Source organism: Pogona vitticeps, chromosome 4 (genome assembly GCF_051106095.1).
Source record: "Pogona vitticeps strain Pit_001003342236 chromosome 4, PviZW2.1, whole genome shotgun sequence".
NCBI classification, from domain to species: domain Eukaryota; kingdom Metazoa; phylum Chordata; class Lepidosauria; order Squamata; family Agamidae; genus Pogona; species Pogona vitticeps.
Genome location: NC_135786.1, coordinates 55,286,775 through 55,430,953, shown reverse-complemented (window position 1 = coordinate 55,430,953; position 144,179 = coordinate 55,286,775). Strand labels below are relative to the sequence as shown.

Below are 144,179 nucleotides of genomic sequence, written 5' to 3'. Positions count from 1 at the left end.
TTGAGTCATAGTATAGATGCATATTGTATTTGCTAATTCTTTAACATATTATGCTCCCTCAATAGGGATCTCCTCTTACACAGATCTACAATATTCTCAATAACAGACAGCAATATTCCTGTGAGACCAATTTCTAATGATTCAAGCATATGAAAATATACCAACTACTAACAGGATGAGTAAAACGGGGGTTGCCTTTGTAGTTAAGAAGATGGGAATGCTCATAAAAAGCCTTTATTACACAGTTTCTTATTTTAGAGTACCCGTCTCCCGCAGGCTGGAATTTAAGAAAGAAACAGGCAGGTTCACACTGAATGCTGACCCCTGTGGTATTCAATTAGAGTGTACGGTCTCAAATTGTCCTGAATAAAGTCTGGAAGGAAATAAAAAACCCTGACCTAGCTGGACAGCAATAGCCACGTGAAGGGCCCCATTTTGGGCACAGCTTAGTACTACTGGGTTATGAGGGAGGCCACTAGTTCTCTCCAGGAATGCAACCCCATGAGGCAACTTTCTTACAGGGAGCGGCCCGTGGGCTTCCCTACCTATAGTCGGCACGTTCTCTACCTCTTGGTCAAGTCTACACAGGGGTAAGTCCCAGAGGCTTCCCTGGCGGCCTAAGGGTCACCGTGCCGAGCAAGGAACGGCCCTAACTAACCCTACTCGGGACTGCTCCATGACGGGGACCTTCCCGACTACCCCCGGCCGCATTAGCCACCCATCCCCGCCTCGACATAGGATCCGGAGCTCCAACGGGCCCCAGCCACTCGCTGCCCCAGCGCTCGCCCAGCCCTAGCCCGCGCGCGGCCTTCTGACTGGCCACTCGGCCCCGCCAATCCCGGCTCTTGGGCCGGCGCTCGGGGGCTCCATATTGGCTGCTCGCACTCACCGTGGCTTGCTCCCCCGGTTCGGGTCCCGCTCTGATTGGCTCCGCCACCGGTCCCCGAAACCCAATCAGCGCCTCCACTCTGCCGCCGCGCAAAATGGCGCCCAACCCCCGAAGCCCAACAAAGAGAAGACGAGAGTGCCCCTGCGCAGGCGCCGCCGGAGAGCTCCTCCCTCCGAAGCTTGCGCCTGTTTAACAGTCTGTGCGCATGCGCCAGCGCCGTTAGTTCCGTCGTCTGATCGAGTCAGTGTTTTTATTCTTTTTCAGTCCTTGTACTTCAGAAATTTGGTGTACGCATGTGCACAACAGGGGTGTTTTTTTGGTACTTTTTTTCGATAGTAATTTGTGCCCCCCCTTTATACCGTGAATGCCTGTGGCGATGCCATAGAGCTTTCTGCCTAGAAAGGCCTACAGTTGGTAGCAGCCATTTTGTGTTTTTCTTTTGGGGGGAATTAAACACGATTTTCAAAACAGGCTTAGAAGGCAGTTAGCAGAAGGAAGGTCTCGCTCTTGGCGTTGTGGGCAGTGTTGTTACTTCCCTGGTTTTCTCACAGACGGCTCTTGCGAGGGAGGGGGTGGCTGGGAGCCGATGTTGTGTTGTGAAGATGTCTGAAAGAGTTGCTTTTGGAAGCAGAGTTAGGTGGCGCCCTTTTAATAATGTATTGTTTAACTTTATCCCCGGACGTTATAGGCACATGCATTGTGCTCAAACCCTTGGGTGCCGGCATGCAATATCGTGAAGAAGAATAGACCCGCCTGGGGTCATTTTAAGGAGAAAGGCAGGGTAAAAATATTTTCAATAAATAGATCCCTAAATTAAAAGACTTAAGTTTCACCCGTTTCTCAAAACGCGCACGGTATTGCCAGCCGCTCCCCGATATTTACTGAGTTTTCAGTTTTCCCCTCCCCTTTTGTTTTTCCGTTTTTATTCAGATTTGAACGATTTTTCCAATATGGAAATGTCCCATTCTTTTCTAGTCCTTGCATCTGAAGAAATCCCGAAAAGGCCTCCCAGGCTATCATGGCCAGCACCCAGACTGCAAAAGAAGAAAGGGTGCGTAGTGGACTTCGTTACAACTAAATTGTCCTGGAGTTGGGGACTGGTGTCGCTGCAAAAGCCAGGATATTTTTTTCTAGCGATCGTGCAGTTATGACGCACGGAGATATATAATTTAGGATATTTGTTTTCTGTGAGAGAGATTATGAGTTTTATTCTTAAGAGTATGTGAATAAAAGCCTGCTGGGTCTTTATGTGAATTCTTTGGGTTTGGTACACCATACAGTACAGTATGTATAGTAATGAGCGGGGTGGGGATAGGGTTCTTTTATCTTTTCAGTCAGGTCCCAGAGTACCTCAGCTTGGGTGGCCACTGGCCATTACTGGCTGAGGGATATTCAGAGTTGTAGTAGCGCAAAACAAGTTTTACTGGTTATCAATGCTCAACTTCTTTTGTTTTTGTTTCTTGTTATGTGCTGTCAAGTCGCTTAGGACCTATGGCGACCCTATGAATGAGTGATATCCTGCCCTCAACTGCCCTCCTCAGCTCTTGTAAACTCAAGCTTATGACTTTCGCTAGGGAGTCAGTTCATCTTGAATTTGGTCTTCCTCTTCTTCTGCTGTCTTCTGCCTTTTCCAGCATTATTGTCTTTTCCAGAGAATCCTGCCTTTTGTTTTTGTAAAAGTATGTAAACTGGCTCTGTTTGTTAAAAGCTTAATGTAGCTTTGCTGAAAAACAGTAGAAGCTGTCTTCTCAGTTCTCAAGTTCAGCTTCTTTCCCTTACTCTGGTACAGTTAAAAGAGCCATGAAGCCCTGGCTTCTAAAGCTGCTAATGGAGTTCTATAAATGACACCTTGTTGTATACTTTAAAAATTGTTCATTTATCAATTGGCAGTTTCCCTGAATTGCTGAGAAAATCTAGCATAACTAATATTCTGCCATAATGTGTACAAACCCCCTGAAAGTCAATCCTATATTGGCCTTCAGAAGGTTTTTCTTTATTGAATAATGTACAGTGGTGCCTCGCATAACGTTTTTAATTGGTTCCAAAAAAAAAACCTTATGCGAAAAAACTTTATGCGAAACACCATTTCCCATAGAGATGCATTGGAAACCGGTTAATCCGTTCCAATAAGCACGGATTGCCGTCCTTAAGCGAAAAAACCCATAGGAAACATCGTTAAACGATACAATGTATCCTCCATTGGAATGTATTGTAGCTGACTCAATACGTTTCAATGGCTTTGTGAAGTCAATTTTTGCAAAATTAAGTGTGTCATAAAAGGGTCAAAAATGGTTTTAAATGCTTGGATTAGCTTCTGCACCCTCTAAAACGGATGCAAAAGTTAATTTGGCTTTGATCTGACTTTTCGTTAATTAATGGTGAATTTTTTTCCCCCAACTTTTGACAGCTGTCAAAATCTGACAGCTCCATTAATTCCTATGGGGGAAGAAAAAATTCACAAAAAATTAATGAAGACTCAGCAACTGTTCTAAATTCTTGGGTTCGTTAGAGGACCCCCTAAGTTGTATGCAAACCTGATTTGGCTTTGATCTGAACTTTCGTTAATTTTTTGTAAATTGTTTTCTCCCCCATAGGAAAGCATGGAGCTGTCAGATTTTGACAGGTCCATTGGTTCCTATGGGCCAAAAAACAAAAATTCACAAAAAATTAACGAAACGTCAGATCAAAGCCAAATCAGGTTTGCACATGACTTAAGGGGTCCTCTAACGAATCCAAGCATTTAGAACCGTTTTGGACCCTTCTAAGACACTTTTTAAATTGAAAACAAAAAAACGTTAAGCGAAGCAGGGGACCTAAAACCAAAAACGTTAAGCGAAGCATGGTCCCAAAAACGCTATGCAAAAATCGCCCATAGGGAAAAACGTTATACGAAGCACAATCTGCCTCTGAAAAAATAAACGTTAAGCGAAAAAAACGTTAAACGAAGCAAACGTTAAGCGAGGCACCACTGTATTTCCTTGAAGGCAATATGCACATACTGGACTAAAAAGTGTTAACTATAGCAATCTCCTTATTCTAAAAATGTTAACAAAGTAATTGTGGAAGGACACAGATAATTTAGGATTGGATACATAGCCACACAATTCCCTCTTATTCTGCCTAATTGAGATCTTCTAGGAAGGCTCTCCAGTTGTTTTCACATAATCTGAGAGCTCTTTGTTTTCTCTATGAGAAGGACATTTAGTGAATTAATTCCCCTCCTGTGGAATTGTCTTTCAAATGAGGTCAGGCACTTGTATATACTTCTCTATTTTATTTTATTTTTTTGGTGTGACTTTGATACCTGTATTTTCAAATTGTACCCAATATAGTCGATAGTGAACTAGAACTCAGTAGCCCTGGGCTTGAATCCTCCTTCAGCCATGGAGTGGTGGTTGGAACAAGTAAACCCTCACCTAAATATCTCACCTTGAAAGCCCTGTTAGGGTTGTTATAAGTTCCAACTTATGGACAAAATGGCAAGGTGGGCAAGATGTCTAGACCTAAGGCACATAGATTCAGTGACCAAATCCTGTTGCTTAGCTTAGTAAATTGCAAAGGAGTAACCCCATGGAATCAATAGGGATTTAGTGAGTAAACCCCCTATGTAAGTTCCATTTATCTAAATGGGCCTACTCTAATTTTAATTCACTGTATGATGTTGGCCATCCCTGTTGTCCTAGTCTATCCATTGGGTCTTGTTTCTGAATGAATGTGTTCATTTTATTCAGAATCCCCTTTTAATTGAAGCTGTTGGTGTTTTAAAGCGTGTTGTAACTCAACTGCTTTTTGCCTCATTCCTTACCTTTTTTGTTTTTAAATCAGATTAAGTACATGCAGGGAGATCTTTTTACTTGTCCTGGAACAGATTCCTTGGCTCACTGTATCAGTGAGGACTGTCACATGAGTGCTGGCATAGCTGCAGTTTTTAAGAAGAAGTTTGGTGGTGTTCAGGAGCTCTTAAACCAACGTAAGTGGCACTGGCAAGCTAGAGCAATTTATAAAGTAAAAAGTAACATTCAAATTTATGTATCATTGTCAAATTACCTAACGGTATTGGATTACATTGCTTTTGAATTGTGCTGGAGGAGGCTCTTGAGAGTCCCCTGGACTGCAAGGAGAACAAACCTATCCGTTCTGAAGGAAATCAACCCTAAGTGGTCATCGGAAGGACAGATCCTGAAGCTGAAGCTCCAATACTTTGGCCATCTCATGAGAAGACTCCCTGGAAAAGACCCTGCTGTTGGGAAAGTGTGAAGGCAAGAGGAGAAAGGGCCAACAGAAGACAAAATGGTTGGACAGTGTCGTTGAAGTTTCCAACAAAAATTTGACCCAATTCCAGGAGGTAGTGGAAGACAGGAGGGCCTGGTATGCTCTGGTCCGTGGGGTCATGAAGAGCCAGAAACAAGTTAACAACTAAACAACAACAAAAATTGGATTAAATATAGTGAAATATGTGTTTACTAAAATCAAATTATTTCCGTAATCTTGGTGTCAGAATTGTCTCCCATTGAGGATTGTGTCATCCTTAAGGAGTATAAAATACTATTCGCAACCCTCATATTGAACTTTTGAAATCAGAAATATTACTGATTATTCTGGCAATAAAGGCCAAGTTTCAGATCTTATAGGCAAATGTATTTATGTGTATATGAGGATTTCTATTGACTTTTATACTGTATGCATATTGGTGGATAGTTTCAAATTTACTTACGCTTAATCAGTGAATTATGTCAGTGGAAGACTACTCCAGGTTCCAGTATTTGTTGGCCTTCAAATGATTTGGAGTGCTAGTGAGCTTGTGACCCAGCTGACATCATGTGAGTGTATGAGCTGTTGTCTTTATAAGATAGGCATATAGTTGTTGTCCTCTGCCCAATAGCAGCCCCTGCTTCTTTTTGAGCAACTAAAGTTGCATACACAGAACATGCTACATATACATCTGCATATTGAAATATTTGCCTTCTTTCTGCCTTTACATGTTCCTTATCTGGATTACAAATCACTAAAACAGCCTGAACATGAGGGTCAAAAACAGTTGCAGGGCTTCAGTCATCCAGAAATGGTATATTTAGCAAGAGGTGCAGGAACCACACAATACTAACCTTCCTCTGTCCTTAACTTCAAAGGACTGTACTGACAGCGCATAAATCCATCAGTATGCCACGAGTTTCAGGTTTGATATTTGAATGTGTGTGTTTTGTGAAATACATGTTGTGTATTTTTGTATATTTTGAGTTGGTATATTAGCATTTTGGTATATTTTCTTGATGTCAACTCATTCAGTAATAATCTGGTCTACAGTATATGCTAACGTAGAGAACACTGCCTTATTCAAATTTGGATTATGATCCAGTTTTTAGAATGAATCGTATGAGCATTGGTGTGGTTGGCATTTCTAGCTTTGAAGCTACTGATTTGTATATCGCTGCACGAATCTAAACCATGCACACAAACATTTCATGTTTTCCCCAACTACATCATTTTTAGATTTTCTGCAAGCTGGTTGGGTAGATTATTACTTGTCTATGCATACTTGTATAGAGTTGCACCTGATTGCCTGAAAAGAACAGTTTTTTGCTGCAACAGTTTTATAAAATAATTTGGAAGGTTCTGGAAAATGTTCATTTCTACAGTGTTTTAGAGCATCAGCAATGCATGAGTTTAACAATTATTTTCCTACTATCTTAGAAAAGAAGACTGGAGATGTGGCTATTTTGAAGAGGGATGATCGATATGTGTACTATCTGGTAAGGGGATACAGTATGTGGTACAAGTTAAGAAATATAGACTGTTTCTAGCAGGGAATGCATGCAAAATTACATTTTTGCATTTTCATGTGTATTTTGTGAATCAGACTTGCCTCATCTTCATAAACTAATCTTACTGCAATAACAGTTCCTACTTACGTAGATCTTTCGTGTAACAACATTGGTGCTATATTTGCTTTTATGTGCTGTCAGATTGTAACCAACTTGTAGCAACCCTAATAGGGATTTCAAGGTAAGATATTTAAGGAGTGGTTTTACCAGTTTCACTCCTCCAATGAGTTTCCGTGGGGGAGCAGGGATTCAAACCCAGGCCAACAAAGTCCTAGCCTATTGCTCTATCCACTACATGGATATTGTTCTGTACTAGCTAGCAAATCTCAAGTACTGTGTACAATCAAGTATTATTATTACAACTAGTGGATGTGCTTTAAGTCTTACTAGAAAATATTCAGTGCCTCAAGGATGTGGTAATCTGAGATTTGCATTTCAAATTCAAGCTAATCACCATGAAGAAAAACTTAATGAAAGTTAATGGAATTCTTCTAAATAAAAATATGTTTATGATTTGAATGTACATTTTCTTGACATGCCTTTCTTAAGATGAATGATGAATTGTAGAAGACTGATGAAGAATAAAATGTCATGTTTCTTACTGCATTTTATTGTCATTATACATAGAGGTACACCCCATTTTGGTATTCCATATATATTCCATATGTACAGGACAGGAAGTCCCATTGGCACACATCTAGCAGAATCATATCTGAGTTTTTGAGTCATAATTTCCTAAACACTTATGCGGTAGAACATTTGCTTCCTTCTCTGAGTTGTATTTGTAATCTGAAATACAGTTGTCTTAGTCTGTGTGATGAGTTCTTCCAGAACAGATATAAAGTGCATCTTGATAGAAATAGTTATGCCTACGGTTTTAGAACTAAAAACACTTTGTATCTTTATATATTCTCAAAAATGATGATGATTCACAGATCCAAATAATTAGTTTGAAATGGTATTTTGTCAAGTTGTAAATACTATGTTTAACGTTTTTATGGTATTTATTATACTGCTGTTTGTGCTGTGAACATTGGTCTGATTTGCAACTCTGCTGTTCTAGATTTCAACTTGAATTTTTTAATCATAGCAAATACTGCCATATATTTGTTTGGAAAACTGTATAGCTCAGCAGATTAAAGTGCTTGGTTGCAAATCTAGGGGTTGGGAGTTTGAACCTTCAATGTGTCTTCTGACAGAGGGGCCAGTTGAATTCATCCAGTGTGTGTTATGTGCCCCACCACTCTAGCTTTGGCAAGCTGCATAGTCCCAAAGCACCACCAGGGGGACAGACTGCTAAACCACTTCCAAGTACATACTGTACAGTACTTCATATTTAGAAGATCCTTGGGGAGTCACCAAAAGTTGGAATCAACTTGATAGCATATTAATGATTCCGGATAACTAAATTATAAAATAGTGTGTTTGTATGAACTGCCTTTAAGTAGAATAAAGTACTGGCTAAGTGAAACATACTGAATCTAGTATAGAGATTCTTTACATGATCATGTTTACTCAGATGTTCTGTGGGACCTGCTCTAACTGCAGTCCTTAACATTTTTACTAGGGTAAATTCAGTTTGACTTTTTAGATGTTTACTATGAACTGTAAAGGTGTTTAATAAAGTATGGCTAATCTGCATTTAACTTTTACTCGCTTTCAGATTACAAAGAGCAAATACTTTTATAAACCTACATATGACAATTTACGGAAGAGTTTAGAAGCTATGAAAATTCATTCTTTGAAGAATGCTGTAACTCGCATTTCTATGCCTAAGTAAGCAAAAGTTATGTTGGAAAATGGATGTAAAATTTTTCATGCAGACATATGCAGTGGTATGTTATTAACTAGAGATCTTCAAACACACTTTTACTTAATGTATTTGCGAAGACTTTCACGGCCGGGATCTAATGGTTGTTGTGGGTTTTTCGGGCTCAGAGGACAGTGCTGTCCTCTGAAGATGCCGGCCACAGAGATTGGCGAAACGTTAGGAAGAACAACCTTCAGAACACGGCCAAAGAGCCTGAAAAACCCACAATAACTATTTTACTTAATTTTTTTCTGGGGATCTGAAATTTCTACTTAAAAGAACAAAGTTCCACAGTTGCTGGGTATATTTGCATGTCATGGTGAGTAGTTGTTTACATTAACTGTATTGTGTTGATGCTTAAGGCACAACATGCAAGCAGGGTGCAAACAAACTATGCCTTTCTTCCTTATTTCTGATTTGTTTCAGTTCACCTGCTTCTCTGTTCCTGTTTCAGAATCAGCAGTGGGGGAACAAGTCAGGAACAAACTGTTGTGAAATCAGAGGTCACAGCAAGCTATAGCTTAAAGAAGCTGGAGTTCGTAAATTTTCAACAAATAATTGGTTCTAATTGTTATTTGCCATGGTCAACAAACCATGGCTTGTTAGCAGAAACAGATTTGCATATGACAACAAGCCAGCTTTCAATATGGCATGTTGTGGCTTGTCATAACATGGTTCAAAGGCAAGAGACCGAGTCCAGCTTTGTCTTTTTATTTCTGGAGGATAACTTAGTTCTGTGTAAGAGGCAGCTGATTGAAACATCTAAATTCCATAACCAATTATAGCAAATGAATACATGTTTTGTAGTATTATTTCTTGTTTTTTGTATTACATGTAAATTAATGATAGGCCATTCAGACATAATATCAACCAAATCATGAATAAGCCATCACTGAATGGTCTTAGTGCTCTCACTTCCCTTTGTGAACCAGTTCTTTCCTCCACTTCCTAATCTGTAGCAACTACCATATAGGATGGCATTTAAACCAGAAGAACTGTTGTTGCTCCAAACCATGTAATTCATCTTTATGATTTAGAGGCAGGCTAGTTCTTTCCAGTAATAATAATTTGCTGTATTTGGCTATTTTGACAAAGTAAAGTTGCTGTGAACTAGGAAACAAGGGAGGAAATCGAACCCTGTGAGAAGAGAAAGGAATTAGTGCAAAATTTCATTCATGATGCTCAGATCATGCAGAGACCTCAGACATGCATCTTAGAAATGATGGGCACTGGTTAATTGCAGACAGACCTACTATATTCCTTTCATGGTGATGTACCTTTGGTTTCCTGTCAAAAACTTTAGTAATCTTAATTGTGTATACTTGGAAGCAAGTCCCATCAGTAGAATAAACTTCAAAGTAATAAAAATGGTATACAAAGTCCTAGGGTATTCTTTTAGTGTGAATTAATAATTGTGGGTGAGGAGCTTGTTGTCATTTTATATTTTTGTCAAATACATAAGTCTACACTGTTACAGTTTATATTTATAGTTTACATTTACCCGTACTTTGGTATTGCCTTTGTACATTCTATAAATTGAACTGGAAAATTCTCAAAATACTTGCATTCTTTATTTTCCAGGATTGGGTGTGGGCTTGACCGCCTGGATTGGAATAAAGTTTCAACAATGCTTGAAGAAGTATTTGAAGATACAGATGTTTACATTACAGTTTATACACTTTAATTCTTAGGTTTTATTTTCCTGTTCATTACATTGTATACCTGTAATTGTTTTGACAGTGGAATACACAATTGAATTTTCCTTTCATCTTCCAGACAGTTCTCACTGTGTGCAGTCATAGACTATTTGCAGAAAATTATGGCTTACATCTTTAGGACTATTCTGTCGAGCTAACATGTCTGTCCTTCATTTGATTGAATCAGTTAGATTGATAAACAAATATTTGCATTGCTGTTGGTTATAGCTGGATGTTCTGTATGATCTTGTTTTTCCAATTAAATGTCAAAATTATGGTGTTCCGTTGCTCAACTAGTGAAGATATATATGTGGACAGTTAAAAGAAATGGCATTTTCCTTTTTATTTTTATGTAAATAAAATGCATTTTCTAAACATGTGACTTGCATATTTATTTTAAATAGTACAGTGATTGTTGCATACATGTAGAGGTTTAAATCCTGATGTTTAGCATAAGAAAATGTTCAACTTTTAGTTTGTTCCTAATCAGCAAATAAAAAGTCCCCACTGTGATCTTTGGGTGGGTGGGGGAGTATACATGCATGTATCACTCCAGTATGCACACTAGTCCCCAAAATTTGCTGCAGGGACTGAAGGTTTCAAATTTTCTTACACTAAGTAAGCAACAAGAGTTCAGCCAAAGTCCTATATATTCACCTTATTTCATTGATCAAATCACTATATAGAATGTGAATTCTGACTTTTGGTTTTTCAGAATGATTAATATGAGTAGTGGGCAATTTGTATGCATCTACTATGACATAAGTAAGTAAACTGCAAAATTTCAGGACAGGTACAGTTGTTAAGAGACTTAAAATAAATGAAGTTTAGTTTGATACACTGACTATGTTTAATTGTGTTTGCATATGCATGTGAAGACAATTTGTAGCAATCACACACAAAATACTACAGTTGCTAGAGACTGCAGTTTCACAGAACAAAACAAACACTGAAAATCAGAATCAATTTTGTATCATTAGGCCCAAATGAATGTTGGGGGAAGGGGTGTAGTAGGGGATGAGGCAGGGGTCACTGCTTATTTATGATGACTTAATGTTCTGAATAGATTTAACAGGAAGACCAAAAGTGCTAAGAAACTGATAATATGCATAAGGATTTTAAGAAAGGGCTGAATGGAAGTGGGAGAAAGTTATTCATTTTTCAGTTTATCCTCAGTAATAAACTAATAAAGAAGCTTAATAAAACAAAAAAAAACTTCAACATACTGTATTCTGAAAAGTTTCAGCTTCTTACTTAGGGATCCCTTGGTGATGTATTGTTTTCATAGAGAGTAAGTGAATCCACCCTTAAAATATACAGCTAGAACTTGTGTAAGTTTTGTGTAACTTGCTGTGGCCAGCTACTGCCAATTAATGAGGTGCCAGAGTGAGTCTTGAATGCATACTTGGTCACATGCCCAGCTGAGTAACTGAGATGTGTCTCAGCATTTAAGTAGTTAATTGTGGCAAGATACATAACACCACTATAAAAGCTTGCATCTCTCCCCTGTATTTTACATACCTCATCCTCTTGGGTTAATATGCCTGCCAATTTTGTCCAGTTACATTTTAAGAAAACACACATTTTTAATTGCTGCTTTTTAATTTCACAATAGTGGGGTAAAGCATGCACAAATCATTGGATTTTTGAAGTGAAGTACTGGTTCAGAATCAGGTTTATCCATGCAGCCCCAGAAAACAATCCAAGTGAATCAGGCTACTTTCTGAATCTCGGACCCAGAGTGGAAGCTGAATCCTGTGTTGCCTGTACATCACTAGTTAGCTGGACCTATGTTTTTGGAACACTTTGGTCAGTTCATGACAGACATTATAAAGACTTGTTGGTCAAAAACATTTTCAACTTAGTGGGAAGAGAATACTGCAGAAAGAAAATATTACGTGAAGAGAATATTGTTTTTAAATTTTAATTAGCTTAACTGACAAATCTAGGTTCTACTTTTTGGAGAAAAGCATTCAGTCAAGCTTAATTCAACAAATTTTATTTTCTCATTTGCTCTTATACAGTAGAAACACTTGTAGAACTTACTGAGCTCTACTTGATGCAGTTGCTACAGAGCAATTAACCTGCATATTAAGCTGTAGGGTTTAGTTATGTCACCAAAAATAAAGACAACGCATTATTATACTTACTTCTGTTGTCTTAGAGAGTATTTTTTTTATAATGCCAACATCTGCTAGGCCTCTAAATTAAGAACACGGTCAAACAGCCCGGAAAACCCACAACAACCTCTAAATTGTGCTATTGTTTTGCAAGTTTTTGCTGTGATTTGACTTGTTTCTCTGAAGTTTCAGTGATGACAAAGCTTTGCACTGGACACCTTCCCCTTTGTTGCATCTTTTAATCCCCCCCCCCTTTCTGTATGAGCTGCAGAGGTACAGTTTTATCTGTTTCCAACAACCAAATGGCTACATGCATCATAGTATATGTATTTTTAGTTTATCAGTGGCAGGAGCAGCACGTCAGCCAGAGATGAGTGGTGTTTTTCTCTTTCACAGTGGCTCTGGAGCACTGAAGGGGTAATCCCAGATGTCAAAGCATATCATGTTGGTCTCTCCACAGTGCTGGTATATTTCTCCTAGAGAGAGAAAGGGAGACTTTAGTTGTGCAACTTCAGTACTGCAAAGGTGCAGGACTTTCTGTTCAAAATCAGCCGTGCCTTTCCATTTTGTGTGCCTCTTGCAAAATAAACAACAAATGTGTTTTCACAGATTAGGCTAGGGTAGATGGACTTTTTTTTCTTCATTCCAAATTTCTAACATATGACAGGTTTTATTTAATTAGACAAAATTTCCTTTGCTCTTGTTTTAGAACATTTCTTGACTTCCTATGGGCAGTCTGTGTAGAGACCAGTGTTTGACTTTAGTTTTACAGTGCTGACATGCTGTTGAAGTTTATGTTGATGCCATGGGCCACCTGCTGCACTAGATCAAAAACACTGAGAAATAAATGCTGTGTCTCCCCTTTCCACTGTGTAACTTTAAACAGATGGGATTTGCAACCCTGAATTTGTACTGCAGACAAAGGAAAACCATTTCAAACATAATTTAGAACATATGACTTATAAATAGCACTGCATGACAAACTAAGTTCATCTTCATGGAGAAGTATCTGCTTGGCATGGAAGAATGTCCCATTTTCAACTCCTGAGACTCCTCCATAGATACTGCTAAAAAGACCCTTATCTAATACCACAGAGTATTACTGCTAGTATAGACTGCAGTGTGTAACACAGAGCCTGTTAGATGTTCAGGCAACATGTCAACCCCAACATGACCTTTAGTAAAAGGTAATGGGTTCTGTTAGCCAAAACATCTTTGCCATTATCCTCCACACTGCAAGTAGAGTGTAATACTTTTTCCACAGACATCTTGTAGTCTTCAGCTTGCTTTTGGACAAACCAAATATAACTCCTGTTATTTTTGATGGGGCTTGCCCTTATGCAAGGAGATATTAGCTATCTCTGCGCAAGCTCCAGGAAAGCAATCTTGGGCAATGCGAAATTGCACATTTGGAGTGAGGTGACAAGATAGTGATCTTGAACACTATCTCTGACAAAGACAGTAGTGAGCTAGATAGAGCAGTGATATACTGTAGCTTGGTATAAGGCAGCTTCCTAAGTACAGACGTTATGCATATTGAGGGTTTCTGGGAAAGGTCCTGAGTGAGATACTGATTCCATGTGGTGGGACAATGGAACATTCACATGTTAAGAGAAAGTATGTGGAATCACTATGAAAGAATTTTCAGAGGCATCTCTACTGTTCCTACTACTCATGAGCCTAACCCCAGGGTGACTCTCCTGAAACTGGAGGAGGGTGCATATCCCTCTTTGCTCTCGACATCTTTGCTATTTCTTTCTAAGTCTGGACAAAGCAAAATGCAAAGCCACCTTTACCACATAATACTATCACGTGGGAGCTGTGGGACAGGAGGAGGAAGCCATTGTCATCTATTTCAATAATTAAAGACTTCCTCTTCCCATTTGTTAGCTTCCACAATTTCTACACAATCGAAGGGAAGCTGCGGCACAGCAGAACAAGTGTTTTATTTCTAAAAACCAGTGCCTGCTGGTGACATAAGCCTTCCAGGAGAGTAGTTGTGTTAACAGGGTTTCAGCCATTTTTTTCTTTTTAAATTATTGTGTTGTATCCTTTTGGGAGACAATTTTTATTTATTTTATTTATTATTAGGTTTTTATCCCGCACCTTCTAGACAAAGTCTACTCAGGGCGGCTTACATAAAATCATTCATAAGACAATATACATATGCAGTTAAAACAACAATTTAAATTAACAAGATTAACATTGGTCAAGATGGGAGGAAATAAAGAAAACTAAATAAAAAGAAAAATCAAGTATTGATAGGAGGGAAGGCCTGCTTAAAGAGCCAGGTCTTTAATTGGCTCTTAAAAACACCCAGCGAGGGTGCCAGGTGAATCTCTGATGGCAAACTGTTCCAAAGTTGAGGGGCCACTGCCGAGAAGGCTTGATTTCTTGTTCTTTCTTTTCGGACCTGTCTCGGCATTAGGCCCCTCAACCGTCTTTCCTGGTTATAACGAGTGACTCGAGTATATCTAGGTGGGAGAAGGCGTTCTGCTAAGTATCGAGGTCCTAAACCATTTAGGGCTTTATAAGTCATCATTAACACTGTGAAATCAATGCGGAAATGAATGGGCAGCCAATGCAAGGCAGCCAGAGTGGGAGAGATATGCTGGTGTTTTCTTGTTCCAGTAAGTAGTCTGGCTGTTGCATTCTGCACCATTTGAAGCTTCTGCATCAATCTCAAAGGTAGCCCCACGTAGAGTGCATTGCAGTGGTCTAATCTTGAGATTACGAGAGCATAGACCAGAGTGGTGAGGGCTCCACCATCAAGATAGGGACGCAGCTGGGCAATCCGCCACAGATGGTAATTGGCGGAGCGGACCACTGATGCCACCTGAGTTTCCATGGTGAGTGCCGGGTCCAGATGTACCCCCAAGCTGCAAACCTCACTTTTCACAGTGAGAGTCATCCCCCCAATCCACCTCAGATGCCAAAAAATCCTTAGCCAGCCTTAGGGTACTATGCACCTTGTCTTGAAGCACTATCTGTTATTGTGCTGCAGCAAAATGTTTTTGAGTGGCCTTACCAAAATGAATCATATTAGTTAAAGTTCACTGGCCTAAAAAATGGGAGTTTTCCAAGGTCATATACTTACCCCAAGCTCAATGCAAGACCTCTGCAAGTTTTTCGTCATAATACTGGAAGTTTTCTTGAATATCCTCCCAGGGAGCGAAGGCCTTTGGTTCCTCCCCTTCCTCCTGCTCTACAAAATTCTTCCAGACGTACTCAAAGTCTTGAGGTTTCATGATCCTCATTTTGCAGCCAGCTGCTTTCATTTTCCTCAGAGCAGCTTGGATGTCGGGTTCCTCCCACATGAAGAGACGCCCCACTGCGATGGAGAGTCGTAACTTCTTGTTCTTCTGTAGGACCTTAGTTATCCGATCAGCACAGGCCACACAGGGGCTTGAAGAGACATACCAGGTGACATTGTAGTGCAAGCCTGGCTCACAGGTAGGCAGGATGGTATTGAAGAAAGCATCTTCTGCATGGGCTGCAGCATGTTCATCCTCCAGATAGCCCTTAATGGTTTTTGGCTCCTTGCCTTGAATCTCTATAATATAGCACAGAAAGGTCTTGTTCCTGCCAGAACTGTATTCTACATTCTTGAACTGGAATTTGAAAAAGAAGGCAGGAAGGCGTTCCCTGTATGGAAGAGTGAAAATCTCAGGACTTAATATTTTAGAATATATAACAGCCTTCATACAATAAATTTATGTCATTAGTTTTGTCCAGATAGCTAACCAGCTTGGTTACTGGTTATGGGAGTTCTAGTCTAGTGCAGCTAGGGTCATCAGATTTGCAGAGGATGCTGTAGAGCAGTGGTTCTTAACCTTTGTTACTCGGATGCTTTTGAACTGCAGCTCCCAGAAACCCCAGTCAGGACAGCTGGTGGTGAAGGCTTCTGGGAGTTGCAGTCCAAAACTCCCGAGTAACCCAAGGTTAAAAACCAGTGCTGTAGAGCAATGGTTCCCAACCTTGGGTCCCCAGATGTTTTTGGACCAAAAGTCCCAGAAGCTTTCACCAGTAAATGTACTGGCCAGGATTCCTGGGAGAACATCTGAGGACCAAAGGTTGGGAACTACTGCTGTAGAGGATAAGATGTGTTTGTACCCACCTATTTTTCAAATGATTTCTTACTGCTGTATCCAATGAAGCGTTGCAAGTCATACTGCATCCCATTTTGTATAGTATCGATGTTTGTGTTTCACACCTTCAGTTTTTTTGGGGAGGGTTTTTTTTTGGAAAGTAAAAGACACCTCATTAAGTTATCTCATGTCCTTAATATTTGCTAAAATCTGCCTTGGCATTGTCCTGCCTCTTATTTTCTATGAGAACCCTCCTTGCCACAACTAAATCTGCACTACTGCATATGTTAAGTCCTTCACTCCACCCATGTAGCATTATGTGATGAATCTTGGTGCACACATAGCGTTGGTTACAGTATAGATAAACAACTGATTTATCTACAAACATCATGAACATATATGTTTGGTGCTTGAAGCCAACAAGTGACATGTTCAGGCTTCACGTGTATTCAATCATTTTCTTTATTAAATAAGAAATAAAAAGTACATCTTAAGTACCAATACTGTACACTAGTTGTGCAAAGATGGTACTACACTTACCTCCAGGAAGTAAATCTCCCTGTGCAATCTTAAGGATCTGAAACTAGATCTGTATAAATACATACTGATACATATTCACCATCCTGCCTCCATTTTTACATTTACTAAAGAGGTAGCCCTGAAACCCTGTTGCAGCGAACAAACAAACAAACAAACCACCTAAACCCCTCAGGCCAATCTGTCTCTTTCCTTAATGTCGCCCTTGTGCAGCGGAGAACCTTCGAAGAAGATTTGGGAGGAATACAGACTACTGAGATACAGCTCATTAACAAGTTCTAGTATATTAACAGAGATTTGTAATCTGTCTTAATTTCAGATAGGATTTTAACCACACTGTCTGTGTTACCTGGCTTAGGTGACAATTTTGTTGGTCATTTGCCCTACAAATTTGCATCAAATTTGACATGAATAAAATCAATGTGAAAAACCAGTGACTACACAACATCAGTAAAGCTTGTTCCCCCCCCCCACTGGAGAATGGTCTCTTATTGTTCAGCCAGCAGAAGGCAATTTTTTTCTGCTCCATTTTGGCCAGCATTGCTTTCTTCTGCTTTCTGGCATGTGTGATCACCTGACATGATGGAAAGGGCTGGTCATGGAGACATCAATAGGCACACTATTACATCAGCTCCCTTCAAATTTTTCTATTTTAAAATGATGCTTGCCAAATGCAGCACTGTATTAGAAAGGCACAATTTCATTTTAGAAAAATAAAACAAGAAAAGAAAAAAGATGACAAAGGAAGGGGTCCTGTTAGAAATCTTGGTAAAGCTGGCTTTTTTTCATTTATTTATTTAAAATATTTTCCACCCCACCTTTCTCCTTAAAAAGACCCAAGGCATAGCTTTCTGCCTCTGCTCTTCTGGACTCCTACAATATGATAATTGATTGTACTGGTGTGGATGGCTACAGCAATTTCACCCATAGAAACCAGCAGGGACCTGGTTGGAAAAATTTGAAGCAAACCAGATTTTTCCTCCTGTATAATTGCACCCTTAGTTACTGCCAGGGTATTTTTGTGTTATCCACAACACTTTTATGAACAACATTAATGTCTGCATGCAATTTCTCATGGCTTTACTATCTGCAGTCTGCTATAATAACAATTCTGTGCTATCTGGTCAATTTTGATTTATAGCTACCCTTTTGGGGGTTTTCTGAGTACTCAGAAGTAGTTTACCATTTCCTTCTTCAAGGGGGGATCCTGGGACTGTGCAGCTTGTCCAAGGCCACACAGGCTGGCTCTTCTGGGAGATAAAGTGGGAAATGGAGCTCCAACCTCTGGTTCTGCAGCCAGAAACCTAACTGGCGGAGCTATCCAGCTAAACCCAGTTTATAGTATATATTAAATTCCGGGTAACTGTTCATGCATCTGGTGTGGTGCCCTACATATCATAAAACTAATAATATGATGTGTTTGTTAGTGTTTAAAGTGCTGCAAGACTCTTTTCTATATGTATGCATGTTAGCTTACTGGATATTAAGGTGTTTATATTCTGTCCTTACTTTCCCATCTCTGTTCTAACCAAGAGACTTCATCTTGGGCCGTGCAGTTCTTGGCTAAATGACATACAAGTAGGCACTTAATCCTAATGCATATTTTCCTTCCTTTCTGTGAGTCATCCAAGACTGAGAATCCCCTCTGACCTTTCTGCAGCATGTCTGACTCATAAATGAGTCAAAGTTTGGAAGCCTGTGTAATGGCTGGAATCCTCTTTGCCTTGCAAAAGCTACTCATTCTGCAGGCACAATTTATTAAGATTGTATTCCCTCTTGAGAATGTAAAAGAAGGTTAATTCTAAAATTATCTTTAATTTTCCCTAGAACTGCCCTGCCTTGCTGTATACATTGTCTTACAGATCGTGAGGATATATTTAATCAGCTAAGCTTAACTACTAAGGCCCTTTGTTTGCTATTGTGAAGCCCTTCCCTACCCCAGCCTGCCTGCCAATAATTCCATTGGCTCCAGGTTGCTGGCAAGATTGCTCTTCATTGGAGCAGATGCTTTCTACAGTGGTTCCCTGTTAGTGCCCTCATGTTCCCTGGGGAGCTGAGTTGTCCACCCTAGACCTCTCGACATAGTCAATTCTGTAACGGCCTCAGTTCCTGTTTCTGAGACCAGTGATGTCTCTGCAAGAAACAAGCCCAGTCTGGGAGTGGGCTTGGTGCCTTTCAATGAGGGTCAACAGAGGTGGCTGAAAGGTGCTGGTGGTCGTCCTGCTCTTTAAAAAGTCTCCTCTTCTTGTGCTGACCCCAAACATTCACCTCTGCCTTTCCGACAGCATCTGAACTTCCTTCCTTCCAGTCTTCCTTTTTGGCCAAAGATGTCGCTGGCTGGCAACAATAATATTCAAATAAAATATATTTAATAAAAGGAGGAGGTGGCTAATTGGCTGGATAAAATATGAGGCTATGGAATTTGAAGGCTGGTCATGCCCAGCTCTTTCCTATTGTACTCTGTTGCCACACATGGGGCTTGAGAACTCCACCATGCTTTTTAACTTCAACCAATACTGTTATCTGATCCAATCAGGATGCATGTCTTTGTTTTTATAAAGTTCCCACCTTGTAAAACTGGGCTCTCTGTCCCTCTTGCCAGGTGAATTTCTTTGATGTCAAGCATCACTTACATTCAACTCCTGCCCTTCAGGAGATCCGATGACACCCATCTGTTACTCTTTATCATGTTATATCATGGTTAGTTGTTCTTGCTGCAACAAATATGGCAAATATTCTGAAAGCATTAAAATTCCCTGGCTTTAAAGTATGAATAAAATTTACCAGTAAAATGAGGAGCAGATATTCAGGCAGGTTTAGTGTATCCTTAAACAAAAACAAGCAAATCCAGGATTTTAAATGGCTGGTTTGACTAATTAAAGCTTTTTGTTCACTGAAGATACTAATTAGAGATCTGCCAGTTTGTAGCTTTGGGACTCCTGGGAGATGTAGTCAGAACATACAGATCTGTATACCTCTAACACCAGTGCAGCCAAGGCCGTGTGGTGCAGATAGTATAACTGTTTGTTACATTTTTTTTCTTTTCCTTTTCCAGTGCTCTGCTTAATTGCAAACAAGAACAGTCCAGAGTGTACACATTCCAGTCAGTGTGCGTGTCTTCGTCAGACCTTAAACAGAACTTGCTCCAGGGCTTTGATGTCCCTGTCCTCAGCAATCTCAGATCATCCCAGATGGCCTGTGCACCCTGCGGCTCTGAAGTGCTTAGTTAGTTATCACTGAAAGGGCAAGGAGGAAAAGAAGAGGCACATACCATAAATCAGGACATATGCTCACATGCCGGACCCAGTTAACTATTCTATATGCTTTTCAATATGCTCCTAACAAAAGGTGTTTATTTGCAAACCGACAGTGATTCAAAATTCTCAAAAAAAATTTCCAATAAATTAAAATGTGTAGTTCATGGCATTTTGAGACTGATAAGACAGGCTAGTTGGTCAGTTTTGTTACTCCCAGTTTCCTGGATGATGGTATTTTAAAAAAAACCAAAACTTCTATATGTACATTTCTGTATAGAAGGAGAAGGACTGAATGCATAGGTCCAGAAATACAAGTATCCCTGTTTTATCAGTAGGAAAGAATCAATTGTTGGTAACTTTCTCATATTAGTGCTTGAAGATAGACACCACCAGATCTGATTATTAAAAGTTCTGTCCTAAACCCACTTAGGACCTCTCTTCATTATATATTTTCCTGCATGGGAGTATTTCGGAGTTTTCCCTTTAGAAATAGTTATGGAAATGCCAACTGCATTTCTGATTTAAAGTTAGTGAATCTAGTGTACCCTGGTACACATTTCTTGAAAAGAAAAAATATAGTGTGATTTCGTAATTTTTCCCCATTTGTAACGTTAAGAGGAAATCAGTCCAGATGGACTGCCATGGGTGATGCTGAAGCACAGAAGACAACTGCTCTTTATTTGTTTGTCCCATTAATCTTACTTTATTTTAATTTCAAATTGAACCCCATTGTGAAGGAGTTGGGGCAGCTAAAAAGGTGTAATATAAAAGCCAGAGTAGCGTGAGAGCATCAGATAAAGTCTGAGGAGCCTAGATTCAAAACCACAGCCATTAAACACTGTTCTCAACCTAATCTGCGGGATAAATTCAGGCAAGTGTGAGCAGGAATGGTGTACACTGTCTAGACCTCCTTGGTAGAAAGATATTATATAAGCATTTCATGAAAAAAAGCAAATACGTTCACTTGTGTGCACACAACATTTAGCTTTTAAGCAAAAATGGCTTCTCAACTAAACTTTGAAGGTATGGATTTTCATCCCTGTGTTGCCTTAGTAGGGCTGCATTTAGTTTAATGGATGTTGTAAAGACACTCTTTTGTATGGTGGCTCACAGTAAAGAATAACATAAATACCCAAGCGTCTCTTCACTGTGTAATGTGAATGCTGGGGTGGGGGACCTTTACAGGGAAATATTGGGTGAGGAAGGAGATCCTTGAGCCCCAGCTGTTTTCTTCAGTTGCTGCTCTCCCATTTTTCTACATGGTCTCTAAGACTGGAAATAGGCCCGGCTGACAGGGAGTGAATGTATGGGGGAAGAGATATATGGCAGCCCATTCTCCTGCCCATTAACAATCTTCTGCAATCAATAATTGCCCCTTCATATTAGTCGGCCAACATCACTGTGAGGGACAGCTCACATGTCAATCCTGTCCGTCAGGTTAGAGCTCTGGTGTGGGAGCCTATGACAGGACAGGAGGGGCGGAACCAATGGAATGAGGCAGTTTGGGACAGGAGAGTTAGACAGAAGAAGAGACAGAGATATATAGAGGGATTGAAAAAGGTAAGATAGACAGGTTAGGATTAGGACAAGGACTTGGAAAGTTGGTGTATTTGAGAACTGAAGTAGTTAAAAGTAATAAGAAATAAAATAAATTGTTTGAATATTGTAACATAGTGATTAAAGTGAATCTATATAAGTAAACATATCTAAAGTCCAAAACAAGTGCAAGTTTAATGAATGAATAATATAAAGGCTATCCATGATTTTCCTTATGTGATTTACCTATTAACCTATAAATAAACATTGTTAGATTTGACAGCATTGATCCATTATTCATATTTGGTATAGGGAGGAGAATATCCTCTGGTGGCAGCATAAAAAGAAAGAAAATAAAAAGTCGTACCCCAAGGCGAACCTGGGTGTTAGGGAAAACAAACAGGGGAGCTCAGGGTGTGCGGCAATCACAAAATAATAAATTCTGAAAGTATGCCATTTACCCTGATTTCTCTTGCCCCTTCTAATCTATAAACCTCATGGCATTGATTAAGAATATGCTATATTGCTTTGCTGTGATGCCCACTGAGAATTCTTCACCCCTCTTTCTGTGTCAAAATAAGCAGCTACTAAAGAAAGCAAAGTATTTCTCACAGTGTGTATATACATAGATTTTAGATGCAGGCATGCCTGGCTTGAAATGATCATATACTGGAAATGAAGCTGTCAACACTGCCTTGACAATCACCTGTTCTCCCCATGTTACGCAGCCGGCATTGCTGTTCAGCTTTATATTACACCCGGGACATGCAGTGATTACAAGAGAGCCATCCATGTTCTCATTGCCCCTGTACAATGCTTTCCTTTCTGTTTGCCCAACGCTTGGATCTTTTAGGAGATGGCTATTATTTTACTGATCAGACTGTTTTGTTTTTAAATACTCTATGTGTGCCTTTTTTAAAATATATATATTTTAAATATATATATATAACATTTTACCTTAAGTTAAAGTAGCTTATCCTTGTTTTGTTTTTTCCTCTTGGCTTAGACTAACAACAAGGGTTTTCAAGACAGAACATTTAGAATAGTTCAGTATTCAAATACTTGCCCACTAACTTAACTGAAGCTGAGGCTCCAATACTTTGGCCATCTCATGAGAAGACTCCTTGGAAAAGACCTTGATGCTGGGAAAGTGTGAAGGCAAGAGGAGAAGGGGACGACAGAGGATGAGATGGTTGGACAGTGTCATCGAAGCAACCAACATGAATTTGACCCAACTCCGGGAGGCAGTGGAAGATAGGAGGGCCTGGCGTGCTCTGGCCCATGGGGTCACGAAGAGTCAGACATGACTAAACGACTAAACAACGAAAAACGAACTTAACTGACCTTAGGATTTATATCTGCCATTATGGAATGAATTACGTGGTTAATTGCTATGTGTAGCTGGTATCAAGACCACCTCACAGGGTTAAGTTTATATAGAAAGCTGCACCTCTAGTTTTTGCAGTATGTTTTGAGACCTCTTTAGAATAGTGTGAAATGAAAGACTTTCAAACCAAGGAGGTTTCATTCTTTCTTCAGTCATGTTCTTGGTACAGGTAATATATGATGAAATTACAGTAGTTTATGCTATCAATGCTAGTTCCTACTTAAAGCAAAACTATCTGTTCAACTACTGATTATGGTAATTAGACAGAGTTCTTTAGTGTTACTACTTTTGCAGAATTGGTTTAAGTCTATGAATAATCTGGTGAATAAAATGGAAATATACTGGAATGGAGAGGGGTTTGGACTTGCACACTTCTCATGAGCAAAACACTGAAGCCAATTCAGCCATATAGTAAAAAGAATAATAGATTAAGTGTCCTTCAGTCTCGAGAAACTATGGTAATGTGCTCTAAATAGAGGACTTGGAACAGCGTCTAGTGTGGCTGAGAAGGCCAATTCGGCAGTGACAATCCCTTCCACACTGAAGGCCAATACAATCTGTCCCCTGTCCAGCTCCCCGATTTTGCCGGTTTTGGGACTGCCTCTTTGCCTCGGCCTGCTGGACAAGGGTCACTTCAAATTGGGAGAAGCCGTGATGCACCGCCTGCCTCCAGGCTGAACACTGATATCAAGGTTTCCCATCTGTTGAAGTCCATTCCTAAGGCCTTCAGATCCCACTTGCAGATATCCTTGTATCGCAGCTGTGGTCTCCCTCTGGGGTGATTTCCCTGCACTAATTCTCCATCTTTTGGAAGAATAATAATACTGCACATAATACTCTTCAAAATACTTTGTGTGCTTGAAATACATTTCAACTGAATGACACAACACAACAGCCCTTTTCAAAGATGACTGGTATTGGGACCCTGCTGCTTAGCTATTGCATTCATGATATAGGACCCTTTCAGAGAAAAAACTTGTTCCATCCTCTGTTCTACTGCTTGGCAGAGGAGGATGGAGTTCAGTGGATTTCATGTCCAAACCATTGTTCTAGAAGTTCATTCTGTTCTCTTTAAGAAAGCCACATCTCTGCTGGAGCTTTTCTTTGTCTGCCTGGAGTGCTGATTGAAAGCATCTGACTGGGAGGCTTTCACACCATCAACTTCAAATGGGAACAGCCAAAATATTAAACTGTCTCTACCCCAATGCAAAGCAATAGTAAAATTAAACCCTTTTTTCAGGGTTCAATATTCATACTAGGATGAATGACCTTGCAATCTTTTGTGTGGCTTTTTTCCCATGGAAAAATAGTTGCGTGGTTTGCTTTTTGACATTTTAATTAAGCAGCTGTTGTTTATGAACAAAGCTTGAATGTTGCCCCCACCTTCATTTGTTGTTGTCCTCTGTTCAGATAATAATGTTCCAACTTGTCATAGGGGATATAAGGAATTACAATGGTATCTTAGCTCCAAAGGAAAACAAAAGCCCAATGCTTTAGTTTTCTTGTTGTTGTTGGTATTCCTGTTCAGCCACAGAATTTCTGTACCTAAATACAGTACAAGTCTAAAGTATAGACTGACAATGGTGGCTCTTAAATATCCTTTTACTATGGTATATTTACATAGGTACTATAGCAGCACTTGAAAAGAGCTCTGAAAAAAAATTATCAATAGAACATTTAATAAAAGATAATAGAACAGAATATGAAATATTGAAAAGAAACGTGTTATAAAATATTCATTGTTTTAAAATTATGCATTATTACAACTAATATCTATAAAACTGTGTATCAGGTTTTTTTTTTTTGTAAGCTAATATCCTTACAACACAAGGTCTCAAGCTTTCTGTGCCTTCATTCCAAGACAATTGGATCTTGGGCAAGTGCTGAAATCCCTTGCTGCTCTGATGGGGGGGGGGGCAGGCATAGAACAAAATTATCCGGGCACCAGCAAACATCACAGGGAACCCATTATTAAACCTGAAAGTGCATTAGTGTTGGAGAGATTTGATTCAGGCAGGGTTTTGTGTTTGAGGATCTTCAGCAGAATTCTGTGCTCAGATCTTGAAGAATAACAAAACAAAGGAAGCGAATTTGCAAATTATACGAGGTGAAAAAAGCTCCTGCGGTGGATTCAAAGCTTTGAGCAGTTAAAGTGTCCACATTTCTGATCTGTACCATCTCTTTCTGTCTTCAAACATGTGTTTTAACAACACCAGAGTCTACAAATCCTCAAGCTTCAGTACTTTGCCATTTTGTGCTTACAATTACACCTTAGAGATTGCATCCTTTTTATGCTTTGAAAAACATTTTTCCTTCGTATTCTGGATCTTCACTTCTAAAATTACACATACATTTTCTCCGCATTTTAAAGGAAAGCCGAATAAGGTTCAGTTAATGCCTCTTATCACTGTTAACAAGCTCTCTTTTTCTCGGTATAAATAATGTCATGTGTCTTCCAGTAATTAGGATATAATGCTTGTCCCAGATGCTGCTGGGTTGTGGGATCCTGTGGTTAGACCCAGATGCAGTTTTACCATGGTGCCAGCCTGACAATCTTTAACCATTTTAGAATCTTGTGGCTGGACAGTGGGATTCTGTTCATTGCTGAGCTGTCTGTTGTGTGACGGTGTAATGGTGCTACTCTACAATGCTTGGGAGATTAACCAGCCACTATCAAGACGTAATCAAGACACCACTGAGTAGATCTTTACAGACCTTTGAAGAGATGGTGTCAGAGGACAGCAGAGCCACTACCAAGAAGGAACATGGATTCACACTTTGTTTTTCTCCATTCTTTGGGATGTAGTGCCAGGCTAATAGCTTAATAATTTCCATGGTGGAAGAATGTAGTGTAAATTAATGGATCCATTGGAGTCTCAAGAAATTTATATAGCAGCTGTAGAAGTTGTAATGACCTGAAAAGGGGCTGGGGGTATTCTTAATTGCAAGGACTGGTCAAACTGCCAACCCAGTTTCCACAGTTGCACCTGTTAGTGGTAGTATCAAGAAACCTGGCAAGACAACATGAAACTTCCCTAATCCAATGCTGGGAACTGAAATGCTTGAAATGTCCTGGGATAATTAGGAAGAAATGATAGCATGTTTAATGTTTTTAATCCCTGGATAACTAGCTTCATCAGACTGATGCTTCTAAATACTTAGCAAATTTGAACTGGGATTCTTCCCAGTTATGTTGTCTTGGGGCAATACAAATGTTTATGCATTATCTGATCTTAGGGCAATAGTGGCAAAAAGTATTTGACAAGCAAATGTTCAGGGTTACAACCCTCTAGTTTATTTTTCTGCAGATGCTCAAGGACATATATCACTTGAGTTGATCAGTGAAGTGATCTAGTACATTGCCATTATATTAAGAAGGAAATTAATCTTATCATTTACAAGCAATTTGATACAGTGAGAGGTTATTTGAAATTAGGTCTGCATTCAAATTTCAGCTCACCAGGAACTCCTTGCATGGCGTTTGCAAATAATAATTTCTTAGCTTCTGTTCCTCTTTGGAGAGAGAGATTTCTGTTATTATGAATGGTGCAAGAAGTATGAAGAATTTTGCATGCTAGAAATCCAGTTCACATGGTTAAGCTACAACTCTAATGTAAGTTTCCTCTAGCCAAACTCCATTTTGTTTCAAAATATTGCTGGAAGAGATTATTTAGAGTGATTTTTTAAAAATTGCTTAATATGGTCTTGCTAAACCTCCAAAATCAGCAAAGAGAAAGTATCTGGGAAAAATGTTCCTGGATCAGTAGCTAAGTCTACAAGTGATCAATCTTTGAGCATGCCAAATGTAAACAGCATAATAGTGTGAGTGGTACTGAATGATGTAAACTGTAAATTGAGAAAGCTTGTGCCAGAATAAACTTGTTCATCATTAAAGTGCCATTACTCTTTGGACAATAATCCTGTTGACTTGTTTTCCACTGACACAACAATCTGCTGTGTTAGGGGTTCATCAGTTACAGATCTTGTGTAAGGAGGAGGTATCCAGTATCCCCTTATGCTAAGCAAAAGCACTGTTAGTGTAAGAGGATGGTTTGCTTGATCTCTGCTGGCCCCACAGAAATTGGATGGGAACGCCATGGATGAAGTGTTTCATTCCACTGGAGCTGAAAAATATTCTGAGCTTCATTGGGTTTGCTACAACAAATTAACACATTCACCTCTCTGGAAATTCATAGAAAAATGTGGATCCTTCCAACAATGGCTGATGACTCAAAGCCTGCAAGGGTAGTGAATGATCTCTGGGTTTTAGTCTAAACTTTACAGAAGATATCCAAGGTGCTCAATCCTTTTGGGGGACACAAGTAAGGTTCAGACAAACATTTGTAATTGAGTGACTTCTCCTGTGAACTCAGAGTTTCCAACTGCTCCTGGATGCTACACAGAAAAAATCCACTAAAAGAAGTGATCAAGCATGAGAATTTTCAAAACAAAGTTACAGGGTGATGCTGGTGAATATTTGCCTTAAAGCTTATTGGCTTTTTTCAGCTATATCAGTATCCATACATTCAAAATTCCCTGTAGTTGTGTGCTAAAGAAAACATGGCCTGTATCCTGATTGTATCTTTTTGTACAAGTGATCCTCTAAACTGTAAAGAAAATAAAGCACATCTCAAGGAACTTATGTTAAGTAGCAGGTGGCTTCAATAGTCACAAGGCTATAGGAAGCCACCTCATTTCAAGTCAGATCATTTGTTTGCACTTCAATTCTGGTACTGCCAGCTTGAATTTGTTAGCTTTTGATCACCTGCCCCATCCTTTGGACAAGAGATTCCTGGGATTCAGTCTAGCTTTCTGCACACTCTACTGAGCTTTGGATTGTACTGCTTGAGAGGATCCTGGTGCTAGACCCTCTTCTGCTGTTTAAAATAGCATTCTTCTGCTTGGGATTGGCACAACTTCTGAGCACCTTAAGATCCAACAGGACATAATCAGTATGGTATGCAACATTTCGATGCGACATATAGTTCATAGCATTCAGATTTACTGGGAGGCTTCAAGGAAGTTATTGACTCTTATTCTACACTTTAGCATACACAATTGTTGTGAGGATCAAAGATAATAACCGTGTTCATCATTTGGAAGGTAATGGCATAGGAGAGAAGAGGTGTGGTAACTTGTATGAAAACAGTATGTGAAGTATAGAATCTGACAGTGAGAAAATATCTTATGTGGTAGTCATCTCACTCCTCAGAATGCAGGCTGGAATCCTTAATTATGATCTTAGACAATGAATAGTTTTTATGACAATACCATGTGAGCTGAAACACTTCAGTCTCAGTTATGAAACTGAGGTAACAACTACAGTGGGGTCTTGACTTAAGAACGACTTGAGTTAAGAACATTTTGACTTAAGAACCGGTCTCATAGGAAAATATTGACTTGACTTAAGTACTTAGATTTGAGTTAAGAACTGAAAAAAACCACGAGGGAGGCAGGGAAAGTGCAAAATTTGAACTTTCAGTTAACTGTTCGCCAGTGAAAAGGGTGCCTGTCTGCTTCCTCACTCCTCCCAGCGTTTAGAGAGTGGATTGGGAGGCAGTCTTTAGACTGCCTGGTACTGTACTGCCTGGACTGTATTTTCCCTGCCTTCCCTGAACCTTTCTTGACCTAAGAAAAAAAAGAAACAAAATATCCCCCCTCTAGTGGTCGAAGGCAAAATAGCAGCTTTCCATTAGTTTCTATGGACGGAAAAGAGCAGATACGGATCAAATGGTTTTCAATGCATTCCTATGGGAAATGCAGATTTGACCTGAGAACTTTTTGACTTGAGAACCGCCTTCCAATACGGATTAAGTTCTCAAGTCAAGACCCCACTGTATAGGTGAAATAGAATAATCCAGCGAATTTGCCTGTTCTAGTCCTAGTCTCTCTCTCTTTTTAAATCCAGCTCAACACTACAGATTTCTTTTAATCATTCAGCGTTCATGGATAGCCAGTGTAGTATAGTGGTGAACTAAAATGGTCAGAATATAACTGGGGAGACCTAGGTTAAGATCCTGACTGAATGAGCTTGGGCTGTACCTAACCTTCCTCATAGGACTGTTGCAATAATAAAACCAAAGCTCTTTAGGGAAAGATGAAATTGTCATGCATAAACAAATAAAAGCAATCCCATTTCCTCAGAGGTACATTACCCAGGTGTTTTTCTAGCAGTGTAAACGAAGTGGTGAGAGGTGAAATAAGCCTCCACAAACTCATCACATGACGACCCACTTCCATGATCCTGTTTGATTCATGATCCAACTGTAATTGCCAGCAGCACATATGAAACATGTATGATAACAGGACATGCATGCAACAGTGTGGTTAATTGCATAATCCTATTTATGTTTTCTCAGATGTTCCAGTAAGTTCAGGGGAATTGCTGCCAGCTAAGTGTGCATAGAATTGCAACATACAGCACCCAGTTCTGAATAACTGTGAATTTTGTACTGTTAACATTGGTATTTACAATTTGGCCCCAATTTCTTTGCTGTTATTTTTCTTGCCAAGTCCAATGAATCATCATGATCATCATCAGTTGCAGATTTCAGAAATACGTAACATAATCAGAGCTACAAAAAATGGCAAGATTAGGAACACCACATATAGGTTTTTTATTAAAACTTGTATCTGTTATAGAATACCAGTCAACGTTTTTATAATTTTGATCGACTGTGTTTTTGAATGATAATAGTGTAATCCTTAAAGGTTATTCTGCCCTGTGGGGGCTTGACTCCACAGAACAGAGCAAAGGAACACCCAACAAAAGGAGAGAAGCTAGTAGATTTTGTAAACCAGAGCTTGCTGATACTCGAGATGTAGTGGCAAGGTTGATAGTAAAGAGTACAGTGGTGCCTCGCATAGCGAGGTTAATCCGTTCCGGATTAACCTTCGCTATGCGAAAACATCGCTAAACGGAAATAAAAAAGCCATAGAAACGCATTGAACTTTGTTCAATGCGTTCCTATGGCTTTAAAACTCACCGTTAAGCGATGTTCCTTCATAGCGCCGCCATTTTCGTGCCCTCGGTAAGCGAGGGCAGGGCGCGAAAATGCGGCGCGGACCTTCCGGCGGCCATTTTGGAACCGCCGATCAGCTGTTCTCCCCTGCTTCGTTGTGCGAAAATCGCTAAGCGAATTGCTTAGCGATCATCGCACAGCGAAAAAACGCTATAGGGGCCATCGCTGAGCGAACGCTCCAGCGATGGCCCGGACCCCCTCGCTATGCGAATTCATCGCATAGCGAAGCGATCGCTAAGCGAGGCACCACTGTATATAGCGTTGCAAGGCGACTGATCCAAAATTCCAACTAAGATATAAGTACTGTATTCAGATCTTTGATGAAAGTTTATGACCAGTTCTTGTTCATCTCATAAATGAACTAAGTGCAAAATAAGCATGTGTAGTCAATTGACTAGATGGGCGGGGTATAAATGCAATAAATAAATAAATAAATAAATGTGCAATATGTAGGCAGATATAAACTAAAAAGCAGAGCTATTATTCTTACTTTGGGAACTGGATTAGATCTTAGTTCCCTCCAGCCCTATTCAATTTCCCATCCAAAAGTCTCTTCCCCTTCTATCTTTAACAGAGTCGCTTATTGGCAAAAAGTTAAATAAATGATTGAGTTGCTTGCAGACTTGCAGGAGGTTGCATGACAAGGCATAACCTTGCATGGCTATGATTAAATTCCATAGATGATATTTTTTCTTCATTAAGAAGAAGAACAACAGTCACAGGGCCATCTTTGATGGTCACGAAATAAATGATGTATTTGGAGCTCATCCTGCTGGGGTGGAATTTCAGGCTGTTCACACTTTTAGGATTAGAAACAACCTTTCACCTTTACTCAGCCATCTTCCTGCCCCCCCATCAAAATCTTAAACCTGAACCAGACACCTCTTGCACTGATACAAACATTATGTGTCCTGCTGGCCAACACCAACAGATCCTTGAGCACAAAAGCTTTTAACTCTTTTGTGCTTTGCTACCGTAAGAAGATGAGGTGAGATGAGATGAGGTCTCTTACCCGGTTACAATTTCAAAGGGTGGCAGATCTTCCAGCTTGACCTTTTCAACCTCTTCTGCATTTTCTGCATTTTCTGCTTCTGCATTTTCTGCCTTTTCACCATTCTGGGCAGCTTCAGGCTGCTCCTGCTTCTCAGCCATCCTGCTGCAATGGGGGACCAGAGAGCACAGCAGTAGCTAAGAGCCTTGCTCAGCCTTCAGAAGCAGATATGCGACCAGCGGCTGGGGGGGGGGGGAGTTGGACTTTCCAGTTGTCAGGAGCTATATATGGATTTGGAGCAACAGCCAGGATAGGAGCAGGCTAGGATGACCCTAGCACTCTCGGGTGTCGCCTCTCCTTCACTTTCACTCTGGCTCTAGTCTCTCTCCCTCTCTCCCACCCCCTTTTATTTCAAAAATGAAGTGAGTCCAGAGGCAGCAGATTAGGTAATGGATGGAAAATCCAGAATCCAGAAGCAATCTATTTATCCACAGCCATGACAGAAACCTGGCTCTGGGCAGGAGAACTGGCCACTGTGTTACATTCCTAGATTTGCCAATGTGCCCTCCTCCTGCCCTTGAGGGATCACCCTTCCAAAGCAGACAAGGAGAGGCAGATGCAATGCCCCTACCTTTTGGAAAAAATAACTTCAGTTATCGTGAGGTGGAGCTGAGCCCGAAGTTGAGGGGAGGCATCTGCTAAAACATCCTTTGTGTTGTTGAGCTGACAACTACATCTTTAAAAGGCTTCTTTCTGAACTGAATGAATAGACTGAAAAGTCAAGAGCCAACATTTTTGTAGCATCAGCAACACACTGACTATTTTTTTAGGTGTGATGCTTCACTAGCATCTGAAACTCCATAGATGTAAACCATTTCTCTGTTTTTTTGTGTACATAGTAATAAACCCGTTGGGCAGGATCTATCTCTTGCTGAAGATTTCAGCAGTGCCCCAAATGTGTTTACTTACCTTAAAATTCTTACTTGTTACATTTTCCTCTAAGGAGCTCGGATTGGTATACATTATGTGGCTGCCCTCCTTGGTAATTTAGTCTCACAGCTCTGTGAGATGGTCATTGCTGAGAGTAAGAGCGGCTGACCCTAGGTCTCCCAGTTAGTTTCATGTCTCACTGGCGACTTGAACCTGCATGTTCAAAGAAGACTCTAATCTTATACTTTACAGCCTCTCATTGTAATTGCAATGTGATATTAGTTGATATGAAATATGTCATCAGCAAAGCTTTTCTCTTTTGCGGGCAGATCTGCTCTTCCTGGTTCTTTAGAGTCCCTCTGGCTGTAAACATTTTGCCTCATTGGGCATTACCGTCAAGAGATCTGGATTGCTGACTCCTATGGCGAAACTGGAAATACTAAGAATAAATAAACTGAATGGGCAGATTTGCTTCGGAAGATAGAAATCATGCTCCTTACTAACCAGAGCAGAAGTCTGCTTTAGAGAGGACTGGGTGTGCAGTGGGATGTGCAGCAGATTTGGAACAAGTAAAAAACTTGATGACTTCTTGAAGTACTCCAGTGAGAAGGGAAAGGAAGGTCTGAGGACTACTGATCTTGCCTATTGGAATTTAGTACAGTATGACCGCATTCTGAGCAGAACGGAGAGAGCACAAAGATAGGCTCCATATTTTTACAAGCACATGTGGGGCGTGTACATTGCATGACACTGAGTTATCCAAAACTTCCTGAGAGTGGTGAGTGGAATGGCATTCATACAGGATTTAGACTATAACGTTTTTTTTAATCCACCAGTCATGACCATAACTATATTAATAACAGAAGGCAATACATGAGGTATGTACACCTGGACTTTTATGCTTTTTGTTCCCTTGATTATCATCTTTCTCTTTACCTTCCCTGTTCTTCTTTCCTCTTGTATTTGCTCTTAGAACCTGTGATTCCAAAATCTTTCTGCACTCTCCAATATTTTATAAATGCAGAAGTGCTATTTAACAGAATGTGCAGAGAAACGGTGCAGCGGCCATTCATAATTCTGGACATGATGTCATATTTCATGTAAGAAGAAGTCCAGTGGCACTTCTGGAGCAGAAGGATAAGCCAAGAGTGGCTGGCATTGCCCAGGGGATACCCAAATGTGCTCACCTTCTTCAGAGAGGTTCTTTCTGGACACATAATACATGTTTGCACTTTGCAGTTTGTACTTCACATTTTTTGGGTGCACTAATTAAAAATACAGTGTGAAAAGTGCTCCAAGCAAGTGAGTTTACACAACAGGGAAAAAAAGGTTGTTTCTTCTCATGCCAGATGGGGCACCCTGTTTTTAGCTGAACCCCTGACATTGCAGGCCCCTGCCCCAAAGTTCTGCTAAGGTTTCAAGAACCTTCCTGAAGAGTGCGGTATATGGTGCAGAGAATGACACACACGTCTTATGGGAACAAAAAGTGGTTCCTGCTAAAGCAAACCTGAAGTGTTAAGTTATGATGTTTGAAAAGGCTGTCCCATTGGCTTTTAGAGCTGCTATAGAGACACTGTCAGTTCCTTTCCCTATCTAAATAAGATACCTTTACCTTCACTTAATTTATTTTCCTTGTTCAAAATAAAATCCTTTACATACAAGCTCCAAGGTCCTTCAATAAGGTGTTGCACGTGCATTAGTGCAAGTGTGGCATTAATACTCACTGCTGTGGCCTAATGAGTGTATGTTATGCATTGATAAGTTGCAGCAGCTGCTGCTACTGCTGGGGTGGGTTTTATTGTACAAATCAGACCGTGACAACAATTACTATAGAGTGTCCTATCTATCACGTCTCATCTTAGGCAGAGAGGGATTCTTCCAATGGTATGGAATATTTTCCTTAGAAAGTATATTGTTTCCCCCCCCTCCCAGTGGTAACTATGTTTGTGTGCCAGAACCCCAGACCAATAACTAACTCCTTTGACATTTTAGGGAACAATTGTGAGGCTGGGAATCCTGAGCTGATGAGTGATCGCTCTTCTCTACCCCCTTCTCATGTCCCTCTGACCCATTTTATTTTTGGAGGCTCTTGACTGCTGGATTAATCAGGGTCCCATCATTCTTGCTGTTTTAGCTTTCACTGGAGCCAGCTGAGCCGTGCAGATCAATGCTGAGCTTTAATCTAATCTCTGGAATGCAATGCCGGGATTGTGCGTCTCTCTCTCTCTCTCTCTCTCTTTCCCAGCAGCTGATGAACTCCTTCTAGGGCTGTGCCATGCCTGTTGTACAGACAAACCACTGCAGGCTAAGTGTAGTAGACCTGCAAGAGAGATTGTGCAGAGAATATATAGTAATGCTATACTATAGAAGCTAGTGTAGCACAGAAAGGCTAATATGTGTGTGAAAGGGGGGAAAAATAAAATAATTGATAGGAAAATCTGGTGTGTGTGTTTTTTTTGCACTTATTAAAAAAACTCAAGGGTTTTTTTCCCTGTTTTGAATATGAAGAATTTTGTAAATGCTTTAGAAACAACCTGAGCAAAATTCTCCTCCACTTGAATTGGCTGCACTAAGTAGGTACAGTAGTTCTTAACAAGGAAAAGATGACTTGATTTCTGCCATACGCATGTGAAAGATGAAACCCTGATACACTAATAAGGCTGAATATAGAGGGGTTCAAATCCATACTTTCAAGAGTGATGCACTCAAACCCTGGACCTAGATGGACAGAACTGCATCTCCATATCTCTCACATTCAGTTTTTATAACCTCAACCTTTTTCCAACTCAAACATAAAGAAAGGTGCAAATTTCTTCAAAAAGTGATTGAAACAATTTTTTGCCTATCCTTAGTATCTGTACATAGAGATACACATGCTTCAATAACAAAATGAAATTATTGTGAAACACAAGGTGCCTATCCAGAATCTTGATCTTTCAGTATAAAAACAGCCCATCTGATGGGTTTGAAATATGTAAGATTTGTCCCAGTTTCAACAGAAGGCTTGCCTGTTGACATATTTCAAATCACATTGTTCTCCAAGAAGAATCAGTTTTGTAAATGTGAGGACAAGTTACAAGAAGCATCCTAAGGAGAAAGTCAATCATTCTCTTATAGACCAGAATATATCTATAGAAGGGTTGCAGGTCAACAGTAGCGTTCATGCTTTGCATGCAGAAGATGTCAAGTTCAATCATTTCCAGAAGGGGCTGCAAAGACTCCTACCTGAAATGCTGACCTTGCACAGTTAGTACAGAGCTATGGTTCCAACCACGGGTCTCTAGATGTTGTATTCGCGAAGGCTTTCACAGCCGGGATCTAATGGTTGTTGTGGGTTTTCCGGGCTCTTTGGCCGTGTTCTGAAGGTTGTTCTTCCTAACGTTTCGCCAGTCTCTGTGGCAGGCATCTTCAGAGGACAGAGTGCTGACCACAGCCAAAGAGCCCGAAAAACCCACAACAACCATCTCTAGATGTTCTTGGACTACAATTCCCAGAAATCCTGGCAGTATATGTGAAGGTTTCTAGGAGTTTTAGTCCAAAAACATCTGAGGACCCAAGGTTGGGAACCACTGGTATGAGGCATCCTTTGCCAGAAGGATCAATAGTTTGTCTCCATTAAGACAATGTCCTAGGAATTTCTAGGAATTCATTGGAAATTGCTTTCAGGAGTAAATGAAATAAATGGGCCCAGAGGAAGACAGGAGTGTAGGGCAAATTTCACTACATATGTATGTTTATTTAGTACACAGTGGAAATCAGACCGGGGAGAGCGGAGGGTTAACGAGGCTGGAGTCTCCGACTCCAAAAGGGGGGGAGGGATTAGTTTAGCAGAAGGATTTTTTTCCCTTTGGGTTTTTCCTTTTTTCCCTGTTCTTTTCTTCTTTCTTGCTCTGTTTTTGTTTTTTGTATGTTGATACTTTAGTTGAATTTAAATAAATAAATAAATAAATAGTAAATGAAATGAAAACAATAGCTTACTCTTACACCTAAATTTTTCCCACATATACAAAGATTTCGATGATGAACTTCAGATCATCAGTCTCCTGTATATGCAGTAATAGAATTGTAACTTAGAATGTACTTTGAAATGTGTGGGAGGACCAATGTTCTATTAGAGGGAGAAATCTTACACACTATAAGTATTCTTCCTTATAATTTCTTGAGAGAGATTGCTGTATTTAAAATTAATAATTGTCTTGGTTTTCTGTAATATTTATGTGGCCCTCTAGTCCTTTCATTTTGTCATTTTGAAGAATGTTTACAAAATAATTGATATAATTTTATAACACCCATTGTCTTATACTTTATGCATATATCTATTATCAACTAGTAATTCCTTAATAACTACAAATAATCACACTGTAATAAGTCAGATAAATCAAATGATGGCCAGACAGCTTTGCTCTAAAGCTTACTCATTAAAAAACCCCAAAAACAGTTGAGCAGGCTAATTTAATGTTTCTTTAGTCGTAATTTGCAATCAGCCACACTGCAAATAAGCCTACTTTATAAATAGCAGTCTTATTAGTATTATTAGCAGACAAAACCTATCCTGGCTCCACGCGCTGGCAAGATTTCTTAAAATTGTAAGTACATATTTAATACCTCTTGGTGCTTTGTTTTTAAGGGCTACCTTTTTTACACTTTGCATGTTTGCGTCTCCTGTTCTGCTGGGTGGGACCATTGCAGGATATTTTCTACCTATAATTTTCATTAGTTATGCAATTTGGTTTGATTTTTTTTTAAATTCAAGAAGGCTTCAAGGGACAGTCTTGGAATCAAAGCCTTCAGGAAGCAGTTGGCCAGAAGCAAAGGTGAAATAAGACACTGTATCTGGCAGGAGGGAATCTGCTTTTCAGAATAAAAAGGGCAGATGATTAGGAAAACAAAACATCTCCCCTGGATACTGTGGGTTGGCAGCCCATCCTCTCTTTCCCTCTGTTGTAACAACTGCAAGGCAAACAAACAATAAATAAACATAATTACTCGCAACCCAGAGGGCATGTCTTTCTTTCCTGTATGCATCAGCAACTTGTTGCTCCATCCCAGTCACTGTGAGTTTTTTCCGTTGCTTTCATGGCTAGATTGACAAGCTTTCACCTCCAACTTTGCTCTCTATACTTGAACCTTCTATAGCGCTAGATGTGTCTAGAAGCTACAAGGAGAGGAAGGCTTGTCACAGATTTTCTTGGACTGTTTTAATCGGCTAGCATTAGTTTGTGTGTTTGTTGCATGTTAAAGCTGCCACTGATTGGCATCCTTGTCAAGCTTCTCAGGAGGCAACCAAATGTATTAATCTGCAGTAATCTGTTGCTATGTATCCACTTGAACCACCTTCCCTTCCGGAGAGAAAGAACATGTGGGCAATTTGCACCTTCTCTTGAAGCTTTGAAGGGCTACTACCTGGGTAGAAACATGACCAATAAAACAGGAAATGTCAGTCCCCATGACTCTGCTATTCATCCTGCTCGATCCTAGATCTTTAGATTATGGAGTCTACAAAAGAGTAAGTCCCACTGAATGTGGTGAGGCTTTTTTGTTGCCAGTTAAGAAGGGAAAGGACTGCAGCCCTGGCTAGTTTTATGTGTGTTGGGAATAGATTGGAAGCAAGACTATTGTGTGGTGGTCCATACATATGAAATATTTGTATATTGGGGTTTTTTCTAAAATTATATTTGTTATCACATAACTGCTGGATAGCTCCATGGGTTAGGTCTCTAGCTGCGGAGCCAGAGGTTGGGAGTTCGATTCCCCCACTGTGCCTCCCTGATGGGGGCTGGACTAGATGATCCATAGGGTCCCTTCCAACTCTGCAGTTCTAAGATTACAGTATTATTATTACTATTACATGGAAAAGTGGATCAAGCACGCACAATAAATCTGATTTGCGCTGTGTGTGTGTATAACATGCATACATGCATACATACATGAATCAGGGGTTTGTGATTAGTTATGGTGATGAGACAGGCATTTGCTGCTTTAGGCCCAGGAGTCAGATTCTCACCTAGTTCTATATAGAATCCCTGTGCTTTTGTCAGGTGGGAAAACAGTGTCTCTTAGTGGAAAACTTCAGGCTTGCTATGCAGAAGATCCCTCTTCAGTCCCCAATATCTCAAGACAGGGTCTGGAAAAAAAATGGATTACACTCCTAGAATGTTTCGGCCAGCATGGCCACTGGTTAGGAGAGTCTGAGAGCTGTCGTTAAGCAAACACAAGAATGATGACAAAACGTCTCCAAGCTCTGGGAGAAATGTTTGCCTGTAACCCTAGAGAGCTGCTGTCAATCAGTGTAAGATGGCACTGAACTAGATGGGCTGATCCATATAAGGCAGCTGTCTCCACTCCAAAGCCCAGTCTGCACTTGCAGCATAAGCGGAGAGCCCTCCTTAATTTAGGAACAGAGCCAATGAAATTGCTCAGTCTTAAAGGTCTGGATGGCTTAAGACTTCACAGAATTCTTAAAATTCCAGCAAGGCCCTTTGTATAAAGGCAAGATCCTGCTTTACAAATACCAGAGGCATCACGGAATTGATCATGAGAGGAAGCTGGTACCCAGGCTTAAAGAGTGTACCTGCATAAAAATACTTGTCATATAGCAAACTTAGAAGTAGATTTTTGACTGTGACTTTTAAAAAATATTTTCTCTCTGCAGAAAGATTTGTGTTGAGGGGTTTGGGATGTTACTGCTGAATGTAGTGTGATGATTTCAGGTATACTCCAACATGAAATGCTCCAGCTAGTTTTGGAGCTCCATGTAAACTCTGAATACAAAATTTGAAAGCCCTCATCATCTTAGAACTGCAGAGAGCTGGAAGGGGTCCTATGGATTATCACATCCAGCCCCTGTCAAGGGGGCACAGCAGGGACTCAAACTCCCAGCCTCTGGCTCCACAGCCAGAGAGCTAAAGCACTGAGCTATTGTGTTATGTCTTTATTTTATTTATTAAATAACTTGCTGGTCCCCCCCTCTTTTTTTTTTTCTTTTGTTATTACGGGAACTTAAAGTAGCTAACAAAGTAGAAATAGAAAGTAACTAAGATGATATTAAAAACAACATAATACGGTCCTACAATAATTGAACCATTGTGTATTTTTTACCAGGCATCTAAAGCCATACAGTCGCAGGCTATGTAGTGAGAGTACACCAGGGGTGGGCAATTGATTTCTATAAGTGGGCCACATGAAAAATCCGAACTGTGTTTGGGGGCCAAACCAACTTTACTTAAAAATAAAATGAAACAATGATGTTCTGATTGTTTTTATTTTAAACTTGTTAATCTTCACAAATACTAAAGAGGTTTTTTGTGGTACAGTGGTGCCTCGCAGAACAGGCGCTTCGTAGAGCGATGAATTCGCTCTACGAGGCCGTTTTTGCGATCGCAAATGCGATTGCAAAACGGTGCCCGTATAGGCGGGAAATCGCAGAGCGACCCGACAATCAGCTGTTCCGCGGCTTCAAAATGGCCGCCGGAAAACCCAAAGGGGCCGGGGCGCAGCGTTTTCACGCCCTTGGTAAGCAAGGGGAGGGCACGAAAACGCAGCATTTTCACGCCCTCCCCTTGCTTACCAAGGGCGCGAAAACGCTGCGCCCCGGCCCCTTTCGGCTGTTCCGGCGGCCATTTTGGACCCGCCGGACAGCTGATTGCAGCCATTTTCGCGCCCTCGTTCTGCAAGGGGAGGGCGCGAAAATGGCTGCCGGCATCGCTGTACAGTAAGTAAACGTGCCGATTGGAACACTATGTTTAATGTGTTTCAATGGCTTTTTTACTTCCATACAGCGATGTTTCACACAGCGAGAGTTAATCCGGAACGGATTAACCTCGCTGTGCGAGGCACCACTGTATGTTAAAGATAAGCAACTGATCAACTTTAGACAAAAAGCTATAAATGGTTTTGATGTTCAGCTTGTTCAGTGAGATAAATCCAGTCTGTCTTGGGCTTGAACACGTGCCTGAACATTGGACTGGAGCGATGACTGGTGGGCCGGATAGGAGCAGCTTGCGGGCCGTATGTGGCCCTCAGGCCGCACTTTGCCCAGGTCTGGAGTACACTGTATAGTCAGCTCTGAGATGGTTACTTAGTACCAAAACCAAAACATTGCTGTTGCTTCTAGTCAGTGCCAAATGTGCAGAGAGTCAAAGCCAAAGCTCAGATACTGAAGGGGGAATGTATGGGTAACACATACTTGGAATATATCCAGTAAATCAATAAATCAGTTGTGTGCTTATTGTCACCCTTTGCAGGGTTTTCTTGGTCCAGAGCACTCACAAGTGGTTTACCCTTCCCTTTAAGCTCCAAGCAATTCAGAGCTTGAAATGTGAGAACTAGTAAGTGCAACTGAGCCAGAAATGAACAGGGAACCAGATACATATGTTCTGCCCATCTGGTCTTAGACAATAATTTGGTGATAGCCTTTTCAATCTATTCAAGCTTCCAGATAGATTTTCAAGGGTGGTCCTGTAGCGAGTAGCCTACTTTTGAAATTATAGAGCACGAATTACTATGTTCCTCTCTTGTCTTCTGCAAAACAAGGCACAGCTGCCACAGAAGTCAAAGCCGGTAAAAGGCATTTCTAGTTATCAGATGTGGTCAGAGCATCTAAAAATGGTGCAGGATCAAGAAGCGGACACAAGCTGCAGTGGGAAGGAGAGTGTGGACCTGTTCAGTGTGGGTTATACACTCAATTCCTGTTTAACACCTCTTCTGTCGATTTCTTCTTTTTTGGTCAGTCCCTTACTGCAGTCAAACTGTGTTGCCCATGTAAGATCTTTGAAAATCTGACACCAACATACAGACAAGGGCTGAAATCCAATTGCCCTAAGTTATGTCATCATCAGCCACAGCATTTTATTTTTAGAAATTAAAGACTTCTGTTTTCTCTCTCAAAAGTCACAAAGCCCTCTTGGTACACATTTCATCACTGTAAAGTTGAGAGACCTGTGGACAGGAAGAGGAATTACCAAATATAGTCCCACTAGGCTGACTTTATTAGCAATTGTGATTTTTGGTAATTAAAGAACAACACCCCCCTCCTGTAGCTCACAGTAATTTTCCAACAATGAAAGAAATTCCATGGGACATTCAGGGAGAAATTGGAAATGTTTAATCTCAATGGTTGATGATATCATTTTATGCAGTATAACTTAATGCAACAGGATATCAACCAATATATCTTGATATCTATATATTCCTGATACAGGTCCAGAATTCCAGGGTTAGTGAGTTAACAGTTGCTTCTAATTGGTAGATAGAACACCACTGGAAATTAGTCAAATGCTGGTAGTATAACATGTTTGTTTTACATACTGAGAATACGTTCTTCACAGACCTAGATCAAAATGATTCATGTTCTCAATCTGCATGGAATTTAAAATGCTGACCAAAATGAACAGCTAAAAACAACACTTTTAATCTTCAAAGTGCTACAATATTTTGATCCTCACATTGCCTTTCTATCCCCTTACTGTTTGGAAACTGTTTCATGCACGTTTCATGTTAAAACTGTCACCAAACAGAAATGGAAACTGAAATGGCATTTCTCTGGGGGGGGGGTGTTACAGATTTATGTTTTTGGATGAGAACTCCCAGCAATGCTGCCTGGGAATTCCAAAAAGACAAGAAGCTGCATAATTTGTAGGCTTCTCATGTGTAAGAAAGTGCAATACTTTGGTTGGTCTAGCTGTCACTAGATGGTGCTGTAGCTCTCTAAATATACAGTATACTGTATATAAAAAGAAGACTGAATGATATCAAGAATATGGAATCAGACTGGACACATAGCAAAGTCATGTCTTTATTTTATGCCAACCAAAAAGGCTTTAAAAAGTGCGCAAAGGCATGCAACATCCCTCCACCTGTGCAAGCTTTTGAAAGAACACCCTTTTCATTGTGTGAGCTGTAAACAGTAAGCAGGATGGCAGAAATGGAAGAGAAAAAGGTAGAGAGAGGGTAAGGCTGGACCTTAAATCCTTGTTATCGCTGTGTTGTTAGAGGAAATAACATAGGACAGGTGCTGCAGACAAAGACCCCTCTGGACTCCCATAGGTCTCATCTAGGGATCTCTGCAAATGGGCAGTCTGGTGCCACGTGGCCCCAGATTGCCTATCTGCAGCCCCACCATTTGGCCTCCCTTCCCACTGCCCCCATTGCCTCCCTACCTGGTCCTGTCACCACTTCCTCTTCCATCACTGCAAATAGGTGATCTGGCGCCATGTGGCCCTGATCCAGTGCCATGCAGGACTGGATCGCTCATTTGCAGCCCTACAGCTGCCCCTGCCACCTCCACCTCCATCACTGCAAATGGGCAATCTGGCACCACACAGTACTTGATCACTCATTTACAGCCCCACAGCCCGCCCTCTGCCCCTGCCGCCTCCCTACCTGGTCCTGTTGCCTCCTCCTCTTCCTCCTCCTCTGCCACTGCCATCTTGAGAGGCAGGGCCTGCTGTCTCTGTGCATGCACCTGCCTCTCAGCTGATAAGCGGGGGCAGGCACAGAGGCTGCAGGCCCACTTCCTGGAAGGGAAGCCAGGCCTGCTGTGTCTCAAGATGGTGAAAGATGAAGAGGAGGCGGCAACAGGATCAGATAGGGAGGTGATGGGAAACGGGGAAAGGGGGTAGAGGGCAGGCTGTGGGGGTGCGAACAAACTGGGAAGTTGGTTAAATCATGAAAAAAAGTTTATGGTTTGGGTCGTTCATCAGTTTTGACGACTCCAAACCAATGATTTTTAACAAACTTCTTGGTTCGTTTTGTAGTTCATGCCCATCTCTACTCAGAATTTAGTGGTTAAATCCAATGCTTAGTCACAACTAGTATCGATCCATTATGTCAGCGAGACTTGTAAAATCAACACAGCTAAGCTGAATCGATATCAGGTGGTCTAACTCTAGTTGGAATTACCAATTGTATTTAGATCTAGGTGTCTTTTTGCTCTTTGTCAATAAATTCATTTTAAGATATAAGACTTGTTATCTTGAGTTTCTCAAAATGTAAGCTCTTGACTCCTTTTCCATGAAAAGGTAGTTGCTTTTCTCAGATAGGTCATTCCAAACATTTCCAGCCATTTCCTCCTTATCCCCCCTTTGGCCAGCCTGCTGTCAGCTTACAGTATCTGCCCACTACATTCTAGTAATGGCAAGCCGGGATTACAAATTCCAAACATAAGCTTAATTCTACAGAAAAGTTAGCCATACTTTGTCACATGGAACATGGACATCTTCATTGTCCCTGCTTTCCCTTTAAAGTCAGTTAACGAACCATGGGACGTGGTGGCACTGTGAGGGACGTGGTGGCGCTGCGGGCTAAACCACAGAAGTCTGTGCTGCAGGGTCAGAAGACCAGCAGTCGTAAGACCGAATCCACACGACGGAGTGAGCGCCCGTCACTTGTCCCAGCTCCCGCCAACCTACCGGTTCGAAAGCATGCAAATGCAAGTAGATAAATAGGTACCACTTCGCTGGGATGGTAACAGCATTCCATGTCTAAGTCGCACTGGCCATGTGACCACGGAAGATTGTCTTCGGACAAAACGCTGGCTCTATGGCTTGGAAACGGGGATGAGCACTGCCCCCTAGAGTCGAACACGACTGGACAAAAATTGTCAAGGGGAATCTTTACCTTTACCTTTACCTAACGAACCGTGAGTTCTAGTAAAACTTTTCACCATGCCATTTGTTCTGATGGGTGAGTTAAAGCATCAAGTAACAAAGCATCAGTCTTTTAGTTGTAATTCAACCACAGGCTTAGCATTAAATTGCATGAGATAAATCCACCTATATTTTTATCCTATCTTTTGAGCTGATTGGACATCCTGCCGCAACTCTCACAATCTGGACTAATAACAATTTTGTGGGGTTGATTTATTTTGCAAAATGTTACAAAGGAATGGGTTAGCACAGAGGCCCTGCTGCTCCATTAAAAATGTAGAGATCCTACTGCTGTTTTAAGTTTTAAAAAGAAAAAGAAACGAAGCAGGAGCATCAGAAATTTTTCAGATCTTGTATAGTCTAGACTTTAAGTTCTAGTAAAACGATGACAGTGTATCTCCTATTTGCAAATCCAAAGAGCTCAAAATTACTGTATTATGACAGTTTTCCAGGGAACTAGACAAAAGAAGGAAAATTATCTTTTTCTTAAAAGAACTTTTAAAATATTTTATAACAGCCAAAATCCTGTTGCTAAGTATAGTAAATTTCACTTAAGTAGGCACATTTGAATCAGTGGACCTTAAAAGACTTGATTTACCAAATCCCCACAGGGCCTACTCTATTGAAATTTACCATGCTAAACAACAGGAGTGTGGCCAATTTCTTTCAAAATTGGGCCATAGTGCATTCCAAGTGAAGTTACAGAATAATATTCAGAATGATTATATGTATTTTTATAAGGTCCACTTATTTCTAGAGAGATGGTTTGAAATTTCTGTATTGGCAGGCCAGAATCTACAACTCAAACCAGAATCTACAACTCAAACTAGATATTAAGGGGAATAGATAAACCATGTGATTCACCCCTTTCCCCCCCTCTCATCGCTAAGTGCTTGGTAGTCAGATTTGCAAAATCAGCTCACGCTAATGTTCCAGTGACCAGTCTCAAAACTAATCTTGCTGGAATACTAGCTACAGAGGTAAGAAAAACCTATGATAGAAAAGAAGACTTCCTCCATTTAAGACCATTGCTTCTAAACATGCACTACGTGTATGCTCTAGCTTGGGCCCCCAAACTAAATTTTGTTTACCATGAGTCTACATGCCTATCTGTATCAAATCTGAGGCCCTATGCCTTGCCTTTGCCTTAAGAATCTAGGAGCCAAAGAGAGAGTTAAACCTAACATGAGCCAGTCATTTTCAGCCTTTTAAAAAGTTGTGGGTTTTTATTATTATTAGAATTTCCCAGCTGCTGGCGAATTTCTGGGAATTGTAGTCTAAAGAGCTAACCTGCTAAACTTTGGACATTTTACTAAAGAGGGGGAAATTGGCTATCTGGGCCGGCCGGTCTTTAAGAGATGCAGGCCACCAAATGCAGTCTGCAAAATAATGTCAGCTTCTTGCAGTTGTTGTCCTCTTAGGATCTACACTATGCAGGGTGCACGTGCTTGCACTGAATAGCTTTAAACTACAGAAACATACAAACATTGTGTACAAATGTCATTACCTTGAACTACCTGGCAAGGCAAGTGCCATTAGGAGAAGCATTTCTTCTGCACTTGCTTCCTTCATGAACTCTCATAATCAGAGGTAACTCCACCGACCCATTAGAAAAATATCCAAAATATCCAAAAATATCCAGTAAGGTCATATTTTTATTAGTACAAAGCAAAAATTGCAAAGTCCTGAGCAAGCTTTCAAGTTCTCCAAAAATATTATTTTATGCAGGATGTTAAACAAAATAAAAGGGAATGGGAAGAAGAAAAAACAAACAAATAGGGAATGATATGGAAGAGCTGAAATCTGCAGTTTTTTAAGTCTTAAGATGGAATGCAGGAAGACCTGTGCAGACTTAGGGTGCACTCTTATGCACATTTCCTAAGTCTCACTGAACTCACTGGAAGTTACTTTTGTATACCCCTATACAGAATTAGGCTGTTAACTAAGTAAGTCTCTAATGGATGCCAACAAGTTGTCAGGTCGCTTTGGCAGCTACTGGTCTGACAAAGAAACAACAATGCTTGTTTCCCCTCTTTTTGTTTGTTGTTAAAATCTAGACGTCACTCAACATTGTCTCCAGCATTAAACCAGATTCCTTTAATTTAAACAAAGCCAATTTTTGTTTTCAAAACTTCTCTGTGTTATGGATTTGCCACTATCAACCCATGTATCAATCACCTGGTAAATACCAAGACCTCACAACTACATTTGGGGAAAATAACAGTCGTTCCATTCCAAACAACAGAGCCTTTCCCATCATTTCATCCCGATAGCAAACCCAACTGCATTTTTGAGTGTCCACATAAAATAGAACTGAGAATAGTTCCAACTCCTTCCAAAATGTGTCTATTTGGAAAATCTATGTTCTGTTGCATTCATATATGACAGTTGAGTGACTGCTTATTTATGTGGTGTCAATGTATACAGTCTTCACCCCAAATACAAAAAACAGTTTGGATTCCAAGGAGCTTACATCTAAATTTTGACAAGGGCACAACAGAACAAAGAGAAGATAAGAATGAGAGAGGAGAAAGGTGATCGTGCATATATCTAATAAAAAAGAACTTGTGAAGTAGTCTGTACATTATTAGCAAAACATCTGCATTTTTTAAAATAAAAATCACATATAAATTGATTCTGCTCTAGTGCATCTCCAGGAAAATTCCCAGGATTTTTCTTCAGTTCTTCCGTAAGTATAAAATTCATAGGCCACAGCTAAGTTAATTCCAAGCTTCACTGAGGGCATAACCATACATCTGCAACCCCACACCAACTCATTAAGATATTAAGGCTGTGATCCCTTACCTTGGAGCAAGCCCGTGGAATCACAAGACTTCTTCTAAGCAGGGACATAAAGGACTGCACTTTGGGCTAAGACGGGAGTTGAAACTGTCATGCTCAAACTATATGGGAGCCTTAAAAATATGTACTTTTGCATTTTGTAAAAGAGCTCACTCTCAGGATCAAGAGGGAAATGCTCTTACACCTGTCAAACTAACTTCCTTCCCTAATACCGGTAGTCAGGATCAAAGGCTTTCATCAAATTACTTCAATGTTACTATTTTCTTTCTTATTCTTCTTTTTCTCTCTCTTTTGGATTGTCTTTCCAGATACAGTAGGTGAGAGAAGTAGCCAAGGTCAGCCAGGCTAGGTAAGGCAGCATCAACAGGGTTGCAGTCTTGTTAATAGGGTACCAGGAATACATGGTGGCCAATACTAGCCCATACAAACCCACAATGTCCATCAGGGCCTGGAATAGAGAAATGGATACATTTAGATGGTTTATACACTCCCCAAAGTCCATGCAACATGATGTCTGTTACTACAACAGGGCTCAACAGAGCTGGACAACATGTGGTCCCCAAACATCCCTGAGGTCTCCCAGCCTTCTCTCTTTCACACACACAATTCTTTTGAAACAGACATTTTACCATCAAAAAGCCCAATTGTGTCCTCTAAATGAAAATCTACCATTGCTCATAACCACTGCATTAAACAGTAAAAAAAAAAAAAAAAGAGAGAGAGAGAGAGAGAGAGAGAGATTTGAAGTAGCCTCTTCGGCCATGCTCCTTTTATCCCCAAGTACAACACTTGGGATGCTGGCAAATCTGAAATGTGGTCCACAGCCCTGCTGAAATCAACCAGCCCTGTAGTACAAGACTGGATGTTGTGTCCTGTGGTGGTGCTGGTGGGGGACACAAATGTGTCTGAGACATTAGTGCTCTCCAACCATTCCCTGCAAGTTACATTTTAGCCATCTGAACGCTCCAGAACCACCTGCTTTTACATATGAACTACAAAGCTGGAAGGGACCCTATGGATCATCAAGTCCAGCCCATCAAGGAAGCATAGTGGGGAACAAAACTCACAGCCTGTGGTTCTGCAGCCAGATGCTGAAGCCCCTGAGCTATCCAGCAACCTGGAAGCCTCCATTAAAATAGGCTGCAAGACCCCCCTGCAGTATTCAAGACCACAAGTATTCATTCTTCATAACTCAAAGTGGACTTCAGGTCACTTTCACTCTCAGTGCCCCCAACCCCCACACATACATTTTTTTTTCACAATTAGGCCTACTTTATAACCCAGAGCAAGTGCAAAACTTGGTCCCCACACTTGCAAAAGTTGCTAACCCTTGCTTTAAATGCACTGCTGTGACAAGCACTTTTCTACAGATCCTTCTATCTATGCTTTAGCATTTTTCCATTTAGTTATCTGCACAGGAATAATAAACTGGTGCTGGCGCTCTGGGCATTTGTTCACTGATTAGGCCAAGGGGAGGTGCTTGGAGCTGTTTATCTCAGAGACACCGTTGTTAACCACAAAAACAACACAAAACAAAAAAGGGAACACCCAGATCATGAGGCTTCTAACTTCACACCCTACTCAATACAGGGAGTGCTCAATTATGAATCCAGATAAATATAACTGCAAGTGACTGATATCACTGGCGGGAACCAGCTGCAAAGTGGATGTAGGTAAGGCCAAACTTTTGTTAGTATAAAAACCTCTTTGCTTTTGCTCTGAAAAGTCTAATAGAAGCATTCTAGAATACCTATCCTTTCAAAATAGTATATTCGATGACCAGAAAACATGAACACCATACAGTATCTGAAATCTAATCAGCAAATGTCGATTTACATGTGCTTGGCCAATGGTTTTGTCATCTTTTCTCATTCAAACCCATGGATGAAAAATCATCGACAGGTTACATAAAGCAGAGAGAAAAAAAGTTACAAATGGAACATTTCCACTCCATAAGAGCTGAAACCCTCATTCTTGATTGCCCTGCTTTTAAAAATGTTTAGCAGAAATTGCAACCTTTAGCACATTCTGAGGATCAGAACTGATTAAATAAACAAAAATGAGCAGCAGACTTTTAAATTTAATCACAGCCAGGCTACAGAGAGGTCAGAAATAATAATAATAATAAAAAAACTGAACTACAGGCAATGTAAATGTGCTTCAAATGAAAGGGAATAATTACCAGCTTTAGTTTATGAGCTCCAAAGAATATAGGTGTCCATGCCCAGTTCAAGGCAAGCTGAGCTCCATACAGGCCCAGTGGAACTGCTGCTTTGCTACTGAAGCCATCCAGGTCCTTCCACACCAAATATGAAGCATAGCTGAAGAAAAAGGAGATCCATTTAGTGCACTGTTGTCAAATGTCACATTTTCCGGCTTGCATTCTTTGAGCAGATCTTGCAGGAAAAGCTTTATGCTAGCTCAGTGGTTCCCAACCTTTGGTAACGCAGGTGTCCTTGGACCACAACTCCCAGAAATCCAAGCCAGCACAGCTAAGGGTGAGGAACTCTGGGAGTTTTAGTCCAATAACATCTGGGGACCCAAGGTTGGGAACACTTTTCCTGCTAAATAAAGGCAATAGTCAGATTTCACTTTCCAGCAAATGCTTATTTCCTCTTCTTACAACCTTTTCTTTTCAGGCACACTAGCTAGAATTCAGGCATGCAAATGAAACTGTGCTTATATTTTTATGACCTGTTACAATGCAAAATAAGTTGATTGGTTTACTTGTTCATGTTAGAATAAGCACGTCATCACTCCTTCCTAAGTATCATCCAAATACTGTACTAGTTTAGGATTATATCAGATTTTGCTACTGGATGATTCAGCATTTGTTCTGAGCATCCCAGGGAACCTGAGTTAAAGGACTAGTATTGGAAGTTCTGAGATTTGGAATAGCTACCTCTGTCCATTTGCACAGAGACAGATGGCTAGCGAATCCTCATTCAATGCAGCATCTGGTGGCTACTCGTACAAGAGGCTTTACAGTGTAAAGGACTGCAACATGAAGCACAGAAAGGCACGAAGAGATAAGGAGCAACTGCATCAACAGTGTTACATAAGGTATACGAAAACTGTCAAGGAGTAACTACAGAAACTGCTATGGGAGCAACAGGGGCAAATGCCATTAATCTGGTTGTGGGTATGCTTTCTTGAACGTTAAGTTCCCCCCTTGGTTCAACTGGGCTAGCTTCCCAGAAAATGCATTCAGAATTGCAGGCTTAGATGAAAGGGAGCGAGGCAGCCAGAAAGTCTTACCCCATGCTCGTATAAAGAGTAGTCCAAGCAATCGGGAACATTTTATTGGAGGGACGCCAAGTCGGTTTCTTTAGACTTTCAAACCATGTGGGCACTTCCTTCCGGGTGAAGAACCAGCCAAGAAATCCACCGAGATGGGGCAAGGCTGTGAAGCCCAAAGCATGGACCCACATCCTGAACCAGACAATTCAAGGGAATGCTGATCACTCTCGTGCCTTTGAAACCAAAAATAATTTTAAAAACGATGTTAGTTGTTTTCGCATGAACAGGTACTCAAGAGTGCCTTCTCTGTGTTGAAGCAAATATTCTAATCAATCAAGTATTCTCTGATTTGCCAGAGACTGCGTATCTCCAAGACAAGTGATTTTTTTTTGCTTTCCCCTCTATTAGTTACAGTGAAGAAATGCAGGTTTATTTTTTGCTGTAGGTTTTTTTTTTTTAAATTAGAGATTGCCTTTGACAGATTTTTTAAAATTACCATTCCTGTTAATACCAGGGCAATTTTATTTCCCTCTCTTTTGCAGGCTCCTTTCTTTGGCTAACACAAGGTCATTCTGTTATGACAACAAATGTTTTGGAGCAGGAATCTTTGACTATGGGATGGTGGAGACAAAGGCATGGCAATACATTTATTAAGCTGCCATCTGAAACAGGATACAGGACTAAACAGACCTTGGGGTGAGACACAAAGGCCATTCTTATGCCCAGCTTTCCCTTTTGGCAAAATGTCAACTACATAATTACACTCTCCAAAGAAGCATAATACATCGGGCCAGAGCCTGGAAGTTATTTTTATGGATTCTACCCGTTGGCCATGATGGCTGGGGAATTCTGGGGAGTATAGTCTTTTTAAAAATTACTTTTCTGAGCTGTAGTTCTTCAGACACCCTGCACCAATGTTCCTCTAGTAGTGGACAGATGGTAATCATTATTAGACAACTGAGATCCAGCAGCTTGAACATACCTTCTCAGAAGTATGTCCTTTGACTTCAAACATGCTTAGAATTATAACAAAAGAAATGATAAAGGATGAAAGAGGTTTTCTTTCATGTCCCTGAAGCCAAAACATTTTTAAAATCATGACAACAGACATTCTTTGTCAGTCAAAACTTTATGGTTTATAGCCATAAGCCTTTACAATATGTAAGGTGTGATATAAAAAGAAAATCCAGGTTTTAAAAACACACATTTTAGAACTACATGTTTTAAAACATGCCCTTCTTTGAGCATCTGCAACTAAACTATGGACCATTAAATTAAACGGTCTTGAGAAAACCAGACCTCAGCTTCGTGGCTGCCAACACAAATAGTGCAACAGCATATCTAATGAATGGTTGATTGACAATAAGCAGTTTTAATGCTAATTCCTTGGGTGTGCAGTTAGGGAATGACTGGATAATACAGTAAGTAACAAAAATCTTTCGGGGGGGGGATATCAGGACATCTGAGCACTTCAATTGTTTTCTGAACAAGCTGTAGTCAGAAGAGTGCATTTATTATATCCTGATATACTTCACAATTTTTTTTGCTTTTAAATATTCTGAGGCTGACTGAGAGCATAGTAATGCTCCTGAAGTTTATCTGTTCTCAATATCTGCCTTATATTTGCATCTATCTGAAGATACCATCTGAGCCATTTCTCTCCTAGTACATAGTTCAGCATTCTGCAATCAGTTAAGGTCCCAGGTTGTGTTTGTTGAAGTCTTATAGACACTCTAAAGCAGTGGTTCTTAACCTTTGTTACTCGGATGCTTTTGAACTGCAACTCCCAGAAACCCCAGTCAGGACAGCTGATGGTGAAGGCTTCTGGGAGTTGCAGTCCAAAACTCCTGAGTAACCCAAGGTTAAGAACCAGTGCTCTAAGGGGTAGATGGTCACTGTCTGGTCTATCATTAATTGTCAATGGCTGCACATGATGGTACACTGCAGGTGACCCCAAGATGCAGTCAACTTCTCTGGCTCCACCTGTCAGTTAGGTATGTATAGTACTAGGTGTGAGCCATTTAAACATACAAGCTGAAATCTGTAGGTCAGGTGAAAAAAGAAAATGTCCAGAGTTTAAATTGGACAGCAAAGGGAAGGAAGCCTCCCCCCCCCATTTGTAACATTTCCAAATAACATCCTAATTAACCAACCCTGAGATCTCACAAACATATTGTATTCAAAACTCAGAGCAACCAAATGAGAGTGAATCCATGGACAAGGATTCCCATACTCGGTAACAATCCATCTAATAACTACAGAATGTACCAAACATCTGAAGGGAAGAACCATCTACCCAGACCAACTGGAACTATCTCTGAATCCACCCCTGATGGATTCCCACACTTGGGCTACAGGTATGCCCCCCCCCACAGCCCACTCCCAGAATTGACTATTGTCAGGAAAGAAACAAAAGCCAATCAGCGAATCTACTGTCTTGGAATACTGTAGGATGAAAAAACCAATTGGCTGATCTGAAGTTTAACCAATACATTCAAACTTTTGATATAATCTGCCTTCAAGAGACTTGGCTTGTCGCTAAGCCTTCAGGGTTACAGGATATGGGAACAGCCTGCAGAAAGAATCTCTTGTACAGGTCGTGGCACTGGCGGTCTTGCTGTATTGGTCTCCTCCACTTTGGAGGTGAAGAGATCAGAGATGAATAGTTTAAACTCCGAGTATCCGAGGTTGTAACCCTGGATCATTGATCTGTGTTAATATTTGTCTTCCAACAAGACTTATTTGATGTCTTACTCAATGAGTATTCAAACCATTATCTGTTAATCTGTGAGGACTAATGCCAGAATGGGAAACAATTACAACATGATGGGAAAAGTCCTGGGTCTCAAGCTTGAGGAAGACATTAACAAACAAACAAAAAAACCCAGGGGAATGAACTATATATTTTTGGTCACTCCATTTAATTCCAGGGGGATTTCTTCCGAAGACTTTTTTATGCAAGCTTAAATACTTCCTCTCTATGGCTTATGAAGAATTTTCCCATCTATTGCACAGCTCATCTAGAATCCCTGTCTCTTCTTTTGCTCTCCATGCCTTAAAATATTGCATTTTCATCTACTGATTTTGAATGGAGATGGTGTACGTCCAATTGCCATCTGTTTCTTGCAGCCCTCAAGTAATGGCAACTCCACCCTCCAGTGATGGATCCTTGCCTGTTCTTATCTGGCCATTATACAGGACTCCATAAGTGCTTTATACATTATGCATGAGCAGAAGAGGGACAACATTACTATCTAGGAACATTAAATGTTGTCTTGGATCGGGTCAGGCTATTTGCTACTCTAGCCCAATATAATCTCATCTCTTGAGTAGAAGTAGACCATATAAATGGGAGGCATGCCAGCTATTAACCCCTGGATAGAAAGTACTGTATGTGCTGTAGCACTGAGAAATGGATACTTCTTATGCAAGCAAAGCCTAGAAAAGTTACTTTTCCTGACCACAACTCCCAGAATATGGGTGTCTGAGATTTTAGGAGTTTGCATCCAAAAACACAAATACACCCTCCCAGACCCAAACTTTTCTCAATATATGAATAAGAAAAAAAGTAACCCAAGGCTGTTTTTTTCTGCTTCCTGCATCTCCAGTTTAGGAAACATTTGACAGTTTCTGCCAAGTTATCATGTGGACTTGCCCTGGGCTCTTGGTAGAATTTCCACTGCTCAGACAAACAGCCACTGGTGTGTGTTATGTGTGCGCGCATGTGTGCGTCTATATACCACACTTTTTAGGAAGAAAGATGTAATGAATATTATGGACAGTTTTCAATATTCCTTTTGCACTTGGACCCAAAACAAAAGAGGCTGTTTCCTGATTGGGCACAGATGGGCAAAAGGCAGGCTTGTGAGCTACATGTGGTCTGAAGCTGATTTCTACAGGCTCCAGGCCTTCCAGAAATATTGAAAATAAAAACACTGCTGCTGAAGGCTGAATAGGGCTTCAGCATTTTAACAGCTGCAGGCAAGGAACAATTTAACTGGTGAAATTTATTCTTTCATGTGGAGAAGAGCTGGCTCCTGTTAATTCTCCTTGCATCACTCAGCTCTTATTTAAAAAGACTTTTAAAAAATTATTTAAAAACTATCACTCAGCTCTGAAGTTACAAGAGCTCCAACCAGAACAAGAACCGATGGGCCAGCCATGCCAAGCTGATGTTCCTGAGAGCTTTCTTGCCAAGTCTGCCATTTTGATACATGTCCTGGATGTCCTCAGGAATGTTTCTGGGGGTGGGCACAAACCTGTATGTAGTGGGTTCTGATATTTCAGCATCTGCCTGTTTACGTCGAAATAATAACTAAATCTAAGATTTAGGACGAAGACTCCAAATCACCACCCCGGGGGCACCCATGATGAGTAGTGACCATCTATCTATACAAGAAACATTTAGAAAAAGACGTGGTAGAGAAATTCAAATAAACCCTGGGCAACCAGATACTTCTCGATGCCGAGCACTGAGGCACAGAGCTGTAACTGGCCCTTCTGGCACCCATGGCGCAGACGAGGCCTGCCCTGAAGTAGATTGTGGGAACCTCTCCCTCATGTAGAAGGAGAAGGAAAATATGGCGTCCCCAAAAGGAAGGGGGGGAAATGATGTTTTCATGGAAAGGTTCAGTGAGCAGGGCCAGCTTTCGGTGCCCTATAGCTTCTGAGGTGCCGAGGGAAAGGTCCCCTCGCTCCACCTCAGCCACAGCCCCACAGAGGCAACCTGCACGCACCCCTTCACCGGCACAGGTGCGCGCAGGGAGTGGACAGTAGGAAGGAAGGCCACTTTCCAGCAGTAGTTTCAGAACTTCCGGACGTGCAGCCGCGTTCCTGTTCGGCACCAAGCCCAAGCAACGGCGTCCCCTCGAGGGCCTGAAAGGCGCCTTCTCGGGGGTCTCACCTTTCATACCCTGGCCAGGGTGGCGGTGTGTGTGTGGGGTCCTCAAGGACCGCAGGTAACCATTCGTCCTCACGCGTCTAGACAAGGGGGTTGTGGCGCGGGCTTTGAGGAAGGGCGGAGGCTGCCCGCTGCCCTTCCCACCTTTCGCTTCCTCGGAGTCAAGTCGTCGGTCCGAGGAGGCGCCTTCTTGCTTTGGGAGGAACGGACCGCCCTGGCCAGGCCCCCTCGGCGGTGTCGGAAGGGCAGCCCCAGCACCTTAGCTCCCTTACCTTCTTGGAGCGGATTTCTCCCCCCTCCTTTTCCACGGGCGAACGGAACCGACACGGAGCCCGGGGACCCTCTGCGCTCCCCCAGGCGCGCTTGGGGCCGCGCGTTCTTCTGCGCAACGGAGAGCGAACGGTCAGGTGGGGTGGAGGTTTGTGCCCGTGCGTGTGCTTTTTTTTTTTTTTTTAGGAGGGGTGGCACGAGTTACTCAACAGAGAGCCCGGCGGCAGCAGCGTGTGAGCCTGATAAGGGCACGCCCAGGCGCACCGTTTGTGTAACAGCCTGCAGAGGGCGGCTCGGCTCGGCTCGGGCCTTGCAAAACTCGTAGGCAGCCAAATGGAGCTTCGCGGCCGGGCTCCTGCCATGGAAAGCAAAGGCATCCCCGCATCTGTGCTGTGTGATAAGAGACTGCGTACTCCGCCTCTGCGTGTGCCCTTTGGGTCTTGCTTCTCTCGTAAGGTGACCTTAGAAGAAGGACGGTTGTTCCACTCACAAACCTTTCCCTCACCTCCAGTTGTGGGAAGTAACAGTATTTGTGCCACCTTGCAGGGTCGTTATAAAGCCCTGACCAGGAACGAGGTTAACAGACCAGGAGGGCGTTGGAAGGAAGGGGAATCAGGAGGCACACAGAACTCCGTTTCTGTATAACTGGTCGGATCTGATATTTCTCCTGATCTTTTAGCTTACAACTCCCATCAGCCACAGCCAGCTGTGTTGAATTTCTGGTAAAATCTCTTTTGCTATGCTGAAACATTTGTAGAAGAAAGAATTTTAAAAATTCTTTATCTATAGTTACTTGGAAGTACACACCTGTGTTTGCTGCTTTCTTTACTTCACACATACAGTACTTGGCAACTAACCAAACAAAGCAACAGCGAACAAACAGCACTACCAATGTGCAAAAGAGGAGGAAAAGGAACATTCAGCAGAGAAGCGGGGCTTTCTTTGAATTCAAAGTCTGGAAGGACTGGTTAGGGCTGGATTGACAATCACCCCATCCCAGAAAAGTTCCTCCAAGCCACACAAACTACAGACAGCATGCAAGGTTTGAAAACAAAACTCCCAACACCTACATGGCACAAGGTTCTTGTGCTCGATCAAGAGTATCTAAGAAGCCAAAGGTTCCTCACCTTTGGTGTACACCAAAGTAAACTATCTGCAACAAGCAGCACCATAGCAATTTCTCATGTACTCATTGTCACCCCTCATCTGTGTTTTGGGAACTGGGACGAGGGAGGGAACTACTGCTAGGTACACAAGAGAACAGATTTGGCTCCAAGGTTTCCAGCTGCTAAAGCATTCAGTGTGTTTTTTTGGGGGGGGGACCCTTAGGAAGGGCGAAAGCACAAGATGTTGGAGATGCATGTGGCAAACATGCCGGGTTGTAACTCATGTTGGATGAGATAATGTGTGTGAAATCTCTTTGAATCCTCTGAGCTTGCTCAGATACACAGTCTCCATAGCACCCTTAGCATGCATTTGATACAGGCCCTGGATGTACCAAACCTTGGATGCAGAAGCATCTGAGCTGTTACATTTGCAACTTAATTACTGATGCCCTTGTTATACAACCTCCATTAACCACATGCACTTGGGAACCCCTCTCCACTAATGTTAGAATAAGCCACTTGAATAAATAATAACAATATTATCAATGCATGTTAAATGCAAGTAAAAGTTAGCTATCCAGTTCCATTAGGGGTTTGCCTGCAATGCATGGATCATTAAAAGCTCATTTGCCTAGGCTATGGATAGTTATCTAATTTTTTATGGCCCAAAACATGGCTGATGTTTCCAGATGGAATTTACAACTGTTGCTATTGTGCAGAATTAGTGCCATGTTTTATTGCATTTCAACAGCACTAAAGAAAATTGTTTGGTGGAAGGCATTTGTTTTCAGGAACAGATGCCCAGCTGGTGTGATTCCACAGAGCTCCCTCCCTATAAGTGCTGTTAACTTTTTAGACACAGCTGTCTCTGGCAAGAGGCAAGTGAAATGTATGTAGAAGTCCAAGAACAGGTATCCAGATGCCACTTCTCATTGCCACCACTGGGACTATAGTTTCTAAAAATCTTAAGGTAGTCAAGGAGAAGTAGCCCAGTATAATGTTGATAAAGTCATGGGCAACACTCTCAATGACAAAAAATAAGAAAGAGCAGACATGGAGAACTGATCAGCACATTGTAGCGGAATCACATCATGCAGGGTAGAGTTACTGGGATTTTTGAATGAGCAGGGAAGCTGACATCTAGTACTACTTCCCCTCCCCCAGACATTCCTGCTCCTTCTTAGCTGCAATTCTCACCAGAGCTGATAATTGTTATGAGCTATTGTTCTTGTTGTGATACCGAGTGTGGTGTAGTGCAGTGGTCCCCAACCTTGGGCCTCCAGATGTTCTTGGACTACAACTCCCAGAAGCCTTAACCACCACCTCTGCTGGCCAGAATTTCTGGTAGTTGAAGTGCAAGAACATCTGGAAGCCCAAGACTGGGGACCACTGGTGTAGTGGACAGAGTGATAGATTAGGAGTCAGGAGGCCTGGGTTTGAATCCCTGCTCAGCCATGGAAGCTCACTGAGAAGGTGGGATTGGTAAGACCACCCCTCAAATGTCTCACTTACTTTGTTGCACTTATTAGGTTTGCTATAGGTCACTTCTGACTTAATGGCACATAACGACAAATATCTTACTATGTAAGATTATTTAGAGGGTGATTTTGAATGGACAATTAAGATCTGTTAACTTTACTAAAAACCTGTTCCTGGTGAACAATAACTTGTTTCTTGGCATGGGACAATATAATTGTCTTTTTGTAAAAATATGCCTTGGGAGCATGGCGATGGGGCTTTTGTGTTATTTCTAAATTCCCCAAAGTAGGGGAAAGAATATTTTGTGTAAAACAAAAAAAGGTTATCTCCCAAAGCAGAGGAATTCAGACTTCTCCTTCCTTGATCAGAAATGGACACTTCTTGTACCTTGTGGAATTCATCAATCAAGGCTAATTTGATTGTTTAAGCCTGTTAATGAATTGTGTGAGTTGGAGAAGTCTGAGATTTAGAAGAACAGTTAACTGCAGAAGATCCTAAAGGGAAGGATATGTTCTTGCAAACCAGGGAGAAGTTCATCCACTCTATAGTATTCCTGATTGCTACATATTGATGTGAAGGGTGGACAAGGAAGAAAGATCACAGGGGGGAAAATCGATTCATTCAAAACCAACGAATCGGAGGAGAGATGTGTGGTTTAAAAAACAACAACAAGGCATGGATACCATGGACTGCAAGAAAGACAAATAAATGGGTTCTAGATCATATTAAATCAGAACTCTCACTAGAAATTAAAATGACTAAAATGGGGTTGTGGTACTTTGCACATCATATGAAGACAAGACTTGCTGCAAAAGAAAGGAAAAGTGAACAATGGCAGGAAAATATGAAATGTCGTAACTCAGTAAATGAAACCAAAGCCTTGAGTTTGCAAGAACTGGGCAGGGTGGTTAAATCACTGAATGCTTTGGGAGCCTTTAACTCATACGGTCTTCATAAATCACAAATGAGTTGATGGCACACAATATTAACATCATTAAACTGAATGGATGCTTTATAATATGTTGCACTTGTTTTCTCTGACATGTTTCCTGTAAAAATAACACATCAGCATCCACATTATGGATAGTCTGCATAATTCTGTATCATTTAGCTAAACCATTTGTGCTAAAAGAAATTATATTTAAGTTGTCTTACATATCACTATGTTTATAGTGCTTTTAATCTTATTCCAATAAAAGTTATTAAGGAATGTTAAATGATTGCACTGCAACCATATGGGAAAGGATTGATCTCCAAAGCGTTGCCTGTTTCCCTCTTCCCCATCTTCCCCTCCCCAACTGGTGGCTAAATATGAGATATTCATATTCGTATCTCTGGGTATAAGAATCCCAGCACCACAGTTGCCTGGGAAAACCGGACCCCCTCCCCAACTGGCAGGTCCACTTACTGCTCACCATATGGCGCTCATAGCTGGCGTAGTTCTGGTCATGCCAATGCAGAAAGCAGTCCGGCTGGCACTTCCCCACCTCCGCACACAGCTGACCACTCCAGCAAAGAAGCAGGATGACGAGCCTCCCCACTCAACTGTGGAGTGGCTGGCTGTGCAAGAAGGTGGGGAAGCCCCAGCCGGGCCCCTTTCCAGATTGGCATGATGAGGACGATGCTGGCTGTGTACACTGTGTAGTGAGCAGTAAGTGGACCTTCCAGTTTCATGAGAGGGAGGTTCCAGTTTTTCTAGGCTCCTGTGGTGCCAATATTCTTATTCGTATTCCCAGGGATACGAATGCAAATATCTCATGTCTTCTGATGGCATTGAGGCCACTCAGCCTCCAGCTCCCAGGTGGGTTACAGTTTGTGGGACCAAGACTTTCTGCTCCTGTGGCAAATATCTCCAATCTCCTAGCCTGCATTTCAACATGTAGATACATAGGTAAATAGGATTTATAAAAAAAACAAACAAAAAACTCTTTTTGACTATTTCATAATTATATAGCCTATTATTTAACTATATAAATGTAAGTTTTTAGGCTCTTCATTAGTCTTCTCCCTTCTTACAAGTTAGTCCAGCAAAGTAGCATGATATTATAGCTTGGTTATCTCTGGTAAGAGATAATAAGTAACCAAGCTATAATATCATGCTTCTCAAGATGACCTTGAGAAACCCAGGGGAGTATTCAAACAGATTCTTTCCATCTTAACATTTTTTCCTCCTTCTAGTCTCTTCCAGCACAGTTCCATTCTATCTACTTAAGAATTCTGATCTTTTAAGCTTTTGTTTTTTCAGTCTCTGGCATCTGAATCTTCATCTCTTTGAGAAAATCCTGTAGTTGTTCAGTTGCAGTAATAAACCTGCTTTATGTCCAAGCCATACAATCAATTTGAAGGGAAATGCCCAGACATATTTTATTCCTTGGTTTTAGAGTGCCTCGGTAAATAGTTTGCACTGTCTACATCTCTTGATCATTTTAACAGTCAAGTCTTGGAAGATATTAATCTCATCTCCTTCATATAACAACTCTTGTATCTTGGTCAAGGCCCAGTATGTTGCTAATTTTACTGTGTAATGGGATAAACTTACAACAATATCTCTTTGACAGGCTTCTTGCTTAGGATCCATCTTGTGAACACTTTCTAAGAATTCCAAAATAATCTTTAAGTCTGGGTAAAGGTTTTGAATCTATCTTAAAACTATATCTCTCAGGTTTTCTTCCTTTCTCTTTAAAATTCCTCTCTTGGTGATTGTGATTTTCCTGATCTTCTACTTTATTTTTTAATAGTTTTAATTCCTTTTCCATAGCATCAGTTCTAGTCTGTTGATACTGAGCCAGTTCAAAAGCATCATTAGCGGTTTTCTCCATGTGCTTAATGTTAATCTGAATTTTTGCTGGAGCTTCTTTCACTGGCACTAATTCTGCTTTCATATCTGTTTGCAGGTCTTTCCTTAATTGTTTTAAAAGTTGTTTGAGATTCTCACTGAGCTCAGTAGTTAAATTATTTCTCATTCCTCTCCTCCCTTTCATCCTAATGGTCACAATTTCACTATCAGTGCCTGATCACATGAACCAAGAAAACTCTAGTTATGCCTCTTTGGCTGTTTTTTAAATAATTTCATAAATTACCAAGCACACAACACACGGCCATGAGCAATGCATTTTTCTGGCCAGCAGTTTATTTCTGGTTTATTTCCTTCTTGGAGAGTTATTTTATTTTGTATCGATGATGAATCACTTCATGCTTTACTGTTTCAGCCTGTGTAAATGTTGCTGTTGATTTGTTTCCTTTGCTAAGAGATCATAGCCACAGTGTTTATATTCCTCCCTTTTCAAAAATTATTTTAAGGGTATATTGACAATTTTGCTCGTAATGACATTTAATTCCTTAAAAGGACGAGGGGGTCCTGATTGCCACAAGAAAATAGCAGAGAAAGTGAATTGATCCAAAAGTAAGACCAGTGTAGCCTGCTATAATGATTCAAATAGGAAGAAATGAATCAGTAACCTTAAAACAAATGGAAACGGTCCTGGCGGTATACATACCACATTACCACAAAAATAAATATATCAGTACAGTGGAGGTATGGAAATAATCAATAGAACTGGGGTGAGGCTGAAAATGCTGAAGCAACCCTTCCCATTTCTGGTAGTAAAAATACAACCACGACAATTGACATAATTAATAGTTTGCTGCTCTTGCATGATTCCTGCACTTTAAAGCCTCCACTGGGTGGAATCAGCGACCCAATTCTGCAGTTTCTCTGTTAGCACAAATATGGCACATTTGCTAGCTATTTGAAAATATCATAGTGGGTTGTTTGCATCAAAGTAAACCACAAAGTAAAACAAAACACTTAACCTTTGGGTTAAGACCGATCATATCTTAAAACTGTTAACAATAATGTCAGTTTTACAGTACAGTATATGCTCATTATGACACATTTCTGAGGGAAATTCAAACTCAGGCCTGCTAGCTAGTCAAAACCTGCAGAGTATAATCTTCTATGGAGGATATTTTTCAATTGAAAGTAGGTATCATATACAGTACTTAGCCAAATGCTTTTAAGTGACAGATTAGCAGCAAAACCAGGCCTGCTAAATTCATGGAAACCATCAGTGAGGGTGGAGCATAAAAAACAAAAGACTGAAAAGGACAGAAGAGCAAATCCCTGCCACCCGATTGGAAGAGGGAATGAAGTCAGCAGGGCGGTGCTCTCTAGCTAATGTCTGGAACGCCAGTGAGATGCATTTTTGGGTGTGTGTTCCAGAATCCCCCATGAGCTCTTCAAGCAGCTGCAGACTCTGTGAGGACCAAAAAGCACCAGTTGGAATGACTGGCACACAAGCAGGCATCCAGACTTCGCATCATGGGGTTGAAACCTAGGAGACTTTCAGTTTTTAGACAGTTACTTGATATCCTCTGTCATTTTTATTGTAGTTTGTGTAATTTTACCTAGATCACCAGCCACCTTGGATATTTTATAGAATGGTTATAAATCAGGAGGAGAAATAAATATAGAATGCGTGTGCCATCTGTTACAGTTTGGGCATACCAGTACCCAGCATGCTTGAATTTTTCTCCTCTACAGAAACAGTGCGGGGTACATTTGTCTGATAAGACAGCGGAACTCCTTCCTATTCTGGATGGTACGTGCACAAAAATAACTGCACAAGACAAAGCAGACTCACAACAATGTTCACTCAAGTCTTCAATTGTCTCAGAACTGTGTAAGAAACACTAATAATGAAGTGTATCAATTGATCAAGCAGGCCTCTTTTCCAGTTAAAAAAAATCCTTCAACAATAAATAGTGAAGTCCTATGCAAAAGTAGAGGTGTTTAGAGTTGTATCCTAACAGTGCTCTTGTGTCTGCTCAGTAAGCCAGGTTAGTGTAAGAACATGAGACAAACAGGAAGCTGGATCAGGCCAAGATCCCACCTAGCCCAGCATTTTGTCCACACAGTATCAGCTAGATAAAGACTGATAACCTACATTGTTTTAATGGTTGCTGATGATACCGGTAATTGGCCTTTTAACATTTTTTGATTGCTTCCTGCTTCTTGTATCCTTTGACTGTCTTCTTTTATCAGAAGGGCAGTATAGGAGGGGAGATACAATCTTTACTTGCAGAACAGGAAAAATAGAAAGAGAAATGCTCATAAGCAGATGCTGCTATCCCTCTTTCTAGTTTGATTTTTTAGTGGTCTGATAAAGATAGCACCTGCTCTTGCATTTGTATTGTGTAAAGACCATATGGACTTTTCTATTTTTTTTTCTGAACTATAGATGAAGTGGGCACTCTGCTGTGTGAACTGGATATTTTAGGTTAACAGTTGGTTTAAGACACACCTCCCGTCCCCATGTTCTACACCACTCTGTCCCCATCTTCTAATGATGTTTGGCAAAACATTCCTTGTTTTGTTTAGGTATGTATTTCATACTGAACTTGGAAATGTTGGTGCTGACATATCAGTGGTTAACTGAAAAGGCATTAACGTCTTTGTGAAAACGGTAGAATTATGTTTATTTTAACGGGGAAACAAAAATTAAATACTAAAAATGAATAAATTTCCCCCTATTGCACAGAAAACTAATGAGCTAAAATACTTGTGACATGTTAAGTGTTACCCAAGGCATTGACATAATTTTTAACCATTAAAATAAAAAACATACTTATTTTTATTAGAGAATAAGGAGGAATGAATTAATTTTGAATTAATGATTTCTAGGCTTTTTTTTGTTTGAGTGAGCAAACTCTATTTTGTTACTGGATCTTAATGGATGTTGAGCAAATAACCCTTGAAGGAAGCAACATAAAAACATTTGTGAATGGGATATAATGTGCAGTGTGATGATGATGCTGAAGCTGCCTGCATCCCAATGGGTGAATAATGTGGAGAAATAATGTAGGATGGTTGGGGAAGTGTGTGTATGTGGGGTTGCAGCCAGGTAACCTGAAGATTCAGCAAATACATGCATGCTGTATGTGGCAGTTTTATGTTGGAATAATGGAGCCACATTTCTTTTCAGGAGATAATCATTGTGATCAATTAAATATGACAAGACTAAATGGAATCACTGACAGAAGTGGAGAATTGGAAACACGGCCCAACAGACTTGGGCAGCTTTGGAGCTATAAGAAGCAAAATACAAAATATTCTGCCTTGTGGTTTGAATTTTGCAACCACATTATACAGGCCGGAGAGGGTGTGTGGGCACAGAGAATGGCCTGGAGAGAGGACTTGCCTTACAGTTCTCGTCTGCATCTTCTGACCAAAGAAACAGCGAGCTGATAACTATTCCTTGTATGAGTACGTGATAGGTGAAATTTTTTAAAAATGTACAATATGTGAGCTTTCATGGGTAAATCCCACTTCTTTAAGACAAAGTACCAAAAGTCCAAATGTTCATGGCAAGATGGATTTTGCCAGTCTTTCTTAGATGTAGTCAGAAAAGAGGCAGGAAGCAATAAGGTTGTTGTTTTAAAGTAAGTTGAGTCAGGTGTGGATTGGATTGCACACCCCAGTTCTTCAACAGAGGGGCACAGGGCATGTGCCTGCACACACCTCTCTCCATTTGGCCCTTCTTTGAAACCAACTTGCTTCTGATTGGGACGGGGGGGGGGGAGGGAGAAAGTTGATGCAGAAAACCTGCGTCCTTCATCTGGGAATTAGAGCATAATTTAGTAAACTCATTGGGTCTAGTCAACTGGGGTCAGATTGAAAAAAAAAAAGAACATGACCTAGTGGTTGCAGTCCTGCTTTGCTTATGTTGAGAGTCCATGTGCCTTCTTGTTGGTACGTGGGGTGGGCAGCTCTTTCTTGGTATCCTCATAATTCCATTGAAATACAGAGAAGAGAAAGATGTGCAAGTAAGGTGATGGACAGCTAAGCTTACCTTTGATGGAGTGAGTGCTCACAGATAATGTGAGCATGAAAGCTACTGACAATGCCCTGGCTTAGTTACTGGAAGCAATATTTTAAGAACACAAATTGTAAGTCTTATGGTTCTTATGAGTCTAAGCAAGTGTATTTGATAGTCTAGGTCTGTGATAGGGACATGTTATTGCCATAATCTATTGCCACAGATAATATCACCCATCAGTCCTATAGCAGAGAGATCTCACTCTGTAAAAAAGAATTCATCTAACAGGAGAAAGAGCATTTTTGACATTTGGGCTTGGCAATACAGTACTGTACCAAGGTGCAGAGCTAGTCAGGATGCATAATAGTCTCTGGGTATGTTGGAGTTTGCATGAAACTGAGTGCAAAGTAATGACCCTAGTAAATCTTGTTTCAGTCGACAGATGCTAAAAAAGAGAAGGCCTGCTATTTCTAGTTACCCATAAAAGGGTGGGAGAATATGTGGGTCTTACTGAGTACAAATACAGCCTCCCCAATTTGCTCCACAGCTATAAACAAAAAGGTTGCAAGTTGGAAGTTATATCTAGAACAATGTCAGGGGAAAAAAATCATTATCCTGCATTTAGACTGGGTGTAACAACAAAACTCTCAGTGTTATTCATTGAAAATCCCCTACAACTCAAAACGGTTCTGATTACTGGGGAGTCCCAATGTGGAAGAGGATTATCACTACACATCAGACAGTTCCTTGTTGATTTTAGAACCCTCAGAAGTGTGAACTTCAACAGTTCTATGGAGGCACTATACAGTAATGGAATTTGGGTTTAATTTAAGGCTAAAGTCAAGTACTGACGTAATCATGTATGCTCATTCCCAGCACTCTAGTTATTGAACAAGGTAGAGGTCTATAGCTAGCTTCTATAAAGTGTAAAGGTTCCCCTTGACATTTAGTCCAGTCGTGTCCGGCTCTAGGGCACGGTGTTCATCCCCTTCTCCAAGCCGTAGAGCCAGTGTTTGTCCATAGACAGTTTCCATGGTCACGTGGCCAGCGCAACTAGACACGGAACACCATTACCTTCCCACCGTGGTGGTACCTATTTATCTACTCGCATTTTTACATGCTTTCAAACTGCTAGGTTGGCAGGAGCTGGGACAAGCAACAGGAGCTCACTCTGTCATGCGGATTCGATCTTATGACTGCTGGTCTTCCGACCTCGCAGCACAGAGGCTTCTGTGGTTTAACCTGCAGTGCCATCACGTCCCTTTTCTATAAACTGTACAGCTTTATTATATATTAGTAGAAAGACAGGGCTTTGGAAGAATTACTCTGTTTTTCCAAAGAGTGATTGATCTTTTAAATAATCAAGATGACACCATGTCCTTTTCCCTCCTTCCACAGAACAAAAGAAAACCTGTAGGCAATGCCTTATATTTGACATTTATATCCATTTACACACCATAAAATCAAAACCACCTGGATTTGCAGAAAACATTTATTTGGAAATATATATTACAGTTACTCAACATTTTAACAGTTAGCTATTTAACATTTTAGTGCCAACAGTGTGCTAGGCACTTCACAATTTAAGGATGAAAAAAAAGCACATAAAAGAAGCAGCTTTCCAGTAAACAGTTAGCTCCCCGTGAACATGCCACATACTGATTCACATCCACACCAATTCTTTTGAGGTGTGTGAGGAAAGAGGCATATTCTCTGGATCCTCAGGGGCACGAGCAACACCATGTCCCTTGTGGAGGTGTCACTTTTCTTCTCCAAAGGAGATAGAACTGAACATCGTTTTTGATACGTACAGCATCTCATTACTTTTAAATCCATATTCAATCCATATTCAAACAGCCCACACTCACTGCTTCCCTGGAGACATGAAATAAGAATTAAAATCACAGCTAGATGAGGGTCTGACATTATACACTGTAGGTAGGTATCATTCCAAATCCCAAAGCAGAGCAGATAGAATTTGTGATTCTGACCTCCCCAGCAAAACCACCATTCAGGAACCGAGTTCAGAGTTGCTAGTTCTCCAAAGCCCTATCCACACACACTTAAAAGCTATTAAGCTGAATGAAGTGATGTTGAAGATCGCACTCCTTTTCTTGCACCTCTAAGAATAAGGTAAACAGGTGATAAAGATCCTGCCTAATCTGCAGATATTCTGGGTGCATCTAGACCACAGATGGGGAACCCATAACACATTAGCTGTTGTTGGACTATAACTCGTATCAGCTCTAGCCAATAGGGAAGCATCATGAGAGTTCAAATGAATATCTGAAAAGCGACATGTTCCCCAACTCTGTTCCAGGGGTACCGGGCATATCACTGGCTTCATTCCCTTTGAATCCCTGAGGACAAGGGGTTGCTTAAAACCGTGTTGTGGTCTATGAAAGATAAATATAATACAAAGCAAAGAGAGACCATTTATAGCTACATTATGGCTTCAAGTATGTATGCAAAAACAAAATTGTCATTTCAGAAGGTATTCTTTCTCCCTCCGCCGGCAATATTCCATGATTCATTCAGGTGGTTTGGAGGGCTGAGCTGTCACCATTTGGAAGACTTCCAGCCTCACCTTTCCTAGATACAAGATTCACATCAGCTGTAAGTATTGCCTGGAGGTTTTTAAAATGCTCTACTATAGGGACAATAGCTAATATGGCTCAGATGGAGGTCTGAAAGCAAGTGTGTGTGTGTGTGTGTGTGGGGGGGGGGTCTCCTTTGAAGTCAATTTCAGGGAGGCTGCACTCCAGTGCAGGAGGCAAAAGGTTAAGATCAAAAATATCCACATCTTTTGGTTATCTTATCATCATTATCCATAGGAGAGGCAGCTCAACCTTGCAGAATGAGGATGACACTGCACAAAGCTGGAAAATCACACCCACACAATATCATAAGAGAGAAGCTGTAGCCATCTAGGAAACCATAGTGAGCGGATCAGGACCTCAGGAGGACATGATGTGGCCCCAAGGTCTGAGGTTCCTCCCTCCTCACTTAAAAGGTGCTTGCACATTTTTAGGGAGGTGTAAAGCAGAATGTCCATGTCTTTAAAAAAATGGAGTGAATTGGTCATTCATGGCTAGCCTGGAGAAGCCAAACATTAGTGCAAAGCTCCCACAAGCGGTTTCTTTCTTTTTGTGTTCTTCATATGCCAAAGCATTTCTCAAGTCAACATGTTGACAAGGATGAAGCTCCGTCTCTACGCCTAAAAGGTGCGGCACCCTTGAAAGTAAAACACCCACAAGTGTCCAGAGCTGCAGATGTAGATTCAGCAGCAGGGCCTATGGCTAGAAGCACTGGGGTCTTTCTTAATAAGCAGCATATATTTTCCCCTTCCCTATGGCAGCATAACCAGAAATGGGGAAAAAAGATGCAGAATACAGGCTGCTGAAAACTTGCCCTTAGGAAATGAGGCTCATGTCTGCTTCTGAGAGTTTAGCAGACATTTTCTTGGCATTTGCAAGCATGCCTTTTAAACTTTAGCACAGCCTTTCAAAACCTGGCACCTTTACAATGGGTTGGACAACATTCCCATCATCCGTAGCCAGTATTCCACTGCAGGCTGAAGTATGGGAGTTGTAGTCCAACACACCTGGAGGACACAAGTTTTAAATAGTCAGCCCAAACATCCTGCTGCCTGCCCAAGCTATTTTGACACACTTTCCCCGTACTGAGCAAATAAAATTAATCAATTACATTTTCATGACACCCAAAATCAATTGTCTCAGGCGGCGGCTTCAGTATGACAAATGGTAAGGATGACCCTCTCAGCTTTGCTCTCCTGACTGTAGTCCATGCGTAATCGTCACTCTGGCAATAGTGACCACAGTGGGGTAGGGAAATTCTCCTCAGCCTGAAGGAGACAGCCCTGGTACCAACATCCCAGCCCTGTATGTGACACTTACACTACCACAAATGAAAATGAGCAAGCCTGGTTTTTCGTACCAGAGTCTCCTCAGAATACAGCATGGCACAAGGGCTCAACAGTACGTGGAACAATTGACAGTAATCCTGTTATAGCACCACCACCATTTTATGGCTGATTTGTGGTTTTTCAGCCTGAGCAAGAGGAGCCTTTCGGAACCTGAGACTTTTGAGGTAGAACGGAGACTGTGGCAAAAGTGACAGTTGGGAAAAATTGGGGAAAACAGAATTTGCCTTTCACCTTAACGATCAGAAGGGTTGAAGGAATACACAGGAAGTTGCCTGCCTCATAATCAGTCAGGCCGCAGGTCTATCTGGTCCAGTATTATTGATGCTAATTGGCAATGGATCCCCAAGATTTCTGCAGCCCCACCAAGGCCTTTCTGCAAGCAGAACAAATGGAGCTTGGCCCCCAAATCCCTACTGCATATCCAGAAAGAAAGGAGGTGCAAGAGAGGCTCCAAGCCCCTTATTGCTAGCAACAGAAGTTTGGGCTCCATCAGAAACCCAGCACCATTTTTTCCTCCAAGTTCTTGTTACAGACTGAATAACATTAAAGGACTTGGGCAAAACAAAGCACTGGCAGACCCTTTTTGCCCATGATTAGTGTGTTACCACACAGATGTAACTATAAGGATAAATAAGGGTAAACCACAAGTGAAGAAATGGCCAAGCTCCAGACCATTAGTATTTACTAGACAGTCTACCATTTTGGTCAGGATCATATGACTATCATCATCCTAGTAATCTCAGGCACATTTCCCAAGATGGATACAGAAGGCCCCTTTTCTGTACACTGTGAGCATAAGGTATCACTTCAAAGACTGAAGGTTATGGAGGAAAAATCACAAAATACATGATAATTCCAAGAGCTTCAGGAACAATTTATTTCCCACAGGTTCTGGAAAATATCAACTTCTAGAAACAAACAAATAAAATGTCTTGAAGGTTTAAGGCACTGCAAGCATGTTTCTTAGGGAATAAAAAAGGACCTACTTCTAGGTTTGAGTATTATTAGTTAAATATTATCAGATAGTCGAATAAAAATGGATACTGCTGCAAAGTGCATTCAGAAAGTCTAGATGGTGTGACTTTTTAAAAGAACTTTTAGAAATGTACACAACATATATGCATGTTCAAGTCTTCTACTTCAGACTTTCAATAACAAAAAGAAAGATATGGGAAAATGCTATTGGGCAAGTCTAGTGCTATGGCTTTGTAAGGCAAGAAAAAAGTACCTATAGTTCTGTGTTCAAAATCTAAGCTTCACTGAAGTCTATCATATCCCAGACATCAACAAAATGAATTCTAGCATCATGAGAAGGCTATGAGGAAGTGTCTGGGAAGAATATGGCAAGCAGGGAACTTCAAAAAATTTACTGCTCAGAATAAGAAGTCCTGGCTGTACATGCTTATCAGTTTCTGCTGCTTAGGATACTGTATTCCCAACTAAAATCTTTGGTGAAACAGCCATGAAGAATTCTAAGAATTCTAAATCCCACTGGTTTCAGTGGGAGAGTTAAGAACCTATTCATGTTTCCTGCTGAAAACAGAAGGATGCACAATTTTATCACTCCATATTTACTCAGAGGCAACTCTTAACATTTTCAGTAAGGCTATCTCCTGTCTGTATGCAAAACCAGAGCCTCCACAGTGCACAAATATGGCTATATAACATCCCTGTTTCTCAGGGCAGATTGGAAGTTCAGAATCATGTGTTAGTTAGGAGTAAAGAGCTCTTTGCCCTTCATTCAGACAAGACAAACTTAAGTTTTGGCTAGTGATTGTCAAAAGCATATATGATAATGATGGAAACTGAAACAAAATGTTTCATCTTTCTTGCATCAGTTCTAATAAAGAACTTATTCTTCTCTCACCTGCTCCTTTCCCCTCCCCGACATGTCTCTTTTAAGGGGAAACCAGTAGCACCATATGCAGAAAGGAAAATGGTTTCCTTTGAATGTAAATAGAAGAGAGGCCAGTTCCTATTCAGGCCCTTTAGCAAGGTTTGGCTCTCTCTACTGGAAAAGAAGGATCACTGCAGAATAGCAGAAAATAAGGTGTATGGGGGGAATCCACTGACTTCTATATTTGGTGTAGGAAATAATTAAGTTGATGAAAGGGAAGTCCATTTCTAGCAAAATATTGTAAGCATCTCCTCCCCACCCCCAAATATATGTATTCTCTATACGGGGTTGTGCAAAGTGTAATTTGTAGTTCACAGGTGGCTTCCAGCCATACCCAAGCCCTGGGAAAAAAAGGTCCCTCCAAAACCGCAGATTGTGCCCTGGAAGCAAGAGGTCATGCTTTGTAATTCTGGAGTGATGGGTGCTGGGAGGTCAGAGGGGCACCTCCCTTGGCATCCAAGGTCCAGGACTGGAGACCCGCAAACACTGCCCACCTCTGCCCTAAATACAAAGATCCTAGAAGCAGGGCAGAGAACTACTTTTGGTTGACCAGCCAAATATATCTCCAACAGCTGCATGCCAGATGTGACCACTGGATGAAGTCAAAACACTGGGTGCAGTCCTTCCACCCAGAAACCCTGCTTTGCTTCCTCGCATCTTTCCTGTACATGAAAGTAGTGGGAAATTCTGATCTCTCAGCAGGACCTGCAAGCACCATGTCAGTCCCAGCTGAGGCTCAGACCGTGCTTGCAAGCCTGTTTGAGAGCAGCCAAGTTTGTTTTCCTTGCCCCTATTCTTTGTTGGGACAGGGGTGCGGGCAAAGTATGCTTGGCCAGCATTTCCAGTAGCTCTTGCTGGATGAGAGGTGTTTGCTGTTGTTCTCACCCAGCATGAGGAAGGCAGAAGAAGAAGTGAGGCTGAGCCTTCTGAGAACCAACTGAGTCCCTAATGGAAGTCAATGGGTTCCTGGAAGCACTAGATGAGAGCGGGAAGTGATCAAATGATCAAAGGTAACAGTACTGATTTGCATGTCTCCCACCATAACTTGGTAGTAGTGGGTAACATGGGGAATGCACCAGATTGTAATCTAAACTTTTGCAGGCCAATTAGATCCATGGGCCAGAAGTTTTCCCCTTCTCAGCCAATGCCGATTATACAACTGATCCTTAGATAAATTCATAGACAAATCTATGTGACTCCCCCCACCCCCCGCCCACAAAGCAACCACATGGCTACCACAGCACTAGCAAAACTCCTGGGTGGGGAAGAATTGATCGAAATATATATACAGGGAGAGAGGAAAAATGCCACACATGGTCTGTATGTACATCTGCTTTCCACAAGGGTGAAACTGCAAAAGGGTAAAGATAAACTGGCCCTGAGAATGTTCTGGAGAAGGATTTGTCCGTCTTAAGAGACTATGTGGAGGAAAACACTTCCCTTTTCTCTCTGACAACACTGTGAATACTACTAGTCCTCAAGGTCTCTTGAAGTAATAAATCCTGTCCTATGCTCAGTTCCAGCCTTTCTTTTAACATCATACTATGGATTTCTTGCTCTGAACTCTCCACAGTTAATAAACTGGTGGCATATAGCAATGGAAGCTGGTAAAGCACATCAGGTTTCCTTTGGTAGTTTTTCAAATCCTCCCCTCTTCAAAAACATCACTGTAGAGCAGTGCGTTGACAATTGGCATGTCACGGTACCAGCTGAACGTCCTTTCCCTGTCATTGGTGGAAGAAACGTCGTATCACAAATTGGCCAAGCAAGACCACAGCTGCCACTGCCAGCATGTATTTCAAGTAAACGTTGCTTACGTCCAGTGCTGCCACCTAAGGAAGGGGAAATGAAATATACAACAATTATGCCAGTTGCAACAGTAGTATCGAAGTGCTGTAGTGGAAACACATTTTGGGTCTAGCCTATTTCACAGGTTATTATGCAGCAACCTGCACCCACAATGGCCACCCTGACCTTAACAGATCCCATACAAATCCAAATAACATTCAAGCACCAGGTAGCCTGCCACTGACAGTGTTCCTAAGGCTCATTTTGAATGGCGTATAACAGGCTACAGGACACCTGGCACAACAACATAACTCCAATGCAAAGGTGGGCAAAGTGCACTCATGGACCACCAGTGGCCACTCTAACTCTGCAGGGTGCCCCTGCCCCCCCATGGAAAACAACAGCAACAGACACCTGCAACCTGCACCCACAGTGTTTCTTAAGAGGAATAACTATTTATGTTTCATACACAAGCGTTTTTAAAGAGTACTGGTATGGGATGAGTCAGGTTTACCTACCCATCCTCCTTGCTGGGCAATCCACCGTGCAATGCGGTTGCGAAGCATAAACTCAGCCATGTAGTGTGCAATCCTTGTCAGGAAGCCAGACAGACCATGCTGATATACATGGATTGCCATCCTGTAGCCAAAACTCATCAGCGCTATCACACGACCCCAGTTTATGCCGCTGTCAAACAAACTGTGGAAAAGGAGATGTTTTGAAAAAACAAGGTCTACCTTCCTGGCTAGCTCTTTATATTACCCAGCCACAATCTTCTGGCAGCAGTAACTTGACTCTGAGATATCAAAGAGTATGTGGCTATGAGCAGATCCAAGGCCCTTAAAGCAACCACAAGGGATACTCTTAGCAGACCCCAAAGGAGAGAAGAGTCACAGATCCACCTGTGCCACAACTACTAAGATCTTGTTGAAGTTCTTCCTCTCACAGGTGTAGTCCGCAAATCTATACACCTCTGGATCAGAACCTTCAAAAGGCTACACATGTGCCTTGTTGGATGGGGGAGCAGTGGCCCCACCCTGCACATGTCCAGAATTGCCAGTCATTATGGACAGGGGATTCTAATTGTTGCAGTCCAGTTCTTCCAATCACCAAACAGGATGTTACAATGACATCTCATATACTCCATCTCTAAATCTGTGACCTAGGCATGGTCTGGAAGAAGCACAAGGAGGAGGAAGAGAATCCTATGGTGATAGAATAGATTGTATCTCGGACTACAGAAGATCATGAAACTTCTTAATGCACTCCTCCTTTAAAAAACGGTGTACAAGTCAAAAAGGTTAGCACAGCAGGCAGACAATGGGATACAGCCCATCACCCTAGTGTGCATGTATCTGTTTATCTACATACCGTTTGTAAACAGATTCTTTTTCAATGCACTCACTACCTGCAACCTGAATTGGTACAGCACATTCGACATTCCCATTCTGCTGCTCACGTATTAGATCACATTTGTTTGTCTCCAAAACCTCATGTCAAAAAAAGGTTATGGTTCATGCAGCAATTTCATTTGAATTGGGGGGGGGGAACAACCACCACCAACTGTTGCACATACACAAGACCACCATTATGTTCTCATACACCTTCAAGTAGGAGCACCATTCTGTGCAAAAACAGGTGTAAAAACTGATGGAATGCAACCCACAGTATCCTTTCCACCTGAGGCACCCCTAGCAAAGACTGTAACCCTGTGGTTTTAGCCTAAGTGTCAGGAACACACCTGGAAGAAAACAACAGATTCAAGAAGCAAAGCTATGACAGTGACTTATTTAAGCCACTGACAACAACTGGCTGAATGTTTCCTCAGTTTTTCATTGAAAGCTGGGTGTGGGGGTGTGGACTTGTGACATCCACACAAATATAAAAGGGACTTCGCCTGCATTAGGCCTGCCCAAGATCTGAAATTTTCAGGATAGACTCTGTTTGGACACCACTGGCAACCTATGGTCTATGCAGTAGGGGCATATACCATGCTGCTGGGAGGCGAGTCCCTTCCAAGTTCAAGCTGCTGGTAATGAGGATGCATTCTTCAAAATAAGAGAAGAGCTTTTTTGTGATGGCACTATCCATGGAACTCAACCAGCTCATTCATGCAGCAACATGGCCAAAAGGGTTTATGCAGTCAAATTCACTAACAATTCACAAATAACACTACACTGACTGTTTATTTTTGCCTGTGATGTTAAACGTTCTGCTGAATTATACATATTCCTTCTACCTTACTGGTTAGCTGCCTGGAGAGCCTCTGTGGCTGATTCCCCCACACCTTGTTTAAATTATACTAAGTTTTTAAAGCCAGCATTAAGAAAGGAGATTAAAATTATGTAACTCAATGCGTTACATAACCTTGGAGTGTTCTTGCACAAAGTTTAGCAGGTACAGCATGGAATGGAAAGAGCTCACACATATTACCACACTGAAAAGGAGGGAAAAGGAAAGCATAAAGCATTGTAGGATAATTTACCTGGTAGCAGTACATTCACCACCTGAAGGTGGTAAAGTGGTGAGAACAATACCGCTTGGCTTCCCAAGGAGGTGGGAGCAGGAAGAAAGGACAGAAGAGACAATTAAACAACATTTAAACAAAACAAGGAGTGGGTCTGGGGGCACTTTGATAGGTCTGTGTGTGCTACGGGTCTTCTACAGAAAGTTACATTTGAGGGAGGGGTACACCTCACCCAAATCCTTCTTTTGGATTTAATATGAAAGGCAAGCTCAGGGCACATGTTTAGTGTATCTCTTTAATATGCTCAGTGTAATGTCTATTTTTGTACAGCTGGCAGAAACTGAGTATTGTACTGCTCTGTGATAGGCTGTTTTGGTAAACAGAAGGACTATGCCGGACCAGCATGAGGACAATCTGGTCCAGCACCTGTTTTTCAGCAATGGCTGCTCAGTCAGAGACCAACAGGAAGCCCACAAGCAGGAGATGAAGGCAAGAGCACCCTCCTGTTCGCCAACAACTGGTATTCAAAAGCAAGCTGCCTTTCATCTTCAAGGAAGCATATAGCCATGTCCAGTAACCACTCATAGTAATTAGTAAGTAAAAATACCAATTTAAGTGCAATATTGCAGCAAATGAGAATATCAATAAGCCGGACTGGATTTGACCCAGCAGGACGATTCTTATTCTCCATAGATATCTGGAGGAAGGGGTGTCTATGTGTGTGTTCTGAATGAAGAAACAGTTGAATTTCTACTCAGGCTGATCATAGTCAAATAAATGAGACCTGCTGATAGACTACTCTTGTGCCATGAAACCACTCAAACCTACTCCTATGTACTGTAAAAAAACCATAATGTCCTCTGAAAACTTTAAAGGTTCATATAACATTTTGGAAGGATTTGAACAGTGACGTGTATATCTACAAGAGAAGCTCTGTTCTGGAAACAAAATGATTGAAGCACTGGACACATCGGCAAAATTAAAAAAGAGTGTCTATCCATCAGCCAATGACTGCCAATGATGGGTGTTGCAATCCAGCAACTTCTGGAGGATGATTGCTAGGTATTCAAGAAAGCTACACTTACAAATTCATTCTGCAAGAAGAATATCAAATCTCCTGCTTTCATTTTTCAGAGGCACCTGGGAAATTGCCTGGTTGAATTACCTGCTAGCAATTCTGGTGAAGTACTCATAGGCATTGTCCTTTGTTAGCTGCAGTGTCTTCAACATATCACAGAAATCCTTGTCATAGCGTGCATTGATGTCATCACCTATTATGGCCAGCCGTCTGCCCACCTGGCTGTTGGTGCTGCCCAAGAGAGAAACAAAATGGTTAGATATGCATGTAGATGAAGACAGGCACCTCACCATGATGTGCTTTTGGAGCAGGCACAGGGTTTCAAATGGATGGACGGATGGACAGACAGATGGGGCATTCTACCTGTCTGGCCGTTGCTGGATTGCAGCTATTTCTGGGTCATCCAGCACATCCACCTCTTGCTGCTCCCGTTCTAGTTGATACCGGTAGGAAACATAGCTTTGGAACACTTCCTCAGTTTGCTGAGCTACTTGGTCCTCTGCAGAAAGAATGCAACAGGGAGAAGTGTCAGGAAACAGGCAACCACATCTAGAGAATGCAGTTGAGCTCTCAAGAAATTACAAAATCCATTCCGTTTTAGAATATATCCACAACTTTCACCATGGCATGTTCTTGAGCATTATGACATGCTCAAATGCTGGGAAGTATATATTTTATTTATCCCAGCCTTCCTTTCCCATCTACCTATAGTATCTCTACAGTGAAGCTGATTAAATTGAGTGGTGTTTTACTGATCTGAAATACTTTGATGCTGCTTTTCTAGTTAAAAGCTGCTTAGAGTAGGTTATAGAGACTGATCAAAGCAACATTGACAACAATGGGTGGTTCATGGTGGTTCAATGTTACATGAACCTAATTATTCCTGACCACATATTGACTCCCTAAAATATTCCAAGGTTTCTGGACCATTTAACTCCCCCTGGAAGAAAAAAATGGTCTCAATTTTGGGATCTTGTGCTCACAACATCTTCAAATCAAAACACAGAAAGAACTTCTGAACGAAGAGTTTTAGTGGACCAGTTGCCTAGCGAGGTTATGACAACTGTTCAGTTTTGCAGCTATAGACTACTCCTGCCATTTCGCAGCTTATGGCAAATAAGAGAGGCAAATGCTGCTTAACAGGGCTGCCAAAATCTGTGTTCCAAATTGTGCAATTTCTTCCCCAAATAGACCACACTGGCACTTCGTACATGCTAGCCCTGTTGTTTTTTACTACTATTTTTATTATTTTGATCATGTTATTTGTGTATCATTTGTAAGACATCTTATTAAAAGCTAGGAAATAAATTCTATAAATGTAAAAGCATTTAGCACTCATAGCACATCCAATGGAACATGAACTGGAGATAAAATTCAGGGAAATATCAGGTTTGGAAGCTAACCAGATAGGAGGAGAACATGAGTACTGTACGTAGTTTTTAGAACAACTGTTATGCAACTCAATATAATGAACACAAGAGGGCAGTGCAAACAAACAATATCACCATCATTATCTAACAAGAAAAAGAGGAAACAAAAACTAGAATGTTGAAAGGGAATAATATATTCTGTGAAAGACCAAACATGATTTTAGCAGGGTTAATAGGAATTGCCCCAGAAATGCTGCTTTGAAAAGTGCAAGACTTGTGTCCAGTGTTCTTTTCTAGGAAGCATTTTTTCTAGCATCAACAGATCCATGGAATGGATGTGTACTGAATTCTTGTCTTTTAAAATCTCTCAGACATTACTATAAGAATACTTTAGTCACGATAGATCATTTTAACCAGGTCTATCCCACCATGGATGAGAAGGAAAACAAACACAGTTCCAAAAGCAGTCTGATGGAATATTTTTTGTGTATGAACTGCTAGCAGGAATCCATTCAGCCCCCCCTTCCCCCCGGTTCAGGAGCCACTGCTAAAAGGTTTTCTCAAAGTGGTAGTCAAGTTAGTCCATTTATTTTATTTTATTTGTTTAAACAAGTACCCTGCCCATTTAGTGGACAAGCCACTAATCTGGGCAGCTTCCAAAAATACAGAACAATTTTTAAAAACGCATATAAAAACAAAAACCCATTTGATGGATGAACCATGGCCCAGCATAAACTAAGTACAAATTAATATTACAAAGGATATATTACACAAATAAAAACGACAGTTGCAGCACTTTAAAGACTAATAAATATATTTCACTGTAAGCTTTTATGTATTAAAAGGCACTTCTTCGTGAACATGGAGGATAACAATTAAGGCATAGTTTATATACACAGAGTACATGGCAGCCAGGTAACACCCAAGTGAGATGGGCAAAAGATAGTGACAACTTGATAATATGACAAGGGCTTCAAAATGAAAATGGCATCGTTAATACCAGTAACTGATCAGCTGAAGTTCTCATTACATAAACATCCTATTTATATAAAACAATCAGAAGGTTTTTAGGAAGTGCGGTGAGGCCGGTCATGTCAAGAAAAATAATTTTTTGTTTACAGCGATACCCAACTAGAGATGAATCCAGTGTATTAATATATACACCATGATAAGAATACATGGCCCTTTTTTTTTAGACTACAGTTCCCAGAATACCTCAGCCATTCTGGTTGGGGTATTCTTGGAGATGTATTACTCCCAGAAGTAACTTTTTCCAAATCTAGTTTTTTTGGTACTCTACTTGAGGAGCTGTGCTGCATATCCTTTCTGTGGGCTTCTTAAGGGCATATGTTTGGCTGTTGTGTGAACCAGCATCCTGGACTAAATAGGCCCTCTGGTGTGGTCAAGTTTTGACTCCTAGAAGCCCCTGGTCAGCACAATTACTGGCCATATGTGTTGTTAAGGGGGGGATTTGAAGGACTCATATGTGAAAAAAGTCATTCCTTTGTGTTCCTGGAATGTGTTCCTACATCCTCAAAAACAAGCAGCTAAACATTCTTTATTCTCTAGTGGGACAAAGTTAAGCCCAGCTCTATTGTTTCCTGATTTTTTTTATACTGCTATCTGTAGTCAAATTCAATGTGACATAAACTAAACAAATGTAAGCAGCAGCTACAGGGAGGGAGGGGTCCTGGCAGATACACTGGGAAAATAAGGAGGGGGAATTCAATCCATCCCATCACAGTCACGTGGACCCCCCCCCCTCCAACTGTTTCTGAATACTGCAGGTATGTTGAGGTAGCAATAGAAGAAAGCTCTTTTAAAGGTGTTTTTGGTCAGAATGGTGAGGAACAGATCCTGCAGACGATCTTGTCTTCTGCGTACTGTTAACTCTTGCCAACATCAGCATCTACTTACAATTTTTCAGGTTGTTTTTTTTTAAAAGAAGTGTGTTCTTGATATCCATCAAGCAGCAAGCAAGATGTGACTACATACAACTTATAATAATAATAACTGTGCGCTGTCAAAGTCAATTCTGGCTTATGGCTGCCCTTTTCAGGGTTTTCTACTTAGAGAGTACTCAGAAGTGCTTTACTATTGCCTTTTTTCCGAGGCCACCTTGGGACTGTGCAACATGCTTAAGGCCACACAGGCTGGCACGTCTGGGAAGCACAGTGGGGAACTGAACTCCCAACCTGTTAACTCACTGAGCTATCCAGTCAGAACATAGAAGTTAGCTGCTGTTAAATAACATGGTGATTTTTACAAAAGGAAGATAACGCTCATAAAGAATGTAATGCATTTTACCTTAAAAACAACACTTTTTAATAAGAAATACGTTTTCTTTGACCCAATCATTCCCTTAGTGTTTTTACTTATTTGCTAAGACTGCATTTTTGATACACAACTGGCATTAAGCCTAGTTAAACTAAGCAGAACCTATATAAGTGCATAGACTGTCAAATACAGAAAGCCAGATTCAAGGTTCCAATTCTGTTTTGTTGTTGTTGTTTAGTCGTGTCCGACTCTTCATGACCCCATGGACCAGAGCACACCAGGCCCTCCTGTCTTCCACTGCCTCCCGGAGTTGGGTCAAATTCATGTTGGTCGCTTGTATGACATTGTACAACCATCTCATCCTCTGTCATCCCCTTCTCCTCTTGCCTTCACACTTTCCTAACATCAGGATCTTTTCCAAGGAAAAGATTGCCTGTTTAAGGGCAAATAATAAACTAGAGGCAAGTTGAGAGTTTTATACCGGGCAAGGTGGACCATAAAGCTAGGAAGAGGAACAATTTTTAGGTTCCCCACTCCTTAATTTCTACTACACAGAGTGTTCAGGTCACAACGAAGCAGATCATTGGGGTAAAGGCAAAAATTGTCTCCTTCTACAATACTGAGATCACCAAGGACAAGATATAAACATTCAGTACTCTTCCCTGCATCATGACAAGCAACTACATCTCTGATTCATACCATGTACACTGGGGAAAACAAGCTGTAGCAAGTCAAGATGATCTGCGACAGCTGTACCAAGTGCAGGGTCAGAGGTGGGCAGGATGGGTGACTGCAGCTCCTTTCCATTCTGCAAAGCAGAGGACATACTTGAAGTTTTTCAAATTTGTAAACAGGCTCTAATGATACCTTAGCGGAATTCATTTCTAGACAGCCTGAGTTTTTCCACAATTATGGCCACTCATCATTTTCTCTCCTTTGGAACCATTACCAAATCCTGACCTTTCCAAATCTCTTTCTGTACCAGGTTCTTTTATTGTTGTACAGTGTCAAGGAAATCTGTTTACATTCTAATGTTGTTGCCTTGGGCCTAGGAAAAGGAAAAAAAGGGGTTGACTCTACCTGTTTATTATTATTATTATTATTATTATTATTATTATTATTATTATTATTATTATTATTATTATTATTATTATTATTATTATTATTATTGATAATGATGATGATGATGATGAAAACAGGAATGGACAGGTACAGATTTCAAGCAAAACTTTGAGGATGCACATCTGTCATATCTGCTTTGACTTGGATTCCTGCACCGAGCAGAGGGTTGGACTCGATGGCCTTATAGGCCCCTTCCAGCTCAGTCATTCTGTGATTCTAAATAGTACCATTTCTGCTTCGTACTTCTGCTTACATCTGTAGCAGCGACAGACAGTGTGTACAAAGGGCAGGGACTTAATCCATGTGAGTTTATGACTGGAAATTCCTCTTTCATGGGGAATAATTGTAATCTCTTAACCCCTCCGCGGATGGGGTTCAGGGGGTTACCCACACCTATTGGCTGCTTGAATCTGTTTCGGTTGAATCTACTGTCATGCCTCAGATGAAACTTGGTTCCTTCCCCTCACACGAACATAGCTGAAAAGTAAACAGTTGATTCACTAGCTGAGACTGATGAGTAAGCAGAGCACTGAACAACAACAAATGTTATGCATGCACAAAAAACAGTGTAAGATCATATAACACATGACTTCAAAGAAAAGAGAACAACCTTGGAGTGACCTGTAATAAACTTTTGAAATTTGCAAGGTCATTACCAGTGTTCATAATAATGCAATTGTCACCTTCATTATCCTTTTTCAACCCTCCCACACTCACGTACATTGTGGATATAAACCTGCGGCCTAAAGATTGTGCTCTATATGCCTGAAGAAATACATAAAAACTCACACAAGAATTCTGTTGTCTTAAAGGTTCCAGACTTTTTGATTGGACATACTTTGGCTATACAGTGGTGCCTCGCTTAACGGGCGCCCCGTTTAACGACGAATCCGCATACCAATGAAGATTTTGCGATCTCATTGCGATGTTCTCTATGGGAAAAAATCGTGTTGCGATTTTTCCCCATACCTTCCCCCAGCTGACCAGCGGAGGCAGGTGTTCCTGGCCCTCCTCCCGGCAGCGGCGGCGGAGATGGGGGTGAGGGGTGTGTCTCCACAGGGGTGGGTGGGAGGTATGTCTTTGCACCCGGTGGCAGCGGCGACGGGGGGTGGGGGAGAGCTGTGAGGAAGAGCAAGCCCCGGCTGCTCTCCTCCCGGCATCTGCAGCGGCGATGGGGTGGGAGTGGGAGCCAGGGGTAAGAGCAAGCCCCGGCTCCTCTCCTCCCGGCATCTGCAGTGGCGACAGGGGTAGGGGTTCTCTCCTCCCAAGCCCTCGCTCACCCGCTGCCTAAGGACGCCTGGTGTCTCCCGGGCTGGTTGGCTGGCTGGCGGGTGAGTGAGCGCGCGCGCGGGCGGATGGCCAGCCCCTTCCCGGCCCGGGCGGCTGCCTCCGAGCCCTCGCTCGCCTGCCACCTAAGGATGCCCGGTGTCTCCCGGGCTGGTTGGCAGTGCTTTGCCATGATCGGTTCCCCAAGCAATGCTTTTTTAAACATCTGATCGGCGGTTCCAAAATGGCCGCCCGCTGTTTTCTGGACGGATTTCTTGCTTACCGAGGCGGTGAAAATGGCCGTCCCTATGGAGGATCTTCGCTGAACGGTGAGTTTTTGCCCCATAAGAACGCATTAAACTGGGTTTAATGCGTTCCTATGGGATTTTTTGTTCCGTTTAGCAATGTTTTCCAGATAGCGACATTAATCCTGGAACGGATTAACGTCGCTATGAGGGGCACCACTGTAGTTGATGGTTAGATACATGGCTCATATAAGGAGGCAGGATCATCTTAGTGGCTTTTTAAACAGGGCTGGTTTAAACAGGAAATATATTAGCCAAGTTATTACGGACACCTAGCAAAATCTTAAAAATGGAATATATTTGACTCTTTACATTGTAAATATATTTACTGTTTTGCATCTTTTTTGGGGCCTGTCTTTTAAAAAATATGAGTGAAATTGAAAGGCAGAATACTTGATCAAGGCTTCCTGTGTGTCCCTTACTAAAAATCAATAAACATTTATTAATTCAGGGGCTTGATAAAAAATAATAATACTGATTAGGACTGTGATGATGCTGAATGTCAATCTTTATGTAGCTATGAACATATCATCCATGTACCAAAGGGATGTACTAGCCAACTCAGGGCAATCCTAAGCTTTCTAAAAGTACTACAAAAATGGTGGTGGAAAGAAAAAACAGCTATGGCGGGGAGAACCTAAATAAACCAATGAAAACAACAACAAAAATTGTGGCCCCCAGGAGGCTGGAAATGGAAGAGAAAAATGGTGGTGGAGCGTGAGAAGAAAATGGAACTGGAAACTGCTGGCTGTCACTGATGATGAAGCAGGTGCAGCTTCAAGATTACAATTTATGAGCTGTCACGTGGCAGAAACTGAAAGCAAAGGGAATGAAAGCGCTAAGAGTGGAAGATGGGTAAATCTTATGTTTGTTCCTCTACTGCCCTTTGCCCCATTTCTCTCCTTCTATTTTCTCCTGTGAGAGTAAGGAACAAAAGAGGAGCTTGGTGGAAGAGACAGAAAGAAAGGCACCTTAATGTTTGCCAAGGTCACTTCCTGATTCTCACCCAGAAGCTATTTTTAGATGTCCCTTTTAAAAAAGGACAGAAATCCATGGAGAAGTTCTAATACAGCTGGGGCTATGCATCTGTTGTATCCCCAAACCGCAGAAGCTGCAGCAGAGAAGAGTTCCTGCTCAACCTCAATATATATATATAAATAGCTTGGCTATTTAAAATGCAAATCAAATACTGTTTATTATCCCCACATAGGTTGAAAGAGAGAAACTGGCTTATGACAGCCCAGAGTGTGGCTCACAGTGAACGTAGCAGTTAAATCTTTCTGTGGTCACAACATCGCTGCACTGTCCAGAGATATCAGCCCCGCTTGGGAGCTGGGCTCACAAAACAGAGAACAGTAATAAACAACCTAGCAGTAAGTTGTTCACTGTTACAGCCCCATTAAATGTTGGAAAGTTAGGGTGAATGAAGGTAGCATCCTGCACATGCTTATTATGTAGACTTCTGTTAACAGATCAGAAATGAGGCTGAGTATGATTTGGATCCCCTATACCCGCCAGGTTTCAGGAAAGGTCAATCCACTCTTAGGTTTGAGGGCCAAAACCTACGGCCAGGGATGGGCTTTGTGATGCCAGAGATAGATCCTGGTCATGTCACAAGGCTAGGCAAGAAAGTGGTGGGGGTAACCCAAAACTACTTCTGTCCAATTGCTTAGGGAAATGGGCACAAAGGGAACATGGGTAAAGAGACCCAGAATCTGGGTGAGACCCAATTAATTACATAATATGGCAATCTAGAGGAAGGAATAAAATCCAGACTATTTTTGGCAGCTGAACAGATGTGGGCAAAACACAAGCAGCAGTATCTGCAGTTGCCACTATTGCCACATAGCCTTCGAGATGGCACAAATGGCAACCAATTGAGACCCGAAGCTGTGACGTGAGCTTACGGAAGGTTTGTGATTATCAGCCCAGAGGGTCTTCCAAGGCTCTGTGCCACAAACGCGGCATGGAAACACCTATGCACTGAGCCAGTCACCCTGCAGCAACCTAGGAAGGATGGAGATGGGTATCCAAGTTTCTAAACCACCTTAACACCAAAAATCAGAGTTTTGCTACTTACAGAACCATTCCATTTGTTCCACACCAGGAAACCAAGAGAAACATAGCTATTCTTGAGATTTGAGTTGGCACCTTGAGATGTGTCAAACTTACAAGGCATACATGTTGGCTATTTTGTGGTGAACTACTTGTGTAAATACTGCCAGGCTGATGATTTACTATCTATATATACAGTGGTGCCTCACTAGATAATGATAATCCGTTCCACTGAAATCGCTATTTAGCGAAATCATTGTCTAGCGAAAAGCATTTCCCCATTGGGATGCATTGAAACTTGTTTAATGCGTTCCAATGGGGAAGAATCGTTGTTGTCTAGCGAAGAACGGCCATAGGAAAGCTGCTTTGTGAACCGCCGATCAGCTGTTTAAATCGCTGTCTTGCGAAGCTTAGGTCCCGAAAACACCCGTTTGCGAGCGCGGAGGGAGCTGTCAAAATCGTTGTCTAGTGAAAATCGGTTTGCGAAGCAGGGACCAAACATTGTCCAGTGAAATTCCCCCATAAGAACCACTGTTTTGAGAATCACTATAGCGATCGCAAAAAGCCAATGTCTAGCGAAAAAACTGTCATGCGGGGTAACTGTCTAGTGAGGAACCACTGTAGTCTAGAAGGCCCTTAGTCACAAACATTAAGAACGATAGGCAAAAGCTGCAGCTGAGATCAACACACAGTACAATACTTGTTGTTTCTGGAAGGGGCGCTGCGCCTGAAGGCCATTCTGAGAGAGTTTAGTTTGCACAGTATAAAAAAATGGCAAGTTTCTCGTTCTCATGCACTAGAATAAAACATGACAAGTTGCATACCTAGTGCAATCCTATACTCATGTTAGTTACTATGAGAGAAAGACTGCTGTGCAGCAGAGCAAACACCACAATCCATAGTGAGAAAGAGCAGAGATCTAGTGAAAAAAAACAATGGCTTGAATCCAGATTAATCCCAAATACAACAGCCCCGTTAAATCAATAGAGTTTACATACATATTGTCTCTCCATTCCGAATCTGATTCAGTGGCCCCACTCTAGGTGGGATCTTCAACTGGATTTACGCCACTGGAACCTAGGGTCACAAGAAACATTGCCTCTGTCCACCTACCACACATTATACCAAAGACAATACACAGAGACAGACAAACAAGAAATTCAACAAAATGTGTATTTAGTGCCCTGTTCCAGGCAAGATGAGACCTCATGGCACGGTCTATCCAGTTCCAAGGGGCTACCCCAAAATAAAAGAAAGCACTTTACAGACATGGCCAACAAACATTAGAGGTACAGTGGTGCCTCGACTTACAGACATCCCTACTTATGACCATTTCAAGTTACGACCAGCTCCGGCTGCAAAATGTTGCTTCAACTTGCAACCAGAGCGCTGAGTTCTGACCGGAAAACAAGGCAGGGAAAAATGCGGGGAATTCAAAGTGCTAACCGTTGGTGGCGAAGAGGCTGCTTCTTTGTAGCTCTTTCGCTCCAATGGTTAGAGAGTGCGCGTTTGCAGGGAGGCTTCGGACTGCCTGGTTTCTTGTACATACAGGGTTTTTGCACGTGGGTTTGGGCTGGGGGAGGTTATTTTTCTGTGCTGTGATTTTTGTTTTGTTTTTTGTTTTATTCCCCCCCCCCCAGCCCCAGTGCGTTCTGATGGGGCTTGTAGTGGTTGTTTTGGCTTTTTGGTGATTTTTAAACCCAGCTGGAATGGATTAACGGATCTCAATGCATTCCTATGGGAAATGGTGCTTCGATGTACGAGCAATTCGAGTTACATTCCATCTTCTGGAACGGATTAAGTTCATAAATTGAGGCACCACTGCATTATCAATTAGCAAGTCAGTTTCAACTAGGGAATTCCATAGCCAAGGTCAACACTCCAGGTCAGCAAGTCAGGAGAGACAAACAAGAATCTAACAAAGAGCAGCACTACAAGAAATAAGGAGGATATATCAGGGATCTCCTACCAACTCTCCTCAGACTGAAAAAGCTACTTGAATGAGTAGTGAAACGTTTCAACCTAACAAGAAAGAAGTCCAGTTGCCATGACTCATCTTCGCTATAATCACACCTGGATGACTGAGAATCTTCCAAGATACAGGGAATAAGACATACAACAGGGTCACTCATAGTGAAGCAAAATTACAAGCAGAATCAGACGGTGGTTCCTCCAACCTGTAATTGACATTTTTGTACTGGAGATGTCTTGAGCTACACCCAAATATGTGGGCACTTCAGCACAAGATCTTTTACAAGGGGAGTTCAACCTCAAGGAGGCACTCTTCTCCTCGGGAGGCCCCCTCTACAGATGGGCACTTCATCTCCAGCATTGATCATGATGTCATTCAGCATGATTCTTTTGGTCTAGGAAGTGGCCGTGCTGCCTCTGACTTCAAACCTGAGCACCTTGTCTCTTCAGGAGAAGATCCTGTAACCCCACAGTCCAGTGTTTTCAAATGCAGTCTGAAGAAAATTCCTCTAGCAGATACATGACATCCAGCACACCTCGGTGTACAAGATTTGAACCAGCAACTTCCTACCATCTTCCACAGCATGTATATATTCAGAAAGGTAAAAAGTAAAGGTTCTCCTTGACAATTTGTCCAGTCGTGTCCGACACTAGGGGGCGGTGCTCATCTCCGTTTCCAACCCATAGAGCTAGCGTTTTGTCCAAAGATAATCTTCTGTGGTCACGTGGCCAGCGAGACTAGACACGGAACACCGTTACCTTCCCACTGTAGTGGTATCTATTTATCTACTTGCATTTTGTATGCTTTCGAACCGCTAGGTTGGCAGGAGCTGGGACAAGCGACGGGGGCTCACTCCGTCGCGTGGATTCGATCTTATGACTGCAGGTCTTCTGACCTTGCAGCACAGAGGCTTCTGCGGTTTAACCCCCAGTGCCATCACGTCCCCTATAAGTTCAGAAAACTGCACTCTAAACGCAGCTTGCAAGTTAGTACACATAATGAATTGTAAAAGTTATGGTCTGCACATGGGATTGACACAACTGTTTACCAGACATGATCTTGGGCACAAAAGCACCCTGAAATGCCGTATAGCTTGACTTTCTTCTTTGCTGAAATTCCTGTTCCCAGTTCTATGGGTTGTGGGGGTATTAAACCCCCCCACCACGCCAGGCAACTCCCATACCTTTATCCTCAGTGCCTAATATTGTTTAGTTTGGAATCTGTTCATGCCATGAGATGTCCAAGGGTACATTCTCTCTTGGCAGTGTCCCTCCGGTATGATGGTTTGTGTGGAGTTTTATGATGCAAATCTTTTTATGCCACTTCCCTGCCCAAGGATCTCTCGGGCAACTCTTCCTTGTCTTCCACAACCTTTCCCAATATCCCTTTTCCTCCCTTGCTACCTCTCCACTCCTCTTCCCTCCTTCCCCCTGCAAAGACTGCCTCTCCCTGCTGTTGTTCACTTCCTGCGCTTTTTCATTCTTTCTCCTGATGACTTAACCCTTTTCTTCCTTCTGCTACTTGGGGTTCAGGTTGGATTATTTCAGCCTTTCTTGGGGACGGTGCACTGACAAGGAGGCATGTCTCCTTGTCCCCTAGCTTACAGGCACTTAAAACTAAAATTTATTTCAGTATGAAATAAAATCTACTTCTTTAGATGTAAAATCTAAAACAAAGCAAAACTGAGATACCAGCTCCCTGAATTGTAATTCCTTCTCTCTTTTGTATACAGTGGTGCCTCGCTAGACAATGATAATCTGTTCCACTGAAATCGCTGTTTAGCAAAATCATTGTCTAGCAAAAAGCATTTCCCCATTGAAATGCATTGAAACCTGTTTAATGCGTTCCAATGGGGAAGAATCGTCATTGTCTAGCGAAGATTGGCCATAGGACAGCCGCTTTGTGAACCGCCGATCAGCTGTTTAAATCGCTGTCTTGCGAAGCTTAGGTCCCGAAAACACCTATTTTGCAAGCTCAGAGGAAGATGTCGAAATCGTCGTCTAGCGAAAATCAGTTTGCAAAGCAGGGACCAAACATTGTCCAGCAAAAATTCCCCCATAGGAACCACTGTTTTGCGAATCACTATAGCGATAGCAAAAAGTCAATGTCTAGCAAAAAAAACCTGTCATGCGGGGTAACTATCTAGCAAGGCACCACTGTATACTAAAGCAGTGGTTCCGGAACAGGGGTAAATTACCCCAAATGAAAGTCCTGGGGGTAATGAGGACGTAACCCTAACCCCCTTCCCTCCTCATCCTCCTCTTTTTTCCTCCTCTTCTGCCTGGAGGGGGAGATCCCCGGCTGCCCCTTCCCACCCCTTTCTCTGGCCTGGCTGCAACCGAGCCCCGGCGGATGGCAGTCGGCGACGGGCCCCAGCCGGCGGCATAGGGCAGCCAAGGCAGTGGTGGCGGGGCCAGCCATGGCGGAGGGCAAGGCCACGGTGAGCAGCTGAAGCGTTCCGGCCAGGAGGAACCGCTCCTTCCACTGCCTGGAGAGGTGGATCATGGCGGAGGGGGGAGGGCGCGGCCACGACGGTGGCCTGGGCCAGGCTCAGCCTCCCAGCCCCAGGATGCTGTTGCCCCACACGCTGTCCCCATTCCCGGAGGAGCCCATCAGGCGGCAGTGGTGCTCACCTGGCCACTTGGCTTCCTTCAGCGCCGGCTGGCCGGGCCTGGCAGAGCCTCTCACCCTCCATGCGCCAGCTGACGCAGTGCTTCGATGACGAGGCCTGACGCGGCTGCCGATGCTGGTGCCGGAGCGGGAGACGTGGTGGGCGCCCCCGGCAGGCAAGCCACCTGCTGCTCTTTGACGGCCGCCCGGGAGCCATGCGCCGGAGGAAGAGGCCCGGGCGCAGGCGGTGAGGCTTCAGCGGCGGCGCTCGGCTGGCCGCGTGTGACCGAGATCCTTTCTTTCAAATCAAGGGGGTAATGTTGGTGTATATAAATATTTTTTTGGGGGGGCTAAAATGTAAAAAAGTTCCCTGACCCCTGCACTATATGCATGTATTGCCTCTACTGGCTTTCTGTGTGGGGAAGCCTGCCTACCTGCCTACTTACCTACTTACCTACTTACCTACCTACCTACCATCCATCCATCCATTTTAGCAGTTGCCCACATTGTGCTTCAGTAACTAATGTGCACATTCTAGTCATAAGATCTTAAGCATCTTTGCAGGCAGCCTGGTCATATAAGGGATCCAACAAATGGTCTCTTCAACGTGCTGGTACCAGAAACAAAAATACGGAACAAATGAATACCAACAAATTAAAGTATCTGGCATCTGTGCTGCTCTTCAACAACCCTACATTTTGTTCTTTCTGTCTACAAGAAACAGATGACAATGGTGTTACTATAATCCATGTCCATATTGTAGGCTTCTTCATTTTCCCATTTGTTATACCTGATTTCACAAACATTAATAATTTTCCCATAGTGACAGATGTTAGTACAGTACTACTATTGGGACTAACATATTGTTGCTCTCTGGGTTACTATCTGAACATCTGTGATTATATGAAAACTCTTCCACACACTACAACATCCACAAAGTATTGTTAATCACTAATTTGCAATTTTACAGTACAAACACTTCCAATAACTGTTCAGATCCAACCATTTCCCTGTCTACTAGCTCCTGATGAGCACCCAATGCCTCCTTTATTAGCCAGTCAGCTGTAACTACTATTTGTTTTATTATTGAGCAGTCCATCATCTTGACCAGCCTTGTACAAAAATGGCATATAAATGTAGTATAATATGAATATGCACATGAACATTACTAATATTTTTCTTTAAAAGGTCATCTATGTACTGCCAAAACTACACCAAGAATAAATAAGCCCCACTGATTTGTGACCAGTGAATTTGTGACCAGTGAAATGCTTGTACATACAAACACAACATTTATAACTACTATGCTATTGTACTGTTTAAATACTTTCCATAGGGGCTTAATACCAACTCAGAGAAGAACTGTTTGGGCTCAGAACTTCCAGTCAACATTTGCTAAAGAGGTCAACAATAGCCTCCCCACTTTATTAAGTTGTCTTTTTTGGCTGTTGTATGTTTAATTACATACAATTCTGAATACAAATGCATATAAAAGCAAACAAAAAATCAAACTGTGTTAGAATTGTTTTTTAAAGGGCATATGTATAGGGTTCGAATAAGTAAAAGGCAATGAACACTTATATAGCGGTACCTCGCTAGATGATGACTCCGCTGTATGACAAATCTGCAGGACGGTGACTTTTTTGCGATCACTATAGCGATCGCAAAACAATGTTTCCTGCGGGGAATTTTCACTTGACAACGATTAGGTCCGTACTTCGAGAACCGTTTGTTCACAAGACAACAATGTTTTCCGTCTCCGCAAATTGGCTGCCCTGTGTTTTCCGGACCCATGCTTCGCAGGGCAGCTATTTTAACAGCTGATCGGCGCTCGGAAAATGGCTTCCCTTATGGGCGATCTTCGCTGGACGACAAGGTAATTTCCCCATTGGAATGCATTAAATGGGTTTCAATGCATTCCAATGGGGAAACTGTTTTAGCTGGACAATGTTTTCGCTTAACAGCGATTTCAGGGGAACAGATGATCGTCGTGGTGTGGGGCACCACTGTAGTACAACTAATCAGAAGTAGCTTCTATTGTGTTCAGTGCAGAAAGGGTGCACAGTGTGACAAACCCAGACCTACTGGGATATGTCACACAGTTACACTAAGCTGCCACCAACCATTCCCTGTAAGAAGTCACACAGACCAGGGATGGATTTTAAACAATAAAAAGAATAAGGTTTATTTTAAATACACACAGGGAAAAATAAACAATCAGGTGAATAGCATAAAGTAACGTGGCTTATTCTCACTCATACAAGCATACAGTTTGGTTCACACAGAACCCTTAACTTGAAGCACAGACCCTGAACCCATCAGTTCTGGCTAACCAACAGACACCTGAACCTATCAGGTTGGTACTCTGACACACAGAAGTACCCTGTCTGACACACAGACTCCCACACCAGCTTCTTCTTCCCAGCTGCTGCTTTGTCTTCACATCCCAGTGTCTCTCAGCATCTCATAAACTCTCCACACACGCTTCACATATTTATACAGTACAGCCCCTCCTCCTGATGTCCCGCCTTCCACTCCCCATAGGATGGAACTTTCCCTCCAAACCCATGACAGACAGGTAACATCAGTGCTGTATGTAACACCTCCCCTCTTTATAAGTTGTTTTGTAGGGGGAAAGCTAACGTGCTTTTCACCAAAAAACAACCTGAATAAAATACACAAAACAGTTATACATACCATATTATACTTACTTATACTTACATTCTAAGTTAAACCATAGCAAATAGGCATTTAAACATTTACCATATACAATACATCCATTTACCTTTATTCATACAAACCAATTCAAAAACAGGTACATTTTACTTTTTGTCATCATTATATACACATAGTCCATGTTTCTTTCGCCGTCTTCATTCTTCAGGTCTTCTTGATAAGGCGTCAGCAACACAGTTCACTGACCCTCTGACCACCTTCACTTCGAAGTCATAGTCCTGTAGGTTTAAAGCCCACCTCATAAGTTTACTATTGTGGGTTTTCATTGTCTTTAACCATTGCAATGGTGAATGGTCAGTACACAGAATAAAATGTCTTCCCCAGATGTAAGGCTTGGCCTTCTGGATCGCGTAGACTATGGCCAAACACTCCTTCTCCACGGTTGCCAAATGTCTCTCACCTTTTTGAAGTTTCCTACTCAGGTAGGACACTGGATGCTGGTCACCATTCTCATCCTCCTGGCACAGAACTGCTCCTACCCCGCTGTTAGACGCATCGGTGTAGATGATGAACTCCCGGTCGAAGTCTGGAGCACGCAGGACAGGATAGTTGATTAACGCCTCCTTCAACCTCTGGAACGCCGCCTCACAGTCGCTGGTCCACGGGATGCGGTCATCAGCCTTCTTCCTCGTCAGATCGGTCAGCGGAGCCGCAATCTCGCTAAACCTCGGGATGAACTTTCTGTAGTAGCCCACCAACCCAAGAAATGATTTGACTTTTTTCTTGGTGTTGGGTCTAGGCCAATCCCGAACTGCTTCTATTTTGGCCTCCAGGGGTTTTATCACTCCTCCCCCTACCATGTGACCCAAGTATTTTATTTCTGGGCTACCCAGCTGACACTTGCTGGCCTTTACTGTTAGCCCTGCTGCACTTAACCTCTGCAGCACTAACTCCAGGTGCATCAGGTGATCTTCCCAGGTATTACTGAAGATCCCTATGTCGTCAATGTAGGCCACTGTAAAGTCACTGAGCCCTGCTAAGGTCTGGTCCATCAGCCTTTGGAATGTGGCTGGTGCATTTCTGAGACCAAAGCTCAGGACTTGAAACTCATAGAGACCAAAAGGGCTGCAAAAGGCAGTTTTTTCTTGATCCCTGGGATCAATTCTTAATTGCCAATATCCCTTTACCAGGTCCAATGATGAGATGAACCGACAACCCCCTATGGTTTCAATCAGGTTGTCTAGCCTGGGCATTGGGTAGGCATCAGGAGTGGTTACACGGTTTAATTTCCTGTAATCGACACAAAACCTAATGCTCCCATCAGGCTTGTCCACAAGGACTATCGGAGAGGACCAAGGACTAGAAGAGGGGACGATTATGTTCTCCCTCAGCATTTCGTCCAGCTCCTTCCGCACCTTGTCCCTATAGGGTCCCGTTACTCGGTATGGGGATACTGCCTGCGGGGGTGCATCCCCTGTGTGGATCCGATGCATCACTCCCTTCACTATCCCCGGCTTGTTGGAAAACACCTGTTGATATTTGCTAAGCAGCATTTTTAGTTCTTGCTGCTGGTCTTGGGTGAGTGCAGGACTGATCTTTACCTCCTCTGGGTTGTATTTTACTTCCCCTCTACCCTCCCAGAAGGGTAATTCAGCTTCCTCACTCTCAGCTGCTTTTATCGCGAATAAAACCCTCTGTTCCCCTCGGTAGTAGGGTTTTAGGGCATTCACATGAACCACCCTCCTTGCTTGGTTCTCCTCCTGCTCTATTAGGTAGTTCAGGTCTGACATCTTGGAAATGACCCTATATGGTCCTGCCCATTTGAGCTGCAGTTTGTTCTCTCTGCAGGGCCTAAGCCAAAGCACTTCCTCCCCTGGGTCAAAGTGCCTCTCTCTAGCTTTGTGATCATACCATGTTTTCTGTCTGACCTTCTGAGCTTGCAGGTTTTCTGCTGCCAGCTCTAGATTTCTCCTTAGGTCATTCATCAAGGTGTCTATGTATGTCACAACGTCTTGTGGGTCATCCTGGGTGATCTGCTCCCAATTTTGTTTGATCAAATCAAGGGGCCCTTTCACCCTTCTCCCAAATAAAAGTTCAAATGGACTGAACCCGGTACTGGCTTGTGGCACTGATCGATAAGCAAACAAAAGGGATTGCAGCTTCTGGTCCCAATTGTTTGGATTCTCTGCCAAGTAAGCCCTAATCATGCGCATTAGAGTCCCATTGAACTTCTCAGTTAACCCATTACTTTCAGGATGATAAGCAGTGGTTTCCTTGTGCTTAATTCCACAGATCTGCCATAAGCGTTTCATGAGCTTTGATGTGAACGATGCGCCCAAATCTGTGATTATCTCTGAGGCAAATCCCATCCTGGACATATACCCCACCAAAGCATCGGCCACTGTGTTAGTTTCAATATTAGTCAAGGGTATGGCTTCAGGATACCTTGTGGCATGGTCCACAATTGTTAGAATGAACCTGTTCCCCCTCTTTGTGGCCTTGGGCAAAGGTCCCACAATATCCACCCCTATGCATTTGAACGGAGTGTCAATCACAGGCAAAGGGCACAACTTTGCTTTGGTCCTGTCGCGGTTATTCCCCTGCCTTTGACACACATCACATTGTTTACAGAACTCCCTGATCTGCTTCCCTATGTGAGGCCAGTAGAAATTCTGTGTGATTCTCTGCTGTGTTTTGTTCACCCCTAAGTGTGCAGCAAACATGTCAGAGTGACCCCTTTGTAAGATCATGGGGCGATACTTTTCAGGTACCACCAGCTGACTTCTGATCCCATCTCCCCCTTTTGAGATATTCCTCAGGGTTTCTCTATATAAAATCCCCTTTTTCTCCAGAAATCTCACTGGGGTTTCAGGTGTTAGCTGGGCGTCAGTCACCTGTTCAAAACACTTTTGGAGAGTGGCGTCTGCCTTTTGCTCCTGTCCAAATCTGCTGTCTGTGGTTAAGGTTTCCACCACAGCTTCTGAACTCCCCTCTGCTTCCGTCTCTGGCTCATCATTACCCCCCTGAACTGTCCCCGTGGTGGCTTGTGAGCGTGTAATCACTAGCACCCGTTTCACATGTTCAGCCAGGTCATTTCCCACGAGCACGGCTGCTGGCAGAGTCGATGAAATCGCTAGCCTCCAAACTCCCCTCCAGCCTTGAAAGTTGACAGGTATCTCTGCTACTGGCAGAGAGATTACCTGCCCCTCAATCCCTGCCACCTTCATGCTCTCATTTGGGATTATAAACTCCCCAGGAATAATATCTGGATGGCACAGGGTTACCTGGGAACAAGTGTCCCGCAGCCCCCTATACTGACGGTCAAGTATTCCTACGTCCACCCCTGCTGTCTCAAACAACTGAGAATCTGTTTTTATCAGCAAGCAGCGCTTTACCTCCACAAGAGGACCATTTTCCTCAGCCTGATCAGCAGAGGTAGCTGTTCCAGACTGAGTAGCCATGGCAACAGGCTCCCTCAGGGACACTGAGCTTTGCTCCTTCTGGACACAGAACACAGCTTTTGGCTTGGTCCCACTAGAATTCTGAGGCACCATTCCTTTTAGCTGCTTCAATTTCTCACACTCTGAGATTAGATGACCCTTTCCCTGACAGAAATAACATTTTCTGGTGTATTTTGATTCTCTCTCATCTTGTTTTGGTTTTCCCTCCAAAATCTGAGGTCTTGGTTTCATGTCTGAGGGCTTCCCTTCACCATGGGCCCCTCCCCCTTGCTGGCTTTTCCCTGGTCCCTGAGAGTACTTGCTGTAGGTTTCTTTGGGTTTACCTACAGATTTCCCCTCACCCAAGGGCTTTCTTATTTGGGAAATAAAATCTGCGATCTCTGCGGCTGCTGCCACAGACCTCGGTTTCCTTTCCCTCACCTGGAATTTCAATTCCCCATGCAGGACTGAATAGAACTGTTCCAGTGCTATCAAGTCTTTAAGCTGCTCATAGGTCTCTGTCCCTTCCTGCGATAGCCATTTCTCAAGCAGCCTCACCAATTGGGCCCCCACTTGGGTAAAAGTCTGCTCTGGCTTTTTGGTGAGGGACCTGAATCTTTGTCTCAGCTGCTCCGCATTTATCCCATGTCTTGCAAACACCAGTTTTTTAAACTCTGCAAAATCTTTCATCAGTTCCTCAGGCATCTCGGCATAAACCTCAGCCAGGCTACCACTGATTAAAGACCGCATGATGGTCATCTTCTCAGTTTCCCTCACTGAGAAGTCCACAAACGCTCTTTCCACTAAGGAAAAGAACACCTCAGGACAATCTCCCTTGTGGTACACAGGGAATTTCTTCAGGTCAGCCTTAGACAGTTGGCCTCCCTCAGAATCCCTATTATTATTATTGTTCTGATTCATCAGCTCCAGTTTTCTTAATTCAAACGCCATCCTTTCTTTTTCCAGAGCAATTTTCTCTCTCTCTCTCTCTAGTTCAAATTGCCGTTGTTTCTCCCTTTCCCTTTCTTCTCTTTCCCTTTCCTCCATCTCAAATTGCCTCATCCTCAGTTCATGCTGTTGGGCTATGAGCAATTTTCTAAGTTCTGGGTTCTGCTCTCCTGTGCTGTCACCTTGCACTGAGCCAAATTCATCCTCAGAACCTTGGTCAATCTGGGGGTCTTTCACTTCACTCATTTCGGCCATCTGGCTTCGAGTCAAGGGCATAATCCCCCCCTCAGAACAGGCTGCTTTAAAAGTCAAGCCTCAAAATAAAACGACCACTTTTTTCCTTCTTGCCTCAGAACCAGCTCTCCCTAGAGATTGCTGCTGTTCTTCAGCACTAACTTGCAACAGTATCGAGTCAGAGCCTGCCCCCCTCTGCTGGGCCTCTCAGCTGGCAAGCTAGCTCACTGTTACTACGCAGTTTTGCCTCAGCTTTTTCCCGCCAAAACTAGGCTGCCTCAGAGCACCTTAATCTAAGTCTCCCCAGTTGGCACGTTCTTCCACTAGCGCACCTCCCCGTGAGGTACACCTAGAAGATTACCTACGCGCCTCAGACTGTCCCTGACTAGACCCCCCTTGCTCTGGGCACACTTGCCAAGGCTTTGCTGGACCGCTGGACAACTGGACCAGTCGTATCCCACACGCTGGACACCAATCAATGTGACAAACCCAGACCTACTGGGATATGTCACACAGTTACACTAAGCTGCCACCAACCATTCCCTGTAAGAAGTCACACAGACCAGGGATGGATTTTAAACAATAAAAAGAATAAGGTTTATTTTAAATACACACAGGGAAAAATAAACAATCAGGTGAATAACATAAAGTAACGTGGCTTATTCTCACTCATACAAGCATACAGTTTGGTTCACACAGAACCCTTAACTTGAAGCACAGACCCTGAACCCATCAGTTCTGGCTAACCAACAGACACCTGAACCTATCAGGTTGGTACTCTGACACACAGAAGTACCCTGTCTGACACACAGACTCCCACACCAGCTTCTTCTTCCCAGCTGCTGCTTTGTCTTCACATCCCAGTGTCTCTCAGCATCTCATAAACTCTCCACACACGCTTCACATATTTATACAGTACAGCCCCTCCTCCTGATGTCCCGCCTTCCACTCCCCATAGGATGGAACTTTCCCTCCAAACCCATGACAGACAGGTAACATCAGTGCTGTATGTAACACACAGCATCACAGCTTAACGTCTAATTGTTAGCCCCAATTAGAGTAGATCCATCATATTTGTTCCTAAATTATAAGTAAACATTTACATGCATCCCAGTGATTCAGTAAGTGTACTCTGTTTGGCATCAGCAGATGGATTTAGACCTAAAAGTATTTTGGCAAATTCCAGAATCTAAATTAGCATAACTCCTAGGCCAACCAAAATGTTATAAAACATGTGCATATTTTCAGGATTTCCAGATCTCTCCCATTAAACAAGATCATACACAGTAGCCAAAAGAGAGGGAGACAGATGTGGTGGAATTTACAAGGTCTCAATCTGCAAATGTGTAAATGAGGCTGTCACAGATAGTGTGATTGCTGATTCCCAATTTAAAAATGGAAAATTCAGCTGAAAACTCAGGATTATCTCCATCCTGGGTAAAGCAAACTGACTCATTTATGAACAGAGAACATTTAGAGACAAAAGGAGTTTCAAAAATGTAGAGGTTTTAGATACTGGACTAGCTTTAAGGCTAGATGACTGAAGAAGTGGACTTATCCATGAAAGCTCACATTAAAATATAGCACTTATTCTTTAAGGTGCCACAACGTTATTGTCTTAATTTTTTTCATTATTCATTTATTTTTGCCTGACATATGGAGATACAGTCTTTCACACAACTAGAACCAAGTTATGTAGGGCTTAACTGTAAACTGGGCCTGGAAAAAGAACTAATTCCAGAGTCATGCTGTTGTAAAACAGACAGGCAATAGAAGGGCTGTTATACGGATTCTTCAGCTAGGAAAAGGCAGCCAATGAACTATTATTTTTTATGTAGTACCTGACATAACCACGTTTTTTTTCAGGTTGGGTATAGATACTACTGAGATACAGAGATATAAATCCATCTTAACTTTTACATGTGTGAGTCACACAGATTGCCAAAATATTATGAGCAAAGATATGGTGACTCATTTACAAATTCAACAGGTGAAAAAATTACATGTGTGTAATGTTTCACAGCAGAGACAGGTGTTGGCGATTGAACTGGATTCTTCCTTTATTCCTTCACATTCTTGCAACAGTTTCAGAATGTGTGGATAGTAAACTTCTTTACTGTGTTTTACTAATTAATGTAGAAGCTTATGAGTTTGATTTTATCACATAAGGCTGATTAGAAGCAATATGCTTATATAACGTCATTTTGTTGCATAGGATTGCAGAGCAAAACTGCAACCTTAGCCATCTTGGCTGGGGAATTTTGCGCTCGTAGTTCAAAAAATAGTTTTAAAAAGTTTCCATAACCTAGATTCCTATTTGAAATTATGTAGGCTATTTTCTATTTTAAGATGTGGTTTATGGAAGTTGAGAAGAATGTAGTTACACTTTGGTAAAAATCCTGTTCCTCAGAGTAGTAAGCCACAACTAGAAGACGCCTCTTGAATCAATGGAGCTAATGGAAAAGTTGACTCATCAAATTCCCACTGATTAAATAAGTTTACTCTAGTTGCGATTCATTATGCTAAGCAACAGGATTTCTGCCTTTATTTATCTAGCTTTTTTTGTTTTTCGAACACCAGTTGACAAAAACTTTGGTCAAAACAATTTCAACATTTTTCATGAAGTTTGATTTTGGCTGCTTACACTAAATTGATTCTTTATATTGGGCAAACTTGGTTTTTGTTTTGTTTTGTTTTTGGGTGGTGGCAAGGTTAGATTGGGTTGAGTAACCTCGAGAAATCCAAGAGCTGTACAAGCTCATCCTTGGAAGGGCAGCACCTACTCCCAAGTTCCTTGTGCCGATGCTCTTCTCATCCGAACAGAGTGGTTCAATGGAAAATCTGCCTTGTATACTCTAGTTGCTAAAAGCTTTTCCAAAGAACTAATAATTTGGGGGCATGTGGGGAGAAGGGTATCTCAAAACATGGCAAAATCTATCCCATATTACTTAGAAAACCCAAGGGGAATTTAGAAGCCAAGAGACTACATTTGGGCTCCTGCAAGTTACCCACTCTAGGATTGTATGAGGGCTATAGCAGTCACAGTACAGTATATAAACTCTGCATGAACCATAGTCATTCATTGAGAGTATAATCTTATATTGACGTTTCCATAATCATAATGCTTAGATAAATGCTTAGATAAGTACAAATTGTCATAAATTGTTATCACTGACTTTTTTGCCATTACATTGTAAAAAGAAGGATGCCTGTTTTCCCCATCTGTAAAATAGCAATTACAGCACAACAATCTAGTGCTATTATGCAGGCATTAATTAGATATCCAGACTCCTACATGTGTCCAAACCTTACTTAAGGCTAGCTAGGAAGAGATATGTAGACCTTTGAAGAAACTAGTTATAACTACGCCATTACTTTTAGTGAATTGGTTTTTTTTCAATAACAAAGATATTGCTATAATATATTATGGCTGAAATCTTGTTGCTCAGCACAGTAAGTCACAATGAGAGTAGGCCTATTAAATCAATGGAATTTACAGAGGAACTGAGTGATTCAGTGATTTGCCACAGATTCAGTGTTCCTACTCTAGTTGTGACTTACTATTTTATTTCTTTGTTTTATTTATAGGCTGCCTGTCTCCCTATAAAGGGATCTAAGGCAGTCCACAATAATAAAAGAATAGAATGAAATATGTAATAAGTTAAACACTTAAAAACAATTAAACTATACACTAATTAAAAAAGAACTGAATAATTGAAAGCAGGTAAAATTTAAAACTATCTTAACTTAAAAGTGATTAATTACTCTACATTAAACAACAGGATTTGACCCTATGATTACGACTCAAGAACAACAATGTCAGTCCTTTTATGGAATAATTATAAATTTCAATTATTGTTGTAGTTATAAAAATATGGTCTCAGTAAATGGTGGAGAGAAAATAGCACATAGTTCAATATTGTCTCCTGCTCTGTTTATTGTGGGTATTAAAGAACAATGAGGTGGGTGGGAAGGGAGTGCTTTATTTTTGTTACAGGCTTGCAGCTACTAAATTTTAAAAAAATTAATTTTAGATACTTTCAAAAAAGTTGTAAGCAACTAGTTATTCTTTTTTAAAATGCCATAAATATATTTTGGGGGTGCTGGGATTGTAACTGTCATGGATTACTTTTTAGATATAACTTTCAAAGTTCTGGTGCACAGTGGTACTACAGATAGAAAAGATTTGCCAAAAGCCCCTCGTGGAAAATGCTTTAAGCATTTAGCTGAACTGAGTTAAACCTGAGTTTATAAGCCTCCTTTCATTCACAAGGGGTCCTAGACTGGTTCCCATAGAATTAAAAACAAATAAAAGTATAAATTCTAAAATAGATAGTTCATAAGATAAGAGTCATGAGAGCTATTCAACCAGCATACAAACAACAAATCAAACTAAAGAAACATTCAGTGGATTCTTTAACGATCCAAATGGCACAAATAACTGACTCAACTAAGTCAAGCATCCTCTAGCTAACAGTGTTCCATCTATTGGAAAAAAAAGGGCAATTTTAAAAAATCTCATAAACAAAAGAGCAAAAAGAAATCAAACCACAGCCCAATCCTAGGCATGTCCCACTTTGTGAAATGGGTTTACTTCCAGTTAAGTATGCACAGCAAAAAAAACCAAAATCATCCAAATTATTTCTATCAGCAAAAGGTATCAACATGACTGATTAGGAAAGGCTTGCAAATTAAGCTTGGCTAAACTCTGGCTGACAGGCCATACGTATCTCTCCTTTCTTTTCCAAAGGTAAACAACAGTCAAAGCAAACAAACAAGAGGTGTAGATGATCTCCAACTTTTCACCTGATGCCATTTCCACCGATGGTCTCCCTCCCTCCGGTCTCCTGCTGTCTGTTTGATCGCTGCCATTCCTGGAAGCCATGCTGGAGTGAGAGAACAGTATGTATTGCTCTGGAAAGATCTGTAACAGACAAACGAATAATCTATTTCAGAGGTTCATAAGGCTCACCCAGTCAAGTGTCCTCTCAGATTTTTCTCTGTGCCAGCTGATCTCTGCTGCTTCCTTTTCCCCTAAGAGCTGGTTTAGCTCCACCCCTTGGGTAACTTGATTCTGCTTTTCTTATTTACCTCAACCCACGGAGCCTTCTATGTTTGCATTCTGTCTTTCTCCTCAAAGACGTCTGGCTCGTTTTCCTCTTCAATCACTGACACCCCCATCATCTGAACTTTTGGCAACATTATGTCAATCCCATTATCCATGAAAAAACAAGGTTATCTTAAACTGTATTTTTCTTTTTCTGTCTTCTTCATTCTTTATATACAGTTCAGATTTTTAATGTGCAACAAAACACATCAGCACGATTTGATTCTAATTATTAAACATCCTCGTGCAATGTCAGCCAGCTTTCAGATTGGAGAGTTTGCATATAAACAAACCAGTTCAAATTAAGTCAAGAATTCTCTGTTATTGTCATTCTGCCATTAAATAGACTCTCAGAATTATCCATTTGGCGTTTCACATGAAACAAGCATTCAACACATGAAGGCACAGAACTTTTGAAAAGCAGATCAGGAACCTCAGATTCCTGAGAAAATGTGCAATGCTCTGTAAATATTGTAACATGTACAAGGTTTAAAAGATGATGATGATCTAAATCTTTCCATATGGTGGAAGACAAAATGAATTCTGTGTTAAAATGGCACACTGTAAAAGCATTACAGAATTCTAAAACAGAATTTCATAATAAAAAGACTTACACTGGGGATGGGTTACATTGTGGCCTTCCAGATGTTTGTGGTGGATAATTCCCATAAACCTTAGTTAGCCAGCATAGCTAATAGTGATATTTTGGAAGCAGCAGTCCAAATATTTCTAGAGAGTCACATGACCCAACCCCTGACTTAAAAGACTTGTTTCGCAAGACATCAGTCTTATTAAATTTTACAAGACAGGACATAGCTATATAGTTTTATATCACAAAGGCCTACACACATTTATTTCAATCAGCAATGTGTAATCAGGATCTGATGGTTGTTGTATGTTTTTGGGGCTGTTTGGCCGTGTTCTGCGGGTTTTTCTTCCTAATGTTTTGCCACTCTCTGTGGCCGGCATCTTCAGAGGACAGGAGCTAGAACTCTATCTGTGTTCTGGTGTAGTATGTGGGATTGTTGAGTGGGATTGTCCTCTGTGTGCTCTGAAGATGCTCACCGGCCACAGAGATTGGTGAAACGTTAGGAAGAAAAACCTCCAGAACACGGCCAAACAGCCCGAAAAAACTACAACAATGTATAACATTGTTGGTCCTCGAGAAATGCTCATGTGTGCACACAAATGTAATTGTAATTGTAACTGTAAATTGCTCATATTCCTGGTAAGCAATCAGGGATTTGAATCTGAGTTTGCCACAATCCAGTTTAACCTCTGTCCCTCTGTCCACAGCACAAAAAAGCCAAGGGCTGCTAAGTCGCTTGACAAACACTGGGGGTATAACAGAACCCCCAGCTTCCTCATGTCTCTTTTGCCAACTGAGCCTGCAATCCTCTTCTCACTTACATGCTATATGCCCTACCAAATTCATTCAGACATTTCTGAGCAGGCCTATTTAGGACTGCTGTGCTAGGATACAAAAGGTCCATGAAAAATGAACTCACAAGGGGAAGTAACATTAGATACGTACTTAGATTAACAACATCACCATTCAAAGCAAAATGGAAATCCATCTATCAATGTTTTAAATTATATAGGAGTTTTGTGTGATTCCCCCTGAAATGTCTGGAATTGTATCTTTAATGGTAATTTCAGAATTCAATTACTTGCTGCTGAAAAGGGCGCTGTTCACAGCTCAACATTAAATTGCATGCTCTGATACAAACTGATTCTGCTCACATAGCTGGCTCCCCACTGATGCTGATCAAATCTGCGAGATGAGCTCATTTTGCCTGCCTCAAGGCAAGTTCATTTGGGGGATCAGAGCAATATAGACCGAGCCAGTCATCGAAGTCAAGTCCTGTCAGTAAGAGATGACAAACTCTTCAGAGCAAGGAACAGAAATGGTATATTCCTTTCCAGAGTAACCTTCACAAGGGGCTAAAGGAGTGAAAGAGAAGTCATAGGACACTTTTTAAGATTAACAAGATTTATTACAGTGTGTTTGTCAACACACAGTGTACACAAATTTCAGGATGGGATGTTGACAATGACTTCTGAATGTAGTTTGTACTCTTTTGCAGAAAAACAAAAAAAATTACAGTACAGTGGCGCCTCACTTTACGATTGCGCCGCATTACGACGAAACCGCATTATGATGATCTTTTTGCGATTGCAATTGCGATCACAAAACGATGGTCTAAATGGGTTTTTTCCGCTTTGCGATGATTGGTTCCCTGCTTCGGGAACCGATTCTTCACAAAACGACGTTTTTTAAGCAGCTGACCGGCGGTTTCAAAATGGCTTCTGGGTAAACAAAATGGCTCCCCACTGTTTTCTGGGATGGATTCCTCGCAAGACAGGCAGCGAAAATGGCTGCCCTATGGAGGATCTTCGCTGGACGGTGAGTTTTGACCCCATTGGAATGCATTGAAGGGGTTTCAATGCGTTTCAATGGGGGTTTTTTCGCATTAAGATGTTTTCGCTTAACGGCGATTTTCCTGGAACGGATTATTGTCGTTAAGTGAGGCACCACTGTATTTTGATCTATTAAAGACCAACATGTTTTACTTGGCATAAACCTTTATGATAGCACCCACATCTTCATATTATTATTATTATTATTATTATTATTATTATTATTATTATTATTATTATTATTATTATTATTATTATTATTATTATTATTATTATTATTATTATTATTATTATTATTATTATTATTATTATTATCATCATCATCATCATCATCATCATCATCATCATCATCATCATCATCATTTTTTAGGACTGGTTTTGCGCAACAATTCAAGTTTAGATCTGACTCATGCAAGGGCTTCAGCATCAACGGCTTTCCAAATTTGTCAATGAAGACACTGAAAAGAGTACTACCATTTTAGATTTTTATTTGACAAACAAGTGCAGTTCCTCATAGGTATGACAGGAGCATAAAATTCAGGCCCCAATTCCTACACATCCAATGAAACTGATTATTGCAAAATATTGAAAAAAAACCTAACCCTGTAGTTTCTGATATGATCTATAAAACTCTTATTTCCAAATACAAAGGCATGCTTACCTCACCACCCAACCTTACTCAGATAATAACTTTTGCAAACTCTCTCCTTCCATATGAATTGGCCTGTACAGTATATCTTTTATACTGTAACAGGACAAGCATAACCAAATTTGCTCAGTATAGTTTATGTTTCCCACCTACCCACCATGCCTAATAGATCATGCTGACAAATACAAACATTAGTTTCCATGTGACAATTCAGGCAACATGCAAATGGGAATTAATCAATTGAAAAACTTGTCTTTCACTGTGTATTTTTATAACAATGAATGTAGTGTTCAAAGCAATTAATCTCCAATGGGCAGTTTGTTCAATTGAGCCAATATAAAAAATCACTGTCATGAAGCAAGAAACTTGATTTCAGGAAGAGCCCCCCCTTTTTTTTAGTAAACTGGAACAGCAACAAAGCTGGTACAAGAGGGAGGGAGGGAGGGAGGAAACTAATTACAATGGATCCCACTGACTGCATAATGGGATTTTCTAACAGCTTATCCCTCTGATGTTCATGTGGCTGCAAATGACAATGCTAGGGGAGAAATAAAATATACAGGGTGATTGCAGTGAGGAAAATAGAATAGCCATATGTTCCTTTTATTATCTACAAATTGCAGAATTTGCAGAAAGTAATTTTCACGTTTTCCACATATTGCAACCTAAATCCAATTTCATACTAGGAGACATCCACCAATATTGGAGCACTTTCTTCTCCTTCTTTTCCTAAGTTTCTCAGTACTTGACAGCATATTCTTGAACTGGAGGTGCCAAGGCAAGTAGCATTTACTCATCTCCTAATGCTATTAGATGAGACAGTCCTGTCAGCACAACAACCAGACCAGATGGGCGGGATACAAATCAAATCAAATCAAATCAATCAATCAATATTTTATTTATTTATTTATTTATTTATTTATTTATTTATTTATTTATTTATTTATTTATTTATTTATTTATTTATTTATTTATTTATTTATTTATTGTATTTATACCCCGCCTATCTAGTCATTTTGACCACTCTAGGCCTGCATCCTGCCCTGCATCCTTTCCCTGTTATCCCAGAACATCTGTAGCCAAAATACATCCACTGTTATTCTAATTAAAACTTGTTCTTAACCAGGTTAACTGAAGTTTTTACTTAGCATCACAGTACTTATTGAAGGACAGATCCTTCAATGTGTTTATTTATATGATGTCTTATATTAAAAGATTTGTACCCAAGCAAACATCAAGAGGGACAGAATGTTGCTAAAATCCCATTATGCAGTTGGCGAGATCCATTGTAATCAAAAGGGTGGGGAGCAGACAATAAAAGGTATTAAAATTATGATTACTGGGCTGGGGCACCTCCCTTATGAGGAAAGGCTACAGCGTTTGGGGCTGTTTAGTCAAAAGGTGCCTGAGGGGGGACATGGTTGAGACATATAAAATTATTTAGGGAATAAATAAAGTGGATAGAGGGAAATTATTTTCCCTCTCACGCAATACTAGAACCAGGGGACATCCACTCAAATTGAGTGTTGGGAGAGTGAGAACAAACAAAAAATATTTCTTTACCCAGTGTGTTGTTAGTCTGTGGAACTCCATGCCACAGGATGTGGTGATCGCATCTGGCCTAGATGCCTTTAAAAGGGGATTGGACAGATTCCTAAATGAAAAGTCCATCACAGGTTGCAGGCCATGATGGAGATGTATAAGCTCCAGGCTTAAAAGAAAGGTACCTCAAAATGCCAGATGCAGGGGAGGGGTATCAGGAGTCAGGTATCTAGTTGTCTTGTGTGCTCCCAAACGCAAAGATGTGGCTTTCCCTCATCTCCACAAAATGTACTGCTCTCATAATAAACCTAATAATTAGCACTCCAAAATTATTTTTTCTTTCTTTCTTTCTTTCTTTCTTTCTTTCTTTCTTTCTTTCTTTCTTTCTTTCTTTCTATGTTTATTTATTTATTTGTCTTATTTATAGGCTGCCTTTCTCTCAGTAAGGAGATACATCTAACTTATCTTTAAATGGTTGATTAATGTCTCATGCTGGCACCCCTCTTTTTCCTATTACTACACATTCTAACCATTCACAGAGAATCATCATCATCTTACAACTGCAGAGCTGGAAGGGACCATATGTATCACTGAGTGCAGCCCTTGTCAAGGAGGCACAGTGAGGAATTGAACTCCCAACATTTAGCTCTGCAGTCAAGAGACCTAAACCACTGAGCTATCCAGTAGAAAAAGTAGTCTGAACAGAATGACTTGTAAACCTGCCAGTATAAGTATCGTATGATGAGCAGTCTGTACCATTAGCCTCTGCTTGTTCTTGCAGAAGATGGTGGCCAGTCCTGTCCACTCCTTTGTTCTCACAGGAGATACAGTGGGAAACTGAACTTTCAGCCTCTGGCTCCATAGCCAGATACCTAAACGACTGAGCTATCCAGCCAGCTCTCTTTTTTTAATCAGCAAAAACAAATCCAATGAGAATCTCAAAGTGCAATGCAATAATAATTACAATATTTATGAAAAAAAATATTTCCCCACTCCTGGATACCCTTAAAGTTTCCAGGGGTCAGTATATCTTTTTCAGAGGAAGTACTGGTCTCCAGAAAAATAAAATGGCAATTCACCATTTTTCTTTGAGAAAATCCAGGTGAAGGGGGATCTGAGAGGGTTCAGATCCACAGAAACATTCCAAGGCCTGTTTACCTCTGGACTACATAAATCATCATCCTCATCATCTTCGAACTGCAGAGCTGGAAGGGACTCTATGGATCATACTGCATATTGTTTGTTTTATGTATTTTCTATTTTGCATACATTGTATATATGTACATTGTATAAATTGTATGCTACTGTTGGACATCACTGATATTTTTTAATCTAAGCAGTTGGTAAATACTTTTAATTGAACAGAAAAAAATCCTCGTGAAAACAAAACAATACAAAAACAAACAAACTGAAAGCTCCAACAGTCAGTTATGTTGATCCATGAGTAAGAGCAAAATCCGCAAGTCAGTGACATCTTTACAATTTGTGTAAGGTTTTGAGTCGTCCAGAATTTTTCACCAGATTAGGCAGGGCAAAAACAAAAAAACCCACCCACAAAGTGTGGAGTTACAAATGTAAGTTGCCAAATCAGGCCAGATGTTTTGGCTACAAAGTCTGCAGCTAAGCTCAGTCTTAAAATGGAGATAACAGCCTGAATTACTGGAAGGTACTCTATGTGGGTATCAGGCTACACCCAGCAATGCAAGTTTATTATGGAACAAACAAATTTATTGTGATGTAAACCTTTGTGGATTACACTCCACTTCATCAGAAAGGTGATGCCATAATAAAAGGGGTTCAAAAATATTGTTATTTTCAGCGCAGCAGAGCCATAACTAGCGATTTTGGTACCTGAGACTTTGCTGCTCTATTGGGTAAACGTGGCTCATATAAGAGAATGGCATGTGTGGATAGAGGGCAAAGGAACAGGAAGGAACACAACTTTGGTTTTGCTTTGAGCCCAACTGTTTTGTGTCTCCATCTGCCCAGACAGGAGCAGCTGGAGGTGCAACATGCACTCGGACAGGTGGACCTGCGTCCTTGCAGGAGCAAATATCTACAGGTGGCTCCTCGCATTTCTAACAGTCCTGCAGTCCAGCCCACCATGTCCTGGCTCTGCTCCCCCAATGGAAAATGTGAGGGAAAGAAAATGTTCGAATCAGAATTTTTTCAGACCAGTGTAGTTAAGATATGATCCTCAATTCTTTATTATTCAACATCGTATCACACATTTCTTATTCCTTGACACCCCCTCAAACACCCCCATGCGGTAGGGATGGCTTGGGGTTGGTATGAACTGGAGGACTTCCTCTATCTCTCTTTCACTATATACTTGTGAATGAAGAAGACATTCCAGCTTGTCCCAGAGACAGGGAAGTGGGAGGGGATCAGTGTTACTACGAATTAGTTAATGCAGGCCACAGAATATTGAAGACCATGTCTGTGTGTTTTTTTTAATTTAAAAGAATTTGCATCTTGCCGTTTTACTGTAAAATAATGCTTCATTTAAAAAACACACACCAGAAGAGAGAAAAATAAAACCCACACATCCAATTGAAGGTAATCGTAGTAGATAACTCCCCCCAAAATTAAATACCAACTGCTAGGAAATGGTTATTCTCCCCATTCCACTGATCTTTGCTTCTAGAGGAGAAATGAAAGTGGAATCAGAGAAGTTAACAAGACCACAGCCAAAGCAACAATGCCCAGACTGAATACTGCAAGCCTACTTATCTTTTTATCAGCAAGTACCTGCCACCACAGCAGGATGCCTACTTGGCGTCAGCTGTAAAATAGACCTTTGCCTCCAGTTCCTACAATACACAAACTACGTAGGCTGAAAGCATGCATTGCAAACTCCTCCTTTCCTTCAGTGATCCAAACTCTTCAGGCCAGTAAGACTCCCTTTCTCAAAAATCTATTTTGTAAGGATTACAAAAAGTGGTCCTAAAACATAAAGGAAAAAATTAGATTTAAGGGGTACCAAAACATGGGGAGGGGCCCTAAAAGCATTTTATAGAGATCAGCGACTCCTTCTTAACAGTCTGAGTAAATAAAGAGAACTTAAAAGGTTGGTTTCCTGCTTTTTCCCTGCAATTATATAATGTGATTCTTACATACATTCATGACTGTGAAAATGGAACAAGACAACAGTTATTCTTAGAATATTTCAGTGTGAAATGCTCCCATTGAGAATTACAGACAACCTAAAACACCATTTTCAAGGATAATCCATTTCATTTCTTCTCACCCAACCTATTAGTCAGCATTCTGCTATCACTACCACTACCACTGCTTTCAGATACATTTCCTTCAAATTTCTTTTACCTAAACTATTTTTGTAGTTTTGGAAATTCTGACATTTCTCCCAGCCTGCCATTCAGAGACTGAGTTTGCTACGTACTATATGACAACTCTATACAGTCAGCAAAAACAAGACCTGGAGCTGATTGTGGCTCTGATCATCAGCCTCTCATAGCAAAATTCACGCTTAAACTGAAGAGAATAGGAAAAACCACTGGGTTAGTCAGGTATAATCTAAACCAAACTCCTTATGAATACACAGTGGAAGTGAAGAAAAGATTTAAGGAACTAGATTTGGTGGACAGAGTGCCTGAAGAACTTTGGATAGAGGTTCGTAACATTGTACAGGAAGCAGCAACAAAAACCATCCCAAAGAAAAGGAAATGCAAGAAAGCAAAGTGGCTGTCCAACGAGGCCTTAGAAATAGCAGAGAAGAGAAGGGAAACAAAACGCAAGGGAGATAGGGAAAGTTACAGAAAATTGAACACAGACTTCCAAAGAATAGCAAGGAGAGACAAGACGGCCTTCTTAAATGAACAATGCAAAAAAGAAGAGGAAAATAATAGAAAAGGAAAAACAAGAGATCTGTTCAGGAAAATTGGAGATATTAAAGGAACATTTTGTGCAAAGATGGACATGATAAAGGACAAAAATGGTAGGGACCTAACAGAAGCAGAAGACATCAAGAAGAGGTGGCAAGAATACACAGAGGAATTATACCAGAAAGATTTGGATATCCCACACAACCCAGATAGTGTGGTTGCTGACCTTGAGCAAGACATCCTGGAGAGTGAATTCAAGTGGGCTTTAGAAAGCCTGGCTAACAACAAGGCCAGTAGAGCTGATGGCATTCCAGTGGAACTATTTAAAATCTTAAAAGATGACACTGTTAAGGTGCTACATTCAATATACCAGCAAGTTTGAAAAACCAATAGTGTCCAGAGGTCTGGAAAAGATCAATCTACATCCTAATCCCAAAGAAGGGCAGTGCCAAAGAATGCTCCAAGTACCGTACAATTGAACTCATTTCACACGCTAGCAAGGTTATGCTCAAAATCCTCCAAGGCAGTATGTGGACCGAGAACTTCCAGAAGTATAAGCTGGATTTCGAAGGGGCAGAGGAACTGGAGACCAAATTGCTAACATGCACTGGATTATGGAGAAAGCCAGAGAATTCCAGAAAAAACATCTACTTCTGCTTCATTGACTATGCAAAAGCCTTTGACTGTGTGGACCACAGCAAACTATGTCAGGTCCTTAAAGAAATGGGAATGCCTCATCACCTTATCTATCTCCTGAGAAACCTATACGTGGGACAGGAAGCAACAGTTAGAACTGGATATGGAACAACTTATTGGTTCAAAATTGGGAAAGGAGTACGACAAGTTTGTCCCCCGGCTTATTTAACTTATACTGTATGCAGAATACATCATGTGAAAGGCCAGACTAGAGGAATCCCAAACCAGAATTAAGATTGCCGGAAGAAATATCAACAACCTCCGATATGCAGGTGATACCACTCTGATGGCAGAAAGTGAGGAGGAATTAAAGAACCTCATAATGAGGGTGAAAGAGGAGAGTGCAAAAAACTCTCTTGAGCTCAATATAGAAAAAAACCTAAGATCATGGCCACTGGTCCCATCACCTCCTGGCAAATCGAAAGGGAAGATCTGGAGGCAGTGACAGATTTTACTTTCTTAGGCTCCATGATCACTGCAGATGGGGACAGCAGCCACGAAATTAAAAGACGCCTGCTTCTTGGGAGGAAAGCGACGACAAACCTTGCCAACAAAAGTCAGCATAGCAAAAGCTATGGTTTTTCCTGTAGTGATGTATGGAAGTGAGAGCTGGACCATAAAGAAAGCTGACCGCAGAAGAATTGATGCCTTTGAATTGTGGTGCTGGAGGAGGCTCTTGAGAGTCCCCTGGACTGCAAGGAGAACAAATCTATCCATTCTAAAGGAAATCAACCCTGAGTGCTCACTGGAAGGACAGATCCTGAAGCTGAGGCTGCAATACTTTGGCTATCTCATGAGAAGACTCCCTGGAAAAGACCCTGATGGTAGGAAAGTGTGAAGGCAAGAGGAGAAGGGGACGACAGAGGATGAGATGGTTGGACAGTGTCATTGAAGCTACCAACATGAATTTGACCCAACTCCGGGAGGCAGTGGAAGACAGGAGGGCCTGGTGTGCTCTGGTCCATAGGGTCACGAAGAGTCCGACACAACTAAACAACAACAACAACAATATGATGACTTAAGCCATATTGAGGCATTAAGCCTCAACAAGATGTGTACACATGTAACAAGCTTGCATTAGACCTATGCTTACATCCACAAACCCTAACCCCAACCCCATCCTGTTAAGAGTTTGCTATTGTAGGGACAACGAAGACAGCATCATACCCTATAAATGTTTCAGCTTAATTCAGAGGAAGTTGGACTGAAACACGTAGGGCCCCCAGTGTACTGACGCCTCATGCCCCTTGTTACACATATTTACTTCCCTGTTCAGCTTTCATACTTGAACAACGCTGGGGAAGACAAAAAGGTGATGCTCCTAAAGTTAAATATCAACCAGTTGAAAGGGTGAATTTAACCCATTCAACTCTCTGCTCCCATATGCTATTTTGACAGTCTTCTTGTCTATACCGAGTCAACTTTCAAGAATCCTCTGTCCACAGACACTGCAAAAGTCTGAAAATTGGGCACTTTCAGAGAGAGACATGATGACTTGATACAAATAAATAAAACAAATAAATCAAATCAATAAACACTGGATGTTAACATAGATCAGATTTTTACAATTGTTAGGGTTAAAATGCTTTTTGTATTTTTTAAAGCTGTCTATAAAGATAGTTTTTATTTAAAATTTTATATCTCAACAATCTCATTATGGAATATGAATTATAAAATGTTACTCCATATAATGAGTCCGTATATTTATACAGTCTTTAATAGTAGGAGATCCCAGCTCCTCTGAAGCGAAAAAACATTTTCTAGGCTATCTGCACATCATTACAAGATTAATAAAATATAGGCTTGGTATAGGTTCTGGGGAAGACCACAATTCAGCACACATGTTTGATGAAGAACATCCCAAGTTCAGTTCTTAGCATCTACTTGTCCCTAGGGCTAGGAAAAGATCCTGCCTTGAATTAATTAGGACTAACCTGACCTTTGTGACAGCAAAGAGATTGTAAGTCTGAGCTGACAGGAGCTTGGATCCGGCATAACTAAGCTGTCTTCCTACACCTCTTTTTCTCTTCCCCTTTTAGGTTATTCTGTCTGCTGACAACAAGATGGCACAGAAGTTATGTCTGCAGATCCAGCTGTGCCAGAAGATCAGACGTCAGCCAGCACAAGGACAGCTGTGCAGGCACAAGAGGCCTCTACCCATTCCAACTGTAATACTTTTGACCTTGTACTTAATTGGTGATATAAGATAACTTCCTATATGCCTATAATTGCTCCTCACAGTGTGGATGTTGCTGTATAATTAAGTTTAGCATGCCCATGTCCTCTTTCTGTGACTGTATTTTCAGAAGGAACTTATTTGATGGTTCTTCCGTCACCCTTGCAACAGCGTCTTTTTGGAAGGTCAGCATAACATATGCATTCCAAGACAGATTCTTCTGTTTATGTTCACTGCACATGATGGACATGGGGGTGGAATGGGTGGTGGTGGTCGCATTCTAGATATCAAGAAAGGGTGTTATACTAGAATGTCTTAAAAGGTCACATCTTAAAATAGATAATTTCGGTGGAAAACAAAGCAAGGAAATTTAATGCGAATCAATTATTTGTTGTAGCTACACTTAAGTAGTTTCTTCTTTCTCCCTATTTACAATGACAACTTTTCTATTACACATGATACATATTGCACAAGGAAGAAAACTGGCTTAATAAAATTTTCAAGTCACTAGCCATCATGAGTGGGGGATCTGGGCTGGTTTAGTAAAACTGTAAAAAAAATATTTTGTATGGGTGGCCTAATCACAATTTGTAAAAAACCAACAACCTGCACATGAATATGGAACTTCTATTGCCCAATGATGCTTTGATAGTAGATTTGCTATCCAAGCACTACCATGGTCAACATGCCCCTTAATCTCTTCTCTCCTCCTACTGTAACATCAGGGGTAGACATATTGTGCTATACCAGATGTTGCTGACCTGCAGCTCCAAACATCTTTTATCACTAGCTATGTTGGCTACGGCTGATGGGAGCTGCAGTCTGAAAACCATGAGAAGACAACAATTTACCCACTTCTAAACTGTACACCCCATTCATTCCACAGTATACAGGAGGTACTTGACAAATGGTACAACACTTTATGCATATGATGAAGAGTGGGACCTAAAGTCTTATGCCATCATGTGTTAGTTCTAAGGTACCAAAAACTGGTTGTTGTGGGTTTTTCAGGCTGTTTGGCCATGTTCTGGAGGTTTTTCTTCCTAATATTTTGCAAGTCTCTGTGGCCGGCATCTTCAAAGGACAGGAGCTAGAACTCTGTCCAGGGACCAAAGAGTCTCTCTTTTGTTTTTACAAAATGTATGTGACTTAAAAGTTTTGCCAAAATTTAAACAGTATGAGAAAGGAAAAGCCTCTAACCACAATTCTCAAAGTTAGCTCTGTTTGAGTTCAGTGGATCTCATGTGCAAGATTAAAGCCCCACAAAAGCAATTTTATACATATCATTATAAAATAAAACCTGCTGAATTCATCAAGGCTTACTATTCAGACAGTGTAGGACTGTAACTAAATAATATTAATTTAAAAAAAAACAGTTCAGCCAAAGTAGTTGACACCCAGTTCTCACATGTGCAGTCCTTTCCTGTTTTTTTTTAAAACATTTTAGGATGTCACTTACACACTCAGGAAGTTATACACACAAGAGCACATGAGGTGTCTGCAATTTGTGAAGTTTGTGGACTTACAATGACACTGTTCTCCAGCATTCTGGGAAACCTCACCTGTTGTAATTAAAATTATGGCACTGAAAATGTTTTTTTTTTTTAAATAGACATATTTGTTCCTTGAAAGGACTGATTTAGTACATTCTTACACTCTCATCTAGGTCTGCGAATATCTAATAACTGGATATCACTTCATATTTGAATTAGATACTGTACCGAGAATGCTTTAGTTGATGCTGAACTTTTATCTGGAGTTGCTAATCAAAATGCTTATCAGAATAGGGTTTAGTTTCTAGTGTTAGTTTCTGTTAACTATGGTTATACTACTTCAAAAGAAATCCATAACAGGCACACACGTGATGTGAGAGCCATTATGAGGTCATGGTTAAGGGTGTTGGGGCAGTGTTCAAGAGGCCCGATTCAAATCCCCATTAAGCCACGAAATTCACTAGCTGGGCTTGGACCACTCACAGTCTCTCAGCCTGACCGGCTCGCAGGGATGTTGTGAAGGAAAAGTGCAGGGAAAAAGAGACATGTACATTGTCTTGAGCTCACTGCTGGAAAGGCAGATTATAAATGTAACAAATAAATAATCCATCCTACAGAAACAAAACATTAGCACAAGCCTATTTTACACATTGAAATTGCCTTTCTAACCTGCAATAACGAAAGTACACTTTTTTTAAAAGACAGGATCTCAAAAGTCGAATATTTTACAGCATAGAACAGTGGGGTCCCTTGACATATGAACTCTGCCCCAGAAACAAATGTTAGCATTTGACAGCCAAATCTACCACACCATGACATCCAATTTAATGAACATCTTAATAGTTTCATTCCTTTTTAATCATGCGCTATCACTGTATGCTGTTGCTGTTAGGTACCCTGAAGTCGCCTCTGACTTTCAGGGACCCTACCAGTAAGTGACCTCCAAAATATTGGCTCCTCAACAGTCCTGGTCAGCTCTTGCAAACTCATGGCTGTGGGTTCCTTCATGGAGTCAATCCATCTCATATCTGTTTTTCTTCTTTCCTATTTAACTCTATTACCACCAGAATATAAATCTTTTGCCACAGTATTTTGCCCTTTCTCTTCTCTTTTTCTCTTTAATTTTGCCCACAGCACCTCCTGGTTAGTCTCCCCACGAAACCACCACCACCTATCACATTTCTGAGCTGGGGGGGGCACCAATTGTTCGAGCTGCATATTTAAAGGGCTAAATTATTATCATAATTATTATCTGCTACCAGGACAATGTATATATCTGAAAGCAACTGGCTAACTTAGTGGTGGGAGGAGATGATGTAATATATACATCATCTCCTCCCACCACTAAGTTAGCCAGTTGCTTTCAGGTCTGATGGCAGATGTTGTCTTCAGTCTGTGGTTCAACTAGATGCAACTGCTGGTTGGTTTAGTTTTTGCACGTGGAAGTAGGAGAGCACCACTTCGTCCTTCCTCTGTGCCAGCAACGCCTCAAGCCAGCTTTATGATTCTCTACTCCAGTCCTCACGCAATTGTTACACTAGAGTAAGCCTAGTGAATCAATGAGATTTATTGAGTTATCTCCTCCATGAGTTTTACTTATTTAAATGGGCTACTCTAACTGCAGCTTTTACTATGTTATGTGCCCTCAAGTCAGAAATCACTTACAGGGATTTTAATAGGGCTTTCAAGATAACTGAAATAGTGCCACGCTCTCAGTGAGTTTAGCATGGCTGAGCAGGGATCTGAACCCAGTGGTCCTGAGTCCTAGTCCATCGCTCTTATCTGCTAAAGCACGCTGAATTAATTTAACACAAGAAGTTGCAGCTAGAGCAGGTCCTTTAAAATCAATGGGACTTACAATGGAGGAGGGGGGCTCATTACATCTCCAATTGATTCAACGGGCCTACTCTAGTGCTATTTACTGTACTACACTAAGTAACACGATCTGGGCCTTTATATATATACTGTATATATATATAATCTGTGAATAAATCCCTTTCTCACGCTCAAGATCAAAACCTCAGTTCTCGCATGGGGGGGGGAGGCAACTTTGTTTCACGTTCACACACACGAGGACGTTTCCTCGGCTTAAGGCGCTCTGGGATCGCAAGCACGCTCGCTCCGAGAAGCCCGCAGGCCTGGCCGGAACCGTGGCCGGGCCATCTTCTCCCGGCCTTCCTTCTGTCTCTCGGCCGGGCAGAGGCGGCGTAGGAAGCGCCAGAGGACCAGGCACCACCGGGCGTTCCGCTGACAGGCGCGCAGCCCTGCGACGTCTCCGGAGCCCGGCATCACTCTTGGGCGGCATCCGGATTGCCACCCGCGCCATTGGGGGCGGAGCGGGGGGGGAGGGCTTCCCGGCTACACCCCACCGGCAAACGAGGCAGCCCGGCCGCCGGTGCCCCCCCCCGGTTCTCCCCCAGCCCCAAAGGACATCGTCGGGGTTCGAATTTCCCTCCACTGGCTCCAGCCGCGGCGGACGTCGTGGCTGGCAAGCGCCTCACGTCCCGGGGACACACCCAACCCCGTCGCCCTCCGGACGTCCCTCCATCTCTTCCCCACCCCACCCCACCCGCCGTGCCGCCTGCATCCCTCCAGCTCCTTCCTCCCCCTTCCCCGGGAGCCCCGCTCGCCTTTCACTCGCCTGGCTTGTAGGTCTTCGTCGCTACGGCCGGGCCTTTTCCAACCAGCGACTTTTGGCTTTGTTGGCCGAGGCTGCGGGGCGGGGGGGGGGGCGGCGGCGAGCGGGTCGCGGAGCTCCGTCGTCGACCTTCTGGGCTACCGCATCCCTTCCTGCTTCCTTTTCGGCGAGGAGGGGCGAAGCGAAAGGCTAGACCCGAGAAAGGAAAGTCGCCGGCAAAAACCATAGATGCAAACCGAGAGAAAGCGGGAAAGGTCGGGTTCAGCTCCCTCTAGCGAGGGCCCGACTCGTTGCCGCTGAACGGTACGGTCGAAGAGAGATACTGTAATGACTTTGCCCTCAACTCAGTCCCCGGTTGTTTTCTGGACATAGTCTCAAATGGTTTAGTGCCCTTCACCCAAGGACGCGCGCCACACACACAGAGGTCCCCCTTCTAGGAGGCCGAATGGTGATTCTTGACTCCTGTGCTCCAACCCACTGAGTAGAACAGCTGAGACTCATTTTGCCCCCTTCGCTTTACCTCAGACCCCTTTCCATGCACTGCTGGAAAATACATGGAAAAAGCTGTAGGGTCACCAGGATTATACAAATGTACCAGTGAGTGAATCCTTTTATTGGATCACTAAAAATCAAATAAATTGGAAACTTCCTACTTCTTCAGGCTTAGCACAAAATAACGGTTATGTTATATTTCTGTCAGATACAACCACCATTTTCCACCAGTTGTCTTGTGCGTGTGTGTTAGTGTGGAGTAGTGGGTAGAGTGTTGGATTAGGGTTCAGAGGCTCTAGGCTACAACCCTGCTCATCCACAGAAACTGACTAGGGGTGGCAATGGTAAATCACGCCTTGAACATCTCAGAGTTCCAGTCACTGTAAGTGGGAGGCAACTAGATGGCACATAACATCTGTCGAGATACTACTGGACATCAGAGTTTCACATCTGCAAAAAATGTGGCTTCCACCTTCTGGCTTGGAGGTAGAGGGGTGGCATATTTGTGTTTTTTGGACTACAATTCCCTCTACTGTATATGTCATATGGCTTATTACCATATGACATATACAGCTAGAACATTTTCAAAGTTGGCATTGCAACTGAGCATGGTGTCATGCAGTAACTTTCACATGCTGTCACCCAATTCATAGCAAAAAACAAGGGTGGCCAATTTGCAATATTCCTGATAGGCTACAACTCCCAGCACCCTGAATCATTGTCTGTGCTGGCTAGGGCATTTGAGAAATACACTTCCACCAAAAGCCAGAAGGCTGCTGGTCTCCCACCGTTGCAATATAATAACTGTACAGAATAGACTAGTTAGGTTGCTGCAGTGCTCACTATTCAACAGCTGACATATAAGAACAGCCCATGTTTAATGGAATTTGATACCTGACATCCAGTCAGTGTTTGACAGTGTCTAACAGCTGACATGCATTAATAGCCTGCATTTGATAGCTAAACATACACAAACTATGAGAGAATAACAGAATGCTGTACACGGGAAAAGGTAATATTCTGTTGAAACAGAATAATCTGCAAGATATAATAATAAATATACAGGTACTTGTGTAAAAATTAAATCTCTTGAGAAATACTCATGCTACAAATTATGACTCAATTTTTGACATAGCACCAAGAATCAGGGATACTGCAGAAGGGAATCACTGGTATTGAGATTTTGACACATGCCTTATTTTATGTAGGATTTCTGCCCCCCTCTAGCAAATTAACAACTTTTCACATTGATGGGGGTTATTCATTTGTTACTCCTACAGCATATCTAAGAACACAGGAGCTATGTAAGCTTCTACCAGACTCACAAAAAAATCTTCAGATATTTCTTGCATATAATCTTTCTGACATTGTGTGAACTTGTAGCAACATTTGCTGTTATGATAAAGAATCCAGTGGCATCTTAAAGACAGCATATTTATTGTGTCAGGTGTATTCAAACTTCATAATAAAATAACAGATCATAACTAACAATGCTATACCATGCATGTTTACTGTTGTTGTTGCTTGCCAAGTTGCTTCTAACTGAAGGCAACTCTTTAAATTAACAAGCTCCCAAAGGGCTTACACTTAACACCTCTGCTGGGGTCTTACAAACTAAAGGCTGCCGCATCCTTTCTCTGTCTGCTCAGAAGTAATGCTTATTCTGTTTATTTAAGCTTCCTCCCAGGCAAATGAGCATATAGAATTTCAGTTCAGAGTAATAAAATAACCAGATCAGAGTAAGAAAATGAACAAAAAGAAGAAGGGACTCCTTGAACAGCATCAGCAAACCTGTTCAATTAAAAGATCTTGCTCCACATTCTCACCCTTTAAGCTTTAGGTGGCATAGAAACTTTAAGCAGTAGGCCTGGCCCTGTCACTTGCCAAAGTGAGGCAGTTTCCTCAGACAACATATGCTGGGAGCAGCATCATGGTTGTAGAGGAGAGAACTGAGTGTTCTTTGTGGCCTGTCCTGAACTTTCTGAATGAACTTGCTGGCTTAAAGGAGGACACTGTCCTACTGCCAGTGTTGTAAAAAGATTCAACTACCATTCCATTCAGCTTTTCTACATGGGACGGAAGAAGGTGCAATTTAATTCTTTACCTCAAGCTGCAAATAGCTTAGTAAAGCAGAGCCTCCCTTGATGACTCTGTTGTGTGAACAAGTCCATGGGGGAAGAAGAAAATTCTTTAGGTTTCCAGCTCAAATGGTTTTATGTCAAAATTAGCACTTTGATTAGGAATTAATTCCCCCTTAACATTGTATAATCAAATAATCGGGTTCTTCTTACTGCCTTGCTGCTCCATTTTGCTCTGACTGCATTGTCCTCCAGGCAGACTGCAAAATTATCCTCATGGGATTACAGTACTGTGTAATCTGGAGGTAATCAAGGCATGAGTAAATACAGCAAGATCAGAAAAGAATGACATTGTCCTTGAAAACAATACTTCCTGTCTGTTTACATCTATCTGAATGTAAAAGAACTGGTTGCTTGCCAGCACAGTTGCAAAACTCCAAACAAAATGAAATGTCTTGTAAGGGTTTTCGCCAACTCCCACTTAGTGTACATGTGCCTTATTTATTGTAAACTCATTTTAAATTTCACTTGAAACTGAACAAAGACATTAAATTTACAATCACATTCCAGCATCTCTGAGTAAGAGTGCCTTATCTGGAGTTGACTGACATTCCATTAACAGTTTTGGATATAGGAATAAAATTATATATTCCAGAGTAGGGAAGTAGAGAAACATCTTCATATTATTTGGAGGGGAAATTAGTACCTTTCATGTGAATGAACCATGAATGAACAATGTCCCAAGAGATAATGGCAGCATTTGTGAAGGCATTAGCAAAGCAAGGCCAGCACAAGACACTTTGCTGTCTGAAGCAAAAGGCAGAATGGCCTTCTCATGCCATGTGCAGAAGTTGATCAGGCTGGCAGTTGAACCTTACACTGGCAATGAAAAAGAATCTTCTACTACTATACATGAGAACAGCAGGCTAGGTTGGAGAGAAAGGGAAACTTGATTCTTGTTCTCAAAGAAAAGAAATGGTTGAGGGTTCAAGAAGAACTACTGCTGTTTTCCTAGAATCTTCCACTTAAAAGAGTTGATTCACTTTGCCAAATGGTAGAGCTTGCCCTGTTATAAAATATATTTATTTTCAGACATAGGTCAGATACTTAAAAAATCCACCTGGTCCACGTCTGCTGCCATTTAGCATCTAAAGAACTGCTAGTTTACCCTTCTTTGATGTTTTAGCATCTTCTATAGCTTGTGCATGTTATGTGTTATATTCTCATCAAGGTTCAATTTAATATTTTAACTGCTGAGTTATATGTTACAAGATGCACCACAAGAGCTTCTACTGGAAGGAAGCACACACACACTGCTATTTTCTGCACATCTTGTGTAAGTATATCCCTAATGCACCTACTTTAGAATGTCCTGCTTGAGCTGTCTATATAGCTTGATGGTAGAGTGCATATTTTAAATTTACATGCAAATATGACATTGTGAGGGTTCTTGTTTGAGCTCCCCCCCTCCAATGTACCCCTTTCCACAGATACAACGGACATTGGGTCTAGTTTCAAAAATTCAATTTTTACTTCTGGAACAGTCAAAGAACTATTTACAATAGCTAATGGCTCACCTTTCTCTTTCTCTGTCAAGGAAGAGAGGAACTGGTTCAGAATTTGAAACACAGAATTGTCCATAGCCCCCAAGTCTCTGAGAGTCACATCCTTAAAGTTTGCTGGGTTCTTCCTGTAGTGACAACAGCAACAGATGCAATGTTTCCTCTCCTCAGCCCTTCTTTCTCTCATGATAGTCTCTCTGAGGATGTCATTGCCCACCATCTTGTGGATGAGGCCCCCATAAACTGTCTGAGTTCTCCATGTAGGTGCTTCACAATTCTCTCTCTTTCTATCTGGACTTGTTCTTCTCTTATATTCCAACTCCACTTTCTACTTCCCCTTTCCCCCCAGTAAAAAGGTTTCCTGGGAGGGGGTGGGACAGGCGTTCCTTCTTCTGTCTGCCTGCTTATTTGGTATCATTAACATTTCCCACTTATGAGTCCATGGATTTTCCATCCACAACCATCCCCATCCTTTGTCTCTTTTCTTGTTTCCATGGCTCATGCTTCTACCTCCCCTCTCTGTGAACTTGTCCCCTATATACACTCGCCTCTTCCTCTTCTTTTCCAGCCCTTTTCTCCTTAATTCCTGCCTTTTCTGGTCTTCTCTCCCAGTTCTACTAAACAATCTTTCTTCCTCACACCACTCTCTCTTACCCCCATCTTGATTTCTTCTCTCCCCACAACAGGTGGCTTGTCTCTATCTTCTTTCACCCTCCTCCCACCTTGTGTCTCTGTGTTTCGTTCTCCCTTCCAAGGTAGAGGGGATGACAATTGGGTGGTATAGGGTGTTCTTCTGCCCTATCTCTCACAGACTTAGTAAATGGTAGGCTTACTCTCCATCTGGAACCTTACCAGTCAGAGTAGTTCAGAGCTGAGGAACCAGTGGCCTTCCATTTGTTGTTGGACTTTAATCCAGTTAGCCCCAACAAGATCATACAATGGTGAGGGATCATGGGAATAAATTCACATCTGGAAGACTAAAGGTTTTCTAGCCCTGGAGCTAAGAATACTGAGCTAAATAGAAGGAAGGATCATTTACTCTTGTATAAGACCACTTCTTATGTTCCCATTGTTTTAATAATTGTGTGCTGTCAAGTCAATTCTGACTTATGACAACCCTTTTCAGGGTTTTCCAGGTAGAGAGTGCTCAGAAGTAGTTCACCATTCCTTTCTTGGGACTGTGCGACTTTGCCCAAGGCAGCAAGAGGGTGACTGTACTCGCAGGAGGCACAGTGGAGAATCGAACTCTCAACATCTGGTTGTGGAACATCCACAACCAGATGTCTAACTCACACAGCTATATTGTTTACCTAATATTATGCTTCTTCCATTTTAGTTCCTTCTCACCTCACAAATTACACCCTTCTACACACACTCCCAAAGCATACATATAATAATGTGCCACTGGAGGCAACTCTCAATGCACCTGATGGAGTGGGCTACAGTGCCAAAAAAAAAAAAACAAAAAAAAAAAACCTGTGTGCCAAATAAAGTTTGCTAATCTTGAAAATACTATGAGACTTTTGTGTTGTTTTCACTGTGATGGACTAACACAGCTAGCCCTTGGAAATATTTCCGGAGTGATACCATTATTCAATACTACTGGATTGACATGAGATTCACAGCTGAAGACCAAGATACATGTTTTTTTTAAAATGCAAGTTTTATTTATTAATTTGAAAATATTTCTGAAGCTTTATTATTATAGTTTTAAATCTCTGAGCAAGAGACTATATTGAAAACTACAGACTAAGCATATAAGTACGTACTATAGACTAATTTTTGCCCTCTAGTTTTTTTTTCTTCCACTCCTATCCATCTTTTAATTGGCTGACTTACCAAAAAAGTATGCCACTCACCCTGAACTTTGAATTGTGAAATGTTGAGGAGGGGGAGAAATCGCCTCTCAGTGGCTCCGCCCCCTCCGAGAGCTCTAGAATTCTCAGAGGGTTCTGAGCAGTTGGGCTTTTTCAGTTTGAAGCCCTGATCCTGGTCTGTTGAGAGGTGTCAACTCTGTTGAGGCATCCGAGTGCCTCCCAGGTGTCCCAACAATCCCTCAGACTAACCCCTAAAAGACTTCCATCTGATGGAGACTCTCACAGCCTCGTCAGTTTCCCGCAGGCCTCCAGTGCTCCAGTTCTTCAGAAACCTCTTTGGCAGCAGCAGGCGTGTCACACAAGAGGGTCAAACACCGAAGGCAAAAGTTCCCAAAGAAAAAGATGATCAGCTCCTGGAGCGTTCTGGGCAGGCTGAGAGTGAGGCGATGTTACTGGGCAAAAAGCTAATCACTACCAAGATTTCTCCCAGTGAGGTCCATGAGGGCATGATGGAGCAACACAGGAAAGGACCATCACTGCTGAAGGACACAGCTTTTGAAAACACCACCCCGGCCTATGAGAATAAGCTTTCTGAGTTACTTAACTCAACTGGGTTAGAGGTGGGAGATGCTGATGGTTTTGCTGGCTCCATGATACATCAGCTGGTCCAGCATCCATGTGAAAAAGTCCTTGTCGCAGGAGCAGAAAAAGAAGAGTCTAGTGACAGTGAAACACTAGCAGAGTAAGTGTAGAGTCTGCAGAGCTATGTTCATGTTCTGAGTATGGAGAATAAAATGTTTAGGCTTTCAGTTTTGCCAATAAGTTAAATAACAAAGAGTTCAGGGATACCTTACAGACTAATGTTTTATTTGGAACCAGCTTTTGTGGGCTGTAGGCCACTACTTTCGATGCAAGGCACAGGATTGAAAAGGACCAACATCCAGTAGACTGCCAGCCTTCACTGTGGAAAATCTGAGATCGACTCCTCGAAGTTACATTAGACAACCAAGTTATTTCCTGCAGGAAATATTGGTACTTCATTTATCAGCAAAAGGAGTATGTCCTAGCTTAGCCCCCTCCTTTACTATGATAGTAAAATGTGTGATGATAACCTGTCACATTTTGTGAAGCCCTTTTATAGGCTTTTGTGTTAACTAGCCTCTGACTATTTCATAGGTACTAATTAGAAGTAGAGTGCTTATATGATTAATTATTATGATTAATAATTATATGATTATTCTGGCTACTAGTGGCCAAGAATGGCCCAAAAATAGTTTTGCCTTGTGTGAATTAGCCTGGGCAAAATCTTGTTGGTATAAATTTGCACCAGCATAACCAAGATCAGGTGCCAAAAGCATTAATTGAAAGTGGTGAAAGGTTTTCAGTTCCACTTCTTTTAAGTTCTGATGCTTCCTGGGCCCCCTTTTGCTCTGACGAAGTATTTGGGAGTCTTGGGATTGGGAGAAGCCTGTAATAGTAAAAAATTGCCCCCAGATCAACAACGGACATCCCAATCATAGTGACTGAAAAACAACAACAATGAATAAAGGCTTCCCCTATGTTGCAAGACTATGAAAGTCTTCCTGAGGGCAAAAGGAAACCCTCGGGAGCCTCAGAACCTAAAAGGAAGGGAATAGGGGGCTTTTCATTACTTTTAATTAAAAGCTTCTGGCATGTGATCCAGGTTACACTGGCACAAATTTATGCCAACAAGATTTTGTCCATTCTGTTGATCATGTGTGGACATGATCATGGCTAACCAAAAGTTCACTGCATGAATTCTTACCTAGATTCATTAACAGTCAGTCAGAATTTTACAGGTTTCTCTTATTATCTGTGTGGCTAGCTGCCAACAAGGGAATAAAAATCCAGCGGAACCAGATTTAGCACATGTGCGTACATGCAGTCACTATTAATACAAATGTGTGAGCTGTGCATTGACCAGATGGAGGTCTGCCCTTACTGAGAACTATGTGGAAGTGGGTGGTAGCTTTTTTCAGGGTTCATCGAGCAAGACTATACAAGTTTGCCTGTCTTGGAGCTGCTGCCTTGTGAATGCGCCGGCCATTCCAGAGCAAATGTCAGCACTATTCCCTGCTCTTGTCCCAAGCTGCTGTAATCCTTACCGGAAAAACTGAAAATGAGTCACAAACGATAGTCTCAGAAAAGAGGGAATTATTTTCACAAAGCAAAGACACCTGGCAGTGCTCCAGAGCATTTTATCCTTAAGGCATTGTCACTAAGCCTGGTCCTTGCCCTAAGGCAATTTAAAGAAAATGCTGACCCTTCTGATTCAGTGCCTCTGAGTATGTTCAGACATCCTTCCCCCTTAGGGCAGGCATAGTCAGTGGCTCTCCAGATGTTTTTGGATTGCAGTTCCTATCATCCTCGACCACTGACTCTCCTGGCTAGGAGATGAGCTAACAGGAGCTGCAGTCTAAGAAGATCTGGCAGGGAATAGCTTCCCACCCCTGCCCTAAAGGGAAAAAGACTTCAGAACCTGCTCTGAAGGACTTAGCCTGAGGTGTCAGCATTTTAACAAAACTTGGCAGTCCTACAGATTAATCCAGAAACTTCTCTGTGGCTTCTGAGCATGGAATTAATAATCATGTGCAGTTGATCGTTCATAGTATTAGAAGTGGCTGAATATATATTTTTTACTGTCTGTAGCAATTGCACTAGGCCTTCCTTGCCAACAGAATTTCATAGTCCATTATTACAAGAAATATATTGCAATGGAGACTGACGATCAGGGCCTTTTAGAGAAAGATGAATGGTTTTGTTCAGCCAGTCAGTCAGAAGGCATGCCTTACAGTCAGTCTTCATCCACGGCAGTTGTTTTTTTTATTATTAAAAAAAAACCCTTACCAATTACAGATGGGCACAAGCCAGTGGTTCGGCAATTTCTCTTGGTTCGTTTACCATTGCAACAGGTGTTAAGCAGTTTAGCGCTCTGTCCCTCTAGCGAGCACCCACTCAAAAGCAGCATCCATAGGAGGCAGGGCCGAGAAGCCAGGACACTGCTTCTGAGTGGGCACACACCTGAGGGGCCGGGGGACTGAACTGCCAAACACATCTTGTGGCGGTTGCCCATCTCTACTACCAATAGTTCTGGCTTTATTCTGTTTAACAAATCACTATGTTAGTGTTAATGCAATAGTACAGTACTGGTAGCAGCAAGTGGAATTTGCCTACAAATATTAGGATGTGAAGAATGAATGTGGATTTCCATCCCTATGACAGATCAGAGCTCAGTGTGGTGACCCTTTCTTGTGTGGCTTGCTTTTAATCAAGCCCTTTATTCACTCATTGTAAATGCATAAGATAGTTTATTGTGGACGTACATAATATTTATTTATTTAATTTATACCCCGTCCATTTAGACCCAAGTCTACTCTGGGCAGCTAACAATAAAAATAGCATAAAAGCAATATAATAAAACAGAGAACAACAATAGTAATATCATTCAAGATGGGGGAGAAGATAAAAATAATCAAGTGATGCCTGAACGCCTGCCTAAAGAGCCAGGTCTTAAGTTGGCTCTTAAAAACACCCAGCGAGGGAGCCAGACAGATATCTGAAGGGAGACTGTTTCAAAGGCAAGGGGCCACTGCTGAGAAGGCCCGATTTCTTGTTCTTTCTCTCCGGGACACCCTCGGCATTAGGCCCCCTCAGTGCCCTTCCTGGCTAGAATGAGTGATTCAAGTAGATCTAGGTGAAAGGATGCGTTCCACTAGATATCGAGGTCCTAAACCATTTAGAGCTTTATATGTCATTATTAACACTTTGAAATCAATGCAGAAATGAATAGGCAGCCAATGCAAGGCAGCCAGAGGGGGGGGAAATATGCTGACATTTTCTCATTCCACTGAGAAGTCTGGCTGCCACATCTGCACCATTTGAAGCTTCTGCATCAATCTCAAAGGTAGCCCCATGTAGAGCACATTGCAGTAGTCGAATCAATCTTGAGATTACAAGCTCATGGACCAAAGTGGTGAGGGCCCCAACATCAACATATACAGTTGGGCAATCCACCACAGATGGAAATAGGCAGAGCGGGCCACTGATGCTACCTGGGTTTCCATGGTGAGCGCTGGATCCAGATGGACCCCCAAGCTGCGAACCTCACTTTCACGGTGAGAGTCACTTCTCCAAAAGAGAGGGAGTTTCCCAAACCACCAATGGAGGGGCCACCCACCCTCAGGACCTCCGTCTTGTCCGGGTTTAATACCATGCTATTTTGTATTGTATTGACCGTTTGTCTGTTTGTTTTGTTTTGTTCTCTTGGTTCTGTTTCGCTCATTTTAAATTCTTTCTTTCTTTCTTTCTTTTTAGTGTAATTTAAGTTTATATTGTTATGTTAAACATGCAAAAAATCAAAAGTAAAAAAAAAAGACTTTGTTTTGGATCTAGGGATGGGACCTCTCAGCTTCTGTGTGCAGATGATGGAGTCTCTATGGCTGCAGGAACTATAGCAGGTGTTAAGGACAGCAGTGCTGAGGAAGAAAGAGAATACCTTCTGAAAGGTGAGGGTTGAAAGGTGATCTCCATTGACTTACTTGGCAGCTGCTGTGTAATTACGTCACTTCCCAAATTACCAATGTGATGTCACAGTTTATGACTGAAGTAATCTGTATTTTCTCCGATGGCCCACCAAGATGGCTAAGACTGGAAGTACAACCAGAGGCCTTCCTGTAGCACTATAATTGAAAGAGCCAATTTCTGTTGAAGTCAACTGGATTAAAACAGGGATCAGCTAGCTGATGTCATTCAAACTTTTTAGATGAATGTCAATTCATCACTCCATGAACATTTTGTGTATTTTGCAGAAGGACTGTTCTGCATGTCTGGATTATTTCACATGTCACAGACAAGATAGAATTTTTCTCCTGATTTTTCTTGTACGTACATAGAGTAAAATTATTCCCTGTAACAGAAAGCATTGAAACTGTGTCACATGTTATTGTACTGTTGTTACCGCAAGGGCAAAAAAATGTAGAAACTTCCTGGTCACTCAATGGTGTGGCTTTTCTTTTAAACAGAAGATGTGCGAGCAGAACCTGCCAAAACGGAGTTATATCCTTGGAACAGACTCATCAATATGTACAAGCAGCGCCGGAGGCTTTCTTCTTCTAAATGGGTAATTATGTAATAGGAGATGATTTTGGAAAATATTTTTTTTTAAAAGTGACATTTTCATATTGCAAGTAGAAATGCGGATGTGATTCCAGTTGGGGAAGTGAAGGTAACAAAGTCACAGCTTGAGCTAACCTTTGTGGTAATGCATGCCCCATAATTAGTTCAGTGTAAATTTCATTAAGAATATAAGAAGAGATTAGAAATGGGCATGAGATGCTGAACACACACACACACAAAATGAACCAGCATCAACTGCTGGTTCGGTGGTTTGTGCCCATCTCTAGAAGAGATCAAAGGCATACCTAGTCTCATATTCTGTTCTGCAGTGACAAACCAAATGCCTATGAGAATCTCACATGCAGGACTTGAGCTCAATAACAACCTCCCAATCTAGCAAGTGGCATTCACAATTTTGCTGTCTCTGACATTACAGGTAGTTTATAATCATCATGACAAGTGTTTGCTTGCCTGTCTACTTGCCGGCTTGCCTGCCTGCTTGCTTGCATATTTATTTATTTATTTAGACATTTGTAGCCTTATCCTTCACAAGTTTGTCCAACTCTTCATTAAAGTTGTTGAGGTCAGTTATTGCTACTATATTATGCAGTAATACACTAGTGATGTCCATTTCCCTAGTTTAAAGTATATTTGGAGCTTTTTGATGTCCTTTTTTAAAGCCTCCATAAACAATTTGTTTTAGCCTCCATAAGCAATTAGCAAACTTGGTCACTTCACAGTTTCCCACTAATTCCAGTTCACTAATGAACCAGCTAAAAGACACTAATTGAAATACAGATCCTTGGAGGAACACATTATTTATATCTCTCTTGGGAGAAATGCCCATTTATTCTTGCTTTCTTCATTCTGTTCTTTAACCCGTTAGTATTCCATTAAAAAAAGAGACTTCACCTCTTATCAGATGGCAACTAAACTTGTTGGGGAGTATTTGGAGGGGGGCTTTATCAAAAGTAGTGCTTGGAACATTATTTTTTTAAGCAATTGGTTGTATTCCTTGTTATTTCTTGACAGCCAGACCGCCATATTCATTTTCATTCCTTTAATCACATAGCAATTTTTTGTGTTGCATATTATTAATACATTGTGCTGTCATTACTAGGCCAGAAAATCACAGGTAGATATTAGCTTTAGGGTCAATATTGATATCACATTTTGCAAACACAAAAAAGGCAAAAATCAAAGAATACTTCCCATGCAATTAGAACTGATAAGAAAATGGCATGAATTATTTTAAAAAATCTTATCAAAATGCCTTTTAAAATACACATAAAAGTAAAAATTGAAAGTGTGTGTGTCATGCCAAAAAAGTATTGTTGTAAGTACTTGTTGTGTCACTTTTTCTGTTGCTGCTTCTTTTATTACTCATTACTCAAAAAGTAACTAGTTATAGGTAGCTGGTTACCTAGGAGCTCTGGGCAAAAGCCTTTAGGAAGCTAACAGCAATACTTTGGAGTCAGAATGAAAGCCATCAGATATCAGTTCAGGCCACAGAGAATAGGAGTATTGTGTGATCAGTTTTCTGGATTTCCATGCTGCTCAGTAACTCAGTAATATATTAAAATCTAATCCTGGTTCTCCCAATCTTTCTTCACTTCAGAATGAAGTTCATTCCTTTAATTTAGGACACGTGTACTTCTGAGTCATTTTATTTACTGCAAGAATTTGATAATTAGAAGTTGGATATTCTTGCGGATCTATTGCAAATCACCCAGATATCTCTCCAATAGATTCAGAACTCTCTCCTGCCCAGCCTTCTTCAGAGAACCTCCATCTAGAATCCTTCTTAACTCTTGTCACAGTGGCTCACACAGTGAGCTGTTGATTGTATGTATACCCAATAGGGCTATGTCTACAATGTGTTGACATTCCATATGTGTTAAATAATATTGGCAGAATGACAACAAAACAGCAGAGATACTTATACCCTGAAAAATGATGTGGCAAAACTAATGGCAGAATAATTCACAACTGACATTCACAACTCCGCTGCCACTGAACTTGTTCATCTTTTATATTTCCTGTAATTTGTAAAGAGAAAAAAATGGTTACCTGGAGACCATCAGGAAGTCTAATAAATGGGTATGAAGTAGTTCTGACTGAGGGAAATGCTAAGCAGCCTGCTTGATGAATTTGTATTCAGATGAAAGCCTGAGCGAGGATTATTCTTTGGAAAAAAATGATGTTCCATTACAATTGAATAGGCAAGTCATTCTTTTAATGTGTGAACAACACATTTGCCACTGAGTTGTTAAGTTTATCTTGCCTCAAGCCATTGCTGCCATGCTTGTGCCACACTGCCAGCCTGAATGAGATGAGATAGCAGTAGCCAGGGGCATGCAACCTTCACTGTGAACAGCCCTTAAATACTCTAAGTAAAAGGGCAGGCTATAGCTATTTCTAAAATAAACAGCAGACACAGCCTGGTAGTTGCACAGATTTCCCCCAAGGAATGAATCACCTTCTCCTAAAGCTGTCTCTTCCCCCCCCTCATTAAAAGCAGCTGTTAAAAGCTATTCCATGTTTCACTAAGCCCTCTATGCTATTACATTAAGCACCAGAAAAACTGTTCTCTTCCTCTGCTTTCTCTTCATTTGGTTTTTCTACTAGCCTCGGTGCTGACCATACCTGAAAATACCCCTTTGGCCAGCCACCCTGCCTCGCTCTCTTGTTATGCCATATTTATTTATATGTTACTGCATTCCATGGTATAGACTGAGATGAGTTACTTTTGTCCCCAACTCCCAGAATTTCCCAGCCACTATGGGATTGTGGGAGAGTAGGTGTTGCCTGAAAAAAGCAACTTTTGAAAGCTAGGCACAGAAACTCAGAACAGCATTGCAGTTTTCGTAAATGTTACCTTGCCTTGCCCTTAGGGCAGAATAGCTTCACTATCTAAGGGTAAGTTTCCCTAATGTACGTATGTATTGGCCTCAACTTTCATTCTTATATTAGATCTTACTTTATCTGATCCATGATGTGTTATCCAAAGTTGGCACCTGCATGTATAGACAAGAGAAGTGTAAACCTTGGGATCAAAAGGCCATGAAGCTGGGACGAGGGGTGGTACAGTTTGTGACATTTCTATGCAATAGCTCAAGTGGGTACAAAAGAAAAGCACAATGACCTATCTTTTCAGTCTAATTTACTAGTAGGACCTTAGTTCTGACTGAGTCTTCAACAGATTGCCAGAACATAAATAGAGGTAGCCTAGTAGGGTTAGCTTTATTTCAGTGCAGTCCTAGGAATATATAAGCAGTAGGACTTCTGAATCAAGTGAGACTTATCCAAGTCAATCTGTGTAGGATTGCAGCCTCCATTATACTCTGTTAGAAGGAACAATTGGATAGAACGCTGCCTACATGTTTTTTCTTTACAAGCCCCAAAGACTTTTTTTTTTTTTAAAAGATAAATATATGAAATATGAACATTCAGATAAGGGCCTAGAACATCCCTGCGGGAGTGAAGGCTCCCTGTGAGTACAGCCAGGCCACATATATAGCCAGCATTATTTGAAATCTTAGAGCTGGAACACTCTACCTGTAAGGAGGGCTTTCTAGGATCATGAAAGTTATCTTCCATTATGATGACCTTTTATGTGCTTATACAATAGCGAAAATAAGAGACTTTGAAAATAGTCCGTTGTCTTTGAACACTATCGTTCTATTTTTGAATGAAACTTTGGAATATTATTTTGCCTTTCCCTTTTCTAAAAGAAATAAATCAAGGCCTTTTTGTTGACTGTACTATTGAATCTTTTGAGCTCTCTTTGCTCTGGAGGCAAGGGCTTGCTCCTATGCTGTATTCCAATTCCATTTTAAATAGTAGCATCTTCTGCATTAAAGATGATGGCTAAACCTAGAAGAAAATGCATCCAGAATGTTTTGCTGCAGCCGTAATACCTCTTTGATAATTTTTAGTCTAGTAATTGGTGTGTATTGCAATGAAACACCCAACATGGAGCCAATTCAAATATTCAGTTTAAGATTCAAAGTCTTTTGGTCTGAGAAGGGAAAAATAGAATTGAGGAAGCAATTTGAAAATGTCTGATGCACATGCAGAAGACCACCAATGCTGACTGAACAGCAGATATGAGTGCAACCAGGACAAATACATCAGGGAAACATCTCAGACGGGACCACCCCTACTGCTAGGTAGAGTGAAGTGACCACCTCGGGGGGCAGATGTGGAGGAAAGAAGCAGCTGCAAATCTTAGAGGGCAAAAATGTACTGGTTGCATGGCGTGCCCTGTGTCCACTACAACGGCTTGTTGTCCTCACATGTACAGCTGAAAACAGCATCCTGTCAGCAGTACAGAAAGTAAGAGTCCACTGCCAGTCTCTTCTGATTGAATATGGGGAATGAGAACAGGTGCCCTTCTGTCCTGTGCTACAAAAATCAACATCTCTTGAGCCAGACTTGACCTCTTTATCTTTCTGTTGTAAAGGCTGTAAATGTTCAGCATTGCGACACACATGATTTGCATTTTAATCTTCTAACTTGTGGTTAAAATCTCCTCCCCACCTTCCAAATCTCTGTGGTTGACAACAGTAAAACTGAACTGCAGACGTTAGATTCCACAGAGAATCAGGCTTCAGTTGTTGTTTGAAATGAAAATGCCATTCTTGAATTGTGTGTGTGAATCAACGGTTCTGTACATTGATGCAGGTTCAGGACATCACTAGCATCATGCAAACAGCACTAGATGTCGTCTTATATGATTCCTCTTCTGTGTTCTTCCTGCCCCCTTCTGCAGCCCCATGTCCAGCGTGTTCCAGCTCAGCCACTTATTGAAGAGGAAGCCACATTGGACCTAGTGGTATATGGAATCGCAGAACCTAAGGCTCATGTCACCTTATCAAATTCTGCCAAGATTCCCAGTGTCTGTGGGTATGTATCTCATGACGCTCTTCTGAAACAGTCTCCAAATGTAAAGATATAGTATGTTGAAATCTGGGGAGAAGAACAAAAAACTGCCATGTATTTTCTATCTAGCTCTGAATGAGAATGTTTTTGTCCAGAGTTTGTTTGTTTGTTTGTTTGTTTGTTTGTTTGTTTGTTTATTTATTTATTTATTTATTTATTTATTTATTTATTTATTTATTTATTTATTTATTTATTTATTTATTTATTTATATGCCGCCCACTCTACCCAAAGGTCTCTGGGCGGCTTACAACAATTAAAATTCAACACAATAAAATATAAAATGATTAAAATACGATTAAAATACAAATTAAAATTTAAATTGCCATCATCAAGACCCACAGTTAATGTTATTTCAATTAAAAGCCTTCTGGAACAGGAAGGTTTTCAACTGGTGCAGAAATATCATCAGTGTCGGCGCCAGACGAATTTCAGTTGGGAGGGCGTTCCATAGTCTGGGGGCAGCTGCCGAGAAGGCCCTTTGTCTACAAGCCATCCCTCTTACCTCCTTGAGGGATGGCTCTTTCAAAAGGGCCCCCTGGCTAGATCTTAATAGCCTGATAGGCTCGTATGGAAGGAGGCGGTCCTTCAAGTATCCAGGGCCCAAGCCGTTTAGGGCTTTATATGTCAAAACAAGCACTTTGAATTGGGCTCGGACAGCAACTGGTAACCAGTGTAAATTGTACAGAATCGGCTTGATGTGCTCTCTGGTGGCCCCACTACTCACCAGCCGCCTGGGGCGCCAGAGAGAACCTTCAGGAAAGAAGGAAGGAAGTCCTACTTTTTCTTTCCTATCATCCTGAAAGTGTCCCTTGCTGCGCATTATTGAGCTAAAGGGCTTGGATCCTGTGCCGGCTGTCTTCAGTGTGAACGCTCCCTTGCTATATGCTATAGTAAAGGTAAAGGTTCCCCTTGACCATTTGTCCAGTCATGTCTGACTCTAGGGGGCGGTGCTCATCCCCTTCTCCAAGCCGTAGAGCCAGTGTTTGTCCAAAGAGAGTTTCCGTGGTCACATGGCCAGCGTGACTAGACACGGAACCCTATTACCTTCCCACCATGGTGGCACCTATTTATCTACTCACATTTTGCATTTTTTGCATGCTTTCGAACTGCTAGGCTAGCAGGAGCTGGGACAAGCGATGGGAGCTCACTCCGTTGCGTGGATTCAATCTTATGATTGCAGGTCTTCTGACCTTGTAGCACAGAGGCTTCTGCGGTTTAACCTGCAGTGCCACCACATCCACCTGCTATATGCTATAGCTGACAGCATATAGCAGATCACGGGATGGGCAACTTTAGTGCAGCTGGGAGAAAATTATTTGTCCTCAGCACTCTCTGATGGCCACATCAGGCCTGAAAATGTTCTAACATATTTCTAAATACAGTGGTGCCTCGACTTACCAATGTCCCCACTTACGACCATTTTGAGTTACGACCAGCTCTGGCCGCAAAATTTTGCTCCTACTTGTGACCGGAAGCTTCCACTTATGAACAGAAAAAGCCAGGGAAAAAGGGCAGGGAATTCAAATTGCTAACTGTAGGTGGCAACGAGGCTGCTTCTTTGTAGCTCTTTCGCCCCAGCAGTTAGAGCAGTGGTTCTTAACCTTTTTGAAAGAAATGCCCCCTTGAGCCATTGAGGAAGTTATCATCTCCCCCCTCCCCGCAGTGATGATATCTTATTTATTTGTTTGTTTGTTTGTTTGTTTATTTATTTATTTATTTAAGACACTTAAATCCAATGACCCCTGAAAACAAAATTCAATTCCAAGAAAATGAAATGCTCCCCAAAAAGTAACATTTAATGATTTAGTTGCAAGTGAATTTTAAGACGCAAAAAGAAATATAAAAAGGGCATAAAAACAAATGCAGGAACTAAAAATTTCAAGACAAAAAGTCTGAAACTAAATTAAAATTGGAGGAAAATATATATTCATGAACACTGTAAAAAGGCTGCAGCCATCTTCACAGGTTTGGCTTGCTCCAGCGCCCCCCTACCGCCCCCCTTCTGCTCCAGCGCCCCCATGCCGCCCCTTTTCATTCTACCGCCCCCCTGAAAACCGAAATCGCCCCCTGGGGGGCATTATTGCCCACGTTAAGAACCACTGAGTTAGAGAGTGTGCCTGGTCATGGGAGGCTTGAAACTGCCTCCTTCTGCTTCTGACAGCATGTGTGTGTGTTTGCAGGGAAGCTTCGGGCTGCCTTGTAAGGTAAGGTTCTGTTTCCTGCTTTTTAAAAACTGTTCTGGGTGTTTTTACAGCATGATTTTGAGCTGGGGAGTTTATGTTTCTGTGTTGTGATGGGTCTTGTTTGTTTTTTGTTTTCCCCCCATTTCTGATGGGTCTTGGGGGGTTGATTGCTTTTTTGGGGGGTTCCCCATTTCTGATAGGACTTGGGGGTTTGTTTGTTTTTGGTTCCCCCCCATTTCCGATGGGTCTTGGGGGAGTTGGTTGCTTTTTGGGGGGTTCCCCATTTCCAATGGGTCTTGGAGGGTTTGTTTGTTTTTTGGCTTTTCCACCCCCATTTCCAATGGGTCCTGGGGTGGTGGTTGCTTTTTTTGGTCCCCCCAATTTCTGATGGGTCCTGCATGCTTCCCTTGCTTTTTCCTTTGTTTTCTTTGCATTTCCAACCTGCCCCATTTGTTCTCTGTGCATTTCCAATCTGCTCTGTTTGTTTTATGTGCATTTCCAATGGGTCTTGCACGCTTGATTGCTTCCCTCCCCCTTCAGCCGGAAGGGATTAATTGCATTTCCAATGAGTCTTGGAGTGATTTTTGTTTTTTTGGTGATTTTTTTTCCTTTGGCCGGAATGGATTAATCGCATTTCAGTGCATTCCTATGGGAAATGGTGCTTCGACCTACGACTATTTTGAGTTACGTCCATCTTCTGGAATGGATTATGGTTGTAAATGGAGGCACCACTGTAGATTAAATAAAACAGAAAAGGACTGGACACCTACTGACAGTTTTGATTTCCTTTGTTGGATAGGTTTAGATGTCGGGGGCCCAATGCAAAAACCCAATGTTTTGCCCTCAATTTAAAAAAGAAAAAAGAAAAAAAAACATATTTAGAGGTACCTGATGATACCCCAGCATGGATTTGGGGTTGCAGATTGACTGATCCTGCTGTATTCTGTGGATGGGGAAGTTTTTGGAAAGTGAGAACAGAAAGGCTGTACTTTGTTGCTGTTGTTGTTCCTTCCCAAACTCTTAGCTCGTAGCAAACTCCAACAGGCTGTCAGGAGATGTTCTAATGATTGTTGGCTTCAGCTTTTCTCTCAGATACAGAAAGCAGTGGACACAGGTAACATTAAGAGAATGTATGATGATATCAAGCAGGCTTTGGGTCCAATAAAGAAGAAATCTGCTCCTTTGAAATCTGCTACAGGACCGAGCGCAGCTGATGGAACACTGGGTGCAGCACTACTCTGAGCTATATTCTAGAGGGAGTGTAGTAACCAAAGAAGCATTAAATAACATGGAGGGCCTGCCTGTCTTGGAAGAGTTGGACAGTAAAACAACTTTGGCAGAAATAAAAGTGGCCTTGAATTCCCTCGCCTCTGGCAAGGAACCTGGAAAGGATAACACTCCTGTTGAAGTGCTGAAGTGCTGTAAAGAGATCATCACCACTGAGCTGTATGAAATCTTTTGTCTTTGCTGGAGGGAAGGTGGAGTACCACAGGACATGAAGGATGCAAACATTGACACATTGTTTAAGAACAAAGGCGACAGGGGCAACTGCAATAACTACCATGGCATCTCTCTTCTCAGCAGTGTAGGGAAGCTGCTTGCCTCTCTTGTGCAGAAGAGGCTCCAGGTGCTTGCAGACAGAGTCTATCCAGAATCACAGTGTGGATTTCGAGCTAACAGATCCACTACAGAAATGGTATTTTCCCTCAGACAGTTGCAGGAGAAATTTAGGGAACTATGACAGCCACTCTTTGTGGCTTTCATAGATCTTACAAAGGCCATTGATTTGGTTAGCAGGGAGAACCTTTTAAAAATATTTCCCAAGACTGGATGTCCACCTCGGCTCCTTAACATCATCATCTCCTTTCATGAGGAAATGAAGGCCACTATAGATTTTGATAGCTCAACATCAGATCCCTTTGACTTTTGAAGTGGAGTGAAACAGGGCTGTGTCTTCGTACCGACTCTGTTTGGGATTTTTTTCCCTGTCATGCTGAAGCATGCTTTTGGAACTGCAACAGAAGGTGTCTATCTCCAGACTAGATCAAATGGAAAGCTCTTTAATCTCTCTAGATTGAGTGCGAAGACCCAAGTCCAGCTGAAATGCATGTGGGAATTCCTCTTTGCTGATGATGCAGCAGTTGTTGCCCATTCTACAGAAGACCTCCAACAACTTATGAATCAATTTAGCAAAGCCTGCTAAGATTTTGGATTAATAATCAGCCTGAAGAAAACACAATTTATGGACCATGGCGTGGACTCACCTCCCTCTATTACCATCTCTACATAAAAATTGGAGGTTGTTTATGATTTCATATATACAGGGCTGAGCAATCTCTGACACTCTCTCTTTAGATGTCGAGCTGGATAAACACATTGGCAAAGCAGCTACCATGTTCTCTAGACTCACAAAAAGAGTATGACTTAACAAAAAGCTGACGGCATATACCAAGATCCAGGTCTATAGAGCTTGTGTCCTGAATACACTCCTGTACTGCAGTGAGTCCTGGACCCTTTGTGCATGGCGGGAGAGGAAGTTGAAACATTCCATATGAGTTGTCACTGATGCATTTTTGGCATCACCTGGTAGGACAAAGTTCCAAATAGAGTAGTTGTAGAACAAGCTGGAATTTTTAGCATGTATACATTACTGAAACAGCGACATCTACATTGACTTGGGCATGTCGTGAGAATGGCTGATGGTCAGATTTCAAAAGATCTCCTGTATGGAGAATTAGTGCAGGGAAATCTCCCCAGAGGGAGACCACAGCTGCGATACAAGTATATCTGCAAGTGGGATCTGAAGGCCTTAGGAATGGACCTCAACAGATGGGAAACCTTGACATCTGAACGTTCAGCCTGGAGGCAGGGGGTGCATCACGGCCTCTCTCAATTTGAGGAGACCCTTGTCCAGCAGGCTGAGGCAAAGAGGCAGTCCTGAAAGCAATAAAATCAGGGAGCTGGACAGGGGACAGACTGTATTTGTCTTCAGTGTGGGATTGTCATTCTCAAATAGAGGGATTGTCATTCTCGAATAGGCCTTCTCAGCCACACTACACGTGGTTCCAATACCTCTATTCAGAGCACTTTACCATAGTCTCTTGAGACTTCAGGATGCCTACTACTTCCCAAATTTTCCATCTACTGCAGGGAAATAATAAATAATAAAAAGCAAATAACCTGATAACTGTTTCCCTGTTTCCATTCCTCACCTCCAACAGACATCCTTGACATTCTATGGCTGCTGGAGAAAACCGAAGAAGCTCATGGAGTCCTCATTGAACAGTCTTGCTTATTTTTTTCTTTTACTGTATTTTCCTTTTAATTTGCAGTCTTGCTCATTTTCCCCCTTTTATTTCCCTTTTAATTTACTAATTATGTAATCTCTTCTTCGGGATGACCTTACTATTAAATAGAATTAAGGTGATTGCTCCAGGCTGCAGATTTTGTATGTCATGAAATGGTATGCTGTTTAATTTGCTGTCCTTGTATTCTTACTGCCAGGGAAGGGAAGAGGTGCTTGTGGGATGATCAATCCTTCCTCACCACCCACAGCAATTTAAATCTTCCCCTTAAAATCCAGAAGAGGAAGGGAATTTCTCTCAAGCTGTCACTTGCATTACAAGGAGAAATCCCATTGTGGCTGATCTTAGTCCAGGCACTGGGAATATGTGCTTCTAAAACAGAGCAATGATGGATTGCTAGATCTGTAGCAAAAAGAGTTTTCAGGGGCTATGTTCCCAGACTGAAAACACTTCTGCATGAATTTGGAGTACACAGTATTAGGGAGTAACTTGTGGTGATACTATATATCATCAGTAGGTGGCACTGTCTAATTTAAAATAATTTTTTTTCTGTTTAAAAGTGTGTCTCCAGTAAGAATGAACATGCCTAGTACTACACATACATTTTATATCCAGCACTTTGTGCCTACATGCAACTGTGCAACATACAGTTCAGTAATGAATACGCCATAGACAGGGTGAGGAGAACTAGGCCAGAGTACAGAACATCCCTGATACTCAAAACAGACACTGCCTCTGCCGTTTCTGACATGGCTGTCATAATATGGCTATGCTTGTGGTAAAACAAGAGCGCAGGTAAGATACTTCATTGGAATTTAGAGTATCACAGATGCCCATGGAACAGCTGGTGGACAAATAAAAAGTTGTAAACGGCCTCTTCTCCTATCGAAAATAAAACAGTGAAAGACTTTGGAGAAACTCCTTCTTGGGCCATTGAGCAGGCATCAAGTATACTTTTTATGCTACATGGCCCAAAAGTCCTCTTGCACTGGTGTGCAAATGGCTTACTTTTTGGCAGCAAATTGCCCCAAGTTAAGAAATCACTGTAGCCATTATCAATTGCACACTGCCTCTTCCAAATCAGCGTGCAACTGATCATGGCAATGTAACATCTACGGTGATTTCTAGGGGCAATTCACCTCCAAAAGTTGCACCATTTGGACTATGCCACCATAGCTAGGTAAGAGGATCTGGGGCCTTTTGTTATCAATAGGAAAAATGAAGAAGGTGATTATACCTTACTACTAGTAATTTGACGATATGATTATTTAAGGTGTATGGCTTTTTCAGACTATAGATTTTTCTGTGCATGTAATTTGTCTTGTTTTATTGTGTACCTTATTGTCACATCTAGTAAAAAAATTGTTTAGGTCTACAGGTGATGCTATACTTTCCCACTCCTATGCATTTCCCCTTTGGGGAATATTAAAAAAACTTATACTTATAGGATTCTTGTTATCTTTTAGAATTAAGCATGGCTTTACTTTAGCAACAGATGTGATGAGTAGAAGATTCCTTTGAACTCTTGACAGTTTTCTGTTTTAATCTTTAACTGGGAGGCCCAAGTGCCAGCTGTTAAGGCACTCTACCAAATTATGAGAACAATGCTGTGGGTATTGCCCCATAGGGAGATGTCCAGTAGATCCATCTGAACAATGCATATACTGTACACTTTAAATCATTATAGGCAGAAGCCCAGGGACTTGAGACTAACTTTTTGTTAACATTCTTTCTTTGCCATTTTGTTTTAGACAAGGAATTTCAAATGCTTAATCCAGTCTCTGACACTGACTTGTCCATGATGATCTGAGCAAAGTTACATAACTGTTTTAAATCCAAATAGCAAAAATGCACATAGGGTAAGCAGCGCTTAGGTATGCTTCTAATATAATGTCTTCTCCTGTTTCTCTTCTTTCCAATTAAGGTTTCGTGAAAATGAGGCCAGAGAAATGGTTGATGATTGTGAGATAGCTCATAGAGATTTTGGATCAAATGATCCTGGAAGCTTGGAGCATCATAAGGTATTGTGGAAGCAGGTATACCCTACGTGGGTCCCTTGGAGGGATCTAAGGGGGGTAAGTGGGCATTTTCCCACAGTTACAGTACAGCTCTGGAAGGAAAGCTGCGGGATTTGGAAAAGTTACTTTGCTGACTGGGGATTCTGGGAGTTACAGTTCCCAAAACAAACAAACAAAACCTTTTCCAAGCTCTGAAAAGCAGATAACTTTTTCTTTTTCTATGAATCTATTGATTTGGACTTCCAGTTGTGAAAGTAAGTGTAGACTGGAGCACATCACATTTCTGGATTGCAGGAATCTGAGATTCCAGACTGAACCATTGCTAGTCCTCCCAATTAGAGTTGACTCTGGCTTATTGATTTTCCTTCCTCACTTCCCTATTCTTTGTACTATTATGATAAGCTGGCTGGAAAAGGGAATTGCAAACACTCCATCTTATCCAGAAGCTACTTTTCGAGACAGAGAAGTATCTACTGAGCCAAATGACAGCCTAGTCTTTGCTGTAGGATTCTTAGTACAAAAAACACAGAGCACAAACAAAACATAGTCTGGTGGCACCTTTAATATTAACAGATTTATTTGAGTACAAAGGTTGTTCTTTTTTCAAGAACTAGGTAACACAAAATACATTTGTCTAGATTGATGTTGTTGTTGCAAGACTCATGGTGAATGTGGCAAGACGATTTGCACACACAGGTTTAAAGCATTGTGTGTTGCAAAGCTCTCTGGTTAGCCCTGGTTTTCCAGTATGGCACCATTTGACACAAATTTCCAACTAAGCATTCTTTGGCTCCTCTTTGCATTCTTCCCCTGCCACACTGTGATCAGCGCTAGGGGACTAGGTTAAAGAGTTGTCATTTTAATTTCCCATGATATCACAAGGCAGGGCTGTGTCAAGCACATTGTGGCACGCTGGGGCAAACTGAAGAGGGGCTCAGCCCGCCCAGCATTGACTAGAACATTTCCTCTGCTGGTTCACCCCCAATTCTGCAGCACTCAACTATCTATGAAGAGGCCTGCCAGAAGGCTGTTCAAGGAAGTCCATCCTTTGACAAATTACTATCCATTAGACCCAGCTAAGAGTATGTAAGCCCTAGGGTAGAAGGCAGAACACAAATGGAACAGAAAAAAAATAGGGGGGAGGAAGGAAGAAAACTTTGTGGCAACTGGTGTGCCCTTTGTAACAATCTTTCTTTCTTTCCACCATTGTTAGAATGTGTACTAAGAAGGTGCTGCTGAACTCAGCCTGAAATCTGTTATTGTCCCCACTCTGCTAACAGGAAGAGGATCTACTGAGAATTCGTACCTGTAATCTGCCAGTACTGGTTTTGAATTCTTTTCTTGTTTTTGTGGGTTCTTTAACACCCACAAAACCTGTTACCACAAAACCTATTTATTGTTGTCCGAGGAATAGCCCGGTAAAGCCAACAGAGGTATATTTGAGGTATATTGACACGTTATTCTGGTTTATGCTCCCTAAAACAGCTGCCTCTTTTTCTGTTTCTGTTTCTTTTTTTCTGTTCATTAAACTGAGTTTTGAGTGAAATTGAGTGAATGCCTGTCTTTTGTGTCATTTTGTGTGGGGGTGAGTGTTTTGAACTTCACATATTACAAAGCAAATCAAGGTTTAAAGTTGCATTGTTCTCAGGGGTATATCTTGTTCCATGTTTAGGATGGTGTAATGCTACCCCTTGACAGACCAAGGCCAAAATGTAGATCTAGTGCAGGCTCCCATTTTTTTAAGGGACTGCTCCCACTGAACAGAGAGGAAAACCTACCTCCATGTGCTTGAAATATGTTCTTGCCTTTCTCTTTTCCTTTCCTTCTCAATTAAGGAAGTCTGAGTAAGAAAAAATATCTGTTGTGGCTGATACAGAGTTTGAGATTCCTTCACACTGATGATATGCAAGCTAACCTATCAGACACTTGCTATTAAGATATTTTTTGTTGTTGTCCGGTATGTTTTATTTCTAGAATTAAGAGAGAAATTTGACTGTAAAAAACAACCATAAAAATTGACAATGAATTTTGAGACATGAGATGAGATCTGAAAACAAACAAACAAAATACCCTAACCCTGAACAGTTTTTTTAAGGTGTACAGAACTTTCCATACTGTAACATATGAGAAGAAGTGCATAAATATTAGAAAGCCCAACAAATATTTGGTATCGGAATATGCAGGGAAGGACTTCAGCAACCATGAGGAGGAGACCAACAGTGTCTCCCCTGTCTATCAGGTCCATCTTTTCAATTATTTTAATAATTTTCATCTAGCAGCTGAGACCACTGGAAATTCTGATTGAGGCCATGAGAGCGCTACAGGAACAGCCCTGTCAGCCCACGGCCCCTGCTAATCTGGGAATTCTATGGAAGGAAGCGCACACACCCTGACGACCTGCCAGAAGACAAAGCCTCCAGTATACACACTGACTCCTTGGGGGGGTTCCTATATAGAACAGCTGCTATTTGTGTACAGGTTTTATTGATTACTTTTTAGGAGGGTCAGAAGAATATGGCTGGAATCCAGAATGTGGCTAATTATAACCACATCGCATATTTCGTGGGCTAAAAGTCTTGTGGGCTAACAGCCACAAGTGACTGAGAATCTACTTAGCCAACATCACTTGTTTACTACTAGATTTATGTGAATGCCCCAAACTTTAACTAGCTATAGTTGCTATACCTATATAGGTAGAAAAACTGCCCAGATATTTTACATGTAACACATATGCACACACACACATCTCCCATCATTAGTTTGAAACCAGACTCAGTGGGAACTCTTTTTCCTGTCCTCAATGAACCTCTGCCAAAAGATACAGCTGTGCTTCAGGAGAAAGCTCCTAGCCTTACCAGTCAGAAGACACTGATTGATCCCAATGATCGGACAATGTGTGCTTGAAACAAACAAAAACAGAGCAATCCTACCTGCATGTAAAAAAGAGTAGCCACTCACAGGGACCCAGAAAGGTGTGGGTATGAATGCTCTGGGGGCAGGCTGGTTTGCTCTAGCAATTATATCATCTGATGGGCAGCAAAAGGAGTGAACCAACCTGCCCCCAGGGTGCACCAAAAAAGGTAAAGGTTCCCCTTGACAATTTTTGTCCAGTCGTGTTCGACTCTAGGGGGCGGTGCTCATCCCCGTTTCCAAGCCATAGAGCCAGCGTTTGTCCGAAGACAATCTTCCGTGGTCACATGGCCAGTGCGACTTAGACATGGAATGCTGTTACCTTCCCACCGAAGTGGTCCCTATTTATCTACTTGCATTTGCATGCTTTCGAACCGCTAGGTTGGCGGGAGCTGGGACAAGCGACGGGTGCTCACTCCGTCCCGTGGATTCGATCTTACGACTGCTTGGTCTTCTGACCCTGCAGCACAGGCTTCTGCGGTTTAGCCCACAGCCGGACAAATGCCTGTGTAGTCCCACCCTGTCTTTTCCTCCATTAACAAAAACAACAACACATTTTGAGGTCAGTTTTAAGAAAGGAATCATTAGCTAAACAGGAGGAGTAGGGAGATGATAATCTGGCATTCTTTGAAGAAAGTTTATTGCTTAACAAAAACCTTCTCTGGTTGCACCCAAAGCGCTGATCTGGAATGGAAAGCTCCCTGCTCTAAAAGCACCATCCTATCATTGCTCAGTTAAAGATGGCTTCACTGTGTCATAGTCACATTCATTTCTCTAAGAAGAAGGGGCATGTATTGCCCCAGGTCCTTATGGGGCTGCAAAAGTGACAACACTGAAAAATAGAAAAGCAGAATGCAGGAAGAGTTGACATCATCTCTGTCCCCTCCTTACCTACATTACTCTACCTTCCCTTCACTCCTTGTTTGTAGCTGACCATCATTTTCAAGCCTATACATTTTTGCTTATTTTTATTTTATTTTTAGTTTCCACTATGGTGTAAAAGTTGCACCATTTAAAAAATAAAATAAAAAGCAGAACACTGGAAAAGGTGATATCCTGAGAAAACCAAACAGGCAGAAAGGAAAGGAGGAATGAAAACTCATAGGCATCCTTCAGTCTCGAGAGACTATGGTAACATACTCTGTATCAAGAAGTGTCCTCTCCAGAGCATGAAGCCTGGGTAAAGTAGTATGGAGGATAGGATGTTACCCAAGCAGCAAATCCCCCCTGCCCACATTGCTGAAATGGTCCAATGGAAAGGCAAGAGCCAATACAACTGGTTCCAGCGATGTTGCAGGAGTTGCCAGAATGACACATGCTGCCTTCGGGACTCCAGCTCTGGATTTTGCCTCGAGGTTAACTCCTGAAG

At 41.6% G+C, this 144,179-nt stretch overlaps 6 protein-coding genes across 36 annotated transcripts in view; 2 read left to right on the top strand and 4 right to left on the bottom strand.

The window, feature by feature from the left end:
- Positions 1-1,023, bottom strand: part of NFYA (nuclear transcription factor Y subunit alpha) — a 19,359-nt gene extending 18,336 nt beyond the window's left edge. For 8 of the 9 annotated variants that reach the window (XM_020795609.3, XM_020795644.3, XM_020795627.3 and 5 more), the window contains exon 1: positions 890-1,023. The gene's annotated coding sequence lies outside the window, so the exon portion shown is untranslated. Of the gene's footprint in view, positions 798-889 lie in introns of those variants that run through there. The other variant, XM_020795618.3, reaches the window with a different exon arrangement.
- On the top strand, positions 995-10,593 carry OARD1 (O-acyl-ADP-ribose deacylase 1). 21 transcript variants are annotated; one of them, XM_078392741.1, is made up of 8 exons: positions 1,317-1,404; positions 1,578-1,670; positions 1,865-1,940; positions 2,368-2,568; positions 4,715-4,859; positions 6,581-6,639; positions 8,375-8,487; positions 10,103-10,593. In XM_078392741.1, the coding sequence occupies exons 5-8, from the start codon at positions 4,724-4,726 to the stop codon at positions 10,203-10,205; spliced, it is 411 nt and encodes a 136-aa protein (XP_078248867.1). In that variant the 5' UTR covers positions 1,317-1,404; positions 1,578-1,670; positions 1,865-1,940; positions 2,368-2,568; positions 4,715-4,723; the 3' UTR covers positions 10,206-10,593. The 21 variants fall into 21 exon arrangements, with proteins under 21 accessions (XP_020651398.1, XP_078248868.1, XP_078248862.1 ...); XM_078392742.1 differs by lacking the exons at positions 1,317-1,404; positions 1,578-1,670 and adding an exon at positions 1,076-1,129; XM_078392736.1 differs by lacking the exons at positions 1,317-1,404; positions 2,368-2,568 and adding an exon at positions 1,083-1,129.
- A 456-nt stretch (positions 10,594-11,049) lies between these two features.
- APOBEC2 (apolipoprotein B mRNA editing enzyme catalytic subunit 2) lies at positions 11,050-39,267 on the bottom strand. Its single transcript, XM_020795718.3, has 3 exons — positions 31,178-39,267; positions 15,436-15,983; positions 11,050-12,814 (listed from the first exon to the last, which is right to left on the bottom strand). Exons 1-2 carry the CDS (start codon positions 31,315-31,317, stop codon positions 15,443-15,445), a joined length of 681 nt encoding a protein of 226 aa, XP_020651377.1. The 5' UTR covers positions 31,318-39,267; the 3' UTR covers positions 11,050-12,814; positions 15,436-15,442.
- Positions 39,268-45,373: 6,106 nt separating this feature from the next.
- On the bottom strand, positions 45,374-55,084 carry TSPO2 (translocator protein 2). Of its 2 annotated transcripts, none has more exons than XM_020795823.3 (4): positions 54,946-55,084; positions 49,792-50,006; positions 48,716-48,854; positions 45,374-46,981 (listed from the first exon to the last, which is right to left on the bottom strand). In XM_020795823.3, exons 2-4 carry the CDS (start codon positions 49,962-49,964, stop codon positions 46,802-46,804), a joined length of 492 nt encoding a protein of 163 aa, XP_020651482.2. In that variant the 5' UTR covers positions 49,965-50,006; positions 54,946-55,084; the 3' UTR covers positions 45,374-46,801. The 2 variants fall into 2 exon arrangements, with proteins under 2 accessions (XP_020651482.2, XP_072853529.1); XM_072997428.2 differs by lacking the exon at positions 54,946-55,084 and adding an exon at positions 54,677-54,792.
- Positions 55,085-65,820: 10,736 nt separating this feature from the next.
- BAK1 (BCL2 antagonist/killer 1) lies at positions 65,821-116,508 on the bottom strand. Of its 2 annotated transcripts, XR_013544826.1 has the most exons (7): positions 116,368-116,508; positions 100,604-100,721; positions 75,886-76,021; positions 75,610-75,753; positions 74,463-74,521; positions 72,496-72,676; positions 65,821-72,021 (listed from the first exon to the last, which is right to left on the bottom strand). XR_013544826.1 is itself a non-coding variant. In XM_072997426.2 (6 exons), exons 2-6 carry the CDS (start codon positions 100,680-100,682, stop codon positions 71,917-71,919), a joined length of 645 nt encoding a protein of 214 aa, XP_072853527.2. In that variant the 5' UTR covers positions 100,683-100,721; positions 116,368-116,508; the 3' UTR covers positions 65,821-71,916. The 2 variants fall into 2 exon arrangements, 1 of the variants encoding a protein (XP_072853527.2); XM_072997426.2 differs by lacking the exon at positions 74,463-74,521.
- A 29-nt stretch (positions 116,509-116,537) lies between these two features.
- LOC144589007 (uncharacterized) lies at positions 116,538-142,875 on the top strand. Its single transcript, XM_078392726.1, has 6 exons — positions 116,538-116,667; positions 126,727-126,839; positions 127,356-127,453; positions 132,224-132,357; positions 139,807-139,903; positions 141,114-142,875. Exons 2-6 carry the CDS (start codon positions 126,770-126,772, stop codon positions 141,123-141,125), a joined length of 411 nt encoding a protein of 136 aa, XP_078248852.1. The 5' UTR covers positions 116,538-116,667; positions 126,727-126,769; the 3' UTR covers positions 141,126-142,875.
- The last annotated feature ends 1,304 nt before the right edge of the window (positions 142,876-144,179 follow it).

Coding starts and splice junctions, on each gene's coding strand:
- OARD1 (XM_072997431.2), top strand. CDS start 4,078: ATGAGAAGGACATTTAGTGAATTAATTCCCCTCCTGTGGAATTGTCTT. Junction 4,135..4,714: donor GGAATTGTCTTTCAAATGAG/GTCAGGCACTTG, acceptor TTTTTAAATCAG/ATTAAGTACATGCAGGGAGA. Junction 4,860..6,580: donor TCAGGAGCTCTTAAACCAAC/GTAAGTGGCACT, acceptor CTACTATCTTAG/AAAAGAAGACTGGAGATGTG.
- BAK1 (XM_072997426.2), bottom strand. CDS start 100,682: ATGGCTTCCAGGAATGGCAGCGATCAAACAGACAGCAGGAGACCGGAG. Junction 75,754..75,885: donor ATCCAGCAACGGCCAGACAG/GTAGAATGCCCC, acceptor TCTCTTGGGCAG/CACCAACAGCCAGGTGGGCA. Junction 72,022..72,495: donor TTGCCCAGCAAGGAGGATGG/GTAGGTAAACCT, acceptor CCCCTTCCTTAG/GTGGCAGCACTGGACGTAAG.
- TSPO2 (XM_020795823.3), bottom strand. CDS start 49,964: ATGTGGGTCCATGCTTTGGGCTTCACAGCCTTGCCCCATCTCGGTGGA. Junction 48,855..49,791: donor ACTCTTTATACGAGCATGGG/GTAAGACTTTCT, acceptor CTTTTTCTTCAG/CTATGCTTCATATTTGGTGT. Junction 46,982..48,715: donor GAGCTCATAAACTAAAGCTG/GTAATTATTCCC, acceptor TCTCTATTCCAG/GCCCTGATGGACATTGTGGG.
- LOC144589007 (XM_078392726.1), top strand. CDS start 126,770: ATGGCTGCAGGAACTATAGCAGGTGTTAAGGACAGCAGTGCTGAGGAA. Junction 127,454..132,223: donor GGCTTTCTTCTTCTAAATGG/GTAATTATGTAA, acceptor CCCCTTCTGCAG/CCCCATGTCCAGCGTGTTCC. Junction 132,358..139,806: donor AAGATTCCCAGTGTCTGTGG/GTATGTATCTCA, acceptor TTTCCAATTAAG/GTTTCGTGAAAATGAGGCCA.
- APOBEC2 (XM_020795718.3), bottom strand. CDS start 31,317: ATGGCTGAGAAGCAGGAGCAGCCTGAAGCTGCCCAGAATGGTGAAAAG. Junction 15,984..31,177: donor CCCTTTGAAATTGTAACCGG/GTAAGAGACCTC, acceptor TCTTCCATACAG/GGAACGCCTTCCTGCCTTCT.